The 144,179-nt window shown below is 41.9% G+C and overlaps 1 protein-coding gene across 1 annotated transcript; it reads left to right on the top strand.

Annotated features, from left to right (window-relative positions):
* The first annotated feature begins 51,034 nt into the window (after positions 1–51,034).
* On the top strand, positions 51,035–126,993 carry MFSD14B (major facilitator superfamily domain containing 14B). The gene is made up of 12 exons (XM_060235481.1): positions 51,035–51,480; positions 75,728–75,820; positions 80,446–80,508; positions 87,968–88,095; positions 88,437–88,551; positions 93,035–93,253; positions 109,486–109,599; positions 114,726–114,797; positions 116,298–116,410; positions 121,220–121,317; positions 123,155–123,312; positions 125,409–126,993. The coding sequence occupies exons 1-12, from the start codon at positions 51,271–51,273 to the stop codon at positions 125,610–125,612; spliced, it is 1,587 nt and encodes a 528-aa protein (XP_060091464.1). The 5' UTR covers positions 51,035–51,270; the 3' UTR covers positions 125,613–126,993.
* Positions 126,994–144,179: the final 17,186 nt, after the last annotated feature.

The raw sequence follows: 144,179 nt of genomic DNA, 5'->3' as shown, positions 1-144,179 counted from the left end.
TCAAAGAAGCAAATCAACTTAAATACAGGTGTGGAATGAAGCACTCCCGGAAGGAAGGAAGGAAGGAAGGAAGGAAGGAAGGAAGGAAGGAAGGAAGGAAGGAAGGAAGGAAGGAAGGAAGGAAGGAAGGAAGGAAGGAAGGAAGGAAGGAAGGAGTCTTCTGAACTTCATACCTCAAAAAGTTAACTTTTTTCCAGTTACCTCATTTAATTTATTTTGTTACTCATTTGTCATATTTTTATTATTTAAAGCAGCTTTACACATGGTTCCCCTATGTCCCACTTAATCCTCACAACACCCACCTAGTGAAGGTAGGTTAGGCAGAGAGACTCTGATGTGCCCAAGATCACATGGTGAGCTTCCATGGCAGAGCAGGGGATTTGAACCTGGTTGTCCCCCATCCTAATCCAGTACTCTAATCACTATGCCATGCCAGCCCTACTTTCAGCTGCAATTTTTTTACTCCTTTTGTTAACAGCTAGTGTAGCTAAACTGAACCTTTAAGAAGTCTTGTCATGCCTAATTTATAGCAATACTTTCAAATCCTTGTTTACAAAACAACATGCCCAAAGATTGTTTGGAAAAATTAAAATGCACACACCTTTATATTATATAGGGACGGAAAACTCCTCAAAACACTGCAGTGCTGCAAGCCCATTTGCCTGTCTGGCTTCTGTATCATAAATTCTTTGAGGGTGTGGAAAAATAGCTACTAATTTGTCATGTTTGCATTTTGAGCTTGTGCATTGTGTTTTCTAATGATTTTACATTGGCTGCAATTTGTCATGTTCAGGTTTCCATGCATACACCAGAGTATTAATAAGGAAAGTGTTGCTCTCTATGCTCTGAAAGAGCAAAGAATAATTTCACTGTTTTTGTAAACTGGTATGAGTACTCTGTTATGGTGGCATTGCAGGAGGTAATGAATCAAATGAAAAAAATCATGAAATTTGCACTTCAATTAGCAATAAGAACGGCTTTATATAATTCAGCACTCACCTGAAGCAAGTAGCAGTAGTTCCTGGGCAACCCTCCCCTCCCCCCCCCCCCAACATGAGTGCTGTGGCAGCACCACAGACATAGTTCACTCACTTTCTTTTCTAACCTAAAAGGCTACCACTTACAGCTGCAAGAGAAAAATACATGCCTGGCTAAAACACTGTTCTTTGGGTAAGATAAGGTATTGCTGAACCAGGCAGAGAAGAAGAGAGACGGGACTAGCTGCTGCTATGTCAGGCTGACTGTTGTGCAGCCCTCTTCTTTCTCATTATACATTTTTGGAGAACACAGGTTGGATATGAAGTCCTCAAGCTAGAGTTGTGTTAAGAGCCAGATGTGAAACGGTATAAGCTTTTGTGAGTCACTGCTCCCTTCTTCAGATAGCTGAAGGGAGCAGTGGCTCACAAAAACTCATACCCTTGGATCACAGTCCTAATCGGAATTGGATCCTTGTGCACCTGATAATTAAAAAAATAATAATGCTTGGCTTTCCAGTTGCAGAACTGCCAGAGTTGTGTCTTGTTTGGCTCTGGAAACTGGTCTATGCAAATAATGAAAACATCAAAAAATGGCTACCCACCACAGGCACAGAGGAGATTTGAGGGAACTTCCAAATATGAAAAAAGACCCCAGCTTATTCTTCTACCTCCATTAGCCATTCCTAAGAGAATCAGAGGATGTCAATTCATTAAACCACATTTTGCTCACATGTTTCATTTTATTTGGAATGTTAATTGATGATTAAGCTAAAAGTAAAAATGATAACAACAACAGCAGATAACTAACCTGGCAACAGGGGATGAACCAGAAGTTTTGACTGGGGTCCAATATCAGGACACTGAAAAACAATATATAATAGCAACAATTACAGGACTTTAGAATCACAGGGTAATTATATTAAATTGAATGTATTTATTAAAAATATTAATTTCTTTTAAAACTAGAGGATCGACAAACAACAATCTCTGAAACAGGGCAGCTTTCCATATAAACAATGCATCAAACTGCAGAATGCATCCTACAATCACACTTAAAAGCTCATAATTATGAGGGTAGCCCAATTCTAGAAAATAATGAAGCCAAGCAACTTCTACCAAACATGACTGATTAAAAACACAACTGAAATTAAAAATAAACTTTCCTGTTTTAAGCTGGTAAATCTGCATATAATTAGTTTTGTTATGAAATTTACAAATTGGCCATATAGGATATGACCCTAAACCATCTCTCAGATGCACAGGACAGAAACAACTGCTGCATTTATTATGCAACCATGACACAGTTTCCTAATTACTAGAATTTTGTTTTGGTGTTTCAATGTACAGACAAGGCTCATTTTGGGCAGGAGCTCACAGGAGCAGAGCTCTGCAAGCTCTATATTTTATTGTGCTCTATCTTTCTTATCCCCACCCCTGCAAAAAAACCCCCCAAAAACTTGCTTCTGGGCTCCATTGTTAAAACCCCCATGATAATTTTGCTGAACTCTAAAATTTGACAAACTTTCTAATATTTCCCCCCCAAAAATGGGAAAATAACCAAAACATATGAAGCAGACAGATGGAAATCTTCATTGTGCCATTGTGGCCACATAGCAGAAAGTAATTTTTAAAAGTATGACGGGAGTAAGGTTTTATTGTGACAATTCTAATTCAAGAAGCATTTTAAGGTAGATGCTGAGCTGATATAATTTAGTGCACTATCTGGTTGATGTCACGGGTATGTGGAATATGCAAATGAGTTGTGTAAATGAGTCATGCTAATGAGCCTCTTTTTCTATGAAATGACCCGTGTACAGATATACTGAATTTTTTTTAAAAAAAAAGTATCCACAGCTAATTTCTATGTGCAAAGGTTCCTAGTAATGTCTTTGAGCAACTTTGCCCCAAAGGTCGAGGACAGAAAATAAAAGTTTTTAAAAAGCACTCATGCAGCCCCATCCCATGCAGGGCTTTAGCTATTCCTTCAAGGCAGATCAGTTATATAGCATGCAAGGTATCTTTAAAAGGTCTGACAGAACATTTCCCTATGTTCATTTGCCAGTGAAAATTTGTTCTGGGATTATGGGATAGCTCTAATGCTATGCTGTAATGGGTGGCTTTCCCCCTTTCCACCCCTTTATTTTACTCCCCCCTCCACAAAGTCCTCCTCTGCTTCAGTGGCCTTTTTCTTGCTCCAGCAGTATTGAATTGTTACTTGTAGTGGTTATAAAGGGCTATCCTGGAACAAGAATGTAAGAATTTTGCTGGATGTGAGCAAAGTTGGTGTAATCTAGCACTTGGTCAGAAAAAGCTGGCCAGCTAGATGCTATGGTAGAAAATTCACTAGAAGCCATTCATGGGGCTTCCAGTCCCACTCACTTGGATTCAGTTGATGGACAATTTTTCTCTAAATATAAGAGTTCTGCTGTGAGCTTTGTGAGAGGATGCCACCATGAGTCAGTGTGGTGTAGTGGTTAGAGAGACTGATTGGGACTGTTCAAATTCCCATGCAGCTACATAGCTGACTGACTGATCTTGAGACTGTTAATTTTTTCAGTGTAAACTACCTGACAGAATTTTCTGAAGGTAAAATAGAGAGATGTAAGCTCGCTGAGATAAACATGTCATACAAAGACTGATAGCTAATATTAGATCTGTAGGGAACCTTGCCCAATGTAAATATCACAAAAATCACCAGACAATAGTCTGCCAGTATACCAAATGTTCCTCGTCCTAGGAAATATTTAAGTATTTCCCCACAAAATGCAAATATATATATATACAATAGAGCATTTTTGTGCATAAGTAGGCACCAAAAACTGAAATCCAGGGGCATTTTGTTGTTAATAAAATCTATTTATTCTCAGGAAATCACAAGAAACAATTCTTAGAACCTGTCTGTGGAATTAGGGCCCATACATACAAACTTTAAAAGGAATGGGAAGGTGGTAAAAACTATTTCCACAAACTCACTGTATTATCTCTTGGCTTAAACTTTTGTAAGTTTGGCTTAAAGTTTGTTAAAGGGATGTGCATTCAGATAAATTTGGACAATGTATGACCTGCTAGGTATCTTACTAGTATTTTCCAGATATATTTGGGTCTCCAGAGAGTATCTAGGATTTTATGTGAATATTGGGAACTAGATTTCAGAAGATTTCAGAAGTTTGTGTGTGTCTGTGTATCTTCCTGGAGTTGGTACTGGCTTGCCATGTTAGTTTTGCTTTGAGTCTGTCCTTTTAAACTGGTTTTGTTGGCTTTGCAACATTGCATTCTTTGCACAAGTTGGTTTGTGTTGGATTTATGGTTTGCAGTGAATTCTTGGGTTTGATTATGCCTTTATTCTTGAGTCATACAATGTCACAGGTTCTCTGATTTTACATTTGTTAGCCTTGAAAAAACATTGCTATTCAGTTTGGCTTGGATGATTCCTTGGTTTGATATTTGGCTGGATTCTTGAGTTGTACATTTATTGTGTTAAGCTTGCCACATTTTCCCCTGCTTCTTCAGCGGCTGTTTGGGCTTGTTGGTTCTATCTGCTTTGAGAGGACAGGCAACAGCAGCTCTACTACCATTTTTGGCACAATTTGGTCAAAATCAGCCCCTCTAGCCCTCCAGAAAGATTCCACATATGGTATAATGGATTAATGCAATCTTGAAAAAACAAACAAACAAAATCAAATATAGATACCAAATTGTTTTTTCGATCCTGGTATACCATGAATATCTATATTGTTTGGCTCCCTGATATCTGGATCTGAAAAATACCATTTTTTTGTATTGCACATTTCTAATGTTCTTCAATTAATATTATGCCTGCGGTAGCAATAATTAATAATAATATTAATATTTATAATAATAAATATATAATAATAAATATAATAATAATAATATGCCTGATGTAGTGGAGGCTGTAGCAGGCTGGGTGTTGGAGCATCCAAGGCTTTTAGTTTTGGGTGACTTCAATGTTCATGCCGATGACGCATGCTCCACTCAGGCGACAGACCTGGTGTCATCCATGGCGGCACTGGGACTCTCTCAACATGCAACAACCCCCACGCACCATGCTGGCCACATGCTGAACTTGGTCTTTGCGGCTGGAGTGACAGTGGACAGAATTACTGCTGATGCGGTGCCATGGTCGGACCACTATGCCTTGAAGGCCCATGTGAATGTTCCATTCAAACCCTGTTTGGGTGGATAGCATATTTTAGGTCGCTCGCAGAGCAAAATGGACCCCATGCAGCTTCAGATGGCTTTGAGAGACCCTTAGCCCCCAGGTGATTCTCTCAAACTGGTGGAGACCTGGCACAACTGGCTTTCCACGGCCATCGAGGAGATCGTTCCCAGGTGCCATCTCCGCCCCCGTTCAAAGCTGGCGCCATGGTATACCCCAGAGCTACGGCTGATGAAACAGGGGCTGAGACGGCTAGAGAAGCAATGGTGGTGTGCCCGCGATGAAGTGATAAGAACATCCTATAGGTCGTTTATGAGAACCTATGAGATGGCAGTCAAGACTGCTAAGAGAGCTTATCTTATGGCCACGATTGCATCTGCGAACTCACGCCCATGATTAATTGTTTAGAACAATTCGGTCACTAACTACCCTTCCACAGGGAAACAAAAATGCTAGGGAATTGGATATAGGCTGTGAGGCTTTTGCGAGTTTTTCGCACATAAGGTCTTGTCACTTCCATGACTTTCCGGCCACTTTTGAGACAGTAAAGGAACCTGAGGCTCCATGTAAGTCTTCTAGTTAGCTTCTGGATTACTTCACTCCACTCAGCATGGAGGAAGTTGACAGAACACTCTCTACTACACGTCCGACTACTTGTAGTCTGGACCCATGTCCATCCTGGCTCATAAAGGCTAACTAGGATGAACTAAGGGTTCCCTTGAGCGAAATTGTAAACCAGTCCCTATCTGAAGGGACCTTCCCTCAGCCTCTTAAAGAGGCAGTTATCCACTCCCTCCTAAAGAAATCATCTTTGGGCCCAGCCGTATTGGCAAATTATCAGCCGGTGTCAAACTTGCCTTTTTTGGGCATGATCATTGAGAGGGCGGGCACGGTGCAGTTACAGAGCTTTCTGAATGATGCTTCTGTACTGAACCCTTTTCAATCTGGGTTCCGCCCAGGCCATGGGATGGAGACGGTTCTGGTCGCTCTCATGGATGACCTCCAGAGGCATCTGGATAAAGGTGACTCGGTAGTACTGATGCTTTTAGACCTGTTGGCCGCATTTGACATGGTTGACCATCAGTTACAGATACAGTACAGGAACTTGAGGCTCCGTGCCTGTCTTCTGGTTTAGTGGTTGGTCACTTCGACCCACTCAGCCTGGAGGAAGTCGACGGAATTCTCTCTGTTGCACGCCCAACAACTTGTGATTTGGACCCTTGCCCCTCCTGGCTGATTAAATCTTGCCAGAGGGAGCTTAGATGTCCTTTACGGGACATCATAAATAGATCCCTCTTGGAGGGGCGCTTTCCAACACCCCTGAAAGAGGCTTTGGTCTGTCCCCTCCTGAAAAAATGTACAGCAGACCCGGCCGAATTGGCAAACTACCAACCGGTCTCTAATTTACCGTTTTTAGGTAAAATTATTGAGAGGGCAGTGGCGTTGCAGCTGCAGAGTTTTCTGGATGACGCTTCCATCCTAGACCCTTGCCAGTCCGGCTTCCGTCTGGGCCATGGGACTGAGACAGTGCTGGTCGCCTTGGTAGATGACCTCCAGCGGCAAATGGATCGAGGTGGCGTGGCGGTGCTGATGCTGTTAGATCTGTCGGCGGCGTTTGATACGGTCGACCATCAACTACTGACCTGCTGCCTCGCCGACATAGGGGTTAGGGAGTTGGCCTTACAATGGCTTTCCTCCTTCCTCAAGGGACAGGGACAAAGGGTGGCAATCGGGAGTGAGCTGTCCCAGAGGCGCACACTAGATTGTGGGGTGCCCCAGGGAGCAGTTCTCTCCCTGATGTTATTTAACATCTACATACGCCCCCTTGCCCTGATTGCCCAGAGGTTTGGGCTTGGTTGTCATCAATATGCAGATGACACCCAGCTCTATCTGCTAATGGATGGCTGGCCTGACTGCGTCCCAGGGAATTTGGACCAGGCACTGCAGGCCGTGGCAACCTGGCTTAGGCTGAGTGGGTTGAAGCTGAACCCAACAAAGACAGAGGTCATTTGCATGGGCCGCGGCGCTCTAGGGAGGGAAATACCTCTTCCGGTTTTTGACGGTGCGCCGCTAAAAGCGGCGCGCCAAGTCAAGAGCCTGGGAGTTCTACTGGAGCCTTCATTATCAATGGAGGCCCAGATAGCAGCCACTGCCAAGTCGGCATTTTTTCATCTGAAGCGGGCAAGGTAGTTGGCTCCTCTCCTGGAGCGTCGGGACCTAGCAACAGTGATTCATGCGACGGTCACCTCAAGATTGGACTACTGTAATGCCCTTTACATGGGGCTGCCTCTGTGTCGAACCGGAAGCTGCAGCTGGTGCAGAACGCGGCGGCTAGGCTGCTACTAAGACTCCCGAAGTGGGAGCACATACAGCCAGGGCTGCGCGAACTGCACTGGCTGCCAGTTACATACCGGGTTCGCTACAAAGTGCTGGTTATTACCTTTAAAGCCCTATATGGTCGAGGACCTGCCTACCTGAGGGACCGTCTTTCCCCATACGAGCCCCAGAGAGCACTGAGGTCAGCAGGGAAGAACAAGCTGACTATCCCCGGGCCAAAGGAGGCGAAATTGCAGAACACCCGCACACGGGCCTTCTCCATTGCAGCTCCATGCCTATGCAGCTCCCGGAAGAGGTGCAGGCCCTGCGGAGTCTTGACCAATTCCGCAGGGCCTGCAAGACCATCCTTTTTAGGTTGGCCTTTGCGGACTACTGATTAAGGATTGCTGAACTGATGGATCCGCCTAAGTGACTTCTGCCTCAGTGATCTTCGCCATTATGCTGACAGAATAGCACCAGGAATACCACTGTCACTGTTAAATTATGTTAAATTACGTTAAATGTGAATTAGAATGGTTTTAAGATAATGTTGGTTTTAAAAGTTTTTGTATAACTATTGTATGAATATGTTGTTAGCCGCCCTAAGCCTGCCTAGGCGGGGAGGGCGGGATATAAATAAAATTTTATTATTATTATTATATTACTTGCCACCTCGCCGATGCTGGGATACAGGGGCTGGCCTTACAGTGACTCTCCTCTTTCCTTCAGGGTCGGGAACAAAGGGTGGTGATAGGCGAGGAGCTGTCTCGATGGCACCCACTTGTGTGTGGTGTGCCACAAGGGGCAGTTCTATCCCTGATGTTGTTCAACATCTACATGCCCAGAGGTTTGGGCTGGGATGTCAACAGTATGCAGATGACACCCAGCTTTATCCACTGAAGGGCGGCCAGTCCGACTCCTCCATAGAAGATCTGACCATGGCCCTTCAAGATGTGGCAGGGTGGCTCAGGCGGAGGCAACTGAAGTTGAATCTGATGAAGACGGAATTCCTGTACCTAAGTCGTGGCGGTCTTGGAACTGAGGTATTACTACCGACCTTTGATGGGGCACCATTTACACTGGTGCCCAGGTCAAAAGTTTAGAGGTGCTCCTGGATCCCTCTTTAAATATGGAGGCCCAGGTGGCAGCCACTGCCAGATCAGCCTTCTATCATCTGCGGCTGATAAGGCAGTTGGTCCCCTACCTCGAGCGCAGTGCCTTGGCGACAGTGATCCACGCCACGGTCACCTCAAGATTGGATTACTGTAATGCCCTCTACATGGGGCTACCCTTGTCTCAAACCTGGAAGCTTCAACTAGTGTAGAACGCAATTGCCAGGCTGTTAATGGGCCTTCCTTTACGGGAACGCATTCAACCTATGCTGAAAGTGCTGCACTGGTTGCCTATTGCATACCAGGTGCGTTTCAAGGTGTTGGTTCTCACCTTTAAGGCCCTGTAAGACAGTCCTCTTCCGGTTGGCATACAACTGACCAGCATTTGAATATTTTAAGGAAGACTGTGGGATAGCACACTGATGAATTGCATTTATTTTATTGTGTAAATTATTAATGTATTTTAATTTTATTGTTAGAATTTTTATGTTGTGAGCTGCCCTGAGCCCGCTTCGGTGGGGTAGGGCGGGATATAAATCAAATGAAATAAATAAATATATGGCCAGGGGCCTGCATACCTTAGGGACCACCTTTCCCATATGTTCCCCGGAGAGCACTTTGATTCGGATCACAAAATCTACTTACAATCCCCGGCTCTATGGAGGCCAGGCTCATGACAACTAGAGCCAGAGTCTTCTCTGTAGTGGCTCCACGCTGGTGGAATCAGTTGCCAGAAGAGTTCAGGGCCCTGCGAGAGCTCATACAGTTCTGCAGGGCCTGTAAGACGACACTCTTCCACCAGGCATTTGTAAACTAGAATGCTGGCCACTACAGTCCTAGGTAATATATGAACCATCCCTTGAAATCCGCTGTACAGCAGCTGCGGAGAAGACAATTTAAGATCGGCTTACAGAGAAACAAACTAAGATTATAGCGCCGAAATATTTTTATGTATTTTATGTTTTTATGTTATTCTATGGTTTATGGTTTTAATGTATTATTGTATTTACTCATGCACATGCATGTCTATGTGAGCCGTCCTGAGCCCGCCTTGGCAAGGAGGGCAGGATACAAATGGAATAAGATAAATAAATACCCATTATTGTAATTTATTTTATTATTATTTTATTTTATTGGATTTATATCCGCCCACCCACCGAAGCAGGCTCAGGGCGGCTCACAACAGTAAAAACATGTACAAATATTAAACATTAATTAAAACTTTAAACAATATAACAATTAAAACATTTTAAAAACAATTTGGTGCTAATAATACATTCCAGTTGTTTCAGTATCAGTGTTCTTGCATATCCTCATATGTGGCTATCAATTAAAAACAAGCTGAAATGAAAGTCTTGCAAGCCCTGTGAAACTGAACAAGGTCCCGCAGGGCTCTTGCTTCTTCCATCAGTTGGTTCCAGCAATAGGGAATTAATTAATTAATTAATTGCTGTGCATCTATTGCTTCCAAAAGGATTTGTTTCTTTACAAAGATACATTTGCATCTATTGTAGATCTAAGCTGCCCTGTTAAATAAATGTGAATTGACTAAAATGTTCTATCTGAATTTTCTTAGGAATTATTTAGCTCTGCTTACCTGCATTGAGCATAAACAGGTCATCAACAGCTTTTCTATACAGTATACCACCATAAAGATAGATGTTTTCTCCTACTACAGCTGAACTGAGCTTGAGAGTCTGGGGTGCAATACCAGTGGCTGTTACCTTCTGCCATGTTAAAGAACCTTAAGATAAGCAACCAGCATAAATTAAGTTTATCATGGGAAGCAGATTTTCTCCCCTTTCTTAATTCTGCATCTTCCAAGAGATTGATTCAAACATGAGTGAAATAAATACTATACAGGTGTATTTCTTTTATTTCAGCATGTTGTTGGCAAATTGCAACTTTAAAAGGTTTAAATAAAATAAAACAATTATCATAATTTAAATAAGATAAAATAATTATCATAATTTCTAATAATATTTATTCCAATTGCCACAAGAATACAACTTCCATTTTACAAATAACACATTTCTTTTTAATAAGAGACACGGGCATTGAGCAGCTCTTTTAACTCAATTGTTCAAACAATCTTTATCATTGATTTCATAATGAGCTATGACAGTGATGAGTTCTGGGGTGATAACGGGGAATGTTTAATGTGTGACCTCTGGATCTGTTTTGGCTACCCAGCTGCTTTTGGAGAACAGAAGAACTGCTTCCTTATCAGTCCTTATGCTGTCCTGGCAAAGAGGAGCTATGATAATGAAGAAACATCTGAAGCACCTGTTTGACCTACTTGCTTATGAGTCCATCTGTTATTAAAGAAGATTCTAATTTGCTGCTTAAAAAAGCAGACAGAAGTCTTTCCCATCTAGCTGATCTGGGCTGAGGAAGGGTTGCTGGAGCCCTTCATTGGAAGCAGTTTCACAGCCTGGGAGGAACTTCAACCTGCAGTTTTAGACAACGGACCAGAGCTTTTCCTAGCTAGTGTCATGAGCATTAACACAATGGACATTTTCTTGGACTAGCACACCTGGTACAATTTATACAATTTACACTGCAGAAGCAGTATCTTTTGGCTTGTCTTTCAATATACCTATACTCAGTGAAATCAAAATCAGAAAACTACTAAGAATTTCCCATTGGTTTGGCCCCAAAAGCATCATATTACATCTTGTACTACCTTCAAAAATACTTCAGTAAAATATCCCAGAGGATCCATGTAACGCTAAAAATATGATGCATAATATCTGTATGCATACCATACTGATATTAAAATTTAAAAAAATCAAGTTTGTATGCTTTAATTGGCTGCATTTTAAGATAATTAATTCTTCAAAGAGAAAAGCCCATAGGCTATGATCTGAATTAATCTTCTATAAACCACTACATACAATTTGGAAGTGCTGCATTTAAATGAACTCCTGAGGGCAAAGGAATTATCACTGCTTTGGCAATCAATACATGGACTTTCGTCTACATTTTTTTCTCTTAATGAACTGCAGGGGCTTGTTGAGATGGTGGCTTCCTGTACTCCTAGTATGCTTAACTTTCCTCCAGGATTAAATCTTTAGAAAGCCAGCTGCAGTCCTACTTTTGTCCCTAAGGATTTCTGGGAGCTCAGCTCAGTCTAAAACTCCTGCTTAAGTGTCAACTGGAAATTTTGATTGGACAAATGGTGCTCTGAACTGTTGCAATGGCAACTATGCAGAAGAGCCTCAGAGGTTTAGCTAATTATTAAAAATATTTACATTCCAGTTTTTTGTAAAGGGCACAAAGCAGTGTACAACAAGCTACTTGAAATCCTGGAGAACCAACGTTCCCTACCCCTGCTCTAAACCATCAACATGCATGAAATCATGCAGTAGATCTGAGAAAAGTAACATTTGCTTCACAGAAGGTATTTAACGCTTGTTTTCATTATAAGATCTTAAAACTATAGTCAAAATTTCAGGTTGGAGTTCTGAAAAGCTAAATCTCAGCATGTTAACATGAGTTTCCTTCTGGAACTAATCAGTGACATTTCCATTATGACCTGGCATTCAGCACTGAGTCATCTTTTGATTTGGAATGTTCTCAGCAGGGAATCTAATCCAGGATCCAAATCACCTTCAGGAAGCAAAGGGAACTAACAGCTAACTGAGAGTCAGTTTGGTGTAGTGGTTAAGTGTGTGGACTCTTATCTGGGAGAACCGGGTTTGATTCCCCACTCCTCCACTTGCACCTGCTGGAATGGCCTTGGGTCAGCCATAGCCCTGGCAGAGGTTGTCCTTGAAAGGGCAGCTGCTGTAAGAGCTCTCTTAGCCCCACCCACCTGACAGGGTGTCTGTTGTGGGGGAGGAAGGCAAAGGAGATTGTGAGCCGCTCTGAGACTCTTCGGAGTGGAGGGCGGGATATAAATCCAATATCTTCTTCTTCTAAGAGGAGTTGTTAAAATAAGCTACATTTCTTCCCGGTTTCAGGGTGCCATTAAAGAACAAGCTTCAGAGTTTCAATGGCAATGGAATTATTCCAACATCATTAATCTTTACTTTGTTCAGTGATTATGATGCTTACAAGTTGGAGACCTGCAAGGATTTACAAGAGGGCATCTCATTTTCCCCTCCCCCATGATTTCAGATTTCCTCTTTTCCTCCCCAATAGCTCCCAAAGTGTCCTCCCTTTTCCTGCTGCCTTGTTTCCTTCCCATTCACTAGCCAGCCTACCTTTCTCTGCTTGTTCCAGTCTTCAGTTTTCCCTCCTTTACTCCCCCTGGCATCTTCTCCCTGGGGAAACTATGATTCCAGGTACTGGGCATGGCTGGGCCCAATTGCTAGGTACCAGTTTCCAGCCCAGTTGTGTGATGCAGGCCACTAGGCTAGGCTCAACTGCTCACTGGGGAACTTTCTAGGACAGGGGTGTCAAACATGCAGCCCAGGGGATGAATCAAGCCCCCAGAGGGCTCCTATCAGGCTCGTGAGCAAATCTGCTTCCTTCTCCCTCTCTCTCGTTTCCTTCATTCTTCAGAGACCGTCAAATATAATACTGCAAGAGTGCTAAACATTTAAGCATGTTTTATTTATTTTTTTAAACTCTAATACTGTTATTCCATGTCCTTTAGAAAGTTTATGTCTCCACTACCTGGCCTTACATTTTATGACACCCATGGTCCAGCTCGACAAGGTCTCATTTATATCAGAGCCGGTCCTTACAACAAATGAGTTCAACATTCCTGCTCTAGGGCTTGCAGGGAGCACCTCCCCTTTCCCTATATTCCCCTCCCACATTACTTTCTCTTTTTATGCTTCTAGCAACCCTGATATTGTCACCTTTTAATGATTTTTTCCCCTTTCCACTCACCCATCAATCTTTAATCTCCTCCCATCTTCAGCTACATTTATTTACTTGCCCACCACCAACCTTTAATCCCACCTAATCTTCAGCTATATTTATTTATGTCATTTATATCATACCATTCTCCACAATGGGAACCAAACAGCCCCATAGTCAGGATTTGAAGAATTGGGGGGCCCTGATGGCCTTCTCTCCTACCACCGCTGAGGAGGAAAGCTGCCAGCTCGCTGCCACAGCCTCCCCCCTCCCCACAGTTGCCCCAAGGTGATCCCACTCCACTCCTCTTCCAGCAGCTCTGGTGGGGAGCCACTCAGAGATTTAGATACGTGCCGCACGGTCTCCTGCCCTTATCTGTAGCATGATCCAGCTAGGCAAGCCCGGTGGGACAAGGGGGTGGTGGTGGAAGGCGCCACCAAGTCGCAGCTGACTTCTGGGGCTACAAGACCTCTGATTTGGATTTCTTCCTGTTGGAGGGCAAGCCGAGGCTGCCCATGCGCAGCTCCCACCCTCGCTTGGGTGGCCAGCGAGATCAGGCCAGAAAACCCCGAATTGGGACATTATCGGCCAGTCTCGAATTTACCCTTTTTGGGTAAGCTTATTGAGAGGGAAGTGGCGCTGCAATTACAGAGTTTCCTGGAGGATGCTTCCGTTCTCAATCCCCATCAGTCAGGCTTTCGTTCGAGTCATGGGACGGAGACAGTGCTGGTTGCTCTGGTGGATGACCTTCAGCGGCATCTGGATTGAGGCGGCTCAGCGGTACTGATGTTGTTAGACCTATTGGCAGCATTCGATACAGTCGACCATCAGCTGCTGACCTGCCGTCTTGCCAATGCGGGGATTCAGGGGTTGGCCTTACAATGGCTTTCCTCTTTCCTTGATGGTTGGGGACAAAGGATGGTGATTGGGAGTGAATTGTCCCGGAGGCACCTGCTTGATTGCAGGGTCCCTCAGGGAGCAGTCCTCTCCCCGATGTTGTTCAACATCTACATGCGACCCCTTGCCCAGAGGTATGGGCTGGGTTGCCACCAGTACGCTGCTGACACCCAGCTCTATCTACTCATAGACGGCTGGCCTGGCTGTGTCCCAGAAAATCTGGACCTGGTGTTACAAGCCGTGGCTAGATGGCTCAGGCTGAGTGGATTGAAATTAAATCCAGCGAAGACAGTGGTCCTTTGCTTGGGTCGGCGTGGTCCGGGAGGGGAAATTCCCTTACCAGCCTTTGACGGTGTGTCCCTGACAGCGGCACACAGGGTCAGGAGCTTGGGGGTACTATTGGAGCCTGCCCTAACCATGGAGGCCCAAATAGCAGCCACTGCTAAGTCTGCATTTCTTCATCTTAGGCAGGCAAGGCAGTTGGCCCCTTTCCTGGAAAACGACGATCTGGCAACAGTGATCCATGCAACGGTCACCTCAAGGTTGGATTACTGCAATGCCCCCTGTGCCGAACCCGGAAGTTGCAGCTAGTGCAGAACACCGCCGCCCGGTTGCTATTAGGGCTCCCCAGATGGGAGCACATTCAGCCGGGGCTTCGGAGACTGCACTGGCTGTCAATAATATACCGAGTCCGGTACAAGGTGCTGGTTATTACCTTTAAAGCCCTATATGGCCTAGGACCTGCTTACCTTAGGGACCGTCTCTCCCCATATGTTCCCCAGAGAGTACTGAGATCGGGTTCTCAGAATCTCCTTATAATCCCCGGGCCAAAGGAGGCCCGTTTGAAGTCAACTAGGGACAGGGCTTTTTCGATCACAGCCCCCTGTTGGTGGAACCAGCTGCCGGAAGAGGTGAGGGCCCTGCGGAACCTCGGGCAGTTCCGCAGGGCCTGTAAGACAGTCCTCTTCCAGTTGGCATACAACTGACCAGCATCTGAATCTGAATTTTAAGGAAGACTGTAGGATAGTACACTGACGAATTGTGTTTATTTTTACTGTGTAAATTATTAATGTATTTTAATTCTTGATTTTATTGTTAGAATTCTGTGTTGTGAGCCGCCCTGAGCCCGCTTCAGTGGGGTAGGGCGGGATATAAATAGAAATAAATAAATAAATAAATAAATAAATAAATAAATAAGATCTCAGCTTTTAGCTCCCCTGCTCACCTACCTCCCCTCTTCACACCACAAAGACAAGTTTGCTATTTTTAGAAAAAAAGTGGGATCATCAGAAGACCTGGTTATAAATGTTCACTGTTGATTCTAAACATTAATAAAGCAAGATAATAAATGTGTTTTATGTAACATGAGTAGCACCCTTCTATAATTGAAATAAGAGCCCTTTTGACTTGCCATTAACTAAATGAACTATAAATCCTTGGCAATCTCATTTCATGTTTTTACTCACCAAGATCAAAGGTGTAGACTCCTGGAAGGCACTGCTCAGCATTCTTACTTGCACAACCTCCAAATAAATATATCTTGCTTTTTACTACACTATAAAGCAAAGTTTATAGTCTGTCATAAAATACCTCCCTCACAGTTAAAATTTTGTTTATAAAATATATGCAACCACTTTGTTTCCTAATGGACTTTATACTAAGCATTTTACCTTTCTGTCATTCAGTTGTATCTATAATCTAGATTCAGACCAATTTTTACTTTTTTGTCTGCTAGATTTTTATTTTAAATTTTCAATACGGGTACAGAAGGGGGGAAAGCAGAGTGAGGAAAAGGGGAGAAACAAATTAAATAAGCTTAGTTATAATTACCTAAATACACAATATAACCAATTTTTACTTTTGACCATCTGTTAACAGTGACACAACATCTTGCATTTAGATCTGGAAACTGGCTGACAATGGCAGAATCCTAAACTGTACTGATGAAAACAGGTACAGAAAAACCAATCTGGTAGACTCATAAGAACATAAGAGAAGCCATGTTGGATCAGGCCAACGGCCCATCAAGTCCAACACTCTGTGTCACACAGTGGCAAAAAATGTTATATACACACATACACTGTGGCTAATAGCCACTGATGGACCTGTGCTCCATACACTGTGGCTAATAGCCACTGATGGACCTGTGCTCCATACACTGTGGCTAATAGCCACTGATGGACCTGTGCTCCATATTTTTATCTAAACCCCTCTTGAAGGTGGCTATACTTGTGGCCGCCACCACCTCCTGTGGCAGTGAATTCCACATGTTAATCACCCTTTGGGTGAAGAAGTACTTCCTTTTATCCGTCTTAACCTGTCTGCTCAGCAATTTCATCGAATGCCCACGAGTTCTTGTATTGTGAGAAAGGGAGAAAAGTACTTCTTTCTCTACTTTCTCCATTCCATGCATTATCTTGTAAACCTCTATCATGTCACCCTGTTAGAGAATATCAGCCAACATTGTAATCATTGCTGAATGAGGATGCTAGGTCTGATGATGAGATTCAATGGCAGATGAGTAAAGTAAGAATTTGAATAGGGAGACAAGAGATGAAATAAATACTTGGGGGATAAAATGGAATGGTGGAAAGTTACATTATTCTGTTCTCAATGTATTTATACACTGAAAGAAACAAGAAAAAGTGGAATGGACTTCTAAGTTTCAATGATTAGGGTAGAAGCCACAACACTGCTGTATGTGGCAACTATCTTGACATATTGAGGCATTTATATGTCTAGCAGCTCTCCATGTGACAGTAAGGAAAATCTACCCTGCATTTTTTGAGCCATTTTCTCTACTTTGGCTAGGCCTCTCTATTGACCAAAGCATAGCCATTTTTAAAAGTTCTAGATTTCTTTGTCTTCCGAGGAAGCACAAGCCTGCCTGTCCTCTCTCAGAAACAAGTGTATCTTCTTCATCAGCTAGAGATATCCTGGAGGCCCCAGCTTAACATGCTTTGAAGCTCCGTGGTTTGTTAGAAGAGAACTATCACTCCAAGTCATATCCTGTGAGAACATATAGTTTCTAAGGTCTAGACAAGATCTAAAGGAGGGTCCATTCCATCTTATCCAACAGAGACACTTGTAAAGTAGCACCTTAGAGACCAACAAGATGTTTGTTGTATAGGTTTCCAAGAGTCAAAGCTCCATTTGTCAGAGACCTAGGAAGGAGTTTGTCTTTCAAAAGCTCATATGCCAAAAATCTTGTTGGTTTCTAGAGTGCTACTGAACTTGAATCTTGCTATCATGGCAATCCTCTGAAACTTAAAACACTAATGGCCTAATGGAAGCAATGGAATATATATTGAAACAAACCAGCTAGAAATATAAATTCACACATGCCTCTAAAGAAGAAGAAAATCCCTGTTGTTTGAAGCTTGATGATTTATTGGCAGAAGAGGTGTGAAATGCCTCATATGGCTTTGACAGCTGTCTGCTCACAAACATTTGTAGAACTCTCCACATTCTTGCTAGTGCCATGCCAAAAGCTGGCAACAACAACAACAAAAAAAGGATCTGGTTTTCAAACACAAAACTAATTCTGCCCCAAACCCTTTTTCATTAAATAAAAATTACACAAAAGTATATCAATGTTCAAAGACTTCCAGGACTTCAAGAAAACAGTTCCTTGTAAAACAAAATTAAGATTTTCCGAGCAAACAAAATAATATATTGCAGATCTATCTTTTTATATAACTATTGGGAAAGTGGTTCATTATTCTTCTCTGGACAAAGTAAATTCTTTAGACAAAAGCAATTACTTCATTAAAATATTAATCAATTTGAAGAAACAAGTGACTGGAATATTAAAATAGTTTTATTTGTTCCTTTTAAAATATATCAGTGATGATTATTTATTAAAAACATGATTAATTAGGAGTCAGTTTAGGAAGAGTGCATGTGTGCTAATGGCCATTACTTTTATAGCTCCTAACAAGCTGCCAACTACTGTAAGCTGCTGTGCCAAAGAAAAAGCTTCCATAAGGGTCACAGCACTAGTGGCAAGATATGGCACAATGCAATTCCTTGCCCACTGCTGTGGTACTACTTCTCTCTCAGGTCCTGAATGTCATTTTGTCACACTCCGGAGAGCCACGTTCTAGACCTGAGGTCCTTCAAAGTTCCCTGTAAAAACCCATCATGCCCTCCTTTTAAAATTAAACCTGATATCTATTCTAAAAATGGTTGGAGATAACAAAATAGCAAGGAAGGAAAGAAGGAAGTTTAATTCCAATCATAAGCACTTCTTTGCCAAGAAGTATATGATTATGATGAAATTAAATATATTTCTGTTTTTCAGTCCAGTCTAAATAAATGAACAACAAAAGCAAACATCCTGAACATTATTTTGGATCCCACTCTAAGAAGCATTAGGGTTGCCAAGTCTGGCCTGGTCACCAGTGGAAGACCATAGAAGGGGAACAGGGAAGGGAGCAATGCTGGCTAATGGCACAGCATCACTACCTAGAAAGCTGGAAGCAATAGTATGCCTTGCTAGGAGTTGGTAGAAACTCTTTGGTAAACCACAGCCTTCAGCAACTCCTAGAGAGGACTGACATCACTTCCAGGGGGGCTGGCAACTCTAAGATGGGATGAGACATTTCAATTATAATCAATACTGTGAGGACAGCTGAAAAACTCATTCTTGTAGAACTTTCTGTTTGCCCCCTTCTGTATTTTTTACTCAGTTCAATCAACATGGTCTCCATATGGGCAAATGACTATTTGAAAAAAGTGGAGGCAGTAGCATAAATCACAGGCAATGTAAAACAAATGTGCAAGGAACCCAAGTACTTAACATATGGGCTCAGTTAAATATACATATTGGAGGCAGATAGATAGATAGATAGATAGATAGATAGATAGATAGATAGATAGATAGATAGATAGATAGATAGATAGATAAATTTAGTGTCATTGTTCTCAACAAAAAGAGAGCAACGAAATGAGGTGCTCTTCCACAAAACATACCAACACATCAAACACACATATTCATATTCATACCATTTAAATACATCTAAAACCATTTAAACCATTAAAACCATTTAAATACATCTAAAACAGATAAACATTCATAAAACCATTAAAACCATTTAAATATATCTAAAACAGATAATCCTTCATAACCTTGCATTTAGCCTAACCACAGCACTTGGATAGAAACTGTCCTTAAATCTGTTTGTCCTAGCCTTCAACACTCTATATCGTCTACCTGACGGTAAGATCTCAAATAGCAAATGGCCCAGATGTGAAGGGTCCCTTAGGATCATTTGCATCTTCCTTTTACATCCCATATTATACAGATCCACCAATGAGGGGAGAGAACATCCACAAATCTTTTGTGCTCTTCTCGTCACTCTTTGGAGCACCCTTCTCTCTGCTTCCGTGCAGCTCCCAAACCACGCGCAGAGGCAATAAGATAAAATGCTCTCAATGGAACTACGATAAAAGGCAACCAGCAGACTCACACTATGTCTGCTGCCTAGAAGGACAAATAGCCCCTGCTCTCCTTCCTCTAATTCTAGAAGATTATTTGGTTCCAATGTACTTCTGAGCCACCAAAGATTAATATTAAAACACAAGGCATGATCTGATGTATGTTTACCTAGAACTAGATTTCGCAGAGTTCAATTTAAATTGCTCCCATGCAAGTATCCATAAGACTACAATTTAATTTTAAATAACTAACTTTAAATAACTGAAGCTCACATACCAGAGTCTATCTAATAAAAGTTTTATTTGATGAAGGCTGGAATAATGTTGGTGCAAGATGTGACCTAATAAAATAGGCATGTGATAATATCAAAATGGATCCACTAGAGAGGTGTGGTAAAAGCATGCCAAAGAACAGCACACCATGCTGAAACAAGAGAGGGATGAAACAATTAGCCAGTTGAAAGTTACTAGAAAACCAAGAACAAGAAACCACTTCATGGGGCAATGGGCAAATAAGAAGCAAGCCAGTTGCAAAAAATAAAAGTCTCAAAAGCAAGTCAGATAACAACACAGAAACAAGAATGTTTGAGGGAGGTGTCCCAGATCTGATCAACCCCTTGGGTCCCCAACTCTGAGGGAAGCCAAGGACCCACCCTCAGTGTGCATGCACCAAAGCAGCAATACATGTGGCATCTTTGAGACAGAGTTCTGTACCTATCATCGCTTCCCAGCTTGCCTGTCTCCAAGGGGCTGCAGAAATCTTCTGCAGCGCCTTAGGAGCTTGAAGGAACATAAGTGTGGAGGGAGCACATACTGCTTCCCTGCTTCTGCCAATGCTGTTGCTTCCTAGCTCCTAATTGTTACAGCCACCTGGTGCTGCTGTGACCCAGAGCTGGAGGGAACATGCAAGAGGAGGTTCAGTCTCCATCCCACTTGTTCCCTTGCTTCTTGGCTCTAAGATGGAACATTGTAGAGCCAAGCAGCAATGGCATAAGTGGGGTGGGAGCATGCCTCCTTCTGTGCCATGCTTCTCCCATTTGGGGCAGCACAATGAATTGAGCTGGCCCTGTTTTCTGTGACCCAGTTCAGATGGCCAAAACATGCTATGGCAGTTCATAGAGTGTTAGGGGCTCACAGACTCCTTCCTCCTCTTTGTGGTGTGTGGTAACCAATACTTCATGTAAGGTTGCCAGCCCACCCAGTGGAGGCAAAGGTCCCCTGTTGCCAGCCCCCACCCCTGCTGATCAGCTGGCCAGCAGGGGGACTTATCTGGAGAAGATGAAGGATAAAGCAATGGCAACATAATTTCTGGTGCACACAGGAAGTGACATCATCACTTTGGTGACATCCAGACAACACTCTGGTATTTGGGTACAAACTCTACAGTATTAGCCTTTTTTGCCATAGAGTTTTTGCCCAAATATCAGAGCATCACTATGATGTTGTGGCACCATGATGTCACTTTCAGTGCATGCCAGAAGTGATGTAGACATGTCACTGATGATGTCACCTGGGTGCTGTTCTACTCCTGTTAAGTCCCCCCATCTTGGCAACCCTAACTTCATGATACATAAGAACATAAGAGAAACCATGCTGGATCAAGCCAATGGCCCATCCAGTCCAACACTGTGTCCACACAGTGGCAAAAAAAAACCAGGTGCCATCAGGAGGGTCCATCAGTGGGGCCAAATGAAACCAGTTACAACTAGCATTAATCCCACTTCACCCTGAATAAGAAACCTTAATCAAACTATGGTTTCTGAATCTTGTTTAGAGCAAACACTAGTTTGTTTAATTTGAACATCACAGCAAACTACAATTACAATGGAGATTGAGAAGAATTCAGCATGAATGAAGACTTTGCAGCACATGATCTTGCAGAACATTTCCAGCAATTAAACCATGTATCTAAACTGGGTCATTCTGCAGTGCACTCAGAACTTTATAGTCTACATATGTGAATTCAAAAGTTGAGATTTTTCTGAATTTATAAATAAAACTAGGACATTTAGTGTGTAAACTAAAATTTACTTACCACACAGGATTTGTTCTGACTCTAGCAAGGTTATCCTTAAAAGAGGAAGAAGCAAGGCTAGCTTGTTGAAAAGATTGCATTTCAACAAATTGAACAAGGGAGGACATCTGCAAATTGCAGTTAAAACAAATACTTATTTTATATTTCATTTTTTCCCACTCTTACCATCAATAACTAAGGGCATGGTAAAGCAGAATGCTGTGATGTCACGATATGAACTAAGTTCTACTGTTTCAGAGGAAGGGAAAGTAGAAATATGCCCAAGAAACATGCTTGATATAAGAGAAACCATGCTGGATCAAGCCAATGGCCCATCCAGTCCAACACTGTGTCACACAATTTATCTTTGTTTAAAACTGTTTAAACAATTTATCTTTGTTTAAAATTGAATAGTTATTTTCATAATTTTAAAACAAAGAGCAAATACTGTATTTTATTGTGATTATTCAGTTTTGGTTATCTATTAAAGTGAATACAACAGCTGTTTATTATATACACCAATGGCTAAAACAAATTAAATATTTTCATCTTCATAACTGCTGAACATATTCCTGTTATTAGGTTTTTCCTCAGATTGCCAATTTTTCATAGAAAGAAATTATGCCAGAATTTTAATTTTTTAAATGAGCTGACAGTAAGAAAGAATAAGTAATGATCCCAATTAGGCACATTTACTTGGAACTAAATCCAATAATTTCAGTAGACACTATTGCCATATAAGTATACCTTGGCTATGTTGGATAATGACCTAGAGAGCTATTTTATTGAATTGCATGCTTACCAAAGTGTGTGCCCTTGTCTTGGACAAGGTATATGTCCATCTTGTGGTATCTTTTTCCAAGTCAAATCAATGGAAGTAACTGTAATTTAACATTATTAGTAACTATGTATTAACTTTTCTATAAATAAATACACATAAAGCACTGATCTAAAAATGCTATTTTAACTCCACAAGCAGTTATTTTATATGTGATCATCTTGCATTGTTCTCACCATTATTCTTTTCCCCCCAAAGCAAGTCTATTAAGTTCATCATAAAGAGACAATTTCTTTTTTTTCATATTATTGTACTACTTAAAAAAACTCCACAGTTCCTAATAACATAAGGGAATGTGCTAATTTTGATATCAACTTTTAGTGACCTTCAAACAGGGAAAGCAAATATCTTCAAACAGGGAAAGCAAAACATGGGGTAAGGTCAGACATTCAGAAAATCCCGCTACGGCCATGAGTGGAGTCCGGAAGCATGTCGGATTTTAAGCGGTTGTCCAAACGTCAGCATCTGCGAAAGGTGGTTAGCTCGTTCGAGTCCCGCGTTGAGACAACTGGGGCGTGGACTAATTTGATACTGCTTTAAATCCAGAACAAAATTCTTCTGACGGTTCCTGAGCAGAATTTCTCTGTTTGAATGCTCCATCGTTGGTGACTCGTCGGAGGCGCACCACCGCTTCCCGTCCAAAGCCCCCTGCAAGCGATATCACTGCGTCAGTGAATGAGCGAGCGAATGTTGGCTTGATAAATCGTTTACCTGCCTCTATGTCCGGAAACAAAACTCACTTTTGAAACTAGATGTGAACTAGATTTGAACTGATTTGAATTCCTGGGTTTTTTTTCTGCACACGTAGTGCTCGTGCTGGAAAAGTAGTGCCAACGGACTAGCAAAACTGTTAATGACCTGACCCATTTAAAAGCGACGCGCATCCCCGCCCTCAAGAACGAGGTCATGGTGGGTGTGCGAGGTCTCTCGTAGAGAAGGGAGGAGACGCTGGATCTGCTCGATAGTGCAGATAGCGGGCATCACTGTGCCTGCGCTAATGCAGATTGACGTCTCATGAAACGAGGTCTGGTAGAGCACTCTGATCGACCAGCGAGGGGACCCACATGGGATAGAACGGGAGCCTGGCTGTTGTCTGATCAGGAAATTGGTTGTGCGGATTACAATAGAGGCACGTTGCAGATGGATTTAATGGTGAGTGTGACCGCACCCATGGTTGGGAAGTATCCATAGTTTAATAATAAATTATATGTTGCCTACAGAAAGTCCCAAGTTTAGTTTCAGGCATATCCTAATAAAGGATCAACACAGCAAAGATGGGAAAGACCTTACCCTAAGAGATATTGGAGAGTTTCTGCCCAGGGCAAGATGACAATTGTATTCAAAATGTTTTCTTTCTGCATACAGCAGTTTCATCTGAGTTCATATTACAACTCCTCTACTTTTAAAAATACATAGATACTTACTATAAAGTGCATTATGAATCAAACTCAGGAATTAAATGCAAAGGGAAGTCTTGCTCACACTGATTTTTAGAATTTTTTGAAAAGTAGACAATCATGTAGGTTATGGTGATCTGATAGACAATATATATTTAGTCCTCCAAAAAGCCTTTGACAAGATACTTCAGCAAAAACACCTAAGTAAATCTAGCATTTAGGGCATATGACGACCAGTCCCCTTATAGCTTAACAACTGGTTAAATGACATAAAGCAGAGATCAGAGATAAATGGACAATTCTCTCAACTGAGCAGTGGGTCCCACAAAGGTCAATATTGAGGCTAATGTTATTTAATTTGTTCACAAATGACCTGGAACTGAGGTAAGCAGTATAGTGGTAAAGTCTGCTGATGACACAAATTATTCAGTATGGTGAAAACCAAGGCCAATTGTGAAAAATTCTGGACGGATCTCCACAGACTGGGTGGATGGGCAAAATGTGGCAAATGAAGTTTGCTGTGAATGCAAAGTGATGCACATTAGAGCAAAAACTCACAGCTTTAAGTATATGCTAATGAGGTCTGAACTTCCTGAAACTAACAGAGAAAGAGATCTTGGTATCATAGTGAGTAGTAGTGAGTAGATTATAGTGAGTATGTTGACAGTATGTAACAACAGTGAAAAAGGCAACTCCATGTTGATAATGAATTAGGAAATTGATTGAAAATGAAACTGCCAATATTATAATGCCCCACAGGGTGGCCTGATTTGGAATACTGTTTGCAGGTTTGTGGCCATATCTCAAAAAAGACATTGCAGAGCTAGAAAAAGTTCGGAAGAGGGAGTAGATGGTAGAGTTCCCATCCACTTGATGGGGGTGGGGTTTCTGCCACTTTTGGGGCTTCCAATCTGCTGCTACAGAGCTTGCTGGCAGGGCAGCCCCACCCCGAAGAGCTCTGGCACACTTGACATACCCAGTCTTATGATGTTGAGTGAGGGGGGGATGCTCTAGCATTTGAGTAAAAACTCTATAGTGACCATAGAGTTTCCCCCAAATGATAATGTCCCCTGAATGACAAGCTCAGCACAATGACATCACTTCTGGGTGACATAATTGCAGTGCATGTGTCAAAGACTCTAGGGAAGAGGTAAGGGGTCCCCCACCAGCAGACAGGTAAGACCTAGCAGATACAGGCCACTTTCCCCCCTCCCAACATAGTAGAATTCAAGAACACCTGTTAGAAATGAAAACTATCCCTACATTTTTCTAAGCCATTTGTCCTATTTGCTAGGCCTTTTCTGTTATCTAGCATGCAGCCATTTTAGAATCCCCCATGCTGCTTTGCTTATCCATGAAGCAAATGCTCTTTCAGAAACAAGTGTATCTTTTTGTCCTGGCTGGATACAGCAGAGAGGAGCAACTTATTGGGCTTGAACGTCAGTTGTTCGTAGTGAGTAGATTATAGTGAGTATGTTGACAGTTGGCAGCAAATGGAAACAGGATTTTTAGCGGTTTCAGTTTGCTGCACGAAAACCACGATGTTTGCTGCAGTAAGGGTGAGTGTGAAATTGGTCCTTGTTTCTGTGAATCTCTGGGAAATGGAAGTGAATGCTGAGATCACAGTGCCAATTCTGTTCTTCTTGGGAAAAGTCTGATCCACCCTTCCATGACAGGCTACAACTGTGGCTGGATCACTGAGAGCATACTCCACAATGAAGTCTAGCAGCTCAGCTTAGGTATGGTGTTCATCTGTGAAGCTACTTGCTGCAGGGCACCCGTGAAAGGTAGGACATAACAACACCAATCCAATTTCAACACACTTGCTGAAGTTAATGGACAATAAATTCAGGAGAGATACTGAATGAGTGATTAAAATGTTAAATTCAGTGCCAGAGGATGTAGTGATATCCATGAGTATAGATGGCTTTAAAAATAATTAGATAAATGAATGGATAGTCCCCTTAGAAGCTACTAACTATAGTGCAGCTAAAGGGAACCTCCACAATCAGAGGTAGGAAACAACTAAATACCAGTGCTATGAGGCAACATCAGGTGAAAACCTTGGCCTCTGTGCCTTCTTGTTAGTCCAAAGGAACTGCCTGGCCATTATGTGAGACACAACGTATTTGTTTGCTTATTATTTTTGATTTATAACATGTTGGACCTGATCAGTATATCATAAGGCTGAGATGTAATTTAAAGGCAAACATCTTCATGGAGGTATACCTAAAAGAAGCAGGCTGAACTGTACATACCAAGCTCAAAATAGATATTTTACACATATCACACAGCACCTGTGAACATGTGAACAACTGATTATATAAAGTATCAAACCATTCTTACTATACTACCCATGCATAAATACCATTTTAGGACAATTAATATCCCAAAATACTATCATAAAGACATATTTTGTATAACTGTTCAGATCAAGATTGGAGGTGGGGGGAACCTAACCTTAAAAATTTAGTCTTGTTCTCTGTATTGCTTCTGTGCACTTCCCCAATTTTATAATGATAAACCTTTTTTTGCATTACAAATGACTGCCCTATTATAGTGAAACGTGTGCAATTCCAGGGGGAGGAATAAACCCATGAACAGGCAGCCTGCTAGAAAAAAGATTAATAGTATCTCACTTGTGAGCATGTAGAAGTCATTGAAATAAGTTGGTTGATCATCCTGGGAGAGAAAGAAAGATAGATTGAAGTTGATATTTTTATTTACAAGGCATCAATATTGTCATCTAGATAAGGAAAGCTTTAAAATTAAATTCAAGTTTAAGGTATCTCAAGTGAATACAGCCAGAAATAATAGATAAACAGTTACCCAGAGAGAAGCCCACATGACACTGAGGTTCATGTTAGCAGACAATGATTGGAATGCAGGAATGCTTTAGTAAATACTTGTATACTATGAAAAATAGTTGCAGAACTGAGAAGACTTAAAGCAAAAAGCAAGCTTGCACAAAACATACCAGTTACGGTGCAATCCTAAATAGAATTACAGCTTTCTATGCCACTGATTTCAGCGGGTTTAGAGGGTGGACTTAAGAACACCACCACTTCTGGTATATTTTGCAGCCTTAAATTATATAATGCTTTGTCCCACTCTATCTTGGTTATTCTATCTTCTAATTGCAAGGCTTGAATTTTAGATTCTCTCAAGTTGGAAGCAGTCACTTTTCCTTGTTCTTCCATTACTCCAACTTTTGCAGCTAATTTGTGAATTTGTTGTGTATTGACCAATAATTGTTGCTGAAAATTTTCTACTTTGTCATTTGTTTTTCTTATTTCTTCTTTCAACTCTGTCTTTAATTCTTCAAGGGCTTCTTGGTTCTGTTTAAAGCCTGCAACCATTATGCTTTGTAATTTTTCTATTGCATCTTGATTTATTGTTGCAGTAACTGATTCCCCTAAACCTGGGGATGTGCCTTGAGCCATCTTTTTAGCTTTAGCCTCCATCTTCTAGTCGAGTTAAACTAACTTATTCCTTCTAAACCTTTCTTGTTTCTTGCCCTAAACTCTAAATTTGATCTCAGTCTTGTTTCAACTATACTTAAAGCTTCTCACCACAGTTCTCCAAAACTTTACATACTATTACAATTCTACATTTACCTCTAATTTCATTCTTGGTCACAATACAAAATTAATTAGCAATAAAAAACCCCCTATATCTCTAACAATCATATATTTACCTCCAATTCATTAGTTAATACACCAGTTCAATTAAATAGCTGTTACAAAATATGGTTCACTCCCTTTAAGACTCCAGTTCTTACTCCAGCTGTCCCGTCATTTCCTATCACATCTTCCTCCTTCTTCTTCCCAGCAAGCATGAACAGGTGTTAAACAACCAGGACTTCCTCCATTTTCACTTGAAAGTAGCCTTCTTGTATTTCTTGTATCTTAAGGTCCAAACCACATCTCACAAACAAAATTTCTTCCAGTAGTAATATTTCCAAGCTTCTCTTCAAGGAGAAGACAGCCGCAGCAGAAAGACTGCTGCTAAAAACTATCTCCTCCTCCTATTCCCATTCAATCCTTCCTTTTTTCTTTTCACGCCACAGTTTTTCACTTTCCCCTTCTTCAGAAGAAGAAAAAGGGGAAGACATTTACAAAAAAGTCATTGAAATTTTAGCGTTGGGTAAGGAACAAACAGTAAAAGAAATGGAATCAGAAATAGACTGGGTCAGAAGAGTGACATCCACATACACGAAAAAATTTAATCTACCTCGAGAAGTACATATTAAATTTCTGAGAGCATCAACGAGTGAGAGAATTTTGAAAGCCACGCGAGAGGAGGAGCTGATATGGAAAGGGAATAAAATAAAAGTTTTGAAGGATATTCCGTGGAGTGTGAGACGTAGGAGAACAGGATACAAGAAGTTAACAGCTTGGCTAATGGAGCAATCTATTCTATTCAAATGGCTAGTCCCAGAGGGGGTCTTTTTTACTTATCAAAGTAAAAGGTTCAATTTAACATCATTAGAAAAAGTGCAAGATTTTTGGAGCAAACATGTTGAATTAGATAGTCAGGAATCTGAACTGGAAGATAACAAAGAAGAAGATCTGAATAGAACTGAAGAAGGGGAAGCCTCAAGAAGGAAAGAAGATAGAGTAAAGACTAGGTTACAAGTATCTAAAGAAAAAAAAAGAATACTAGATAGTACTAAGGTGGCTGAAAATGAGTAAATCAGGCTTAAAAATTACATCGAGAAACATCAATGGACTTAATGAACCGAAAAAAAGGAAAAAGACTTTTCTCCAACTCAAGAAAACACAATCGGACATCATTTGCATACAAGAAACACTTATTTAAAAAGATGATTCGAAATATTTACAAAATAAAAAGTTGGGCCAGGTAAACCTATCTTCAGACCTGAAGAGAAAGAGAGGGGTTGCTATTTACATCAAGGAGCATATAAAATCGAAATAACTCTATAGTGAGGAACTTGGAAGGATCGTGTTGGTAGAGGTTGACGGCAAAAGAATAATAATAGGTAATGTGTATGCTCCTAACAACAGCCAAGAAAATTTTTTCGATACACTACATAAGAAATTGTTGGAATTCGGGACTGCGAATTATTGCATTTTAGGTGACTTTAATGCAGTATAAGATGTGCATAAGGATAGGAAATCTGGGAAGAAAAAGGTTAAAAAGATAAGGGGCGCCTTACCAAAATCCTTTTTTAATATGGTGGAGGAGTTAAGTCTGGTGGATGCATGGAGAACAAAAAACCCCACAACGATTGATTTTACTTATTTTTCGCATGTGCATAATTCCTGGTCCAGGATTGACATGTGTTGGTTGTCAACACCCTTAGCCACATTATTAAACCAAGCCAACATTCTACCAGGAACTTATTCGGATCATAGTCCAATACAGATTATTTTACATAAAGTAGTAACTAGACTACGCTGGACATTAAATACCCAAATATTGAAAGAGCAAGAATTCCTGAAAGAGGCAAAAGAGAAGATTAAGATGTTTTTTGATCTTAACCGAAAAGAAGACTCACCGATACAAGTAATATGGGACGCTTTTAAAGCCTTCTTCAGAGGTATAGCCAGAAAGAAAAAAGAAAGAACACAAAAATATAACGAATTATTGGAAAATTTAGGTAAAGAAGAAAAAGTGCAGAAGGAAAGAAGTACGGAGGAAATTAGAATGAAGATTCAGATAATACAACATCAAATTAATTTGCTTTTGTCAGAAGAATTGGAGAAGAAATTAAATTGAATCAAACAAAACTACTTTAAAAATGCAAATAAGACCAGCAGGTGGTTAGCTTATAAACTGAGAAAGCAAAGAGAGAAGAAAATAATTGGATCCTTGAAAGATGAAAACCAGGTGGAAGTGACACAGAAGGAGCAAATAGAAGAAATCGTTAAAATTTTTTTCCAGAGACTCTACAAAGGACAAGAATTGCCAGAACATCTGCAAAGAGAATATTTAGAACAAAGTAAACTGAAACAGATATAAGAAGATCAGAAAAAATCATTAGAAAATCCAATATCTATGCTCGAAATAGTAGAGGCAATGAAGAAGCGGCCTTACACCCAAATCTTTACTCTTGGGAGGAAAATTATACATATGAACGTTTATTAGATTTGAAAGGAGAATTAAAATGAGAATGCTCGTTAATTATTCTATTGCTAATAAACCTGGGTCAAAAAGAGGGCATTTCTTTCCCAGAAAGAAATGTTTATTAGCAATAATAATTTATTGCTTTATTATTTATTAGCATTAGGTTTATTAGCAATAAAATAATTAACAGGCATTCTCACATTCTGACATGTTACTGTTTTTATGGTTTCCCAGATCACTGCAACCCAGATCAACCCAGATCTAATGCAACCCAGATCAAAGATTTTCTGAATTTGTTAATTTTACTATTCTGCTATTGGATTTTTACTTTGTACCACTATTCCAAACCCCACCAGCTATATGTGGCTCTACTTACTGTATCTCATTCCTCATCTGAAGAAGTGTGCATGCACACAAAAGCTTACGTTCTGAATAAAAGTAAGTTGGTCTTAAATGTGCAATCGACTCCTATTTTGTTCTACTACTTCAGACCAACACAGTTGCCTACTTGGGTAAAACTGACATTCACTCTTCCACACACACTGAGGACTCCTGACTTGTGCTAGATGACTTTTCCCTCACATACATACCCACTAGCTCACCAGACTCACACCCTTTTGAGTGCTCTAACTAGCCCCTCAACTCCTGGTTTGCCTCAGTCCCAGCTAGATTCCTAGTCTGACTCTTGGGTTCCCTTTCTAGCCACCAGAATCCAGTCCTCCTTTCTGAATGTTTTTGAGTGCTCTCAGTTTACTAGGAGTCTGCCCTGTTGTGCTGACAGATCCTCTGAGAGAGTTCCTTTTCACAGAAGGTGCCTGGTTTTGACCCCCTTCTGACTACAAACTCTCTCACAGACAGAAGCTTATTTCAGTTCTGTCTCCTCAAGGAACTCAGCCACACTGGCTGTTCTCAGCTCCTTGTCCAGTTGTTTCACACAAAAACTGACCAGCTTAAGTACCAGTCTTCACACTGTTCGGTACTCAAGCTCCAACTGCACTGAATCTAAAACCCTGAGACATTTTATTTCCTTCCAAGTCTCATTCAATTCGCTACATTTTTGTTACCGCAGCTGCAACCCAGCCAATTGTTGCAAGGCTGTTCCCCAGCTTCCAGGCTAACTTGCCTGAGTCCATCACAGGGTGTTTTTCTCCAGGCAATCCAATGGAAGAGAGCTGAAAGGAGGAGAGCTGAAACATAATGAAGGAGAGCTGAATTATGTAAGCCACTTTGGGTCTCCATTGGTGAGAAAACTGGGATATAAATTAAATAAATTAATAATTGAACCTAGGGGAACATATAAGAAAATACTGGAGAGTGGCTTTGGCTCAATGGAAGAACCTTTCCATGCAGAAGGGCCCAGGTTCAATCCCTAGCATCTCCACTTAAAAGAACCAGGTACCAGGTGATGTCAAAGACCTCTGCCCAAGATGTGGGAGAGTCACTGGCAGTCTAAATACTATATGCAATACTGACTTTGAGGGACCAATGATCTGATTCAGGATAATGCAGCTTTATGTATGTTTATGCATGAGGCAGGACACTTTGGTGAAAGAAAACACTGTGCAAACAAGAGAATGCCTTGCACAGACAACTAATAGCTAAAGAGAACAAGGAAGTATGAAGGACATATCAAGCCTTAGCCAGGGTCAGAATTCTAGCAGGAGCTCCTTTGCATATTAGGTCACACACCCCTGATGTAGCCAATCCTCCAAGAGCTTACAAAAAAAGAGCCTTGTAAGCTCTTGGAGGATTGGCTGCATCAGGGGTGTGTGGCCTAATATGCAAAGGAGCTAGAATTCCACCCCTGCCTATAGAGCTCTCACCAGGCAACACCCCCTACCCAATTTGTCCAGCCTGGTCGGAAGATTGATTGTGCCCTGTCTGCTCTGGTTGTGGGGGAGCCCCCTTTATAGGTAAAAGCTGTTTTCATTTCCCTGCTAGTTGTTAGCTTATAGCTGGAGGTATGAACTGACCATCATTGTCTGGCCAGGGAGATTATTAGCATTTCCAAAGTGTTGTTGGGCTGAAAATAATTGACTAACTGAAGGTGTGAACTGACCATTTCATTTTTAAAAAGAAAAAAAAAATGAAAGTGACAGTTTTGAACAATCCAAATCTCCAAAAGTTTTCCACAAGTAAAGTTAATATGAAGTTTCCTATAAATGTTTGTTTGCAAGCCCTGACTTGGAATAGACACACATTGGCTGCTTAGTAAAAAAAACCACACACACACACACAAAAAAACAAGAGCAGCTTTTTCACTCCATTGCACAGCCTGATCTATATGGCCATTTCTGTAGTAAGTCAGCATTAACGTTGAAGGAAAGGAACAAGCTAATCTAATCCAAACTTATTTCCACAGCTTCCTGGGTGTTTAATGGCAAGGAGATCCCATACTTGTTGCCACATTTTGTGAAGTGGAGCAAACAACAACATCCAGTTCTGTTTGGCTGAAGGCCTCTTTATTAACAGTAATTATAGGGAGGTAACTTGGCTGTTGGAATTTATTTATTATTTATTTATTTATTTAAGATTTATATCCCGCCCTTCCCACAAGTGGCTCAGGGCGGCTTCCAATAGTAGATCCAACAAAATTACAATAGTTAAACATATAAAGGGATCCGTATTTAAACCAGATAAAACAGATAAAACAGATAAAACCTTAGTTATTAATACACATTAATAAATATTTCAACTGTATATAAAAGAAATCCAGCAAGTTACATTAAAATTCTCAAGCTAGTTATAGGCTAGCCGGAAGAGGGTTGTCTTACAGGCCCTGCGGAACTGAACAAGGTCCCGCAGGGCCCTCACCTCTTCCGGCAGCTGATTCCACCATGTAGGGGCCATAACAGAGAAAGCCCTTTCTCTGGTGGACTTCAAACGGGCTTCCTTCGGCCCAGGGATAGTAAGAAGATTTTGTGTTCCCGACCTCAGTACTCTCTGGGGAACGTGCGGGGAAAGACGGAAAGACGGAAAGAATAAGGAATAACAATACTTAACTAAACTGTTTCTAGTAGGGTTGCCAGGTCCCCAAGATTCACCAGCAGGAGGTGGGAAGGAGTGTTCTGGGAGTAGTGCAGGGATCTGCCCCCAAACAGAGTGACATTATCATATCAGGGATGTCATTCAGTGATGCTCTGGTTTTAGGGCAAAATTGAATTATAAAATTGCCTTCAAACCATAATTTTGTCCTCAAACCAGAGCATTGCTGCATGATGCACCCAATGTGATGATGTTACTTCTGTGTGACATTCTCACATGGGGGATGTTGCTTTTTGGTGGTGCAGTTTCAAAACTGGGGGATTCCCCCCCCCCAGGGAATGGGAACCCTAGATTCTAGAGATCTAAGTCATGGTTGTCCTGGCCTGATTCAACAGATTCTTAGTAGTCCCTGTCCTCCTGCAGGCTGCTAGCAAGGAGACTGAGCAGAGAAACTTTGGGCGTTTTCCCACAGAGCTTACCGTGGAGCAACGTCCCTCTTCACCGTGCAGCGTCTGCGTGGATTTCCCACCAACTGCTCCGCAGAACCAGGAAGTACCGGGCCTTTTGCATCGCAAATGTAAACCGCTAAAAACCAGTTTACGTTAGCGACGCAAACGCCGTGGCTCTTCCTGGTTCTGCGGAGCAGTTGGTGGGAAATCCGCGCAGATGCTGCATGGTGAAGAGGGACATCGCTCCGCAGTAAGCTCTGTGGGAAAACGCCCATTGAGTCTCTCCTACTCTCCTGCTTACTTGGAGGCCTACTGGAATAGCTTCTTACACAATAGATCCAAAGGGCACTGTGCTAGAGGTCTCCAGGTACACACACTATCCAGGTCCTTCAAATTTACTACTACAAGTTAGGATGTAAAGTTGAGGTGCCTTCTAAGTAGAGTTATACCCTCCTAGGTCTACAGACATCTCTCTCTCGGCTTGACTTCGCGAACGAAGATTTAAGAAGGGTGCAGTAGTCCACGTCTGCTGCAGGCTCGCTGGTGGCTGACAAGACCAATGCGGGACAGGCAGATCCAGCCATAGTGGCTGCAGGGAAAAGTCTGATTTGGGGTTGGTGCTGTAGCAGTGCGATTCTTCCTCAATCTCCTTTTGTCCTCAAGACCAGCTATGCGCGCGTTCTCAAAGGAAGAGACAGCCTGGTGAATGGTGTGCCTCCATGCTTTGCGATCTGAGGCTAGGTCAGACCACTGGTGATGGTTGATGCGACAGGTGCCAAGGGATTTCTTCAAGGAGTCCTTGTACCTCTTCTTTGGTGCCCCTCTATTTCGATGGCCGGTGGAAAGTTCGCCATACAGAGCAATCTTGGGAAGGCGGTGGTTTTCCATCCTAGAAATATGCCCTGCCCAGCGCAGCTGCGTCTTCAACAGCAGTGCCTCGATGCTTGTAACCTCCGCCTGCTTGAGGACTTCAGTGTTGGTCACAAAGTCACTCCAGTGGATGTTGAGGATGGTGCGAAGGCAGCGCTGATGAAAGCGCTCAAGGAGTCGCAGGTGATGACGGTATAAAACCCACGATTCGGAGCCGTAGATGAGGGTTGTCATCACAACCGCTTTGTAAACATTGATCTTTGTGCCTTTTTTCAGATGCTTGTTGCTCCACACTCTTTTGTGCAGTCGGCCAAATGCACGGTTTGCCTTTGCCAGCCTGTTGTCAATCTCCTTGCGATCTTGGCATCTGAGGAGATGATGCACCCCAGGTAGCTGAACTGCTGGACTGTCTTCAGAACTGATTCACCCACAGTGATGCAGGGAGGGTGATAATCTTCCTGAGGTGCAGGCTGGTGGAGAACTTCTGTCTTCTTCAGACTAACTTCTAGGCCGAATAGCTTGGCAGCCTCTGCAAAGCAGGACATCATATGCTGCAGAGCTGATACCGAGTGAGAGACGAGTGCAGCATCATCAGCAAATAGTAGCTCTCGGATAAGTTTTTCCATTGTCCTGGAGTGAGCCTTTAGTCGCCTCAGGTTGAACAGGCTGCCATCGGTGCGATAGCGGATGTAGACACCATCGTCATCATCTAGATCTACTGCGGCTCTTTGAAGCATCATGCTAAAGAAGATCGTAAAGAGAGTTGGCGCGAGAACGCAGCCTTGCTTTACACCTGTGCCTATTGGGAAGGGCTCCGAGAGGTCGTTGCAGTGTCTGACTTGGCCTCGCTGGTCTTCATGTAGCTGGATGATCATGCTGAGGAACCTTGGGGGACATCCTAAACGTTCCAAGATTTGCCACAGGCCTTTCCTGCTAACGGTATCAAAAGCTTTGGTAAGGTCGACAAAAGTCACATATAGACCCTTGTTCTGTTCCCTGCATTTCTCTTGGAGCTGCCTGAGAACAAATACCATGTCGGTGGTGCTCCTGTTAGCTCTGAAGCCGCACTGGCTCTCTGGGAGGAGTTCTTCTGCAATGGTGGGCACCAGTCTGTTCAGGAGTATTCTGGCAAGGATTTTGCCTGCGATGGAGAGCAGGGTTATCCCCCAGTAGCTGGAGCAGTCTGACTTTTCCCCTTTGTTCTTGTGTAGAGTGATGATGATTGCATCGCGAAAGTCCTGTGGTAGTTTGCCTTGTTCCCAGCAGGTGACAAGTACTTTGTGAAGTGTGCTATGTAGTACTGTGCCCCAATGCTTCCAGATCTCTGGTGGGATTCCATCAACTCCTGCTGCCTTGCCACTTTTCAGCTGCTTGATGGCTTTAACAGTCTCTTCTAGGATGGGGATCTCATCCAACTCTGTTTTCACTGGTTGAAGTGGGGTGAGGTGGATTGCTGAATCTTGAACTACGCGGTTGGCACTGAAGAGAACCTGAAAATACTCCGACCACCTATTCAGTATGGATACCTTGTCTGTGAGGAGCACTTGGCCGTCTGCACTACGCAAGGGACTCTGAGCCTGATATGATGGGTCATATACTGCCTTCAGGGCTTCGTAGAACCCTCTTAAATCACCAGTGTCTGCACACAGCTGGGTTTTCTCTGCAAGCTTGGTCCACCACTCGTTCTGAATGTCTCGAAGCTTGCGCTGGAGGTTGCTACATGCAGCGTGAAAGATTGCTTTTTTCACGGGACAGGAGGGCTGAGCAAGATGTGCTTGGTAGGCAGATCTCTTTTTCGCTAGTAATTCTTGGATCTCGATTGTTCTCGTCAAACCAGTCCTTGTTCTTCCTTGTGGAGAACCCGAGGACTTCTTCAGAGATCAACAGGATGGTAGTTTTTAGGTGTTCCCAGAGTGCTTCTGGAGAAGGGTCTGTGGGGCAACTGGGGTCCTCAATTCTTGACTGGAGTTTTGCCTGGAAGGCAGCTTTAACTTCGGCTGACTGAAGGCTGCCAACCTGAAGCTTCCTCCGAGGGATACCTCCTCTCCTGGGTGTGGGTTTAAAGTGAAGACGGAGATTGCAGCGTACAAGACGATCCATATGTGGAGCCCAAAACTGAACACAGTACTCTAGGTGAGATCTTACCAGAGCAGAGTAAAGCAATACCATAACATCATGTGATCTGGACACTATACTTCTGTTGATACGGCCACAATTGCTCTCTGCTTGGATCTTAAGTCAGAGTCAACAGAATATACATTGATGCTCTACAAAGAGCATAGTAGTTCTGTTGCAAACCTTTTGGCATGCTAACTTTCATTCGGCATACAGGAAACAGTGTCTTTGAACACTCAGTGAGCATTCATACATTAATCTCTAGTCCCAGATCATTCATCAGCACTATCTATCCCTTTACCTATCTCGGTAGAAGTTGCTAAGCCACCAAAGTACACAAAAAAAAATGCACATCTCTCAGCTGCTTTTCTGATGCAGCGTTAATTCCGGGTTACTTGAAGTCATAGCAACACAAGCAGACACTTCCCATCCTGAATATTTATGTCATGCACTGCAGTGCTTCCATCATGCCAAGAAAAGCTTTACTTTGAAAAATTTCTGTGTGGCAGGCTGCCATTAAAGACACAGGAGCAAGGCCAGTTTTTTAAAAAGCCCTAAGCTCTGGAAAGTGACTCCATTTAAATCAATTTAAATTCCTGTTCTGTGGCTTGCAGATCTAACTGCAAATTATTGGATGAAGGTGCAGCAAACAGTTCTTGTTTTTAAATAGTTGTGCAGAAGAAGGAATTTCAGCAGAAATAAGTTCTTCCTATACATCAAACTACATAGTTGGCTATGGAAACCAGGAAAGGGGTTATAAGGGAAAGAGAATCTTCTTTAGTGAAGATACAACTGGGGGACCTGCAAGAATACGCATCTCTTTCCTCCCCCTACAATCCCCTCCCCCACTATTTCCTCCCTCCATTGGCAATCAGCAGGAGTGGGGGGAAGCAGGGAGGAGGGGAATCCTGGTGGTATACTTGGAAGTGATGTCACATCACTGGTATGACATTAGTGCAGTACTTTAGTGTTTGGACACCTTTTGGTTTTAACAGAGCATTGTGTCTAAATCCTAGAGTGTTGTATCAACATCACGCCAGCAACATGTTGTCACTTCTGGTATTTGTTTAGAAGTGATTTTGTGCCATTGGCACAATGCCATTTTTATAAAGGTCTTCTTGCCAGCCCTCAGTGGCAAGTGGCAACAAAGATAGAGATCAAGAGGAAAATGTTCCTACTGGCAGCTTCCATAGCCTCTCTCTTTTTTATGGTTTCTTCTCTCCTTCTCACCCACCAGCCAACCTACCTTTATCTGCTCCCCGCCCCCGCCTTCAATGTTCCTTCCCCCTAGCAGACTGGCCTTAGGAAATGTCTGGCTAAATTGCATAGCACCTTCTGGTGCTGGGCCAAGCCATTTGGAAGCCACTAGTGCCTGACCAAGTTATGTAGTGGCCATGGGCAGCAGGCCCAATTTTGCAGTGACCACCAGTGCTTGGCTAAGTTGCATGATGGCCACTGCCAGCAGATCATGTTGTGTGAGTAGTGAACCATTGGGCCTGTCCTCTATGACAAGAAGGTGATGTGACCTTTTCCAGTGCTGCTTTGTGTCAGAATCTAGTCCAAGCCAAATTCTACAGTCAGAGTCAGTCCAGTCCAAAGGACAGTTATCGAGAGAGCAGAGTCCAGTTCAGAGTGTCAGATAGGAAGCAAGGTCCAACAGTCTGAGGTCGTTCATGAGTGCAGGGAAGAAGAGTCAGAGTCAAGAGCTGGTCCAAGAGTCACAGGAACAGAGCAGAGTTTCAGAGCTGTGGTCACTGAAGCAACAGGCTGGTGACTTGTTACTTCCATGACACACAGGTTTCCAGAGCTGGTTTTTGTAGGCTCTGTGTATGATATTTATAATAATAATAATAATAATAATAATAATAATAATTTTTTATTTTTATCCCGCCCTCCCCGCCGAAGCAGGCTCAGGGCGGCTCACAGCATAAAATACACATTACATCAGTTTACATTATAAAAACATGGTTAAAACAGTTATAAATTATTAAAATTAACATAACAATATGGCGTTGTAAACATTAGATTTCGTAACATCAGATAATAAAAACATTTCCAGCAGCATACCTAGCTTTATTGCTGATTCTATCGCTAGTTGAAGGCCACCTTGAAAAGGTGGGTCTTACAGGCCCTACGAAATTGATCTAAACATCTTAGGGCCCTCATCTCCTCGGGGAGTTGGTTCCACAATAATGGAGCGACGACCGAGAAGGCCCGATCCCGGGTGGCCTTCAGTCTGGCCTCCCTTGGCCCAGGGATATTCAACTGGTTTTTCCCAGATGACCTCAGTGCCCTCTGGGGCTCATATGGGGAGAGACGGTCCCTCAGGTAGGTAGGTCCTCGGCCATATAGGGCTTTAAAGGTGATAACCAGCACCTTGTAGCGAACTCGGTATACCACTGGCAGCCAGTGCAGCCCGCGCAGCCCCGGCTGTATGTGCTCCCACTTTGGGAGCCCCAGCAACAGCCTAGCCGCCGCGTTCTGCACCAGCTGCAGCCGCCGAGTTCGACACAAGGGCAGCCCCATGTAGAGGGCGTTGCAGTAGTCCAGTCTCGAGGTGACCGTAGCATGGATCACCATTGCTAGGTCACGGCGCTCCAGGAAGGGGGCCAACTGCTTTGCCCGTCGAAGATGAAAAAACGCGGACTTGGCAGCGGCCGCTATCTGTGCCTCCATTGATAATGAAGGCTCCAGAAGAACCCGCAGGCTCTTGACCTTATGTGCCGCTTTAAGCTGCACACCGTCAAGGACCGGCAAAGGGATTTCCCTTCCCAGGGCACCGCGACCCAAGCAAAGGACCTCTGTCTTCGTTGGATTTAACTTCAGCCCGCTCAGTCTGAGCCAACCTGCCACGGCTTGCAGTGCTAAGTCCAGGCTTTCTGGGACGGAGCCAGGCCGGCCATCCATTAGTAGATAGAGCTGGGTGTCATCAGTGTATTGGTGGCACCCAAGCCCAAACCTCCGGGCAATCTGGGCAAGGGGGCGCATATAAATGTTAAACAACATCGGGGAGAGAACTGCCCCTTGAATTTCCTTGAATTGAATGTTTCTCTCTTTGTCCTAATCTTGGAACTGCCCTCTGACCCCTCATCTTTATCTCATTGATCTCTCCCATTGTCCACATGGCTCTTCATGGAGTCACATTGCATCTACAGGTCTCTCTTATAGAAACAATTCCTTCATACTTCTGTACACATGATGCCGGATTAGCTGGTCACATATGACAGGAAAGTAATCTTTAGATTAGGCATCTTTCTCTCTCTCCTTTCAACTGCATCCTGAATGTGAATTGGATCTACTTGAATAAATGTAAGTTTAACTTTTGCAATATACTTCTTGGGAAATTTGTTTACCGCATGCTATATCCTGCCTTCCCTCCATTTGGAAACAATGGACAGGGACACCATATTTTGTGGCACATAGAATTGGACCCCTGATCCAATCTTTTTGAAACTTGGGGGGAGAGGCACTGGATGCTATGCTGAAAATTTGGTGCCTCTACCTCAAAAAACACCCCCCATAGCCCTAGATATCCATGGATCAATTATCCATTATGCCCTATGGGAATTAGTCTCCATAGCGTATATTTGAATTGCTAGAAGTCATTTCCCTCCCTTCCCTCTGTTTTCTGATAACCCTGAACTGGGTGGAGGGCCTCCAAACTGGGGTACCACCTGCCCCCAACTGGGGATTGGCAACCCTAGTGTGCAGGAGGAGTCCCAAGAGTCTAAGCCAGACTGCTCACCAAGGGAAACAGCCCTGCCTCTGAAATCAGAAAGTGGAACCACCTCAGCCCCATTGCAGTACTTGTTGCTGTAATTAGATACAGCACCTTTTAAATACCAGCAACTAACTTCTCAAGGGTGAGAGGCCTATATCTCCATCATCTTGCAGTAGATTTTAAGGCATCAATTCACCCCTAGCCTTGCAACGTCTATTGACTCCATTTCCTGCCTGGACTCCTGCCTCACCTCCTGCCAAGACTCCTGACGTGACTCCCGAACCTCAGCCTTGTGTAGGACTGTGGCCTTTTATACCGTAGATCTGGGTATCCTTCTGGACTGCCATTCAGGGTTAAACAAGCAGGGCATTTTTCACCCTGGCTTCTGTGAAGCAAAACATGTCTTGTGTATAACCATGAGGCTACCAAAGCAGTCTCCTGCCCTCTGTAAAGGTATTATCATCCACCAGTCTTTAAGGCAAGTGGGAATAATTTGCTCCCCCCCTCTCCCGCCAAGGATGGGAAACTGTATGTCTCTCTCTCCCACCTCTTGCCATACTCAGGATACTATTCTACCTGCAGTGGTGTCAACATCTCCATGCGCCACAGGAACTAACTAATCTGTTGCTTCAGGAGAAAGCTGTTAATATTACATTGTTTCTTTTTTTCTTCTTCTTGAAACATATCTTGTCAGCTCAGTAAAACAGAACATGCACATTGTAAAGAATATTTGAAGGATCCTCCCCATCTAATAAAAACTGAAACAAGAATTTCTGCCTAGGTAGGAGCACCCCCCCCCCCAATAGAATCACAGCTTCAGTTATCAAATCCATAATGGCAATATGTATTTAATGAAGATAGCTGTAAAGTCTTAATTATATTTAAATTATTAGTAAAGATGATTTGGTTGTCATAATGAAGCATGGGAAGATGACTTCAGCAAGGTATCTAGTGCTGAATATAAGCTGAAGCACTTTGATCTAATTAATGAGAGTGCTTATTGATGCAATAGCTGCATCTTCTCTGCCAAAAGGTGCCATTAATATTTCTTATATGGCTCCAAATTAGAATTTTTTTCTCTGAATCTGATTAGTGACAAAACCAGTATATTAGAATAGAATCCTTGACACTACAATGAGATTCACACAAAATTTAGTGGTCAAAACATGCTTTGTATATATTTGGCCTGAGTTTTAATCTCTGTTCAGCATCTCTCTTTTAAAAAAAAGAGAGAGACCTTAGCTATCAGGCCAGAAAAGCTCTCTGTCTGATACCCTAGAAAACTAGTGGTCATAAAGATTATCTGGTTTGATAGGCAGATGGTTTGAGTCAGCAGAAAGCACTGTCTTATATTTTGTGATGTGATGATACACTAATAATAACAACTCTAAGCATTAATTTTTTAGTGCAGTAAACTTCAGTGATAGTAATACTATTGTATCACTTCTAATCATGTATCTCTTCTAGGCTCCTGCCTATAGGCCTGAGGCAACTGGCTGGAAATGGGAAGAGGACATGGGTTGGCACCATTGGCACATTCATTGTGATGTCACTTCCAGGAAAGACTGACAGCAATGTCACATCGCTCTAGAAATTTCTAGAGTGATGTGACGTGACTTCTGGGTTTTCCACAATGTGCCACACATGATGCCATTGATTTTAGAATCATGGAATCATAGAGTTGGAAGGGACTTTCAGGGTCATCTAGTCCAACCCCTGCACAATGCAGGAAATTCACAAATTCCCTCTGTATTTTAACTGTATTGTTCTCCCGCTGCTGCTCAGAGAGTAGCCCTGAATCCATCTAATCCCCTTTTAATAGTATCTATACTAATGATCATTAGTATATCTACTGGCAGAGAATCCCACAATTTACTTAATTTATACCTCTCACAATGGGGGCATAAAGTGGCATACATTATTCTCCTCTCCCCTCCAGTTTTCCTCAAAACAGCACTTTAAGGTAGTTAAGACTGAGAGTATATGACTGGCCAAAAGTCCCTCAGCAAGTTTCCATTGGGTATTTAAACCTGGGTCTTTCAAATCCTAGTACAATATTTTGACCACTATACCACAGGATGTCAATCCAATGGGCAATTTTCAGAGTGGAGGGTGGTAAGCAGGACTTTTTATGTAGGGAAAAAAACAGCAGGAACTTATTTGCATATTAGGCCACACTTCCTGATGTCACCATTGTTCCACACAGGCCTTTTTGTAGAAAAAGTCCAGCAGAAACTTATTTGCATATTAGGGCACACCCCCTAAAACCAAACCAGTCGGGACTGCGTTCCTGTGCATTCCTGCTCAAAAAAAAAAAGCCCTGGTGGTAAGCAATGAGGTACCTCAGGGCTCAGTATTGGGTCCAATGCTTTTTAACTTGTTCATTACTGATTTGAAGTTGGGAGTAAGCAGTGAAGTGGCTAAGTTTGCTGATGACGCTAAATTGTTCAGAGTGGTGATGAGAACCAGAGAGGATTGTGAGGCACTCCAAAGGGATCTGTCAAGGCTAGGTGAGTGGGTGTCAACATGGCAAATGAGGTTCAATGTGACCAAGTGCAAAGTACTGCACATTGGGGCCAAAAATACAAGTTGATGGGGTGTGAGCTGGTGGAAACTGACCAAGAGAGAGATCTTGGGGTCGTGGTAGAAAACTCACTGAAAATGTTGAGATAGTGTGTGACTGCAATAAAAAGGCCAATGCTACGTTGGGAATTATTAGGAAGTATCATAATGCCCCTGTATAAATCAATGGTGTGGCCTCATTTGGAATACTGTGTGTACAATTCTGGTCGCCGCACCTCAAAAAAGATATTATAGCAATGGAAAAAGCGCAGAAAAGGGCAACTAGATTATGAAGAAAGGTTAAAACGCTTGGGGCTCTTTAGCTTGGAGAAACGTCGACTGAGGAATGATATGATAAAGATTTACAAGATTATGCATGGGATAGAGAAAGTAGAGAAAGAAGTACTTTTCTACCTTTCTCACAATACGAGAACTCGTGGACATTCAATGAAATTGCTGAGCAGCTGGGTTCACCCAAAGGGTGATTAACACATAGAATTCACTGCCACAGGAGGTGGTGGCAGCTGCAAGCATAGACAGCTTCAAGAGGGGACTGGATAAACATATGGAACAGAGGTCCATCAGTGGCTATTAGCCAGAGTGTATTGTTGGATCTCTCTTTCTGGGACAGTGATGCTCTGTATTCTTGGTGCTTGGGGGGGCATAGTGGGAGGGCTTCTAGTGTCCTAGCCCCACCGATAGACCTCCTGATGGTGCCTGGGGTTTTTTTGGCCACTATGTGACAGAGTATTGGACTGGATGGGCCACTGGCCTGATCTAACATGGCTTCTCTTATGTTCTAATCACTCTTTGAGTGAAGAAATACTTCATTTTGTCTGTCTTGAATCTACTGCCTATCAACTTAATTGAATCCACAAGTTATAGCTCTAGGGAAGAAATAAGTTTTTCTATCCACTTTTCTACATGTATAATTTTCAAGTCTCTATAATGTTGCTCTTACTTCACCTTTTCTCCAAATTGAGAACTCACATACTTTTTTCCTGATGGGGCAGATTCTCCAGCCCCTCAGCCATGTTGCTTTTGTTCTTCTGTCCTTTTCCCAGCTCTGCAATATATTTTATTTTTACTTGTCTTGGATATGTTGACTGAAACTGAATACAGCATTCTAAACATAGCCACATCATAATATTGGTAGGGCATTATAATAATGGCTTTGTAGTTTTCAGCTTGTTTCCAAATAATTGCTAACATAGAGCTTTCATTTTTCAACAGTAGTACACACAGGACGGATGTTTTCACTAAGCTACCCAGTATAACCTCAAGATCTGTTTACTTCTTGGTCACCACTAGTTTCAATCCTGTTAGCATGCAAAGTTACATTTGCTCCAATATTAGGGTTGCCAATCCCCAGGTGGGGGCAGGGGATCCCCAGGTTTGGAGCCCCCCCCCCCGCTTTAGGTCATCAGAAAGCAGGGGGAGGGGAGGGAAATGTCTGCTGTGAACTTCATTATTCTCTATGGAGACTTACTCCCATAGGAAATAATGGAGAATTGATATGCGGGTATCTGGGGCTCTGGGGAGGCTGTTGTTTGAGATAGAGGTACAAAATTTTCAGTAGAGCATCCAGTGCCTCTCCCCAAAATACCCCCCAAATTTAAAAAAGATTGGACCAGGGGGTCCAATTCTATGAGCCCCCAAAGGAGGTGCCCCTATCCTTCATTATTTCCAATGGAGGGAAGGCATTTAAAAGGTGTGTGGTCCCTTGAAATGTGATGGCCAGAACTCTCTTTGGAGTTCAATTATGCGTGTTACAACTTTGCTCCTGGCTCCACCTCCAAAGTCCCCAGATATTTCTTGAGTTGGACTTGGCAACCCTATCCAATATGTATCAACGCTGCATACAGTTGCTACTGAAATAGCTATGAGCCACCTTATAACCTTTACAACTTTGTGAAATTGCAGTAGTGTTGAGCACAATCATATTTTCAGTTTAATCAGTGATTTAGATTAGAATTTCAACCATTTTGTTATAAGGAAACCTACAAACTAGCAATCTTAGCATCAAAAATTCATGGATCAGCTATCATGATAGTAAGTATAGGATATATTACATCTTGAATGTTAAATACTTTCCTAAATTTCAGAAACGTTATAGCATTGTAACAAAAATTTTGCTGGGACCTCATCAAGAAAGATATAGTACAACGCCCCCCCCCCTCCCCAATCTCATCTGTATCATTTGAATGCATGGAAATGTCATTGACAGAATGGTGGTGGTGGAAAGTGCCATCAAGTCACAGATAATTTCCATGGTGAGAGAAATTTATAAATAGTTTGCTATCGCCTGCCTCCATTTCACAACCCTGATATTCTTTGTAGGTCTCTCATACAAATACTTGGCAGGGCCAAGCCTGCTTAGCTTCCGAGATCCGATAAGATTGGACTATCCTGGACAATGCACCAGCTCTATAAGCACAAGAGAGCTAAGCATTCCCTTAGTAAATCTAGATTTATAATGAGTAGAATACTCATGTCTTTTTAAAATCTTTATTCAGCCTAATTTTGCATATATTTAAGTAAGAAAACGCACACATAAATATGCGATCTCTCCTCTAGCCACAGAAAATGTGTCATGGCTGCTTCTATGCCTAATACATTAACCAGAGTCCTACCCAGGGCTTTTTTATAGCAGGATTGCAGTTCCAACTGGCTTGGTGTCAGCAGGTGTGGCCTAACATGCAAATGAGTTCCTGCTGGGCTTTTTCTACAAAAAAAGCCCTGGTCCTACCAAAGTATCTGACAGGCTGACTTCGTCTTCTCAGCAGGACTTGCAGACTTCATGGCTGTAACTTTATCTATATAAACTATGAATTTCATATGAGAAACAAGAAACTGTTGATACATGTCTGTGTAACCTTTGTCATTTTCATTTTAACATATTGTTCCATTTCTATTAAAAGGTTTAGACTACAGTTTAGTGCCTAAGTAGCAAAAGGTCACAAAGCAAGGGCAATAAGTAAAGCTGCTCCCCTAATACTCATAACAAGCCCCACCACCTCAGTCAGTCTACCTTGCTGTAGGAGAGAGAATGCCCTAGGAGCAGGGGTGTCCATCCCACAGGCCAGAACCAGCATGTCCAAGGCTTTAATCAGGCTCGTGGGGCTCTTTTCTCCCCCTCCTCCTGTCCTCTCCCTTTGAAGCTCTGAGGCTGCTGAAGTTCCCTGCTCTTTCTACCTTGTCTTTGCTGGATGCAGCAGGAAGCAAAGCTGCAAAGAAAATGCAGAGTGGATTTTCCATTAAGGTCTGTGTGCCCAGATAGATAGGATCCAGAGACATTAATGGAAAATCCATTCCACATTTTCCTTGCAACTTTGTGCTGCAATGTGTTTTAATGGAGTGGAGATCAGTTTCACATTTCAGCATTCCTATAGCCAACTGAAGCTAATTATTCCTGGAGTTGTGTCCTTGCAAATAATGGCTTTATGCTCTGAGCCAGCTTATCTCTGCTCAATGAATCTGAGAACTGGTGCCTAGTAAGTACTCTAACCTGGGAACCCACAGCCAAAGGGAGATATTACACTGGAGAGCCATTGCCAATTTGAGTAGATTTGGGTGGGGGGAGAAACTTGAATGCTATTTCATTGTTTTCCTAGGCTCAGAGTTTTTTTTATATTTTTAGTTTCTGCTGTGATCCTTGTGCTTTTTCTTGTTTCATTTTAAAAATTGCATTGCCAAATCCCACTATTCCCCACCTTTCCATTTTAAACAAAATATTGCAAGAGTTTTAAGCATGTTTATAATTTAAGTTAAAATATAGTATCTTTGTGTTTGTGTCCTTTATAAAGTTTGTATCTCCACTACCTCTTACATTTTATGACATGCATGGCCCAACCCCACAAAGTCTCATTTGTGTCAGATCTGGCCTTCCTAACAAATAAGTTTGACACTCCTGGCCTAGAGCTTGTCTGACGGAATTGCTAACTTCTTTGTAGACTCAAGTCAGAAATAAAACATCAAGATCAGAAGCTGAAGGATGAACCATGAAAATCATATAGGAGCAAGCAGCCCTGTTCTTTTTGAATTAAAATTTTGGATTTGCTGTTTTTTTGTGTTACTGGGCACCCTTAGTTAGAACTTGCCTTTGTTTGGCAAAGAAGGGCCTATCTGTTCAAATATTGCTATATTCATAGCAACTATGATTCGATTATACTTGTGTACAAATGTTGGGTTTATTTTGATGTTATCTTGAAAACTATAATACCTTGAATTTCAGAATTCAAAAGGAGACCCGATAGATGTTGTTTACCTTGACTTCCGGACAGCTTTTGATAAAGTTCCTCATCAAAGGCTCCTTAGAAAGCTCGAGAGTCATGGAGTAAAAGAACAGGTCCTCTCGTGGATCAAAAACTGGCTAATTAATAGGAAGCAGAGAGTGAGTATAAATGGGCAGTCTTGGCAGTGGAGGACATTAAGCAGTGGGGTGCCGCAGGGCTCGGTACTGGGTCCCATGCTCTTTAACTTGTTCATAAATGATTTGGAGTTGGGAGTGAGCAGTGAAGTGGCCAAGTTTGCAGATGACACTAAACTGTTCATTGTGGATTGTGAGGAACTCCAAAGGGATCTGTTGAGGCTGGGTGAGTGGGCATCAACGTGGCAGATGAGGTTCAATGTGGCCAAATACAAAGTGATGCACACTGGGGCCAAGAATCCCAGCTACAAATACAAGTTGATGGAACTTCAATAGCTCTGGAATGACTGCGTCAGGGCCAGGGGCCTTTTTGGGCTTAAGTTGCGAAATCAGGGTAGTGATGTCCTCCGGGGACACAGGAGGCCACTCAGGATGTTCACTAATGTCAGTTTCAAGGGAAATGGGGAAATTTGCCCCATCATTTCGAAAAAGATTTTAAAAGTATGAGTGCCAGGTTTGGGAAGAAATTGTTATTATAGAGTGAGGTTTCCCCTGCAGGACCCCGGAAATCAAAGCCCAAAACTTCCCACTGTCGTTGGACCTAGAAGCTTCAATCAAGCGCTCCCATTGGGCCCTTGCAAACTGAAGCTTCTTGGCCTTAACCATATCTAACAGCTTGTGTTTAATAATAAAATAATCTTTTGGTAACAATAATCTTTTGACTTTTAAGTTTTGGCTGCGCCTTTTATTCAACTCTGATCAGAACTCTTTCACCTTTTTGATGCTGATGGACCATCATGCATCCCAATGGTTGACTCTGATCCAAAAGAAAATCACATCCATAGGAATTTCCTTGGATGCATTTTACCTATCTTCTGCTCCTGCGGTATTTCAAGCCATCAAACGCAGATTACTAGACATCCAGTCGCAACGTCTAACTGAGGCAGCTCGGAAAACTTGCTCCCCAAGCTATCTGGGTTTATCCCAGACCCCCGGGCTATTAGCTCCCTATTTCCTCTCCTTAACTGACCCTCATCAAAGAAGAGCATTCATGCTGGCTAGATTTAATGCACTACCTTAGGCCATTCTCTCTGGAAGATACCACAGAATCCCCCACAATCTTAGAAGATGCCCTTGTAGCCAAGGAGTCATCGAAACAGTCCCTCATGTTCTTCTGGACTGTCCTTTCTATAGTAGTCCACGAGTAAAATACCTAGATACTCTGCTCTCTGACCATCAAGGCCTTTCTGACAGTGCCAAGGCCCGCTTTTTACTTCACGGGAAACACAACTTTGTTACCACTCACGTTGCTTGCTTTTTACAGGTTGCGATCCAAATCAGAGAGGCTTTTACTCATGCATAGCCCACAGCTATTTTATGTTATTTGACTGTTGCTGGTCTTTTATTATAACCCATTGTGTCACTCTTGGTTTTAAGGTATACTGTATTTTTGTACTGATGCCAATAAAGGTCTATGTATGTATGTATGTACAAGTTGATGGGGTGTGAACTGGCAGAGACTGACCAAGAGAGAGATCTTGGGGTCCTGGTAGATAACTTACTGAAAATGTCAAGACAGTGTGCGACTGCAATAAAAAAGGCCAACACCATGCTGGGAATTATTAGGAAGGGAATTGAAAACAAATTAGCCAGTATCATAATGCCCCTGTATAAATCGATGGTGCGGTCTCATTTGGAATACTGTGTGCAATTCTGGTCACCGCACCTCAAAAAGGATATTATAGTGTTGGAAAAAGTCTAGAAAAGGGCAACTAGAATGATTAAAGGCTTGGAACACTTTCCCTATGAATATAGGTTAAAACGCTTGGGGTTCTTTAGCTTGGAGAAACGTCGACTGTGGGGTGACATGATAGAGGTTTACAAGATGATACAGGGGATGGAGAAAGTAGAGAAAGAAGTACTTTTCTCCCTTTCTCACAATACAAGAACTCGTGGGCATTCGATGAAATTGCTGAACAGTCAGGTTAAAACAGATAAAAGGAAGTACTTCTTCACCCAAAGGGTGATTAACATGTGGAATTCCTGCCACAGGAGGTGGTGGCGGCTACAAGCATAGCCAGCTTCAAGAGGGGGTTAGATAAAAATATGGAGCAGAGGTCCATCAGTGGCTATTAGCCACAGTGTGTGTGTGTGTGCGTGCGTGTGTATGTGTATATATATATATATATATATATATATATATATATATATATATGTGTGTGTGTGTGTGTGTGTATAAATTTTTTTTTTGGCCACTGTGTGACACAGAGTGTTGGACTGGATGGGCCATTGGCCTGATCCAAATGGCTTCTCTTATGTTCTTAAAATTGTTTGAAAGCCATGAGGGTGCAGTCATTTATTCACTTGAAACCCCTCCCCCCAAACTGGAAAAATATAATTTAATAGAGTTATATTGGCAGCCATGATTCTCCTGGGTTTACTTCTGTATTATTATCACCACTAGTTTTGAGTACACTATTATATGTATTGTTTACCACTAATACTGAGCACATGTGATAATAGAAATCCTCATCCTATGCCGCACTCCCAGTAGTTTTAATTACTGCAGTGCTTAATTTTCTACACATTATATTCTACACATCAATTTAATAGCACTAGTGTTTGCTTATAACAAACTTATTATTAACATTAAAAATATATATTGCTCACGTTTTGTAGAATTTACAAGGCATGATGGATCCAGGCAAACTACAAGTTGGTACACAAGAAGACCGGCATCAGGATTAGTAAATACCACATTCAGAATCTTTCTGCTTGCTAGTAAATTATCCCCAGAAACCAATCCAGATATTGAAGGAAGGGAGGGAGAGAAAGAGATCATTGTTTGAGGCGGTATAATTGTTACAGTGCTCTTGTAAAATGCTGTCCCTGGATTTTGTTTCCTTTGAATTTGAGGGAGGGGATTTAAAAAATGGTTAGTTAACACAGTAATCCACTGGAGTTGTTCAGATTTCAATCCCAACGGTGATGCCACACAATTTGCAATATAATTCCTCTTCGTCTTCCATTTCACCATATCTGTGCATACTGACACTGTTCCCTATAAATGTTGCTGCGTGTGCTAGACTTCCAGCTATGTATTTAAATTCAACAATATCCACTGAAAGATTAGCACTATCACCCTATAGAAGTCTTATCAGAAACCTATGCAATCCTATCCAATAGGGCTCACTTCCAGGAAAGTGTTTAACATTGCACTGTAAACATTCCGTATAAATGTTCCTTCGTGGTCGGTCAGCCTCCAGTCCAAGGCACTGCAAAGCACCCAGATTCTTGACACCAAAGCATAATAATCCACAGGCGTCACAATTCCTTGTTTTCATACGTGAAACGCTGGAAAGAATAAATAAGCGGAAAGAGACATAGAAAGGTCAGCAGAAGGCTGCTCCTCTGAGAACGTCTAGAAAGGCCTTCCTATTCCACTGAGGAAGCATAAACAGTTCGCATCTTGCCAGAACTGGAAACAGCTAATATTTCAATCTCGAAGATGTTTAGGAACAAGAAAATGACGGAAGCAGGAAATAGGCCTACGCTGGGGCTGCAGAACAACGTTTGAGTCCAGTCGCACCTTTAAGACAAGGAAAGTTTTATTCACGGTATAAGCTTTCGTACGCAAGCAGGTTTCGTCAGTCTGGTAAATCATACCATCCATGTGACTAACCCCAGCAAAACGTTGCTGTGCCTACAGAGACGCTGAAATAGCCAGCGGGAGGGGAAATACCCGCCGGAGGCCACGCCCCTTCACAGAGATTGGTAGCATGCCCATTTTCCGTCGTCCATCACACAAACGTCTCTCCAAAGTCCCGCCCCTATGTGTGATGCCTTTTCCGGTTGAAAGGCGCAAGGTGTTTCGCCGCGGTGCAGGTCACGTGTTCGTGGAGGTTGAGCGGGTGAGGAGGAGCAACGCTGCTGTCGCCGCCGCCGCCGCCGAGTACAGCTGCGGCGTCGGGGGCTTTCCTCTCCCCACCCTTTCCCGCGCGCGTTGCCTGGTCCTCGCGACGGTGGCAGCAGATGAAGGAGCCGGCGGGAGGCCGCCCGGAGCCCCTGCCCCGCCGCCGCCATCCCCACTGCCGCCCCCGCCGCCTCCCGGGCAAGAAGATGGGAGCGAAATGAGCCCTGAGCCTGAGCCGCCGCCGCCGCCTCCTCTTCCTCTTGCAGCGTCGGTCCGGGAAGCGGAGGTGGTGGCCTTGACAGTGGCGGCGGCAGCAGCGGTGGTGGAAGGGGAAGCAGACGTAGCAGGAGGCAGCGGCGGGAAGAAGTGGGGCAGCCGAATCATGCTGGTGGGAAGAATCGGCTTCAAGCCCGGCGGAGGCTCTTCGGTGAGTGTCTGGAGAGGATCTTGGGTCCCTGGGGGGAAGGAGGCGGACGCTAACCGCCGCTCACCTCGGTTAATTACATGGCTCTGAGAGAAGCATCAAGCAGCCGGGTGAAAGGAAGACCTTCTGCTCGTTGCTGCTTCTCCGTTTCTGCTACCTCTGCAAATATCCTTGGCGTCTCCTGGCCCTGATAAGGTTGTGTTTAATACGGTGGTCCTCGGTCATGCCTTAAGCCCTGGTCGGGGGGGGGGGGGAGGTGAATTTTCTATTTCTGATCTGTTTTAAAATCCACACGAGATGGACGTTCGCCGTATACCCAACGGCCCGAGAGGCATTTCCTGCACTCGAATGATGCTCTAGGCCTGTTTGTGGAGTACGGAAAGGGCACTTCTTCCATCGCCATCGTTTCATCTCTCCTTTCGTTTAGCTCTCACAGAAAAGAGTCTCTAGGTAACGCCGGTACTTCCAGCAAAGTTTCCAAGAAACTCTACCAGTCTTTGTTATCCAAAAGATTGGAATGCTTCATTTATTGCTTGCGAGTTACACATTTTATATCTTCTAGTTGCAATCTGATTCATACTTGAAAGGAATTATGCCAAGTACTTACTTTGGTGTGGAATAGAGAGATTTCTTTTAACCTCTACATGTAAGGCTATCACTGTAGCTTGACGATTACTGCTGTTTGTAGAGTTTATTGCTTTTTGTCCTTATATGCTTTAAGTAAGTTAAGAACAGGTAGTGTGGTGTCTTTCCCGCTCCCATCTGCAGAGTCAGTTCTTGCTGTCACTCTTTAGCCTTCAGCTTACTATCGTTTTATTTGTTTGTTTCAATATGATATGTTGCAGAAGACACATGCACACATGGCATCTGTGGCAGGATTTCATTGTGTCATTTTATGTTCAGCCTTTTTATTTGGCAGTTTATGATGTACTTATAACTGTTTAAAAGTTGCAGGGTTCTAGTAGAGGAACTGTAGTGACTGATTGCCACTAAAAAGTAAATTCACATAAAATTTGTAGAATTAAATTAATACCTGTTATGCATTCTGATAATAAACTTTAAGCAAAATGCATCATTACTATGGATATTACTCATCACATACAATAGTGGGGCATGATGTTTGCATTGGATATTTTTGTGTTAGCCCAAAGACGTGCGATATCTTCATTCTTCTTGCATATCCCTGGTATCAAGTGGCCATGCTGTTGAACTGTTCAGTATTGTGGGCTTCATTCATGCCCTTAAGCCTGGTAACATCATATTGTGCTATGTGGCCCGCTGTATTGCAGAAGTGTTTTCCAGCAGCCTCTGAGCAATTGTATTGGCACATAAGGCAGTTATGTCAACTTCATTGATTTCCTAGTTTTGCTACACTAGTACTGCTCTGGAGCTGCTTTTATTAAGTTTAATAAATACTACAGATTAGCATTGTAGATTATTTATTTGTACATTACAGCCTACCTCCATAGTGTATTGCAGGATTCAGAGACTGTTGAATTTGATCAGGTCCTCATTTGGAATAAATTATAGCTTGTTGGGAGCAAGTGACTGTGTTGGCAAAAGGGTTCCTGTGTAAAAGATGATTGCGTCATTGTTCAAAAACATTATGCTTAGGAAATATAACTGTGTAAGTGTGAAGATGGAACTGTGGCCTTGGTATGTTGGTTGGTGCAAGCAGGTGTCATTGAAAGGTTTTAGCTCTTAATACTTATGAAAAATTTTCAAGAAGGAACAAAGTTCCTCCCCCCCCCCCCTTTTGCTTTCTTGTGTGCTTCCTGCGGATTGAAGAGTCACAGGGCTGTAAATAGAATAGGTTTAGCAAATGAAGCTGAAAATATAATTATGGGTGTTTTCTCATAAAATGAAACCTAAAAAAAATACGCTCTACTATCCTTCTGCAAATCAAGATGGTACAAATTTATTTTGTCAAGTAATAAAACTAATAATAATAGGTGGACAGAGACAAGTCGGTGCTCGGCCCCCCTCCAGTCTGCGGCCCATCCCAAGGGTGACAGGTAGCAGGACCAGGAGTAACCCGCCTCCGTCATTGGTGTTATGCAACGCCAGGTCCATTAATAACAAGACCTCAATTCTCCGAGAGTTCATGCTCGAGCAGAATGCGGACCTGGCTTGCGTGACCGAGACCTGGATCCGGGAGGGCGATACAGTGGCCCTCTCGCAAACAGCTCCCCCAGGTTACTCGGTCTTCCATCAATCGCGGACTAGCGGGCGGGGGGGAGGAGTGGCATTATTTGCACGGGAGGCTTACTCCTTTAGGGCGCTCCCGGCCCCAAAGATTGAGGGCATTGAATGTGCCGGACTGGCGTGGGGGGATGAAGAGGGGTTGGCGATTTGGCTGGTGTACCGTACGCCTAACGCACCGGCCAACGCCTTGCCGTCCCTGCTTGAGGCGGCGACAGGCTGGGCGCTGGAGCACCCAAGGTTGATAATCCTGGGTGACTTCAACGTCCATGCCGATGACCCGTCCTCCAGCCAGGCGATGGACCTAGTGTCTTCCATGGCGACACTGGGACTCTCTCAATTTGTTGTAACCCCCACCCACCAGGCCGGGCACATGTTAGACCTGATCTTCGCGGCCGGGATTGTAGTGAGCGATATAACCACAGAGGTTGTGCCATGGTCGGATCACTTCGCCCTCAAGGCCCGTGTAAATATGCCCCCCCAAACCTGTTTAGGCGAGGAGCCGATTATGGCTCGCCCGCGGAGCCAAATGGACCCGGAACGGTTCCAGATGGCCCTGCGGGACTCCTGGCCCTCTGGTGACTCTCTTGATGGCCTGATAGAGACCTGGAATAGCCGGCTCTCTGGGGCCATCGAGGAGATCGCACCTCGGCGCCCTCTGCGACCTCGGATTAAGCTGGCTCCGTGGTACACCCCGGAATTACGCCAGCTGAAACAAGGCCTTAGACGGCTAGAGAGGCAATGGCGACGCACTCGTGACGAGGCGACTAGAACATCTTATAGGAAGTTTATGAAATCCTATGAGATGGCAATCAAGGCTGCAAAGAAAACATACTTTGCAGCTAGGATTGCATCTGCAAATTCGCGCCCAGCCCAATTATTTAGAATAATTCGGAATTTGACTACATTGCCTCAAGGCAATTCTAAAGCTAAGGAATTGGAAATTGGCTGTGAGGCTTTTGCGAAATTCTTTGCGGATAAGGTCCAATCGCTCCGCCAGGACTGCCCCGCCAATTTGGAGGCAGTAAGTGGACTCGAAGCCCAATGCGTGTCTTCTGATTCAACTCTGGATTGCTTCGACCCGCTCAGCTTGGACGAAGTCGACAGAATTCTTGCCACTGCACGTTCCACGACTTGCGATCTGGACCCTTGCCCCTCCTGGCTAATTAAGGCCTGCCAGGAGGAACTAAGATATCCTATACGGGATATTATAAATCGATCCCTTTCAGAAGGTGCCTTTCCAACACCTCTGAAAGAGGCATTGGTCCGCCCTCTCTTGAAAAAACCGTCATCAGACCCGGCCGAATTGGCACACTACCGGCCGGTCTCAAATCTGCCTTTTTTGGGCAAGATTATTGAGAGGGCCGTGGCAGCGCAGTTGCAGGAATTCCTGGAGGACGCTTCCGTCCTAGACCCATGCCAGTCCGGCTTCCGCCCGGGCCATGGGACAGAAACAGTCCTGGTCGCCCTCATGGATGACCTCCGACGGCAACTGGATCGAGGCGGCTCGGCAGTATTGCTGCTGTTAGACCTATCGGCGGCGTTCGATATGGTCGACCACCGGCTGCTGACCCGTCGCCTCGCCGACGCAGGAATTCGGGGGCTAGCCTTACAGTGGCTCTCCTCCTTTCTTGAAGGTCGGGGACAAAGGGTGGCAATTGGGGGGGAGCTGTCTCAGAGATACCCACTTCATTGTGGAGTGCCTCAGGGAGCAGTTCTCTCCCCGATGCTGTTTAACATCTTTATGCGTCCCCTTGCCCAGATTGCACGGAGGAATGGGCTGGGTTGCCATCAATATGCAGATGACACCCAGCTCTATCTATTGATGGACGACCGGACTGGTGATGTCCCAGCAAACCTGGACCGGGCACTACGAGCCGTGGCTGACTGGCTCAGGCTGAGCGGGCTGAAGTTGAATCCGGCGAAGACTGAGGTCCTTTGCATGGGCCGCGGCGAGCCAGGAGGGGAGACTATTCTACCGGCCTTCGACGGGGCGCCACTGGTACCGGTGCGCAAAGTCAAGAGCCTGGGAGTGCTACTGGAGTCCTCCCTATCAATGGAGGCCCAAGTAGCTGCCACTGCTAGATCCGCCTTCTTTCATCTTAAGAGGGCGAGGCAGTTGGCTCCCTTCCTGGAGCGCGCCGACCTAGCAACTGTGATCCACGCAACGGTCACTTCGAGGTTAGACTACTGCAATGCCCTCTACATGGGGCTGCCCTTGTACCGGACACGGAGGCTTCAGGTAGTCCAGAACGCGGCGGCCAGGCTGTTGGAGGGACTACCACGGTGGGAGCCTGCACGGCCTGGGCTGCGTAATTTGCACTGGCTGCCGGTTGTCTACCGTGTCCGATATAAGGTGCTGGTTATCACCTTTAAAGTCCTATATGGCCGAGGACCTGCCTACCTAAAGGACCGCCTCTCCCCGTATGTACCCCGGAGAGCACTGAGATCTGGTTCCCAGAACTTACTAACAATCCCTGGGCCAAGAGAAGTTAGGTTGAAGGCCACTAGGGAGCAGGCCTTCTCGGTGATAGCCCCTCGTTGGTGGAACGATCTACCAGAGATGGTGCGAGCCCTGCGGGACCTGAACCAATTCCGCAGGGCTTGCAAAACATTTCTCTTTCAGTTGGCATTTGAGACAACATGTGGTAATTGAATTGATATAGAACCGGATCAACGAATGAACAGATATTTAGCCATCCTAAATACATCTGGATTACATCATTCTAGCACCTACCTTAATATATCTTATTATATTTTATTTGTTTTTATGTATTTTAAATAACTATTTGTAATTAATGTCAAATTATTATGTTTTTATGAATCATGGGACTCCCATGTCTGTTATACTGTCCAATAAGAATCATGGGATTCCCGTGCCTGTTAGCCGCCCTGAGCCCGCCTGGCGGGGATGGCGGGATATAAAAATAAAATATTATTATTATTATTATTATTATAAAATAAAACTAATACTGTTAATGTTATGCTGTGAGAAAGATGTATAGAGAGACAGTTTATATTCACTCTTCAGTTTATTTGTGAGTTGCCTGGGTAAAAAGAATGGATAAAAGACATGACACAAATGTTTTAAATAAAGAAAAATAAAACTGGAGCAGCCAGGATGCTGTGTGCAGTGGGTTGTAGGGACCATAACAGTCCCATTTTGATCCATCTTCACTGCTCCCAGTTTTCCAGGCCCAATTCAAGTAAGCTGGTTGGGAAACAGCATTCTCCAAGGACTGTTATTCTAATAAGAACCTACCCAAATGCTGCGATTATTCTCCAAGACCCTGGTTTAGATGCCTCTGCCTTCCAGGGTTTGTTAGATGGCAGTTGAAGCATCTCAGTAGTAGCAACAAAGCTGCAGAACTCTTTCCTTTTGTCCCCTTCCAAAACTTTTCCATCAGCAAGTGAAGATGTTTTTGTTGTGTCCAGTACCTCCTCAGTGACTTCTCTTGGTTTTTAATTGTTGATTTTGTGCTTTTATATGTGTATTTTACTTTTATTCTGTGGGTAGCCATGTTAGTCTGAAGCAGCAGAACAAAGTTTGAGTCTAATGACATCTTTAAGAACAACAAAGTTTTATTCTTGGGTGTAAGCTTTCATGTGTATGTATCTGAAGAAGTGTGCATGCATATGAAAGCTTATACTTTGAATAAAGCTCTGTTGCTCTTAAAGTTGGACTCAAAGTTTCTTTTTATTAAGTGTTTTTAGCTGCTTTGATGGCAGAATAGGCAAGTAAGCATTACAGGCCATGGTAGACTTGGTTCTAAATATTAGCTTGAATAGTATTGAAATGGAGTCTAGAAATGTATTTTGCTGTAAATTGGAGCTTGTCACTGGTAGCTAGATTCTATGATAGTTGGTACCATGTAGCAATAAGGAGTGCTGTTAACTATTGTGAGTACAGATTCTCGGACATCATTGAGGTGTTATGCACAAAATTACCTAACAAAACTACTTAACAAAGTGCAAACTATCACTGTCAGTTGTAAGAAAAGGAAAATGATTTTCTATGCAGGTAAAACTGTAGGTAGGCTTTTTGCCAGATTCATCATTGAACCAAGAGAACTGCTTTGGTCCTGTTCGGTTCCAGCTGGACATAACTGTTGAAATAAATGCAACATATACTTTATATGCCTGATGTGCACAGCAGCTTTGTATGTAGCAGGAAAAGCATACCTTATTCTGCAATGCAATACGTGTGCTTTTTGCTATGTTGGGATTAATTTCCGCTGTGGATAAGAAATTGGCATGTATCTGTCACATTTAAAGAAGCTTATCATGCCCTTGTATAGAATAATATGGCATCATGGTTCTGTGTAATAGCAAAGGCAGGAGGAGCACAGTACTTCATTCATCTTTGTGGCTTCTGTGGAGTCCCATATGGGACTGCGTGATTGCAGGCCTGCAATGGAGAGGAGTTCAAGCTTTTCTGAAGAAACCTCTAGGCACTCAAGTGCTCCCCTTCCCCTCAGTCTACAGAGATTCCTTTTCCTGCCCAAAGGGTCACATGACAGAGGTGGGTCTAGCAGTCCTTCCCTCAGTTCTTTTTTTTCCTGCTGTGAGAAGAGAATGTACTTCTGTTTGCTGCTTTGTGGATCCTCAAAAAAGACAAATAGGTTTCTTCCACAGAGTATTCTAAAGACTTCTAACAACCTATGATTCGGTAGGATGGCTATTTTAAAAGGTGCAGGGCAAGAATGGCCCAAAATGATGATTATTTTTCATGCCTCCTATGCCTAGGAGAGGGCCAGAATAAAACCATGTTCCTAGTCTGTAACTGCCTTATTTGTAAGGCTCGTGAAGGGAGAGCAGCAAGACTTAAAGCTGTGCTGTGGGAAAAGCCCTGGGCAACCCAGACCCAGATTGACAAGGATACAAGGGCCCATTTGGTGGCTTCAGCACTGACACCCTCAATATTGGAGCTGCAATTGCATGCCTCTGCACTGAGGCTGGCATTGGAACCACCTTCAAAAAAGGTGAAAAAGAAGACTAAATACTCAGAAGGAAACAGCCTGGACTGATCACCATTGATCACCGTATGCAGATTTTCCATGGAACCAACATCTCCCTCACCAAAACCATACCCTCTGGCTTGAGATCATTGGTCCTGTAAGTCACGATGGTCAGCTTCTCAGTGCTAAGCTTTGACACAGTTTTAAAGCTGAATTCTCCACAATTTTGACTCATTCTCATGTCCAAAGAACCCTTCACAATCAAGAAAGGCATTATTATGGTGCCTTGGAAGATAAAGTCTTCTAGGTTCCTGCTATGGGTACTTCAGCACCTTGAGATAGAGGTCAAATAGACATACAGCCACCAAGTCAGTGGTTGTCTCAAAAAAACCCCCCATGGAATCAGTTTCCATTTATGATGCTGCTACAGTGGGCTTCCCTACAGCCCACAAACCCTACAGCCCACAAACCTACAAAGAATCCCACAGCATTGAGACAGGACTGACAACTCCAAATACCATTCCAAGGGGACTCCCCACCCCCACAATGGCTCTAACCTAGAGGATTCACATTACCAAATGTCAGAAGTAGGTTTAGAGAGTACTTCAGTGCCATCTCCTGATGATACACTTGCCAGCCTATTAGCTCTCTTGCCTGTGGAGGATCTGAAGACATATTCTGAATAGAATTCCATAGGGCCTGCAAAACTGCCCTCTTCCAATTAGCTTTTTAAGACGGAACTCCTGATAATATCAATAACATCGAGCCATCTTGCACATATTCTGATTGTACTATAGTGTTATACTGTTTTATTGGTTTTACTGTTTAAAGTATTAATTATTGTATTTTGTTTATTTGTATCATGGTTTACCATGTCTTGTTAGCCACCCTGAGCCTGCCCAGGCGGGGAGGGTGGGGTATAAATAAAAGTTTATTTATTATTATTATTATTATTTATAGTTGATGGAATCAAATGTGGCAGCTAGGTCCACAAATGCTACAAATTGTATCTTTGTGGGCCCATTTATGCCTGAATAGGCCAGCTGGGAGAGAGTTTCACAGTGGGTGATAGTTCCGAAGCCTTTTCTAAATCCTGCTTGTGCGGGATGAAGGATTTGCTCCTCGGTCACCCAATCCTCCAGTTTTGATAGCAGATGTTTGCTATAAAGGTTTGCCGCTTATAGATCTGTAATTTTGTGGATCTGTTTTTTTGCCTTTTTTGTGAATGGGCACTACAATACCCAGTTTCCAGCCAGGAGGAATTGCCCCTGTAGTATTAATCTGGGATCCAAATGGCAAAAGCCATAGGGTTGGAATTCAATGCATCAGAACCTCAGCCATCTGACCCGATAATGAAGGTTCTATACACTCCTGACTTGAGTCTGGTGGCTCTCCTTTTACTGCAAGGGATTTGGGACATAGCCATCTGAGCTAAACCAGCCTTGGCATCAGCAATTTCAAACAAACCAGAGAATCTCTATGGAACCAGGGAGAAGAAGGCTGTGACTTCCTATTCAGGTACCCTCAAGCAAACTCTATAGTGCCAGAGATCCTGCCAGCCATAGAAGAAGCTGGAAGTTATTCATCCCCCCTCGACAAGGAGGGCAGACAACTCGACCTGCTGGGGAGGACAATTTATTCCTCAGGAGCGATGTGACTGAGGGTGGCCAATTTTACAGTGGTCATAGGCTGCTACCAAATGTTGTGTGGGAGAAAATGTTACAATTTCTGGAATTGTAAGTAAGCAGTGTGTAACTGAAGTCCTTGCAATTGAAGAAGAACAATTGGGTAAATAGTAGCTCAGTGCTGCAAGATATGGAGTGGACTTCAGTAACAGATAAGTGGCCTCAGGCATTGTCTTAAGGAGATATTCATGGGTATGCTTTTCAGCACTCCATTGGATATGAGAGCAAAAGTAGAGGGCACCTCATTTGAGGGTATTCAGTGACTAAACTGATATGATACAAAGAACAAATTGACAAGTAAAATCTTTGGTATAACTCATTCATCATCCACTCCTCTTAAACAAAGGCATCCTCAGAGATATTCTTAATCCAGGCCTTGCTGAGCACGGGGCTATAGATAACAGTCTTCTCCATCTCTACAGCAAGCTTTAGTTCACCTTATACCCAGCAATCCCAGCCCAAGAGGCAGGATAGGCAAGGGGAAGGAATCCTCCTCAATCTCCCAGGGAGCAACATATTAGAATGGCCTTCATGCAGGGGTGGCCAACGGTAGCTCTCCAGATGTTTTTTGCCTACAACTTCCATCAGCCCCAGCCATTGGCAATGCTGGCTGGGGCTGATGGGAGTTGTAGGCAAAAAACATCTGGAGAGTTACCATTGGCCACCACTGCCTTAGCGGATCATTAGATCATTGTTTCCTAGATAGGTTGTTCAGTTTTTTTCTTTAAGTGGTGCTGAATTACAGTTGGCAGTTGGGTATTCTCTGTATGAAAACAGGATTTCAAGATAGTGCCTCCACGATTGTTACAATCCAGTCTTGTAAACCATTATCATTCCTAACACCGGAGATCACCTTCCTATTGACCAAAGGAGTAATTGCAAAGTGTATTCCTAATAAGAGCGTCTTAAACTTTTTTTGTAGTTTCTTGAAACTTAATATTGAGAGGCTTTCTGCCTCAGAATTTTTCCTTAACATTCTTTCTTACTTCCTTCAGTATCTCTCAGATTCTTTTGGTTTTCCAGAAGGTTGGTACACCCTTTTCAGTCCCCAAATGCCGTCTTTAGAAACACCAGCTTTTGACAGACTCTTTAGGTCTCTAAGGGCAGTTTTTGTTTACACCAGATCAGGGACCTCTGAACTCTTCAGAGCTATTTTCCCTGTTCAGGGTAGGGAGTCTTCTCTTCCTCGAAGATCTTTCCCTTTTCCTTGGCCTGAATGGTAGTCTCCATACACTTCTCATTGCTCTCTTTCCACCAACTTTTGTCTGTCCTCCCCAGAGTAACTAAAGATGGCTCCAACCCCAACTTTAGATGCATCACTGTAGAGGGTAAAGGGTTTCAGGAAGTCAGGAGCCCTTAATACTGGCTCAGAGGTTAGTACCTTTTTTAGGTGGTCAAATGCAGTTTGATATTCTTGTGTCCAAGTCACCTTATCTGGAAATAATCTCTTTGTGCACTCACACAAAGGAGTAGTGATGGAATTAAACTCAGGAATGAACCATCTTAAACCCACAGCTCCTATAAATGCTTTCATCTACTTCTTGGTTGTGGATCTAGGACTTTCTGTACCTCTTGCACTTTGCTCCAGTAAGGTTTGCTCATTCACCTCCCAGTAGATGCCCTAGGTATTTTTCCTGGCTCATTGCTGTTTGACACTTTGAGGCTTTACAGGTCAAGAATGCCTCCTTGATTTTCTGAAACACAATTGCCAGATTCTGGAGGTGTTTGTTCCAAGCAGCCTCTGGAATGTGGCTGGGGCATTCCTAAGACCAAACGCTAGGACTGTGAACTCCGTCCCTGAGGAAGAAAGATAAATTACTTTAGGACATGTAATTCAGTTTCATGCTTGTATTGTATCATTTAATTCAAAAAGCAAAATAATGACTCTCTGTTTTACATTTACCATAGTCTGAAGGTTTTAAAAAAAACAGGTTAAAGAACAGCATTTTTAAAAAATGTGCACAGCAGAGTAAGCCAGCCATATTCTACCCAATGTGAGAACAGTTCCTTTGAAATCTTACTAAATGCCAGGCCAGTCACAGGAAGACTGTTTCAGATGGCAGTGGAAAAAGCAAAATGCACTGAATGAGCTGGTAAATCATTCATCACATTAGAGTATCTGTCTCACAGTAAAGTGAGGCACAAATTTCTTTCATAAAGAAAACAGTATTCTTCAACATCTTAACAGGAAAAGGCCACAATGGCTAAATAGTCTTAAACTCACTTAATCTAATTTACTTTCACTCAAGAAATTGGTATAACAGGAAATTATTTGAATCCATTGGAACAAATTGTCTGGCTATTGTAGGAAACGAGGATTTTCAACCTCCAAGAATTAAGGTAGAATAGCAGAACTACCACTCAGGTACGTTTCCGGCTGGCTTCATGCTCAGAAATTGTTAAACTGAAGGAGTGGAGTTGAAGGTATGGATTTCTGGGCAACTATGCAAACACTCCCACTGCTTCCTTCAGCCACCATCCCATCTCCATCTGGGAGGATCTGGAAAGCATGCGGCCAGTTGGGGGAAGTTATGCAGTAACTGTCACTGCAGTGACAGAACGTGTCAAGCCCTGCTGTTCCAGGGACAGTCAGTAGCTGTTATTGGTCTTACTTTGGTCTACAGTTCAGAAGGTGCCACTTACAAAACAGTTTGTTTAAACCATTTAGTGAGGTTTCTGTCTTAATTTGTCCATCTAGCATCTGTTGTGATGTTTGTAATACAATGCTAGTTGACAATGAGATATTGGAGCTGAAACGAAAGCTGGTTACACAGTCAAGTTACAATACTAAGGATGCTAGCAAACATGATGAATAACACACTTTCAGTCCACTCAAGGAATTTCTTGCTAGTGGATTTTCCACCCGACAAAATCTAATTGTAAAGTGAACTGAAAAGTGCATTACCCGGGAAAGGACCTTAAGACTCGAAAGATCAAATCCCAACTTGATCCTCCGTGCCATTTCTGAGGAAAATGCAAAATGCCATGCCATACAACTACTCCCCTGAACATTGAAACATCACAATGAAAGTTAAAGGCAATGTTCAGGGGAGCATTCTGCATTCCATGGGCAAGCTCAGTCACTATGCTCACTGTCCAGGGGACTACAAACTATATAATTCACAATCTCCCTTGAAAACAGAGACATCGGAATTATTAAAGTTGGGGTACACATACATAATACCTACTCATGTTCCAACTGCAACCCCCAACTTGACTTTCAAATCTGCTTCAAAGGGGAGCAAAATATCTGAAGCAAATTATCTGCAATTTCTGAAGCAAATTGTCTGACTCCATCAGTCTTGTGTAAAGACCATGGTTAAAGGTAAAAGCAATGGGTAAACGTTGGCCAAAAAAAAAGAGAGCCAAAACTGAAAATCTGTTTAGAACTACCCAATTTATTTATTTATTTGGTAACTTATATCCCGCCCTTCCCACAAGTGGCTTAGGGCGGCTTACAACAAACAATAAAACAATAAAATCAGAAAAAAGTTATTACCTTTAAAATCAGACATTTAAAACCTAAAAAACCTTAAAATATTTAACATTAGAACTATACAGTATAATCACAGAAATCTGGCAGCTACATTTATCTAATCGGGCATAGGCTAACCGGAAGAGGGTTGTCTTACAGGCCCTGCGGAACTGAGCAAGATCCCGCAGGGCCCTCACCTCTTCCGGTAGCTGGTTCCACCACATAGGGGCCATTGTAGAAAAGGCCCTGTCTCTAGTTGCCTTGAGACACACTTCCTTAGGCCCGGGGATGGTGAGCAGATTTTGAGTCCCAGACCTCAGTATGCATCTTACTTTCTCACATCATCTTACTTTCTCACATCATCCTATTACATCATTTTAAAAGGAAACTGATGCTCAGCTCTCTGCACAATCCCTCCTATACTTCAATTTTATCTTTTAAAATTAAATTAATATTGAATAACGTTGATCATTGCTTTCTGTTGACAATACTTATGGATGGGGAAAGGACACATGTCGTTTTCTTGCATGCACCTGCAATAAGGATGTCCTTGAATGTAGGTTATTAAATTTTTCTTATGTATGGAAATATATATTTATAGTGATCCATTTAAATTTATTTTGCAAGCTATGCTGCCTCTGTGGCACATCTTGCAAGTGAACGGAGAAGGCACCTTCTGAGTTCACTTTCAAGTCATGTCATGGCAGCAGCAGTTCTTGCAAAAGCCATTTAAAGTGAACCCTTCAAATGAATTTTGCAAGCTGAGCCACATCATGAACCTCAAAATGGTTAATTCAATGGTTTGTTAAATGGAATCCGTGAACCTCCAGTTTTCTGGTTTGTGCCCATCCCTACTCTTAAGGCAATGAAATTTCCTGATGATCACATGCTGTATCAAGCTGTCCCTAGTTTACAGAATTGAAGTATTTATTTTCAACGTTCAAAGGCACTAATATGAAAGTAGGGAGTTTGGTAAGCTAACTCTGGAGAAGAGGACAAGTCAACCTTCGACCAGCACCATCTCCAACAGTCAAAACTGGTAACCTCCACTCAATGGCTTCTTATTACTTGTATCAACTAACTTTGAATTCATAAAAAATAATCTAGGCAGGAAAAAACTGAAAAATCTCCTCTTCCAGGATATAATTGAGAAAACTAGATTCTCATGGTTTTCAGATACAATTGAGAAAGCTAGTTGCTGATAGTTTTCTTTTTTTGTTTAATTATTACTGCTTTCAGCAATTTGTGCCTTCTAGAGCATGCTCAGTTATCATCAGAATGTTTTTTGAGTGGAGAGGATTCCTTTTAATTTCAGAGTACTTTTCTTTTCTTTTTTTGCATCTTTTCTGTAGGTGGTCATGTGTTGCCGACTGACTGGTAGACATTAAACCATGAAAAAAGGGTAAAAGCATTAGAGCAGATGGGTTGTAGACTTGTGAAGAGTCATATGGAGGGTAAACTATTGGGAAACTTTATTTGTCTCCAGAATAGTCATGGTATGAAATTGAGATCCAGGACTATTTAGCTAACTTCCTTTTTACCTTGTCCTGAATGTCAGTGATGTAGTACTGTTTTGCAGAAGCCTAAACTCTTGGCTGCAGACTTTGGGGTTTAAGTGAGCCTGAAGGTACTAATCTTTGCTCTGAACCTGAGAGGTACACAGTAGGGAGGGGTGATCTTCTCCATCTTTTTGCTTTAGAAGTATATTTCCTGATGCTAGTTTCACTGGGTCCAAGATATTTTAAGGTATTAGCCTTTCTTTGCTGTTTAAAGAGTCATTTTAGAATTTTGTGATTAGGATTAGAGGAAATTCTCCAGTTCTAATTAATCCATTAATTAATTAATCTAAGAGCTCTGTGACACAGAACAGTAAAGCTGCAGTCCGAACTCTGCTTACAACCTGAGTTCTATCCTAGTGGAAGCTGGACTCAGGTCTGGCTCAAGGTAGACTCAGCCTTCCATCCTTCCAAGGTCAGTAAAATGAGTACCCAGCTTGCTGAGGGGGAAGTGCAAATGACTGGGGAAGGCAATGGCAAACCACCCCGTAAAAAGTCTGCCATAAAAATGTCATGATGCAACGTCACTCCAGACTGGTGCTTGCACAGGGGACTACCTTTACCTTTAATTAATCCAGATTTATCCTCCCACCTGAACTGTTTTACCTAGAAAGAGGTCTGAAGTTCTTATAGTTCCCTTAAGAGGAGGGTGAGTGTGAAGCCAGAGTGTTGGAGTGGTTAAGAATGTCAGGTTTGGATTCCCACTCATGCTGTAGAAACTCACTGGATGACCCTGGATCAGTCACACTCACTGAGTCGAATCTACCTCATAGAGTAGTTGTGACATTAAAATGAAAAAGAGAATAATGTAGACTGCTTTGGATCCCCATTGGGGAGAAAAGCAGGATGTAAATAAGGTAAAAAAGTAAAATAATTTTTAAAAATTGTAGATGAGAACCTCTTACTGAGCTGGCAACCAGCAGGGGGTGGTGACATGCAAAACAGATGTTTCTGCAATCCCACTTCTGGATCTGACATTAGTGCACTGGTGTGGCACTCCAGTATTCTCTCAAAACTATGATTTTTCCATAGAGTTTTAGTGGAATTCTAGGGCATTGTGCTGCTGCTGGCATCACTTACAGTTTCACACTGGAAGCAACTCGTCCCCCCCCCCCCCCAGGCCCCAGGGTGGGAAGAATCCAGATGGAAATCTGGCCACATTACTCTACTGAATATTATAAACTATGCTCAAGCAAGCCTGTTTTTCTCCCACTTCTCTCAGTGTGTCTTTTCCCCTAACTCTTCTCAGTGTTCCATGCCTCTTGTTAGACAATCAGCTTATTCAGTCCTTGTCAGACCACTGGGAGAGTTCTTTTTAAAAATTACAACATTTTTTTTTTCTGTTCAGCTGGAATTTTTCTGATAGCAGAGACTTCTCATTTGTCTGTGAAGTAGTCCTATTTCACTGACCTGATGGTAGGCATTCAAGCAGAAATTTCAGTATTATGCAGTATTGTGATCTACCATTTCAATAATAAATTTATAATTCCTTTTAATTTTTTTTTTTAAAAGCTGTGTGTTCTAAGGTGTGGCTTCCTTTTGCATTAGTTTGTGACACAAAGGTAGGGAGGAGAAGAGACTTGCAATGTTTGAATAAAGTGACGTTTAAACTGTTTGGAGCAGTGCAGTAATGGGGGCTGATGGCGCATCACTATAAATAATTTTTTAACTTATGGTTTTCCCTACACTTTCATTGTGCATATTAGGTTTTGAGCTCTTTAGGGAAAGTAGTAGATAAAACTTCAGTGAAATTAGTGAAAGCTTTCCTGAGCCTGCAAGACAGAGTAGATATGTTACGATTCCACACACTTTATTAAGATTCATATTGCTTGCTGTTTTGTTTTTTTTTAATTTTTTATTGTTATATATTCTAACACCAATCCACCTCTGTGAGAGTCCCAGGCCATAGATACATTATAATATTCCATAAATTTATAACTATTAACATTTCATCCAAATACAACTCCATCACTCTATTTAAACATCTTATCCATTCATTTTCTTATTAACCAACCAATCGTCTTAAATTGTTTAAACTTTTCCAAATATCTCACCATCTTCCTAAACCACCCCACCCCTTGCTTGCTGTTTAAAGTAACTTAGAATGTGCAGAAAGTACTTTTCCTGTCGCTACTCTTTACAAGATCAAATAAACAGAAAGCTTAGTTAATTGAATAGATTGAATAATCACGCATAAAAGTGTCTGTCACTGGTAAGTATACTGAAAAAGCTTTTAATGTTTCAAGTTTTAATGAACATTATAAATAAAAGCACTTGGGGTTTGTGAAAAGGAAATGGTTCCTATAGGTAGTTTGTGTCTTCACGGCAGAGCATTTTGTCAGTTTTGCTGACTGCAATATTCTGTGTACTTAGCAGGAAATGATTATCTGTAAAGGCAAAACATCTCAATGCATCATTTTTGAGAAAGAGACAATGTCATGGTTGAAAGGAAAAGTTCATGAAATTGGTGAAGTTTATAAATATAATTATTTTTCTGTTTGTGAGATGTATACAAGACTGCTTAGCTGGTTAGCAAGTTGCCTGATAACATCTAGTTAACTTGCAGGTATTCATTATTTATAGTTTACCTTCCTCACTTGGACTCAAGGCAAATCACACAAATTGAGTCAATACAATTGACAGATGGGGCATTCATTATACATTGTGATACAATTAAGGTTATAGAAGCAGTCAGAAGGCTAAAAATAGAACTGAAACAAAGCATGTATTAATATGACTCATTAAATATTGCAAAGATTACATAGTAGGACCCTACTTTCAGCAAGTGATACACAGTAGTATATCACATAGTCCCAAATAATTTATCCACATAACCTTGTGAACTATTTAGTGCAGTGTGACTGTTGCTTGTGTACAAAAGCTCTCTTGAATAATTCAGTTTTGTGTGGTTTGTGGAAAACCAGGGGAAGTGGGAACTCTCCTGAGCTCAGGCAAACCATTCCATAAGATGGAGGCCACAACTCAGAAGACTTGTATATGGATAGTTGTTGATTTTGGCATCTGCATAAGGCCTTGCTCAGATGAGTAACACCGTCATGGTAGAGGATTGGGGTGAGAGGCCAAATGATAGCTATGTATTTTGAGATAAAAGACTTCCTGTAGAAAACTATTTAGGGTACTTTTCTTAAGGTATCTAAGCAAATGCTTCCTTGAAATAGAATACTTTTCATCTCTGACATTATAAAAAGGGCATTTGAAGTAAATGTTAATAAGAGTCTGTTAATAAGATTTTTATTTTGCCCTCCCCCATACCCATGCAGTCTTGTCCACTCAGGTTGTTGTCAAGTCTGATGTTTCAATAACGAGTCCTTGTTGATAAAAGTTTCAAGTTTATTGTAACATGTTGCACGACTGGTCGACAGAGATTGAGAGAACTGGCGAGCATATACAGAGGGCAAACATTTAAGGTACAGATCAGAGGAATTCCTACGTTGTTACTTTATCGTTCTCAGGCCTGGCTGGCCTTGGGCACTTCCTTGGTACCCATTATCTCTGAGAAGGCACAGTAATCTTTTTCTCATAGCTAGTTGCAGAGCTTTGCTACATAACAAAGGGAAGAGGGGGGTAGGGAGAGGTTGAGCTAGCAGCACTTGAATGCAGTATGGTTTTTACCCAGGAGTCACTTCCTGAACCAAAGTTTGAACCAGAGTTTAAATCTATACTAGTAAAGCATAACTCAGACTTGACATACTGCCCCCCTAAGCCCCCTCCACAGCGAGGGGAAGGGCCCTGGTCGGGGGGAATGAATCCAGGGCTCCCTGGGTGGCGAGGCAGCGGTCAGCCATGGTGGAGAGGAGCCGGGTGGAAAGAGGATGCCAGCTGGACGGCCCCGGGTCTCGACGGATCAAGCCGCAATGAAACACAGGGTGGATTTTACCCAGGGCGGGTGGCAAGTCCAGTTCCACAGTTACCGCATTTATTACTCTTTTCACCTTGAAGGGCCCTATGAATTTGTAAGCCAATTTCCGAGACGGCTGGGTTAAGGGAAAGTTTTTGGTTGAGACAAATACCGAATCTCCTACTTTAAACTCTCCCGCTGGGACATGGGATTTGTCATACTGCTTCTTGTAAGACTCCTTCGCTGCCTCTAAATTTTCTTTAATGATTGGCCAGCTGTTACTTGGCCCTTTCCACCACTGCTCGAAGGAGGTGGGGTTGTCTGGCGTCGCTCCGCCGGTAGCAGCGGGAGCGGTTTTCCTTCATAGGCAAATACTGTAAAGAACGGGGAAGCTTTGGTGGAACTTTGCATCGTGTTGTTGTAACAGTATTCAGCGAAGGGGAGTAGCTCTACCCAATCTGACTGTCTTTGATTCACAAAGCACCTCAGATACTGCTCGAGCACCCCGTTCACCCTCTCCGTCTGTCCGTCCGTTTGCGGGTGGTACGCTGAGCTCAGCCCTTGCTCCATTCCCACTAATTTACAGAACTCCCGCCAGAAGGTGGCAACGAACTGCGGCCCGCGGTCACTAATGACCTTATCTGGGAACGAGTGTAATTTTATCACGTGATCGAAGAACAGGGCCGCTAGTTTCTTGGCGGTGGGCAGTTGGGAACAAGGGATAAAATGCGCTTGCTTGGAGAACGTGTCTACCACCACTAAAATGACAGTCTTCCCCCGCGAGGGGGGGAGCTCCACTATGAAGTCCATGGACACTATCGACCATGGCCGCTTGGCGGTTTCACGTGGTTGTAGCAAGCCCGGTGCTTCCCCCCCCCCCCGTTTTTTAGCCATTATACATATGGGGCAACTGGTGACAAAGTCGGACACGTCTTTGCGGAGGGAGGGCCACCAGAACTGCCGGTTCACCAGGTGCAGCGTTTTGACATAACCAAAGTGCCCGGCCAGTTTGGAGGAGTGGCAGAGTTGCAAGATTTCCCTCCTCAAGAGCTTGGGCACATACAGTTTTTCCCCTTTGTACCATAACCCGTCTTTGGCCTTCTGCACCCCCTCTGGCCTTTCATCCCCCTCCCTCTCGGTCTCTCGGGCGATCAGCTCAGGGTTAATTCCCCCCAACTCTCTCTTCTTCTTCTGGGAGCAGGTGGTGACCATGGCCGCCACTTGCGAGGGGGAAATTAACGAGTCCACCACCTCTTCCCATTGGCTCTCGTGCTGCGGAAGCCGCGAGAGGGCATCCGCTAGAAAGTTCTTTTGTCCCTGGGATGTGTTTGAGGGTGAAATCGAACTTTGAGAAGAACCCTGCCCACCGAATTTGTTTTTCACTTAGCTTTCTTTTCCCCGTTAGGGCCTCTAGGTTTTTATGGTCAGTCCATATCTCAAAAGGGAGCTTCGCCCCCTCTAGCCAAGACCTCCACGTTTTCAGGGCAAACATCACTGCGAACGCCTCTTTGTCCCACACTGACCAGTTACGCTGGTCGTCCGAGAACTTTCGGGATATATAGGCGCATGGTCTTAGCTTCCCCTCCCCATCTTTTTGCATGAGAATGGCTCCTACGGCCACGTCGGAGGCGTCACATTGGACCACGAAGGCCCTCTGCTCGTCCGGGTGGCTTAGGACCGGTTCGCTAGTGAACAGGCGCTTTAGGTGCTCGAACGCGGCTTGGCACTCTTCTGTCCAATTCAGCCTCGCCCCTGGCCGCTTGGCCTCCGGTCCCTTGCCCTTGGTCTTTAGGAGATCAGTCAAGGGCAGTGCTATTTGGGCGAACCCCTCAATGAATTGTCTGTAAAAATTTGCGAACCCGAGGAACGATTGGAGCTGTCTACGTGTCCTTGGGGGAGCCCATTCCAATACCGCTTGAACCTTCGCCGGGTCCATTGCTAAGCCGCGCTCGGACACCCGGAATCCCAAGTAATCTAGTTCCGTCCGGCGGAACTCACATTTAGACAATTTGGCATACAGTTGATGCTTCAGCAGAGTGCTGAGCACCTCCCTCACCAACTTCACATGAGATTTCTCGTCTTGCGAGTAAATAATGATGTCATCCAGGTAAACCACCACCCCCTTGTACAGGTAGTCCCGCAACACATCATTGATAAAGTTCATAAATACCCCCGGGGCCCCCTGTAGTCCGAACGGCATCACTAAGTACTCAAACTGTCCCATGGGGGTGTTAAATGCCGTCTTCCACTCGTCCCCTTCTTTGATGCGCACTCGGAAGTAAGCATCCCTCAAGTCCAATTTGGTGAATATCTCCCCCCCCCCCCGCCACTGTACTTAGCAAGTCCCGGATGAGGGGGATGGGGTAGGCGTTCGACATGGAGATCGCGTTAATCCCGCGAAAATCAGTACAAAGTCTCAACGAGTTGTCCTTTTTCTTTCTGAATAGGACCGGAGCGGCGTGGGGGGCTGTGGCAGGCCGGATGAACCCCCTCGCCAAGTTCTGATCTAGGAACTTGCGCAGCTCCTTCTTCTCCGCCCACCCCATCTGATAGAGTTTCACCTTGGGCAGGGTCTCCCCCGGAATTAGCTCTATCGCACAGTCCGTGCTCCGGTGGGGGGGCAACTGATTGGCCTCCTTCTCACTAAAGACTTCCATGAGGTCCCGATAAGGCTCGGGGACTGAGTGTACTTCCTCCACCGTCACACAAGCCCTTTCTTTGGCGGCAGGAGCCTTCGGCCCCCACGCCGGGTTCCATAGGTGTGATTCACACCCCGGGTCCAGGAACCGGATGGTTTTGGCCCTCCATCTGATTAATGGCTCGTGTTTCTCCAACCACCCCACCCCCAACACTACCGGGTATGAGCATGAGGGAGCGATCACAAAAAACTCCTGGTCCCAGTGTTCCTCGATCCCCATCCGGCAGAGCTGCGTCTCGAGCGTGCACGGCTCCCCGCACATCACCGACCCGTCCATTTGCTCGAACAGCATGGGGTGGGGCAGCGGTGAGCTCTCTAGTCCCAAAGCCTCCACCACCCTGGGGGACATCAGTTCCCTGTTGCACCCCGAGTCTGTTAAAGCCCGTATTTGCATGAACCTCCGTAACTTGGGGTTCAGCAATTTCACAGTCACAAAGTACAATTTCCCAGTCACTCTCACCGTCAGCGGCTCCTCATCGCGATCAACCTGCTGTTGAGCCGCCTTCAGGGCAGCAGGTCGGCCTCGTTTCCTGCCGGCTCTTCAATCCAGGCCAGGTCTGCCAGCTCGGCCGAGAGGAGCACCTCCTCCTCCTGTAGTTCCTCCTGCACCGACGCCGCGCTGCTCTTCGCCGCATCCTTAGGGCGGCTGGACGGCTTCTTCGGTGTTGGAGCGGCGGCTTTCGGCGGGGCTGGGGCGGCTCTCAGCGGTGGGGGGTGTGGGCAGCTGGAAGCCAAGTGGTTAGGGTCTCCGCATCGAAAGCACCTGCGCGGCCCCACTGGCACCGCCGCCACCTGCTTCTTTCCCTTGGGCGGTTCCGCTTTCGCGGCCCACCCTCGGGCCGGGGTCTTTCCAGACTGGTGCTGCCGGAGCATGGCCACTCTCTTGAGATTGTTCTCCACCTCCCCTGCTAGTTGAATCCACCCCACTAGGGTGGCTGGGCGGGCTTGGGTGAGGGCCCGGTCCAGGATGCTCGCGTTCAGTCCATTCGTGAACTGCTCGATCTTCATCACCTCGTTCCAGCCCCGGACTCTGGCTACGTTGGCCTGGAAGTCGGCGGCATACTCCCAGATGGGTCGGGCCCCCTGTTGCATATCCCATAGGGCCGCTAGCGCCCGGGTTTCTTGCAGCGGGTCTTCATATTGGGTCAGCAAGGCTTGTAGGAAGGTGTGTACATCATCCAGGATTGGGCTCCTGATTTCACATAAGCCCACGTACCATCTCTTGGCCGACCCTCTCAGCTTCGACCCCAGGTAGTCGACTCGGCTGAACTCATCCGGGAAGGAATTCCCCCAGTAATGCATGAAGCTGTTCGCTTGGATTGCGAAATAGTTCACCTCCTCCGGGTCCCCGTCGAAGGTGGCATCCAATTCTCTCCCCACGTGCCGGAGCCCCACCAGAGCTCCAGCGGCCGGGGGTGCTGGTGCCGGCGCCTGGGGTGCCCCGACTCTCCCCGGGGGAGGGGTGGCGGCCGCCGCCGCGGGTTGACTGGGGCGGCCTCTGGTCGCTGCGGGGGGCCCTGCCGGGCATCTGGAGGTCGCCCCCCCTAGCGCTCTTCCGAGTTGGATCGTCAGGTCCCGGACCTCGTCCCGCAACCCTCCGATGGCTCCGTCGATCTCCCTCCGGACCATCGAGCGGAACAGTTGATAATCCTCCTCGTCTTGCCCTTTGAGCCGGGGTTCCTCACACTCGACCTTTCAGGCCTCGGCTCCATCGTCTCCGCTTTCCCCCACGTGGACGACGACGATGCTGTCCGCTTCCCCCGTCTCCCCAGAGCTCGGGTTGGCGGCCTCACCCTCAGCCATCTGGATCTGCCTGACGTGGCGGTTCAGGATGGCGTCTCTGCGCAGTGGGGCCTGGTCCATTATGGTGGTCGAGGTCCTCGGCTGATACTGCCTGGGGGACAGCACTAGTTGGAATTCGGGTGGAGACTCCGCGGCCCTCCGGGGGTCCAAGACGTGCCACGGGGTAGCCCCTTCCGAGCCCACCTCGAGTGGGAGTTCTCCGTTGCCTGGAATCTGGTCAGCCATTTGGCCTTTCAAGTTGCCGGCACGGTCGAAACCCCCCAAAAGGGAGTTCTCTCAAAATGTCAAGTCTGATGTTTCAATAACGAGTCCTTGTTGATAAAAGTTTCAAGTTTATTGTAACATGTTGCAAGACTGGTCGACAGAGATTGAGAGAACTGGCGAGCATATACAGAGGGCAAACATTTAAGGTACAGATCAGAGGAATTCCTACGGGAGGGGGTATTCCTAAGCGAGCACATTCACACATCGTTGTTACTTTATCGTTCTCAGGCCTGGCTGGCCTTGGGCACTTCCTTGGTACCCATTATCTCTGAGAAGGCACAGTAATCTTTTTCTCATAGCTAGTTGCAGAGCTTTGCTACATAACAAAGGGAAGAGGGGGGTAGGGAGAGGTTGAGCTAGCAGCACTTGAATGCAGTATGGTTTTTACCCAGGAGTCACTTCCTGAACCAAAGTTTGAACCAGAGTTTAAATCTATACTAGTAAAGCATAACTCAGACTTGACAGTTGTATTAGATATTCTTTTCTTAGGAACTGGGGAAAAGTCTGCATGGCTTTCATTTTAGTTGCTTTGAATAGCTAAGATTGAGTGGTATGATGGGGTTCTAACATCTGTCAGAAATCAACTCCTTCATGTTTAAAAGAATTGTTTACCTTGAACTTGCAGAGTGGTCTGCATTAGGGATGGGCACAAATTGAAGAACGAACTGTGATTTGTGCTTGAAATGTCTGATTTTTGGTTTGTTCTGAACTGGTTCAACTTAGTCCACCAAACCCGAGCACAAATGAACCAGCTTTTTTTTCTTGGTGTGTCATTTGGTTCATTTTTGCTTTGTTTTTCCAGGCAGCCTGGCGCTGGCCCCTGCGCTTCTAATCACTTTCCAGTGAAACTGACTAGACTCCACAGCTCCACTCTCCCAACAACCTGCACTTCTGGTCAGTTTCCAGTGAAACTGACCAGAAGTGCAGGGGTCTGAGAGGATCTACTGCATCTGGTCAGTTTCTGAGCTTCCTGGAGATGAAACTGACTGAAGCTTCAGAGTAGCTTCCCCAGCTTCTAGAAGAGCAGCTTACTGGGAGCACCTGCTTTGGGGGGCTGTAGCTTGGTCTGCTGAAATCCAATTCACATTGAATTTGGAAAGCAGGTAGAGGAAAGTCTACTGAAGAGTTTGCTGCAAGTTTGGCATCTCTAGTCCATCTGGGGGCCACACCTTCCTGAAAGAATGAACTGTGTATCATTTGGGAAATACAAAAAACCTGCCACTGAATTAGGCAACCCTACAAACCACAAAATGAAATGAAGCACCATTTTTGTGTTCTGTGCCTATCCCTAGTCTGGATTATAAATCATTCTGACATGAGATTGACAGAATGGGTATGCCATTGCTGCACTAATTGGCAACTAATTGGTTATGTTATGGTTTGTTTTAATTAATGCACTAACTGGTTTTTAAGGTTAGATTAATGCTCAGTTTTAATGTTCTTAATGTAATTGTTTTATTAATGTACCATTGGTCATTGTGTTGTTTATTACTGTTCTATTTATTAATGTACCATTGGTCATTGTGTTGTTAGCCGCCCTGAGCCTGCTTCGGCGGGGGAGGGCGGGATACAAATAAAATTTTACTTTACTTACTTACTTACAACCCACAACAGTAGTTTAGCTTGACATTGGCTGGATTAGCAAACAGTGATGTGTATGGAAATGTTGTGTCTGTGTATTCTATTTAAAATAGTGTTTTTGGAAGCAAGTTTCTGAGAATCACATCACAGTTATTCTTTTTCTTTACAGCAGGGTATTGGTCGGCCAAGCGTATACCATGCTGTTGTTGTCATCTTTCTGGAATTCTTTGCATGGGGTCTGCTGACAACTCCCATGCTCACTGTAAGTTTCCATATTTGGGAGATTTCTTGGAGTATTGCATTAATCACTACGTTCAAAATAGCATGTTTTATGTTTTCCACTGATTAGAAGCTGTGTGTTGAAGGTGTGATTTGTACTAAACAGTGTGTAAGGCAAGGTATTAGTATTAAGAGACCCTAGGACTGGTCAAAACTATTTTATCTGGTATATATTTGGTAGAAGACCGTTGTTATAGTGAACCATCACAGTGCAATAAGTAATAATGGTTCCTGACTCACACAGATTGGAACAATTGATAGCAATATATCAGAGGAAGATGGAGGGACTAAGGCCTTTTCTTTCAGCTGGGACCAGTTGTTTTGCTCAACATTTCAGGATTGTCTCTAGCAGCAGTCCTTCCAAATGATAGTTATGGAACCAGTATTGTAGAATTTAATAGCTGAATTTACCTGTTTACCTCTTCCTTCTCCGCGTCCGTTTTTCCTTTCGTTCCATATTAGTTAGACTGTAAGTCTCTGTTTTAGATTGTAGACTATGTAGGGTATGTTGGTAGAAGGAAAGTGCATGCATGTAGTAAATAGACTCAGAATAGTGAATATGGCAGACAAAGAATTCAGGCAAAAACACGTTGATGAAGAAGCTAGTGAAAGGTAAATTTGTTGCCAGCCCACCTAAAATAAGCTCAGTATGAGTTAAAAGTTGGCTTGAACTATGTTGTAGATTGGGATAAAGATATAGAATGATTTGCTTAAAACAGGCAGCCCAAAAATATGGGAACCAGGATTGTGTTTCAGTCTTCCGAACTGTGTATGTTAATTACCATATTTTTAAATCCTAACTTATTCACAGTTTCTTGTCATTCTTTTAAAGTTATGGCAAAGTAAATAAGCCTTAGTTAATCATCGTTACAACAAAAAACTAAGCTGTAAAGGTAGTCTCATCCTCCCATTTCTGATAATTGCATTATTGCTTTAAAAACTGCATCTAGCTGAATCTTTGAGCCAGTATAGAAAGGCAACTGGAAGATCCAAGAGGATGTGTGTGAGAGCGCCTCAATTCCTCTCGCCCAAATTTTTTTCTCTTTCACTTCCCTGAAAGTTCCAGTAGCCTCTCCCCTTTCTGTGCTTCCTTCTTCTCACCCGAATAGAACTATAGCCTGGATGGGTTTTAATTGCATGGTAGGAAAGCCACAAGGACCAGCTGGGGGAAGGGGCTAATTTTTCCTTCCCCATATCCTCTTTCCTTCACACATACATGAAGATGCCTTATACTGCATCACAGGCCTGTAGCTACGAGAGGGCATGTGGAGGCATGTGACTGCTAGGCAGGGCCCCTGACTTGGGAACCCTAACCAGCCTCCAGTGCCTTGGCTGCATCCTTCTCCATTCTGCCGTCGTCATACACCATTGCTTCTGCTTGCTTAGGGGACGTGATCATACACAGTTGCTTTTGCTTGCTTAGGGACCATAAGAATTCTCTGACCCCTCAGCAAGCAGAAAGTGGGGCACTTTTGGAGCCCAGGACTAAAACTTAAGTTCCCTGTTGCTTCTGCTTCCTTAGGGGCTGGAAGAAATCTCTGACCCCTCAGCAAGCAGAAACAAGGGGGCACTTTCAGCGCCCAGGACTGAAAGTTAAGCTCCACCTTGCTTCTGCTTGCTTAGGGGCTGGAAGAATTTTCTGATCCCTCAGCAAGCAGAAACAACAGGGCACTTTCGGAGCCCAGGACTGAAAGTTAAGCTCCACTTTGCTTCTGCTTGCTTAGGGGCTGGAAGAAATCTCTGACCCCTCAGCAAGCTGAAACAACGGGGCACTTTCAGCACCCAGGACTGAAAGTTAAGCTCCACGTTGGGCTGACGTTGGGCTAGAGAGTGCCTGCAAAAAGAGGCTGTTCTGACCCTCAAGTGGGGCGGTGGGGGTAGGGGGCGAATGGCTCCATTGCAGACAGGGCAAGGTAGGGTAGGCTGGCGCACACAAGTGGGGGTCCCGGCTGCAGTCTGGGGCTGGAGATCAGTGGAGAGGTGACCTTCTCCTGCAGGGGTTTTCTAACCTGGTCTCGCTGGCCACCCGAACGAGGGTGGGAGCTGCGCTTGGGCAGTCTCGGCTCGCCCTCCAACAGGAAGAAATCGGCATTGGAGGTCTTGTAGCCCCAGAAGTCAGTTGCGATTTGGTGGTGCCTTCCACCTCCCCCCCTTGTCTCGCTGGGCTTGCCTAGTTGGATCATGCTACAGGTAAGGGCAGGAGACCGTGCGGCACGTATCTAAACCTCTGAATGGCTCCCCACCAGAGCTGCTGGAAGAGGGGTGGAAAGTGATCACCTTGGGGCAGCTGTGGGGAGGGGGGAGGCTGTATGACAGCGAGCTAGCAGCTTTCCTCCTCAGCAATGGTAGGAGAGAAGGCCATGGAGGTTGGGGCCACTTTGTGCCCCCTGAAAAAAATCAGGGCCCCCCAATTCTTCAAATCCTGGCTAAGGGGGTGCTGCATCAGAACAGTGGTCCAGCAGGGTCAGTATTATCTACTAAGAACGTCAACAGCTGTCCCGGGTTTTGAGATCTTCTGCATCACCTGCTATCTGGTCCTTTTAACTGGTGATGCTGGACTTTGAACCTGGGACCTTTTGCATGCAAAGCAGAGGCTCTTCCACTGAGCCACAGCCCTTCCTTGTGGCAACTCCCATATCCTCACCTTTTTCTGCTTTCTGCTCTCCTTCTCACCCACCAACACAACTTTTATTTCTCCTCCATCTTCAGCTATATTAATTATTTCATTTATACCCCACCTTTCTCCATAGTGGGAACTCAAAGCAGCTTACATCATTTGCTTCTTCCTCATTTATTCTTGCAGCAACTCTGTGAGGTATGTTAAGTTGAGAATGTGTAACTGGCACAAAGTCACCCAGGGAACTTTTACAGCAGACTGAGGATATGAGCTTGTGTCTCCCATCATAAACTAAAACTGTAATCACTATGCAACACTGGCTTTTATTGACTCACTGCTGTTGAATTGTAGCAAGCAGCCAAGTTTGCATGAGTCATGTGAATCATGAGATAGCAAGTCGCTTGGTGGTTGCTGCCTAGCCTGGCTCCTATAAGTCTTCCCATCAAAAGCCAAAACAGTTCTGGAAATGACCTTGCCTTCCTCCCCCTGCCCTTTAATGTGAAACCAAGGCTTGAAGACTGGCAATGCCATTGTGGTTGCCTAGCAGAAACCACTGAATGTAGTCATTTCTTAAAGTTACAGGTACTGCTTTTTGATAGCATTTTGGGGGGTTTAAACTCCCAATATATTTTTTAGATTTCAGATTTTTATGGGCCGTTTTTGAGGTTTCTAAATTTTAATCAAGCTTATCACGTTTTGCATTGTACCTTTGTATCTTGACTCCAGTCAGCTCTTCTCTGGAATACACCTTACCACCTTCTGACTAGTATATAAGGACAAATAGGTTTTCATTCAAAGCACACTGATGAAGTGTGCTTTGACTCATAAAGATTCTTATACCCCGGGAAATTGTGTTGGTCTTTAAGGTGCTGGTAGATTCAAATTGTATTATAAATTTTGGTTCTGTTGCTTATTTGATTAATATTGGTATATGTTGGACTGGACTAAAAACTTTTGTTAGTTTCATCCAGGCCTTATTTTGGGCAGGTGCTTGCAGGAGCAGAGCTCTGGAACCTCTGAATTTTACTGTGCTCTTTCCTCCTCACCCCCTAAATATTTGCTTTTGGACCCCATTGTTCAAACCACCTTTGAAAATTTTGCTGAACTCTTAAGATTTGACAAATTTCTAATATTTTTCCCCAAAATGGGGAAATAACCAAAACATATAAAGCAGACAGATGGAAATCTTCATCATGCCACTGTGGCTACATGGAGAAAGTAATTTTAAAAAGTATGATGGGAGTAAGATTTTATAATGAGTTATAATTCAAGAAGCATTTTAAGGTAGATGCTGATCTGATACAATTTAGTACACCTTCTGGTGATGTCAGGGGTGTGTGGCACATGCAAATGAATTGTGCTAATGAGCTCTGGCACCTTTTTTCTATGAAATGACCCTTGGTTTTCATCCAATTTGTAAGTCTTTAACTTCTCTCCCACTTACTAGACTTATAACCTTAGGCTAAGGGAGGATTTTTAAATAGCTTAATGTACAGAATAGAACAACTTCAGCCTTATTTTTTCCTTTCAGAATTAATGTTATGTTTATTTTACCATTGCTTTAAAGCATCTCCAAGTATAAGTCACTGTCTTTTGGATTCTGTACAATGGTAAAGTCTTGTAACGTTTAAACTACAAATGTGAGGTGTGCATACTTAAGGCTTTCTTTCAAAGAACTCTGTGTCCATATCATGGTCTCTCAAATTCCCTGTTGAAGTATCACTTCCTTGTGCTGATCAGAGTCTTCTTTCAAAGGTCAGCTATCTGGCAAATAAAGAGCTGCTGAATAAAAAGTCCTTTTGGCAGTTGTTGAAAATTCTGTTGGTTGATCTCTTATATTTAATATGTAACGGAACTAACTTATATGTATTCATTTATTGTGAGTTTTTAAAATAAAAGTAGAAATTGGGGTGCTATGTATTCTTTCATTTTTGCAATTATTAAATATTGGACTTTGAATGAAGGTTTGAGTAACAAATGTTTCTCTTTAGGTCTTACGAGAAACCTTTCCTCAGCATACTTTCCTAATGAATGGCCTCATTCAAGGAGTCAAGGTAAGAATGTTTTAAGGCTGGTGAAAGTAACTGTCAAGTCTGATGTTTCAATAACGAGACCTTTTTTGATAAAAGTTTCTAGTTTATTGTAACATGTTGTTAGACTATAGAGTTAGATTGAAAGACTGGCGATTATACAAACAAAGCACTCATATAAGGTATACATCAAAGGGATTCTTGAGGGAGGGGCACTCTATGCAGGACACATTCACACATGGATGTTACATTTTCGTTCTCAGGCCTGGCCGGCCTTGGGCGTCTTCTTGGCACCGGCTATCCCCCCACGCTCCTCTGAGAAGGCACCATAATCTTGTTCCCATATTCCCATTTCAAAGCATTGCTATATAACAAAGGAAGGGAGGGAGGAGAGGAGAGTTCGAGCTAGCAGCATCGGTATACAGTGTGGTTTTTACCCAGGATCCTTTTCTTGAACCAAAGCTTGTGCTTAACTACACTTAGAAATTACAGCAGACTTGACATACTGCCCCCCCCTAAGCCCCCTCCACGGCGTGCGACTGCGGAGGAAGCTTGGTTGTTTCATAGCCCAGGGCTTCTTGAATGGTGTGGCAGCGGTCAACCAACGCAGGGGAGCCCCCTGCTGGGGGAGGATGCCAACTTGACGGCCTGGGGTCCCGGCGAATTAAACTGCAATGAAACACAGGGTGGATTTTACCCAAGGCGGGCGGCAGGTCTAATTCCACAGTTACCGGGTTGATCACTCTTTTAATCCGGAAGGGCCCCAGGAATCTGTAAGCCAGTTTCCGGGAGGGCTGGTTAAGGGGCAGATTTTTGGTTGACAAGAACACAGAGTTCCCAACTTTGAACTCTCCCGCGGGGGCGTGAGATTTGTCATATTGCCTTTTGTAAGATTCCTTGGCGGCATCTAGGTTTTCTTTAATAGTCGGCCAGCTGCTGCTCGGTCCTTGCCACCACTGCTCAAAGGCAGAGGGGGTGCCCTGGCTGTTCCCCCCTGGTAGCAAAGGGAGTGGTTTCCCCTCGTAGCCGAACACTGTGGAAAAGGGAGAGGCTTTGGTAACTCTGCATGCTGTTGTTGTAGCAGTATTCGGCAAAGGGAGCAGATCTACCCAATCGGACTGGCGTTGGTTCCCAAAACACCTTAAATATTGCTCCAGCACCCCGTTAACCCTCTCCGTCTGTCCGTCCGTTTGGGGGTGGTATGCTGAGCTTTAATTTTTTGCTTTAATTTTTTACTGGTTCAAGAGGTATAATAGACAAAGTAGCACAATGCATATGAAATGATAGTGGTGTATTTCATATTTTGCGTTATATAAAGAACATCAGAGATACAGGCTTGGAATATAGTATGATGGTACTGGTATTGACAGATTTTTATAACAAAGAGAAACACATGTAGAAACGTGACACACACACACACCCCCTCCGTGCTGTTCATTCCTTTGTATTTGGCCACCTAGAATGCTTGGAGTGCTTTATTAAAATACTACGCTGAAGAAGCCATTATTAGACTGGAAAAAAAATTCCATGTATGTGTTAGTAAAATACATTGAGAAAGAGATGTTGTTGTAAGATCGCATTCATGTTTAAGCAAATTGCTAATATGAAGCAGTCAGTTTGTTGGGATAACTTCTGTTTTAACTGGTAATTAAATCGGTTATAAAGTAGGTACTAGAAATCACCAAAGCATCAGATATAACAGTTAAATAAAAAGCAATACTATTTACCCACATATGCACACTAATTGATGGTGATATGAAGTTGGACAGAACAGTAATCCTTTCCTAAGAATTTTTTTGTGGGACTGTTAATGATGACTCCCAAGAAAATGGTGCAAAATTTTTATTTTTTCTGTTGCTGTGTGTATTTTTATATTACAACCTGGCAAGAGGCTCTTGATGATCCTTAAATGTTTGAAACATTTAATAAAAGGGAACAAAAAGGAACAGGATTACTCTTTTCTATAAAGATGTATTCTGTATTTTGTGGAATGATGATGTAAAAAAATTGGATTGAGGACAAAGCTTTGGTTGATAATTTAATTCTGCTGGTGTCATAATTTTAATATCTAAGACTCAAATAGCAGAAGGTTTCAGCTGATTGGGAACTTGATCTTCTAGGATTCATATCTTGATCTTCTAGGATTCATATGATTCCTTGCCAAGCAAAGAAGCTTGTGCTATATATTATGTCAAAATTAGGAGAAAGGTATGAATTATTTCTCTTCATGTCAGTATAGTATAATTCCACTTCTTTCGAATCTAAATGTCTGTTGTCTTCTGATTTGTTGAATTTTAGGATCTCTATGTTGGCAGAGAACTAGCTCACTTAGGAAGTGGAGCTTTGCAGCAGTTGGTACTGTTTAAGTGCTATTTGATATCTAATTCCTTCTCATGATATGATGCCACCATAACTCTGCTTTCAATTATGTGCTAAAAACATTGGGGAGCAGTATTGTTGGTAATTTAAACCTAGGTTCAGTAGAAATACTGTACTTGCTCCCCCCTTTTTTTTAATCCAACAGAAGATTTCTACTGATGGGAGGAGGGCAACTCCCCCCCCCCCTCGGACTTTTGTTTCAGAGGTCCCCTTTCATCTTGGGGCAACATTTTGGCCTGCAATGGGAGGTGAGGAAGTCTTGCTCCATAGATGGAAATCCATTCCATCCACAGAAATTACTAGAGGGTTCAAGCCCAGACGAAGCTGGGAAATATTGTCTCAGAGTGATCAACTGTTAACTAAAAATATAGTTCTGGATATTTCCATTAAGCTTATTTTCGTAATATTATTCTAGTCTAACTTTCAACTGCCTTCCTGCCGATAGTTTTTTATTTTTTAATAAAGAAAAATGTTTGCAAGTGTGTATTTCTTGTGTGCCCCGCAATCCCATTTTATAGACTGACAAAAGTCACACCCTTCAGACTCGAGGCATTTCTTCATTGAGTAAAATAAAACACTTGGAATGATGTCCTTCAAAAGAATTCTAAAAGAAGGTTTCAGCTTTGAGCCTAATAAAAGGGAAGCAAGCTGTTCAGCACATTTAAAGTGGGAAATCTTTAAAATCCTTCTAGTAAATCCTTGAACTTTACAAATATTCATCAATGTGATACTGCAAAGTTGAAATGAGCTGTGAATGCAGAGAGTGAATGCATTTTTTCTTTGCTGTTCATGTAATTTGCAGTGCATAGTTAACTTGCCTCTCGGGTATACTGAGGGCTGAGTATGTTCTGTGTGGAGAACTATCTGTTTTGCACATTTTCCAAACTTCTTCTCAACCCCTCATTACAGACAGCCATAGGGTTTTTTTAAAATATTCTCATAGACGAGAATTATTAACTTCTAGTGTGGAACTGGTGAATGTTAACATGCAGTAGAGGATAACAACCTAAATGCTCCCTGGAAACAAAGCAACCACTTGTCTTACTTACACTCTAAAACACTTGGAGCATGAGAGAGATTGTTAGACTTCTTAAGCATAAAGTCTGACAAATCTGTTCCACATTGCTGCAATACCAGATTATTGTCAAGCAGGAAACCCATGTAACTCTTAGATAAGTAGCATAATACCAGTCTCACACTTTTCGTAAGAGCCTGTACAATAACTTTAAACTAGTCAAAGGAATTCCTTTAGTCCAAGAGGCCAGGAAATCATTAATACCATTCACAAGTTGATACTGAAGATACATTATTCCATATTCATTTTCTTTGGTAGTGGTCGTTACTTGTCACTTCCTTTACATGGTTTCATGTAAGAGGAACAAAAGCCTCAGCATCTGCTACAAATACCAAAAAGCCCTTTACATCCCATGATATCCAAAGGACTATTTGCAATTATATATACACACCCAGACATCAAAAGCAAGCCACAATTTCATAGATCTGCACAACCCCTCACATGTCACCTTCCATAACATTCTCACTTTTGTCAAAGCTCCTGATGTTCAAACATGGTGATCAAGTAATCAAAATCTGAATTGGTTTTGAATTTATTATGACACAGTATTTACACGTTATCACTTTAAAAGTGGGAAATGAAATGCCCTAACCCCTAGCTCTATTGAAAGTACAGAGACTTCAGGAAATAAAGCACTAGTTGTATCAAGTGAGCAAAATTTCAACTTGCTCATGCTTTTAAAAGTAGAGAAAGGTGCCTGTAGGTATTAGAACTATTCAGTGAAGGAAGGGAAATTGCATTACTGTATGGTTCTTGTTTGTTTAGAAGGATTTGTGATACTTGTGATTCCGTGGTATCATGTATCCTCGCTAAAGCATTGCACTCACCTATCCGATGCTTCTTCGTGTTCTCCCATTTTAAAAAGGGAAGCTGATTATCATGAAGCACAGAGCCTCTTTAGTGGCCAGCCCCTGGGTTTGGAATGCCCTCTCCTTGTCCCAGCCCTATAGTTGAATATCTTTCAACACCAGACCAGTGCTTTATTTCAGCTGGCATTCAGTTGGTTGATGGCTCCACTTCCCCCACTTCGGGTTGTAATAGGGCTGTTTGCTTTGAGCACTTTATTTTGAGTTAATTTTCCATCTTGATTTATTGTGAACTACCACATGCATGTTACTGGAAAGAAGTGATATATATATATACATATATGGAAAAATGTAAAAGGTATAATCAAAGACACCCATATTGAAGATGAATGAAAGAAACAGTAATGTGAAACAGTACTACCTTGCTGACATTCAGGACAAAGTAAAAAGGAAGTTAGCTGTATAGTCCTGGAACTCAATAATTTCATACCATGACTATTCTAGGGACGGATAAAGTTTCCCAATAGTTTACCCTCCAGATGACTCTTCTCAGGTCTTCAACCCATCTGCTCTAATGTTTTTACCCTTTTTTCATGGTTTAATGTCTACCAGTCAGTCGGCAACACATGACCACCTACAGAAAAGATGCAAAAAAAAGAAAAGAAAAGTACTCTGAAATTAAAAGGAATCCTCTCCACTCAAAAAACATTCTGATGATAACTGAGCATGCTCTAGAAGGCACAAATTGCTGAAAGCAGTAATAATTAAACAAAAAAAGAAAACTATCAGCAACTAGCTTTCTCAATTGTATCTGAAAACCATGAGAAACTAGTTTTCTCAATTATATCCTGGAAGAGGAGATTTTTCAGTTTTTTCCTGCCTAGATTATTTTTTATGAATTCAAAGTCAGTTGATGCAAGTAATAAGAAGCCATTGAGTGGAGGTTACCAGTTTTGACTGTTGGAGATGGTGCTGGTCGAAGGTTGACTTGTCCTCTTCCCCAGAGTTAGCTTACCAAACTCCCTACTTTCATATTAGTGCCTTTGAACGTTGAAAATAAATCAATTCTGTAAACTGGGGACAGCTTGATACAGCATGTGATCATCAGGAAATTTTATTGCCTTAAGAGTAGGGATGGGCACAAACCAGAAAACTGGAGGTTCACGGATTCCATTTAACAAACCATTGAATTAACCATTTTGAGTTTCATGATGTGGCTCAGCTTGCAAAATTCATTTGAAGGGTTCACTTTAAATGGCTTTTGCAAGAGCTGCTGCTGCCATGACATGACTTGCAAGTGAACTCAGAAGGTGCCTTCTCCGTTCACTTGCAAGATGTGCCACAGAGGAAGCATAGCTTGCAAAATAAATTTAAATGGATCACTATAAATATATATTTCCATAAATATATTTCCATACATAAGAAAAATTTAATAACCTATATTCAAGGACATCCTTATTGCAGGTGCATGCAAGAAAACGACATGTGTCCTTTCCCCATCCATAAGTATTGTCAACAGAAAGCAATGATCAACGTTATTCAATATTAATTTAATTTTAGAAGATAAAATTGAAGTATAGGAGGGATTGTGCAGAGAGCTGAGCATCAGTTTCCTTTTAAAATGATGTAATAGAATGATGTGAGAAAGTAAGATTCATTGGGTAGTTCTAAGCAGATTTTCAGTTTTGGCTCTCTTTTTTTTGCCAAAGTTTACTCATGGCTTTTACCTTTAACCATGGTCTTTACACGAGGCCAGATAATTTGCTTCAGATTTTTGTTCCCCTTTGAAGCAGATTTGAAAGTCAAGTTGGGGGTTGCAGTTGGAACACTGAGTGGGTATTATGTATGTGTACCCCAACTTTAATAATTCCGATGTCTCTGTTTTCAAGGGAGATTGTGAATTGTATAGTTTGTAGTCCCCTGGACAGTGAGCATAGTGACTGAGCTTGCCCCTGGAATGCAGAATGTTCCCCTGAACATTGCCTTTAACTTTCATTGTGATGTTTCAATGTTCAGGGGTGTAGTTGTATGGCATGGCATTTTGCATTTTCCTCAGAAATGGCACGGAGGATCAAGTTGGGATTTGATCTTTCGAGTCTTAAGGTCCTTTCCTGGATAATGCACTTTTCAGTTCACTTTGCAATTAGATTTTGTCAGGTGGGAAAATCCACTAGCAAGAAATTCCTTGAGTGGACTGAAAGTGTGTTATTCATCATGTTTGCAAGCATCCTTAGTATTGTAACTTGACTGTGTAACCAGCTTTCGTTTCAGCTCCAATATCTCATTGTCAACTAGCATTGTATTACAAACATCACAACAGATGCTAGATGGACAAATTAAGACAGAAACCTCACTAAATGGTTTAAGCAAACTGTTTTGTAAGTGGCACCTTCTGAACTGTAGACCAAAGTAAGACCAATAACAGCTACTGACTGTCCCTGGAACAGCAGGGCTTGACGCGTTCTGTCACTGCAGTGACAGTTACTGCATAACTTCCCCCAACTGGCCGCATGCTTTCCAGGTCCTCCCAGATGGAGATGGGATGGTGGCTGAAGGAAGCAGTGGGAGTGTTTGCATAGTTGCCCAGAAATCCATACCTTCAACTCCACTCCTTCAGTTTAACAATTTCTGAGCATGAAGCCAGCCGGAAACGTACCTGAGTGGTAGTTCTGCTATTCTACCTTAATTCTTGGAGGTTGAAAATCCTCGTTTCCTACAATAGCCAGACAATTTGTTCCAATGGATTCAAATAATTTGCTGTTATACCAATTTCTTGAGTGAAAGTAAATTAGATTAAGTGAGTTTAAGACTATTTAGCCATTGTGGCCTTTTCCTGTTAAGATGTTGAAGAATACTGTTTTCTTTATGAAAGAAATTTGTGTCTCACTTTACTGTGAGACAGATACTCTAATGTGATGAATGATTTACCAGCTCATTCAGTGCATTTTGCTTTTTCCACTGCCATCTGAAACAGTCTTCCTGTGATTGGCCTGGCATTTAGTAAGATTTCAAAGGAACTGTTCTCACATTGGGTAGAATATGGCTGGCTTACTCTGCTGTGCACATTTTTTAAAAATGCTGTTCTTTAACCTGTTTTTTTAAAACCTTCAGACTGTAGTAAATGTAATACAGAGAGTCGTCATTTTGCTTTTTGAATTAAATGATACAATACAGGCATGAAATTGAATTATATGTCCTAAAGTAGTTTTTATTTGTTCCTTAGGGTTTTTTATCTTTCATGAGTGCACCACTGATAGGTGCTCTCTCTGATGTTTGGGGAAGAAAGTCTTTCCTCCTTGTTACAGTTTTCTTCACTTGTGTTCCAATTCCATTAATGAAGATAAGTCCGTGGTAAGTGACACAGATGATGGTAGGCAAAATATGCTCAGGGAAGTAGAAGAGCAATATTGAAGGAAAAGATAATGTCCAAAAAGAAAGTGATTTATCTCACAGTAGGATTCAGTTACTGCTACTTTGAACACATCTGTTTGGAATTTTATTTTACTCTTGGTTTTAGGATGTGATTTGTAAGCTGCTTTGAGTCATGGGGAAAGGCAAGAAATAAATCTTAAGAGTCATTTATTTTATGAAATGTTCAAAATTGAATATTTAAAGGTTATAGTGGTATTTTCTTACTAGTCTTATGTTGCATAGTTGCATTACACATTCCAAGCTATCTCTTAATTTTACAGGTGGTATTTCGCTATGATTTCTGTATCTGGGATTTTTTCTGTTACATTCTCGGTGATATTTGCTTATGTAGCTGACATAACACAGGAACATGAGAGAAGCACTGCTTATGGACTGGTAAGATACATTCTTAAAATACTCCTGTTACAGAAATGTAGGTCTGTGTGACAGCTGTGATAACTGTGGTGGTGAGCTACAGTGCTCATAAGTATTTCCTATTTTTTATTTTATTTATGCACTTCTGTGTTGCTTTCCTCTCATAGGACCCAAATCATCCTAAAGAAATTTCCAAACATATTAAATAGTAGAATCTAAATAATCAACACAGAACATGTGTCCTGAGCAGTCAAGCTTCACTGTGTTTGTTTTGCTGGGCCCCAGGCCTACTTGTAGGCAGGCAACTGGCAAGATGTTCTCACAGCAATTCCTTTTTCCTTGTCTGGTTAAGCCTCTGCTTAAAAATTGAAGTTAGTTAAATAAATGCAACTCTTGTTTAATTGCAGTGAAGCACACGTGCTTCAAGGCCAAGCATATAGTCACCTGTTGCACCTACAGCAACATCAGGAGTAGCTTATCGGTTTATGCATTAAAGAGGAGGAGCTGAGTACCTACTTCATTTCTAGACTCACAGCCAAGAAACTGGATCTTGAAAAGGTAGAAGATAGGAAATCATTACATTTGCTGTAGGATATCTTTTGTTGAGCTGTAGAGCAGGACCTACTAACCCACTGAATATTTTGAAAGTCTTAATTCTTGGGTGAGGGAAGGTAGGAATTTCAGTTATAAATAATGACATTCTCCTCCTTGAGCCTGACAACTTAGAGAGAAGATGACAGCTGGCTAACTTGGTATGTATACTGTGTGTTTCTTTAGGCTTCTAATTGCTGTACAAAAGGAACTGTAATCTTATTCATTGTAGTATGTATAATATAACAGGTCACAAAACCCCCTGTGATTGTGAGGTGGACTTCATTACTGAACACTTGATTCTGAGAAATGATAGAAAATGCTTTTGAAGGCTTGTAAAACTAAATTGCACAAGAGATCATCTACAAAGCTGAATTGTAATGAAATTGCCACAGATTGAGCCAATAGCAAGGCTTTTTGCCTGTTGGGTTAGTCATGATCTTCTCTGTTTGGATTCCCAGCCTGTGTGCTGCTAGTGACAACTTTATTTTGTGATATGCCTTATCCCTCCCTGAGAAGCCAACCATGAAAGAGCTATTAAGGATTAACTCTCTGTCTTTTAGCGTGTTGAACTGATGAATAGATTCTTCTTAGCATCCATAGAGGATAACTTTATGATTTTAGAATATTCATGTTCCTCTTCCTGTATGTATGTATGTATTTATTTATTTCCTTAAATTTCTATCCCGCCCTCTCCACAAGCGGACTCAGGGCGGCTAACAGACATTTATATTTACAATTTAAAACCAGTAAAATACAGTTACAACTAAAACCATTCCATGATGCTGTACCACTTCAATATAGGCAGGTTCTTCTTTCCTGATGGTGATCATATGGTATTGTAGCTCTGTAATGATATGGGGTGGCAGTCCTCTCCCGGTTAGATATTAAAGGCCTGTCACAACAGTTCAGTTTTGCAGGCCCTGCAGAAAGTCGAGAGATCCCGCAGGGCCCTTATGGCTTCCGGTAGAACATTCCACATTGCCACTGAGAAGGCCCTAGCCCATGTGGAGCATAGCTTGGCCTCCTTTGGTCCGGGGATGGACAGTAGGTTTTGTGTCCCTGAATGCAGTGCTTTTTGGGAAACATGCGGGGAAAGGCAATCCCGTAGATAGGCAGGCCCCTGACCATAAAGGGCTTAAAGCATCAATACCAACACCTCGAAATGGACTCAGAACACAATAGGTAGCAAGTGCAGCTCTTTCAGCACTGGCTGAATGTGCTCCCATCGAGGGAAAATGAATAGCAATTGTAATAAGGATGAGTTTCCATAGGTTGTCCTAGGCAGTGCATATGGTCAGCTGCTTATTATTGGCCAAGCTTCCCTTTTAGAATGCAATGATTGATTCAGTAGGAGGGTTATCTGTGAAAGTTCCTCTAGGGTGGCAGGTTCACAGTGATGAGATCAACATGTATATGAAAAGTGTGAATGATGAGAAGCTTGTAGGGATTGATTTGCAGAAATGAAATTAAAACATAGGTTTGGTTCTTGTAGCTTGAGCATGCTAGAGAAGAACAAACAGGTGTTACTTGGTACAGATGATGGTCCTAGTAGACCTGCTTACCCTATTTACTCAAATGTTAACAACTCTGTATCTAAGATTTCTCTCCAAAAATTATACACCTAAATGTATTCTTTCACATAACTATAACTTGTACATGAATGTAAGAGAACCCCCTCCCCGCTTGTTTTTTTGGTGGCATACTTGGGGAAAACCTAATCTTGCATTTGAGTAAGTTCAGTGCATTTGCTGCCCTGGCTCTACAATCCTTGAAGAAAAGCAGAGCTTCCAGCCCTGCAGCCAGATGCTGCTCCTAGAGAATTAGAATGTTGCAATAACTGTCAGATGTCTGTCCCTCTTCAGAAAATATGGCTCTACCAAACAATGGTTCTTTATGAAACAGATACAGTCACCCAGACACAGTAATGTTCTTTTGATGTATTGAAGTTTGGTAGAGCTGTTTCCCAGGCTTCTTTTATTAGTTCATCAGCACCATGGCAACTCCTATATAGGAGCATTCAGGTGTTTGAAAAATCTATCATCAATAGAACATAGTTTTAGAGGTGGTGTTCTGAGGAAGATCTGTTAGTTTTATGCTGTAGTTTTCAGCCCTTCTCTGCAATTAGTATATATTTTGCTTATGCATTCAGTCAATTTTCAGCCCTTTTGGAGAATTTTCAATCTCTCAGTGATTGTTTCTGCCTCTGTTTGCACATAATTTCTCCATCCAAGAGATATTTAAAGATACGTACTGTTACAACAGACCCTACGTTTGCTTGTTCAGCCATTCTTGCTGCCATCTCCCTCCCCTTTATTAAATGTTTAAATGCTTTGGCTTGGATCCAGAGAGCAACAAATCTAACGGTTAGTAAAGTGGGTCTTGACTAATTCTTCTTTCTAATTGCAGCTCCTCTCCACTCTAAAAAAAACCCCGACTCTTGGGGGGGGGGTGTCATGGAATCCTAATGAGTGGTATAAGTTCCAGCTCATGTGTGTTCATGTTGCAGTAGAAAAGAAGAATGGGCTTAGAAACCACATCATGAGCTCTTGTTTGATTTACACAAGAAACTATGCAAGCAGCACAGTGGTTGCCACTAGTTCCCTCTGCAGTCCCAGTTTTTTTATGTCGCCTGCCTCTCAGAAATGGTTTTGGGGGATCAGAGTAGGCCAGTACAGAGGACTGCACTGGGTGAAAGGAAGGGGGGATCTGTTTCCTGAATGAACTCTAGTTTACAGTTCTCAGGATCAAAGCCTCTGGTTTAATAGTTGAATGCAGAGGTTAAATGCATGCCTTCTTATTACACCCTTCTGCCCCACAAGTAATAGAGGAAGGGAAGAGGGCACAACAATATATTTATAGTTATTTTATTTATAGTCTGCCTTTCTCATTTAGACTCTGACGAGGCTCTGCTAGAGATTTGCAAATACACAAGTTTCTGTTGCCATAACCTGTACAAACTGTTGTACTCAATCAGTGTGTTTTCTGGTTCTTTCAGGTTTCCTATTTAGATTTAGTTTATATAGCTCATAGCTGTCCCTTTGCATATTGTTTCCTGATGTTAATCAGCTTCTCTGGTTTTTCTGGCTTCTTTGGTAGAGAGAGCACACAGTTTCCTGAGTGCTTTCACTTCTAGAACAAATAGAATTCAGTTTTCATAGGGGATAGGGTTCAAATTCTCCTCCTTCTCCTCAGTACAACAGCCCCAATCCAGCTAGCTATTTATTTGTTTATAGGATTTCTATCCCCAGCAAGTGAGCTCAGAACAGGTTCAATGAACCGATAAAACAAAAAAAAAGTTAGAGCCAAATTAGGAAAATGTGACCAGTCACATATCTCTAACGTTAATCAAGCTTGGTCCTTGGAGGTATTTAAAATATTTGTGTCCCCTTTCTTCTGATCAAGTGAACTTAAAATGGCTTACATCAATGAAAACAAATAATAAACTCACATCAACAGAAATAAAAATACTAAAACAGTACTTAAAGGGAAGAGAATGCTGTATTGCAATAATCCAGTCTGGGAATGATGAATTGGTGGGAGAGCAAATTCTGGGAAATATTAAGTAATTAAAAATGGCAGCTCTTCACAAAGAATTAAAAAGAAAGAATTACAAGAGTTTAAGACACTTGTGCATGGCTTCACTATTACTTTTCTCTCATTCTAAATTATCTGATAGATTAACAGGGAAGAGGTTTTCTCTCTGGTGTCAATCTTTTTCTACCAAGAAACTGTTTATATATTTGTTTGGTAATTTCTGCATATTTAGCTGTTCTTATATAGTGTCATAAATGCACTCATAGGTCATAAAGTCAATAAATTGTTGACATTGCTTAATGTTTGAAGTGTATTTTTTCCAGTTCTTTTTCCTTGCAATGCGGTCTGAGTCAATTACTTTTGATTTCATGTTTAGGTATCTGCCACATTTGCAGCAAGTTTGGTGACAAGTCCTGCCATAGGAGCACACCTGTCTGCTATATATGGAGATAGCCTGGTTGTGCTAGTGGCTACAGTTGTGGCTATTATAGATATCTGCTTCATCCTGCTTGCTGTACCAGAATCCCTGCCTGAAAAAATGAGACCACTTTCATGGGGAGCACTTATATCATGGGAACAAGCAGACCCTTTTGCAGTAAGTTACTGTTTATGTTCGTTATTAAAGAAAACACATTTTGTTCTTTATCAGCTATGCATATTATGTAATTATCAATCAAAGGAGGTCAGAGCAGCAACCCACACAGCAATCCTTTAGTGTAGGTTGGACTTAGAGAGTGACTGCCCTAAGGTGAGAGAGGTTCAAGCTGAGTGGCAGTTAGACCTTTGGTCTTTCAGGTCCTAATCCAGCACTTCCACCACTCTAGTTCTCTGAATATTTCTTCAGCAATGTTTACAAACACTAAGTAAATTAGAGTCCCACTGATAATATATCTGAACCCTGGCCCTTGCTTAGCAGCTACACCTATTTGCCACAAGTGGTGCTCATAGAGGCAGTCGGCAATTAGTGTGTGTGGGGAATTAGTATAGCATACTGTGTAAGAGGGGGCAACCAGAACTGGAAAACCCAACGTTTACAGGGATTGTCCGTGTGAGAGAACTTGAATAAACAGGCAATTTATAAAAATAAAAGGGTCTTTTTAGTAACAAAGAAAATGAGAAAAAGGTTCACTTAGCAAAAACATACATCATTCAAGAGCTAACTGGAAAGGCAGGGAGAAGTGGGAAATAGTGTTTCAGGGATTAGGTGATATTTATCAGTCCTGGAGAGGTCTGTAGAAGCAGTAGATCTGGAGAGAAATTACCACAATTTTATTCAATGAAGGAGAAAAAGAGAAGTTCACAAGTGAGGGGTGTTTGTGGTCGGTACCAGGAACACAGCACAGTCAGTTTTGGGGGCTGATTCTTATAGGAAAATTGTGCCCTGAGGCTTTGGGAATATGTGTCCTTTCTGGTGGAAACTTAGAGAGCAATGTGGTGGTTACTTTACCAGGGTGAAACAAAGGCTTGATTGCCACTTGATTGCCGTGGCTTGATTGCCACTAATGGATCTTTTTGATTACCCAGAAAGGTTTGACCAGACAGGTGACACTGAGATAAAGAGATTAAGAGATAAAGTGTCACCAGACAGGTGACACTGAGATAAAGAGATTAAGACAGAAAAGGTGATCTTGCATATGCAAAAGAAGATTTGAGAGTAATTGCTTGCTTAAGTTGCCAATGAAGTCTTCGGAGACGTTTTGCATAAATTCTGAGTGATCCATTTGATTAGGGCAGGGGAATGACATCTGTTCTGACCACCTCCTGATCTATTCAAAGTATATTTCTCTTTCTTTCCCATGGAGCTATTTGACTGGCATCCATGTTTGAATCCAGGCCCTGGTAGTGCTTGCTCCAGACTGCCTTGAGCTTGAGGAGGAGTCCAGCTGCTAACACAAGTTACCCGGGGAAAGGCCATAGTTCAGTGTTTTAGGTCACATTTGCATGTAGAAGATTCAGTCCCTGATATTTCCAATTAAAGAATCTTGAGAAGATGTTGGGAAAGACCTTTCTCTGCCTGAAAGCCCAAAAGCTTTTGCCATTTGGAGCAGACAGTACTGCTCTAGATGCACCAGTGATGTGATATGATATGATATAAAGCAGCCTCATCTGTTAAGTTCACCCAACAGATGCAGTCTGTGTTGGGCTGTGCTTTTCTCAGTGTAATCAGTACACTGAATTGGCATACCAGGTCTGCAGGAATACATGGCTTTTGTCATTGGCTGCAGAAAGGGAAAATTCCAAAAATATGCAGAATGGAAATTGTCCATGCTGCCTTGGAATCCTGACACGGATGGCAGAGAGCAATTGCAAGTAGTTTGACTCTTAGTAGTCAGAAATGCAGTGTTTTGGCAATGTATCTCTGTAGTGATTATTTATTATTTATTTATTTATTACGTTCAACTTATATCCCGCCCTCTCCGCAAGCGGACTCAGGGCAGCTTACAACATCATGTCAATACAGTTAAACCATTAAAACATATAAAACCATAATTTACATATTTCAATTTAAAAAAACATATTACAATTTTTAAAACCATTCTATGGTGCTGCATTCATACAATATAGGAGGCATTGAATTTCCGAACAGTGATCACCAGCATTCTATGTGATGTCCGGTGGCAGCCCTCTTTCCGTCAAGCATTGAAGGCCTGCGGAACGCAGACAGATCCCGCAGGGCCCTTATTTATTTATTTATTTATTTATATTTTGATTTATATCCTGCCCTTCCTACCTCAGGGCGGTGGCTCAGGGCGGCTTACAACATATGCTTACAACAGAAGCTTATGGCTTCTGGAAGGGTATTCCAAAGCTCTGGTGCTGCCACCGAAAAAGCCCTAGATCTTGTCATACATAACCTGACTTCTTTTGGTCTGAGGGCGGACAGTAAGTTTTTTGCCCCTGAACGCAGTGCTCTCTGGGGGATATATGGAGAAAGGCGGTCCCGTAGATAGGCAGGTCCCTGACCATAAAGGGCTTTAAAGGTCAATACCAACACCTTGAAGCGAACTCGGAACACAACAGGTAGCCAGTGCAGCTCTTTCAGCACTGGCTGAATGTGCTCCCATCGTGGCAGCCTCATTAACAGCCGTGCCGCAGCATTCTGCACTAGCTGTAGTCTCCGGGTTAGCTTCAAGGGTAGCCCCATGTAGAGAGCATTACAGTGACCTATTCTTGAGGTGACCGTAGCATGGATTACCATTGCTAAGTCGTTGTGCTCCAGGAAAGGAGCCAGCTGCCGCACCCGCCGAAGATGAAAAAAGGCAGATCTAACAGTGGCTGCTACCTGGGCCTCCATTGTAAGGGAGGACTCAAGGAGCACTCCTAAGCTCTTGACCTTAGGGACCAGTATTAGTGGCACCCCGTCAAGAGTCGGCAGATGGATCTCTCCCCTTGGACCACCCCGACTCAGGTAGAGAACCTCCGTCTTCGTCGGATTCCGTTTCAGCTGACTCAGTCTGAGCCAAGATGCCACGGCTTGTAGAGCCAGGTCTAGATTTTCCGAGGTACAGTCGGACTGGCCGCCCATCAGTAGATAGAGCTGGGTGTCATCCGCATATTGATGACAACCCAGTCCATACCTCCTGACAATCTGGGCAAGGGGGCGCATATAGATATTAAATGGCATCGGGGATAGGACCGATAAGGTAAACAGGTAAGCAGCAAGTTGCTAATCTTACTGCTCTAGGCAGATTTCCCTGTACATCTGTATTTCTGAGTGTTTGCTACTTTAGAGGCAAGTAACTCTATATCCCACCCTAATACTCAATTTTTCAGCCATACAGCAAAAGTTGTCTACAGCACTGAGGTGGGGAAGTAAGTAGCTTGGACCTCGCATATAATCTCTCTCTCCCCTCCCCCCCCCCCCCCCCAATTAAAGCATCCATCACAGACTGGAAAATTTTCCTCCTTTCAGTTGTCTGAATGGAAGCCAGAAACTGTCGTTAAGTTAGGAAAGCCATTGTTATTGCTCTCTGCAGTCTTGATGCCAAGATTCCTGGGCAGTAGGAGGGCACATATATAGGAAGTCCTCGACAATGTTGGAGAAAAATCTATTCTCCCTCCCCCCCCCCCCCGGACTTTTTTCCAGTTCTTCCGATGGAAAATTTGGGGGAGCTTCTTTTAGATATTTTCTTTTACTAGTAGTGATTTCCACACACACACACACACCCGCCAAAGATCCAGTACCTGCAGTGTCAGAAATGCCTGTTTGTCCTCTTGTCATTGATAGTTTCAGATTGATTCTGCCTGTGGATGTTGACAGGGTCTTTGGAAGTGTGAGGGTCACCACTTGTGCTTTGGACCCATATCCATTCTGGTTTATAAAATGTTGTTGAAAAAAGCTGTTGAAAATATTTGTGGAAATTGTCAATTCCTCTCTGATTGAGGGAGCTCTCCCTAGGCCTTTGAAGGAGGCAGTTATTAGACTTCTGCTCATCATTGGCTGAGGATGAAGTGACTAATTATAGGCCAGAATTCAGTTTACTTCTATTAGGGAAGGTGATACTGTATGTGGTGGCAGAGCAGCTCCAGAACTTCCTGGATGGACATATCTGCAGTTGATCCATTTCAGTCCAGCTTCAGGCCTGGGTTTGGTACAGAGATATCTTTAGTTGCACTAGTGGATGATCTTTGTTTAAAATTGGATGGAACAATTCTTCCTTTTGATACTGTTGGAGCACTCAGCAGCTTTTAACACGGTTGACTACATCATTCTTATTCACTGGCTTGACTACAGAGTTGGTATTAAGGGCATAGCCCTTTTGTGGTTTTGCTCTTTTCTGCCTGACCAGACACAGAGTCTTCACCAGAAGTGCCGAATAAACTGGGTGGAATTTGTCTTCTAAAGTGCAGCAAGATTTGGTTCCCTCACCCATGCACTTTAGTACATATCAGGGTTGGCCAAACTGTGGCTCAGGAGCCACATGTGGCTCTTTCACACACATTGTGTGGCTCTTGAAGCCCCCATTGCCCTGTCGGCCAGCTTGGAGAAGGCATTTTTTTGTTAAATCACTTCTTCAAGCCAAGTCAGCTGGTGGCTTGGAGAATGCATTTAAAGTTGCTTTCTTTCCCCCTCCCTCCCTTCAAACATCTGACATTCACATCTTGAGGCTCTCAAACATCTGACATTTATTCTATGTGACCCTTAGGTTAAGCAAGTTTGGCCACCCTGGTATATATACATGAGGCCACTAAATAAGAATGTCTGGAGCTTGGGGTTATGTCTTATTGATATGCAGATAATGCCAGCTCTGTATTTCATTCTTAGAGCCTCCGAATGTGTTCATTTTTGTTCTGAATTAGTGCTTCAAGGTTGTGGTCAGATGGTTAAGAGCATAGCCTTTCAGCTTGGATTCAGACAAGCAGGGTCAGTAAGACTTGATTTAAATCATAGTTTTCTACATAAAGACACATTTTTGCTGGCATAACCTTAATATTCACAATTAGATGAAGATTTCATTTTTTGAATATTTTTTGAACATTTTTGCTGGCATAACCTTAATATTCACAATTAGATGAAGATTTCATTTTTTGAATAACAACTGTTCATATTAGTTTTGCAGTTATATAAAATATTGATTTTTAATACTATTAGAAACACATTATAGATAGGTAAATTATTGTGAAGTGAATTATCTCCAGTTTAATAGATTAATCATTCATATTTGGACAACTTTTCTGCTGCACTTGATTGGAAGGAGAAAACTAATAATAAAATAATAATTTAAATTGTTTAATTCAACTAAAACAATAACATTATAGCATATGTTTGCTTAAACATCCATATTTGTTAACTGATGTGGTTAAACAATATATATATATATATTTTAAAACTTTAAACTGTTAGCCCAGCCTACACATAAAAAATACTGTCCTCTTTAGCTCACTCGTCATCTTCATCTTCTTCATTGTTCATAATCTGGAAAAGAAAAACAAGCTTTCCTGCTTTGTCGGGTCCCAAACAATTTCTCAATTTAGAATGAATGAGTTCAAAAGAAGAGAATATTCTTTCTATGCCTGCAGAAGCTACTGCTGTTAAAAGTGAAATCATTATTTGAATCGTCTCTAAATCCAAGTGCTTAAGTGACTTCTACCAGTTCACTGGTGTGACTTTCTTTAAAACATCTTCAGCAACCATATTTTTTGAATGGTTCCCCCTTAGCTCTGAAGTTTATTAAAGTTGGCATTACAGATGGATGATTGCTGGATACCCATCTCAGCTTCCTCAGCGCTTACTTTTTTACCCTGGTATAGGATATTGACAATATTTGCCAGAAAATGAGCTGGAGACAGTGCTTGTCCCATTTGTTTTTTTAATGCTTGTAATTTAATTCTGTCAATGTGTACATATGAACATATGAAGCTGCCTTATACTGAATCAGACCATTGGTCCATCAAAGTCAGTATTGTCTTCTCAAACTGGCAGCGGCTCTCCAGGGTCTCAAGCTGAGGTTTTTCATACCTATTACCTGGACCCTTTTTAATTGGAGATGCCGGGGATTGAACCTGGGACCTTCTGCTTCCCAAGCAGATGCTCTACCACTGAGCCACCGTCCCTTCTGTTTTTAAGTGCTCACTCAGTTCCTTCCAGATTTCAACAGCACCAGCAATAAAACAGCTATTTTTATTTTATTTTGTTTAAAGCTTCAGAAATGGGTTTCAGGATGCTCAGCATATGTTCAACATTTCTCTTAAACCCAATGTTGAGGATTTTGGCCGTGACAGTGCCATCTATTTTATCTCTATTTTGTTCACAAATTGTCATCAGAATAGGCCAGTTCTTGATATACAGCTCAGAACAGTCCACCACAGTGTTCCATCTAACATCTTGTGGGAGCGTTAGCTTGGTTCCACCCCTGCTGCAGCAAAATGATTGTTACGGAAGTATTTAGCAATATCAACATTAGTCTTTATTCTGGAACACTGAAGTTTTTGGCTAAGAGGTGCAGCAAATGAACACTGCAACCATATGTTATTAGCTTTGTATTCAAAGATTTCAGGTTTTCACGGCTGGTAACATCATGATCCCGAAAGATTCTACAAACCCTAAAGCTTTGTATTCCTTTCCTGCTTTTCTAAATTTCTTCTTATCTTGGATACATTTGCAGCATTGTCTGTGACCAAACTGTGTACTGGACATTTGAATTTTTGTTCACATTATTATAGCTTTTGCTGCCACTTCTTGTAAGTATTCTGCTGTGTGTGCATTTCCTGATGTATCAATTGTTCGTGCCAGGAAGACTTTCCCTTCTATTGCTATACAAGCACATACAACTGGATCATTGTGGACATTACTCCACCCATCAAGACTTAGGTTAACAATTTTACCCTCCAGAGCTGTTGCACATTGCTCCATTTCTCTTATCATACACTTTATGCAGCAGTTTCCCTGCAACATCTGCTCTGCTGGGTGGACTGTATCCTGGTCTCGGTGACTAACCATATTAATGAAGTGTAGGTTCTCAGTCAGATGGAAAGAAGAGTTTGTTGCATAAAAACTCGGAATTTTTTTCGTCAATTAACTCTTTTTCTAATCTGCTGGTTTTTATCAAAAACTTATCTATGGTGGTTCCAGGAGGGAAGGGTTTTTTCTTTCTTTTAGGTGATATACTGTGGGTGTCTGATGATGATGTATATGGTGCAACTGAAACACTATTCTGGATAGATAACTCTGAAACTGTAGAACAGGAGGATAGTGATCTTGAAGGTAGATAGTTTCCAGAATCCTTAGTGTTGATGATGAATTCCCCTAAACAAACAAACAAAAAAATCAGTGCTGTTATTTTATTATTTATACAATTTCTGTTTATTGTATTAATTGCCATGCAGCACTGCCCAAAAAGGAATATTTGCTTTTCTTCATAACTGTATCAAAATGACAGTAACATGCAGTAATAATAAGAAATATAGTTTTGCTCAAACATGACAATTCAAGGCACTCTTTAAGAAATCTGATTAAGTAGAAATGTTTACCAACCTGAAGATCCTGCCTGCTCCAGCATGTTTCTGTTGTCATCATCATAGCACTTCTCATGATGTTGCCTCATTTGGGCCACCAGGCCTTCCATTTCTTTGTTGCAGTGTTTGCATTTTGCACGCATGCTTCCCTTACCAATAGGTAGAGGAACTTCATTAAAATATACCCAAACTGGGTCTCTTTTACGGCCTGCTGCCATTATAGGTTTTCTCCTTCAGGGAAAGAATAATGTGATAAACCTCAGGTTATGCACACAAAAGATCCAAAGTCTTGTGGAGTATTCTGCTCAAAAAGTTTCATTTTTACTACTTGCCCTCCCTCCTCACACTTAATTTTCTTCTTGTGCAGATCTAGTCCACTCCAAGCAATCTTTTTCTATTCATTGAACTTTTTGAAACTTAGCACATAAAGGGTTGATTCTGTGTACATAGGTTTGTAGAACAATGAGATTAAGGTCTTTTTCTCAACTCTGTTCATTTTATAACATTTTTGCTGTTCTGATGACAATTTGTGAAGAGGCATGTGGTCTCTGCAGACACAAATTGCAGTTTTGAGAACTGCAAAACCAAGCATCTGTGTTCTGTGATAATATCTTGTAGACAGAGAAACTGCCCAGTAATCTTACAGAAACCTCTGGAAGAGCATGATATTGTGAATGGATTAATAGAATTTATTACCAAAAAATGAAAACATTGCATGAATATACAGCCTTGTGCTTCAGAATTAAAAACTAATCCTATTTCATGATGGAATAAACTTTGGATGAATAAATATTTTCCTCAAAAAGCATTTTATTTTAAACATTGATTTAAATTTTAAAAAATTTGATTTAATTTTTTTTCTTTTAAAAAATCGTTTATCCACCCTGCAGACAAGACAGGTAATGCTGGTAGGATAGACTGATACTCTAGATGGACTGAATTTTCAAGATTTGTTTCTTTTTTTAGTTTGCTATCGAACTTGTTTTCCACATTCAACTTTATTTTTTCCTACCTGGGAAATACTTGTGGCCTGGTAGCATAGGGTGCAGCAGTTTGTAATATTTTTTTTTTGAGTAATGGGTGTACTGAGTGAGTACTGAGTGCAGTTAATTTTTCTTTCAGAAAGTGGATGTTCATATTTTAAATTTCATAAATATTCTAAATATTACCATTCTGTTTGCTAACTCAATTATAACTGATGCAGTTTGTGTTTTGCAACCAGTAAAGTAAGTCTAGGTTTGATAGGAAAGTATTAAATAGCAGTGTGGATTTGCTTTAAATTACCAGTCAGTAAAAATTTAAATCATGGGTTCCTATATAAAGGCTAATTCTTGCTGTCCTTAATATTTACAACGCACAGGGCTTTTTTTTTTTTTAGCAGGAATGCACAGGAACACAGACATGGCTGGCTTGGCGTCAGGGGATGTGGTCTAATATGCAAATGAATTCCTACTGGATGTCTTCTACAAAAAAGCCCTGTGTGAAACAATAGTGATGTCAGGGTGTGGCCTAATATGCAAATGAGCTCCTGCTGGGCTTTTTCTACAAAAAAAGCCTTGACAACGCAGATAAAAGTTTTTAGTATAATAACTTTTAAAGTTAGTTTTAGTTATATACACAGTTCACCTTTATTTATTTATTTGTTTGTTGAGTAGGCTTATATTCCGCCCTTTCCCATAATGGGCTCAGGGTGGCTCACAACATGAACTGAACAACAATAAAAACCTACCATTTAAATTTAAAAGCAATACAATAAAATTAGAAACCAAAGACAATAGAACAAAATAAGGTGCATCACAGGCGGGAAGGGCATTTTTCACAGAATACAGCCGTTTTCAGCCCAAGAAGATGGTGATAATAAGATACAGCACCACAAAGCTGTAAAGCATGATGTCACAATAAGGGAGGCCAAGTGATGGAATGATTGCTGGAATAGGATGCCCGGTGCCTCAACCAAAAGCCCGGTAGAATAGCTCCATCTTACAGGCCTTATAAACTGGTAGTAGCTTAGGTAGGGCCCGGATCTTCATAGGGAGCTGATTCCACCAGGCAGGGGCCAGAGCTGAGAAAGCTGTGGCCCTGGTTGAGGCAAGACAGATGTTCTTCAGGCCAGAGGTGGTCAGGAGGTATTGTGTAGCAGACCGCAACGACCTCCAGGGCGTATATGGGAAAAAAGAGTCCCTCTAGTATGTTGCTCTCAGGCCGTGTTAGGCTTTAAACGTCAGTACCAAAACCTTGAAGTGAATCCGGTACTCAATTTGGGTTTTTTGTTTGTTGTTCAGTCGCACAGTCAAGTTCGACTCTTTGTGACCCCATGGACAGAGTTACACCAGGCACTCCTGTCTTCTACCATCCTCCAAAGTCTGCTCAATTGGTAGCCAGTGCAATTGGCGCAGCACCAGCCAAATGCTTGCCCATAAAGCCAATGCAGTGATTTCGCCTTGCAGTGATTTCATAACTGTTTACAGTTTAATAGGTTAATCATTCATATTTGGATTTTTTTTCGCTGTACGTTATTGGAAAGATAAAAATAATAATTGACAATAACCATTTTAATTGTTTTATTTAACCAAAACAATAACATTATATAGCATATGTATTCTTGTATTTGCTTACAATTCCATGAGGAATACACCCATAAATAAACATCTCAAGATTTCTGCAGTGTTCTGGTCAAAAAGTTTCACTTTCCTTTGTACCGCTTGCCCCTCCCTTTTCATATATAGCTCTTAGCTTCTCCTTATCTAGACCTATTTCATTCAAACAATCTTATATTAGAATCATGGAAGGGTCCTCCAAAGTCATCTAGTCCAACCCCCTGCACAATGCAGGAAACTCACAAATACCTCCCCCTAAATTCACAGGATCTTCATTGCTATCAGATGGCCATCTAGCCTCTGTTTGAAAACCTCCAAGGAAGGAGAGTCCACCACCTCCTGAGGAAGCCTGTTCCACTGTGGAATCGCTCTAACGGTCAGGATGTTTTTCCTAATGTTGAGCCAGAAACTCTTTTGATTTAATTTCAACCCACTTCTGGGGCCACGGGAAACAATTCCACACCATCCTGTATATGACAGCCCTTCAAGTACTTGAAGATGGCGATCATATCACCTCTCAACCACCTCCTTTCCAGGCTAAACATGCCCAGCTCCTTCAACCTTTCCTCATAGGACTTGGTCTCCAGACCCCTCACCATCTTTGCTGCCCTCCTCTGGACCTGTTCCAGCTTGTCTATATCCTTCTTAAAATGTGGTGCCCAAAACTGAACACAGTACTCCAGGTCAGGTCTTACCAGAGCAGAATAAAGCTATACCATCACTTCACGTGATCTGGACACTATACTTCTGTTGATACAGCCCAAAATTGCATTTGCCTTTTTAGCCACCGCATCTTGCCCAGATTGCCAGGAGATATGGACTTGGGTGCCATCAATATGCAGATGACACCCAACTCTATCTGCTGATGGACGGCCGGCATGACTGCGTCCCTGAGAATTTAGACCGGGCCTTGCAGGATATGGCAACTTGGTTGAGGAGGAGCGGGCTGAAACTGAATCCAGCGAAGACAGAAGTCCTTTGTCTGGGTCGGGGCGCTCGGGAAGGGGAAATACCTCTTCCGGTCTTCGACAGGGCACCGCTGAAAGCGGCGCACCAGGTTAGGAGTCTGGGAGTTTTACTAGAGCCTTCATTATCAATGGAGGCCCAGATTGCAGCCACTGCCAAGTCAGCATTTTTCCATCTAAGGCGGGCAAGGCAGTTGGCTCCCTTCCTAGAGCGCCAAGATCTGGCAACGGTACTTCACGCAATGGTCACCTCGAGATTGGATTACTGCAATGCTCTCTACATGGGGCTGCCTCTGTACCGAACCCGGAAGCTGCAGCTGGTGCAGAATGTAGCGGCTAGACTGTTGCTGGGGCTTCCTAAATGGGAGCACATACAGCCTGTACTGCGCGAGCTGCACTGGCTGCCAGTTATATACCGGGTTCATTACAAAGTGCTGGCCATTACCTTTAAAGCCCTATATGGTCGAGGACCTGTCTACCTTAGGGACCGTCTCTCCCCATATGAACCCCAGAGAGCACTGAGGTCAGCCGGAAAAAACTTGTTGACTACTCCCGGACCGAGAGAGGTGAAGCTGCAATGCACCCGTAACCGGGCCTTCTCCTCTGTAGCCCCGAACCTATGGAACCAACTTCCAGAGGAAATGCGGGCCCTGCGGGATCTTGAACAACTCCGCAGGGCCTGCAAGACCTTCCTCTTCCGACTGGCTTTCGCTGACGAAGAAAGAAATTGCTAATGATAACCGCCATCATAAAAGAACAAATAGCATTAGCACTTTTATTAATTTAATTAATTAATTTTTAAACTTAATCAGAATTTTAATGTTTAAATGTAATTTGTTTTCTTTGCCTTTCTTTGTATAGTTGGAATTTAAATGATGCTGTTAGCCGCCCTGAGCCTGCTCCGGCGGGGAGGGCGGGATACAAATAAAATTATCTATCTATCTATCTATCTATCTATCTATCTATCTATCTATCTATCTATCTATCTATCTATCTATCTATCTATCTATCTATCTATCTATCTATCTCACTGTTGACTCTTGTTCAGCGCATGATTCACTAAGACTCCTAGATTCTTTTCGCACATGTTACTGCTAAGACAAGTCTCCCCCATCCTATAACCATGCATTGGATTTTTCCTACCTAAATGCAGAACTTTACATTTATTCCTGTTAAAATTCATTTTATTGGTTTTAGCCCAGTTTTCCAGCCTGTCAAGGTCATCCTGTATCCCAGGGGTGGCCAACAGGAGCTTTCCAGATGTTTTTTGCCTCCAACTCCCATCAGCCCCAACCAGCATGGCCAATGGCTGGGACTGATGGGAGTTGTTGGCAAAAAACATCTGGAGAGCTACTGTTGGCCACCCCTGCTGTATCCTGTTTCTGTCTTCTACTGTATTTGCAACCCCTCCCAATTTAGTATCATCGGCAAATTTAATAAGCATTCTCTCTATTCCTTCATCCAAATCATTTATAAAGATGTTGAACAAAACAGGTCCCAGGACAGATCCTTGAGGCACTCCACTTGTCACTACTCTCCAACAGGATGAGGAACCATTCACAAGCACTCTTTGGGTGCGATCTGTCAACTAGTTACAGATCCACCTAACGGTAACATGATCCAAACCACATTTTACCAACTTGTCAACAAGGATAGTATGTCTCTCTCGGCTTGGCTTCGCGAACGAAGATTCAAGAAGGGTGCAATAGTCCATGTTTGCTGCAGGCTCGCTGGTGGCTGACAAGACCAATGTGGGACAGGCAGGTCCGGCCACAGCGGCTGCAGGGAAAAGTCTGATTTAGGGTTGGTCCTGTAGCAGTGCGATTCTTCCTCAATCTCCTTTTGTCCTCAAGACCAGCTATGCGTGCGTTCTCAAAGGAAGAGACAGCCTGGTGGATGGTGTGCCTCCATGCTTTGTGATCTGAGGCTAGGTCAGACCACTGGTGATGGTTGATGTGACAGGTGCTAAGGGATTTCTTCAAGGAGTCCTTGTACCTCTTCTTTGGTGCCCCTCTATTTCGATGGCCGGTGGAGAGTTCGCCATACAGGGCAATCTTGGGAAGGCGGTGGTTTTCCATCCTAGAAATATGCCCTGCCCAGCGCAGCTGCGTCTTCAACAGCAGTGCCTCGATGCTGGTAAACCTCCGCCCTCTTGAGGACTTCAGTGTTGGTCACAAAGTCACTCCAGTGGATGTTGAGGATGGTGCGAAGGCAGCGCTGATGAAAGCGCTCAAGGAGTCGCAGGTGATGACGGTATAAAACCCACGATTCGGAGCCGTAGATGAGGGTTGTCATCACAACCGCTTTGTAAACATTGATCTTTGTGCCTTTTTTCAGATGCTTGTTGCTCCACACTCTTTTGTGCAGTCGGCCAAATGCACGGTTTGCCTTTGCCAGCCTGTTGTCAATCTCCTTGTCGATCTTGGCATCTGAGGAGATGATGCACCTCAGGTAGCTGAACTGCTGGACTGTCTTCAGAACTGATTCACCCACAGTGATGCAGGGAGGGTGATAATCTTCCTGGGGTGCAGGCTGGTGGAGAACTTCTGTCTTCTTCAGACTAACTTCTAGGTCGAATAGCTTGGCAGCCTCTGCAAAGCAGGACGTCATATGCTGCAGAGCTGATACCGAGTGGGAGACGAGTGCAGCATCATCAGCAAACAGTAGCTCTTGAATGAGTTTTTCCATTGTCTTGGAGTGTGCCTTTAGTCGCCTCAGGTTGAACAGGCTGCCATCGGTGCGATAGCGGATGTATGTGGAGCCTTATCAAAAACCTTACTGAAATCAAGATAAACAATGTCTACAGCATTCCCCTGATCCACAAAGGTAGTCACTTTCTCAAAAAAAGAGATCAGGTTAATCTGACATGACTTGTTCTTGAGAAACCCGTGCTGGCTCTTAGTAATCACAGCCATCCTTTCTAAATGTTCTAGAACTGTGATGATTTGTTCTAAAACTTTTCCAGGTATAGATGTCAAGCTGACAGGTTAGTAGTTACCCAGATCCTCCTTTTTCCCCTTCTTGAAGATGGGGACAACATTTGTATGCCTCCAATCTTCCAGCACCTCTCCTCCTCCCAAGAATTCTCAAAAATAATAGCCAGAAATCACATGTGCAAGCTCTTTTAGAACCCTTGGATGCAGTTCATCTGGCCCTGAGGACTTAGTACATAAACACCTAGGGTTTTTTTAAATGAAACTATCTCTGTGTGTATCCTAGGTTGGAACTGCATATATGTTCTGTTTTTGCCATGATGAGCACTGTTTCCGTCAGAAGAGAAGACTGAGGAAAAGTAGGAATTGAGCAGTTCTGCCCTCTTTTCATTACCTGTTACAATTTCATTTTCCTGCCCTCGCAATGGGCCTACCATGTCCTTGCTCCTTTTCTTACTCTGAATATAAGAAAAAAACCCTTTTTTGTTGTTTTTAGCATCTTTGGCCAGCCTAAGCTCATACTGAGCTTTAGCTTTCCTATTAATTGAGCTTCTTGAAAACTGGCACTTATGAGTTAAGGAACTGATTTTGTGTGCATAGATTTGCTTAGAGCCAATAAGGTTTCTTAACTCTGTATGTTTATTTTGTTACATTTTTTTGTGAAAAAGAGGCTTGTTATCTCTTCAGACACAGATTCAGTTTTGAGAACTGTAAACCCAATATCTTCTACATAGAAAAACTGCCCAAAATAATCTTACAGAAACCTCTGAGAAAGCATGATATTGTGAATGGATTAGTGGAAATTATTTACCAAAAAATTTAAACATTGCATGAATAGTTTTGCCTCACAAAACTAAGAACTAAATCCTTATTTCATGATGAATAACCTTTGGACTATAATGTACCTTAAATAGAAAAGTAGATTATTCCTCAAAAAGCATTTTATTTTTAAAAAATCCAGTTTAAATTTTAAAACTCTGACTTTTAAATTTTTTTCATCCACCTTGTTAATTTCTGGAAATTATTACATCTCTGCATCCATGGACATTCTGTTTTGCCTATTTTTTCCAATTTAAGTTGTATTGATAAGGGATAGGATTAGGGTTCCTAAGTCCAATTTAAGAAATATCTGGGGACTTTGGGGGTGGAGCCAGGAGACATTAGGGGTGGAGCCAAGATCAAGGCTGTGACAAGCATAATTGAACTCCAAAGGGAGTTCTGGCCATCACATTTAAAGGGGTGGCACACCTTTTCAATGCTTTCCTTCCATAGGAAATAATGAAGGATAGAGGCACCTTCTTTTGGGGCTCATAGAATTGGACTCCGTGGTCCAATCTTTTTGAAACTTGGGGGGTATTTTGGGGAGAGGCACTAGATGCTATACTGAAAATTTGGTGCCTCTACCTCAAAAAACAGCCCCCCCCCCAGAGCCCCAGATTCCCGTGGATCAATTCTCCATTATTTTCTATGGGAATAAATCTTCATAGGGAATAATAGAGTTCCCAGCAGACATTTCCCTCCCCTCCCCCCACTTTCTGACGACCCTAAAGCAGGGGGGGGGGCTCCAAACCGGGGGATCCCCTGCCCCCACCTGGGGATTGGCAACCCTAGATAGGATAAATTCATTTATGTAATACTGATAAGGAATAGAATAGACACAATATATAGTAAACAACTATATATTGTAATCTGGTCGATTTGGTAGAACATTGTTGGATTTAAGATAACCAGTAACTGGATCCCAATAGTATTGTATATAGTTAGCTGTCTCCAAGAATAGAGTAGATGTTTTATTTTAAAAAGTTATATATAAAAAGTTATATTTTCTCTGTACATTGGAGATCACCCAAGTATGTAGAAATCCCTACTTTGTCTGAGAGTTGTCTATTTTTTCCTGCTTTGTGATCTGCCCAGTTCGCTACAGTAGTGATGATGCTAATGATTGTCCCATCTTTATGATTGCCATTTAATTGCCTGAAGGCAGATGAATGATGTAATCTTATGGCTCAGAACCATTTGTGTGGATATCAAGCACAGGCACTTGTGTCATCACCCAGATGGGCACAGTTTAATGTATTTGGACTTATTAAAGTGGTTTCATCTTGATGATGGACATTTAACAAGCATAACATGTATTTGCTTTGAACCTCTTAACTTCTGTAAAGAAGGATCCAACAGTTAAATATACTAATGAGCAAGAAGGCTTTTAGTTTTACTTATTTTTTTCTATATATTTATATTTATTTTCATAATCATACATTGTCAGTTGAAATAGAACAACAAAAATTTAGTTTGAAAATCTGATATCAACTTAAAATAGTACTGGCTTGGTGGCTCACATGGACTTATGTGTACTTTTCCTTAATTCTTTGACAGTCTTTGAGAAAAGTTGGAAAAGATTCTACAATCTTGCTGACATGCATCACTGTGTTTCTTTCTTATCTTCCTGAGGCTGGCCAGTATTCTAGCTTTTTCCTGTACTTGAGACAAGTAAGTAACAATCCTGAATATTTTACTATTTCTGCAAAGTTGTACCTCATTTTTTAAAATTAAGAATACCATTAAACAAGGGAAACTTTAAACTATCAAATCGTCTACATAATATAGCCCTATATCCAATAGAGCATCTTGACAAATTAAACAATGCTCTTTGGAATTCATTCAGATTATTAGTTATTGGTACTATGCCACAAGAGCCAGAATGTGCAGCACACTTTTCTTGTTTAAACCTGGCTACCTTTCCTTAGTGCACCAAGCTGCTTTTGAGAATCAGAAATTCTTCATGGAGAAAAATCTATTCTTGCTGAATTAATGTAGTGTGTACAAGTGCCTTCAAGAGTTCTTGGTGATGTGATCAGAGGCATGGCTGATGCATAGCATACTATAAAATTTACATTAAAAAAGTGTATATTATACTCAGTTTTAAAGTACTTTACAATCTGGGAGAAGTACTCCAAACACCTAGATCAGTTGGCACCCTGGCACCATCTGACAGTGTCACGGTAAACGTAGGGTCCAAGTCAGACTTTATCTGCAAAGTGACAAGCAAAGCAGTTACAGTTTCAGTCCACCTCCTCATGCATGCCAGATCCCAACAAGGAACAATTCTGCTGGCCTATACTGCAGTGGAATAAAAGTATTGTTTCTTTGCCACCATCACCACCTCAGAATATAGGGGTGTGCATTCAGCTATATCTGATCTGAAAAAAGAGCTGGAAAATATCAGTATTTTCTTTTATTTATTTAGATGTATATACATTTCAGTATTTTTTTCAACTATCCAAAATAGTGGAGCCAAATATCCCAGAAATATCTGTGATTTTTCCGGACCTCTGGATAGCTAAATTTAAAAAGGGTTTAAAGTAAGCATCTTCCAGGTGATCTTGTGACTTGGAGAAGGCATTTAAATGGATTGCAAGCCCTTTAAACATCTATGGAGTTCACTCCTGGCTTGCAAAAGGGACCATGTTCTGTTTAAATGCCTCCCCCGCTTTTCATTAAAACCAATGAGTGATGGGGGCCCATAGAATTGGACCCCCTGGACCAATCTTGTTGAAACTTGGAGAGGTTTATTTTTTGTTTTTGTTTTTTTAGGAGAGGCACCAGCAGTTACTCTGAAAATTGGTGCTTCTACCTCCAAAACTAGACCCCTTAATACCACAGTATCCTCATTATATCCTATGGGGACCATTGACTACAGTGGCCCTCAGAGTATAACTGCAAAAACAAACCAACCAGGATTTCTGATAAATTCTGAATCCAAATACCATGCCGGTATTGGGATTCAGGAATATTGGAAACTACTAATATTTTGGGGGTTCAATATAACTGAATCTTAAAAATACCAATTATTTCTTTTTTGCACACCCTTATCAGAGTATGCTTCAAAATTACTTTTTATGCGGTTCTTATTGGATTTGTCCCAAGTCTTCCTTTACTATTGCTCTAGCCATCTCTGTCATCTTTTCATCACTTGCAGAATCACAGTAATCCAAGTGGCCTTCTGGGCTAACACTTAAGAGAAGGTGCCTGGGAGTGATTTTGTCACTTGCCTGAGTTATCATTCTAGAGGTCAGAACTGACAGAAGTATCAGCCATATCAACAAGAAAATCTCCTAGAGCCATTTGGATTCATCTGGCTCTGGGGTAGATCATTTTAATAGACCCCACAGAGTTTTGGTATCCTTTAGTCTGAACCTGAGCAAACAGTGGCCTTGACCACAACCAGGGAACCACCTTCAATTCCTTCACCCTCAGATCACACTCCACCCACCCAGAACAAAATACTAGATTGAGAGTGTGACCTGCACTGCTGCCCTGAACCATGAGGAAAGGTGGTATAAATGTTTTAATAAATAAGTAAAAATGTATTACCTGAGACAGGTCTGTGATTGTCATGGAGGCCATGAAGTGCTGAGCTGCTCCTGACAAGACAGCCTCAGCATGTATGTTGATGTCCACCAGGACAACTAGCTTATGGGGTCTTTACCATCCATGAGACCACCTGTGTGTGCTGAGGCAGAGATACCAGCTCTGGCTGCTCAGTCAGTGGGGTGGGTGGTACACCAGTAGAATCCCAGTCCTGCTTAGTCCTAACATTAGGTTCCCAGCCTCAAAACCAGGCGTTTTGGAGATGGAGCACTGTGCTAGAGGGATAGTGTGACAACACCCAGTTTCCAGATCTAGAAATTAGGAAGTTAAATTTCATGTCCTACAGACTTCTTTTTTTGTCCACCATGTTTTTATAATTAATGTTTTTGGGATGAGGTAGGCTTACAGTCTTCGATGAGAGCCGTGCCTAGATGCCACCCAGCATTCATTTGGCCTGTTAAGAGAGGATTACTGGCTTGATGAAAACAACTAAGAATAGGTTTATTTCAATGGTATGCAGGGCTTGGTTGTTACTTTCTTTTCTTTTCTTCAGCCATCTAAGTATTACAGTAACAAAGTTATTATAGAGCGGGAGCCCAAGAAAGCATAAGTCTTACAAAGCAATTTTCTTGTTAGGCTGAGTCAGACTTATGACATTGAAGAGAAAGCCTTTTAATTTTTAACAGTTTCAGAGGGTAGCCATGTTGGTCTGCAGTAGAACAGCTACATTTGAGTAGCACCTTAGAGACAACAAGATTCTCGGGGTATGAACTTCTGAAAGTCAAAGCTCCTTTCACCAGGATGTTTTTGTCCATTAGCAGTGCCGTACCAAACTCCAAAATATCTGAAATCCCTAATGGTCTCCCTGCCTAACCAACTGATCTCCCTCCACCAAAATCCATACACCGCCAACTCTGTTAGTTGGCCAACAGTTAGACTGCCAAACATTCCACTACACCATTTGAAAGTGATTGGCCGAGTTTCCTGGAGGGTGGGATGTGAAACCATCAATTACAGAGAGTCTTTGAAGGCACTGCAGCATTGTGACCTCCCCATTGGCCGGACCTATGCTAAGGAATTATCAAATACCCCAAAATGACACAGTGGGGAAGGGCTAATCCCTCCCTCAGTCAAGTCTCAGTGAGCCATATCATATCCTGGGTGGCTGCTATTTTTCCCATGACTGAACTGGCATTTAGCAACATAATTTTATAGTTTGTTGATATGGTTACCAACATCACTTCAGCTGAAACAAGAGTCAGAAAGGGAAACAGCATGCAGATGTCTGTCCCTTTCCTTTACCTGACCTGCTCTTCTCCCATCACTACATCTCCCCCTACCTCATATACCAGGAAGCATACCGTGCTAGGAACATTTTCTGTTTCTGAACTGACAATTTCTGATAGACAAAGCAAATAGTAGGATCTTTCTCACTCCTAACTGTCCTCACTCATAATTTTTTTATCGTATGCATAATGTTCATTCAAATGCAGAAGTAAGCTTGAGTGCAGAGTAAATGTGATAACGTGACAAAGTATGTGGAAAGGTTTATTTGATCACACCTATGGAGTGTGTTTTATCACTGTACTATAAATCATTTTAAAACATGTTACGAAGGTCATAGGATGTAGTTTGTATTATAGATAATTTGGTTGAAGTAAAAGCAGTAAGTAATAAAGGGAAATAATAAGGTGAGATGTAGTTTAGAGGCAGTGAAGGTACAAATCATCTTAAAGTGGTTATGTAGAAATGTTTGTGAGAAAGAAAGATTCTAAGCAGTTCTCATTGGTATTCATTAATTTCTGTAGTGTATGCAAAGTAGAGAGACAATGAGTTGGAAAAATTAGAAGTAACCTGAAGCAGTAGTTTGCCAACATAGAAGTTTGCTTTAATGGTGCTTTACTATGCACATGAACGTGTTCAGATTGACATGCGGGATTAGCTTGCATGTTTGTACAGGGAGTGGAAAACTAGGATCTTTTACCTGAAGAGCTGCTGGTGAGTAGCATGCTTCAGCAGAAAAAGGATAACAGAAACCTGACTTAAAGGTTTAAAAACGAATATAGAGCTCTGACCGATCACAGGCATATGCATGCTTAGAAGCAGTGCATATGAGTGACAGCTAATGGAACTCACTCTGGGGAACTGCAGCTAACTGTCAAAAAAGAGGGTCTGGTTAAAGCAGTTGGAGAGAGGAGTTGGAGATTGGATGGAGAACGGAGTGATTGCTTGAGGACACTCTTTCATGTGAGAAAAGCCTAATAAAGCAGTCTGTGTCTGGCTAAAAATATATGAGAAACTCTGGTGGGAGATTGTTCCCAAAACTACCAACAATCTTTGTGTGTGTAAACCAAAGAATCACATTTTGAGAGGGAATTTTGGTTTTCCAGTATTAAGCTTACTGTCCAATGGAAGAAGAATGCAGTCTGGAAGATCAGGATTTGGCAAAGGGTGTGCAGTTGCATGGTCTTACCAGAGAAGAGGGGTTCAGAGGGAAGAACTTAGTCTTAAACAAAGGGGGAATGCTGAGTACAATCTCAAAACTGTATGGTTATCAAATGTACAATTTAGAAAGGAAATCTGTGCCAAGGAAACTTTAAGACTAAGCATTATAACTTTGGCTAAAATTTCAGTGAAAGTTAGACAGCTTTAAATGTAAAACCCTCTCTTGTGAAGTCAGCAGTCTCAGAGGCAGTTCTTTGTTTAGTTTTTTATTGTCTGTCTACATATTACTAATCCCAAACCCTATGTACATATTGATTCCTTTCCCTGCCAGTCTGTTCAATTCAAATGTTTAAATCTTTGACTGTATCTGTCGTGCCAATTTCTGAAGGGAAATATTTTGACAACTGAAAAAATGACAGGTTAATTGTTTTTGTGGGGTGTTAAATAATGCTGCCACCTGATCACAGGAGCTTATTGAGGAATTTGGTACAATAGCAGTGGTAGTGAAGAGGAACTTATCCTAAACAAATACTAGGAAACACTAGGCATATTGGTCTTTGAATAGTTTTGGGAAACTAAGCAATTTCCTTTTTGCGGCTCATACTGACTGAGTCTTGCCTGTTGCATGTGACCCCAACCACTGTTTAATTTTGTGGTGTTAGCTATCTCCTTTTGAATTCCCACTCTTCCAAATTTGAGTTTATGAAAACTTATAAAAATTGAGCACATCAGAAGTAGCATAACAAAATCACATTCTTACTATAAATCAGCCAATGGTTACTTTTATGCTTTGTCTATAGGTCATAAGATTTGAAGATGCTAGCATTGCTGCATTCATAGCGGTGGTAGGAATTCTATCTATAGTTGCTCAGGTAAGCATATTTTTGGTATTATTTAAAAAACTGACACATTTTGGTGAGTACTTCTGATAGAAGACAACTATTGCTAATCAGGTGGTCAAAATTTGAGTATACAAAAAACAAATATTTGGATGCTGTTTTTAATATATCTTTTGAGATTAAGGGATCTGAAAATTCATTCTTGTGATTCTTGTAGACCTGTTCACAAAGAACAAGCCACTTTTCTTATAGCTGTTAAGAATTGTCAGATGTTGGCTAACAGAGACATTTTAATATTTTTGTTGATGAATTTGAGAATGTGTCTGCATTAACACCAAACTTGCACTCTGTTTATGCGTTGCTGCATACATAGAATGCCTACTTTCTGGCCTGTGGGGAAATGTAAGAACACTGTTGAATAATATTGTTAAACATTCAAGGTAAAGAACCTGATATTTGATTTCTCAGTTCATAGTATACAATAACTAATTACATGATGCTTATGATTTGTTGCCTCTGTTTAATTCTACTTTCCTGAAAGGTAAGACATTTTTGCATATATGTTTTGTTTTTCTGCTTAATTTACAATATGACAATTGTTTTTGATTTCTATCTCAGTTTTAACAAATGAAGTTAATTATAGTCTGTGGTTAGAATAATGTACTTTGTATCCTGTAAAAGTCTGGATTAGTAGAAGTATAAAATGTGGTTGGGGGAGGTGCTTTTAGGTCTTATTTAATCCGTGCAAGTACAATATATGCAGTCTTTCATGTGAGAGGCTGAATAGACTTTGCTTGATATAGAGTGTGTGCTTTGTTTTTTTGCCAAATGTCTGTCTGGGGTAATAGAGTTCCTTTCCGCTTGACTGAGAGCTGCCCACAAGACTTGGTGTCTGCTAGCGTGAGAGAAATCTGAAGAATTTGTCTGTTTCTCTCAATGCACAGCAAAGTTAACATGAGAGATTTGTAATTCAGAGCTGTAGGGAATGTGAGGAAGTAGGCAGTCGTAAAAATAGGGTGTTAAATGAGATCAGGGACATGGGGAGTGCTGGAGGTGAAGAATTTGTATGAAGTACAGTTAATCACTTCTCTAATTAAACATTGGGGGACCTAGTTTAATGATTGTAGACTCAAATATTTTGAGTTGAAAGTTCCCAATTAAAGTTGTACCTCAGCCATCTAATAGATGGTGTAGATAGCAAAGCTACTATTTCTCCCTCTTGACAAAACTGGTCTAGCCTATGGGGCAGTTGTACAAGGTTACTGAGGTCAAACATATGAAGCATGTAAGAGAAAGTACTTTACAAATATTGAGTGGTTAAAATTGAAAAAATCTGACCTATATATACTGCTAGAAGGTCAATACTTCCAATTTTGTCCTTTCAGCAGCATATTTAGGTCAGATTTTATCCCATCATTAAACAAAACTACATGAATTTTGACATTACAATGGACCCTTTTTAGCATTAGATTGCTATAGTTACTAAAACGTTAAAGTCTTTTTTCAACAGAATGTTATTTCTTGTTTTCGTAGACAGTCTTTCTGAGTATCCTAATGAAATCCATAGGGAATAAAAACACAGTACTTCTCGGCCTTGGCTTCCAGATGTTCCAGCTGGCCTGGTATGGTTTTGGTTCTCAGTCTTGGTAAGTGCTGCTTTCAGAACAGGCTTACTCTGGGTAGCTTTAAAATATCCCTGTGAGCCCATTAGGTTGACTAACAGATGTAGGATGGGAAATTTTCCACTACCTTTATTTTTCTATGGCAAATTTTCCATTTGTAAAGATTCATTGTTTCGTAAAATTAGTAACAGTGAATAGATGCCACTGCTAATGCAATTTTAGGCAAGTGTGGAGATTTCAAAATTTTAATGTTTTCCAGGTGATTAGATCTAGGAATTGAGAGACAAGTATTTGCAAGGATGGGAAGGAGGACAACACCCACGAGTACATACAACAATATAAATAAAGATCAATTTAAAAATTCAACTGATTAGTGGGTGCTGCAGGTCAAATAAAAAAGAAAGCTAAAATTCTTATTTCTCTTAAATAGTAGAAGGAATATTGTAATCACTGAACTGATAAGTGACACCAAAAAGAGTGAAAGAAAATTTGAGTTATTAGTATTCTCTGTGGAAGTGAGGGGCATTCTGCTGAAATAATTAAGTGGATAACTTTGTCCACAGTGTAACATGCCCGGTTCTTTGGGTGTGCTAAAATTAGCGTGACAGCACTTTTCAGTAAGGGGAGTACTTGCTGTATTTTCTTTAAATTCTTACATTTAATATTCCAGTAAGAATAATTTCCACACATATATAGTATTTGATAATATACTGTATTTAAATCTTTATGGGCAGTATTCCAGTAAACATAATTTCTACATGAAGCTTTGAAAACATTTGTGGCTAACATTTAAACTACAATTTAGGTTTTTTTCCTAACCAGATATTTCAGTTCAAGTATTTTTGTTTCTACTGGAGCATAAAATTAGCATTAGGTACTTTGAAAATTATATTAGTAAACAAATTTTTTAAAGTCAAGATGAACATGCTAAATCAGCTCATACTCTGAAGAGCATTAGAACATAAGAGAAGCCATGTTGGATCAGGCCAATGGCCCATCCAGTCCAACAGTGTGGCACACAGTGGCCAAAAAAAATTATATATACACACACACACACTGTGGCTAATAGCTACTGATGGACCTCTGCTCCATATTTTTATCTAAAACCCTCTTGAAGGTGGCTATGCTTGTGGCCGCCACCACCTCCTGTGGCAGTGAATTCCACATGTTAATCACCCTTTGGGTGAAGAAGTACTTCCTTTTATCAGTTCTAACCTGTCTGCTCAGCAATTTCATCGAATGCCCACGAGTTCTTGTATTGTGAGAAAGGGAGAAAAGTACTTCTTTCTCTACTTTCTCCATCCCATGCATTACCTTGTAAACCTCTATCATGTCACCCCACAGTCGACGTTTCTCCAAGCTAAAGAGTCCCAAGCGTTTCAACCTTTTTTCATAGGGAAAGTGTTCCAGCCCTTTAATCATTCTAGTTGCCCTTTTCTGGACTTTCTCCAATGCTATAATATCCTTTTTGAGGTGCGGCGACCAGAACTGCACACAGTACTCCAAGTGAGACCGCACCATCGATTTATACAGGGGCATTATGATACTGGCTGATTTGTTTTCAATTCCCTTCCTAATAATTCCCAGCATGGCATTGGCCTTTTTTATTGCAAACGCACACTGTCTTGAAATTTTCAGTGAGTTATCTACCACGACCCCAAGATCTCTCTCTTGGTCTGTCTCTGCCAGTTCACACCCCATCAACTTGTATTTGTAGCTGGGATTCTTGGCACCAATGTGCATTACTTTGCACTTGGCCACATTGAACCGCATCTGCCACGTTGACGCCCACTCACCCAGCCTCAACAGATCCCTTTGGAGTTCCTCACAATCCTCTCTGGTTCTCACCACCCTGAACAATTTAGTGTCATCCGCAAACTTGGCCACTTCACTGCTCACTCCCAACTCTAAATCATTTATGAACAAGTTAAAGAGCATGGGACCCAGTACCGAGCCCCGCGACACCCCACTGCTACCGTCCTCCACTGCGAAGACTGCCCATTTATACTCACTTTCTGCTTCCTATTACTCAGCCAGTTTTTGATCCACAAGAGGACCTGTCCTTTTACTCCATGACTCTCAAGCTTTCTAAGGAGCCTTTGATGAGGAACTTTATCAAAAGCTTTCTGGAAGTCAAGGTAAACAACATCTATTGGGTCTCCTTTGTCCACATGTTTGTTCACCCCCTCAAAAAAATGTAACAGGTTAGTGAGGCAAGATCTTCCCTTACAGAACCCATGCTGAGTTTTCCTTAATAACCCGTGTTCATCAATGTGCCTTCTCATTCTGTCCTTGATAATGCTTTCTACCAACTTTCCCGGTATTGAAGTCAGACTGACTGGCCTGTAATTTCCCGGATCTCCTCTGGAACCCTTTTTAATGATGGGGGTGACATTTGCTACCTTCCAGTCCTCAGGAAAGGAGGCAGATTTCAATGAAAGATTACAGATTTTTGTTAGAAGATCCACAAGTTCAACTTTGAGTTCTTTCAGAACTTTCAGATGTATGCCATCCAGACCCGGTGACTTATTAGTTTTTAATTTGTCTATCAGTTATAGGACCTCCTCTTTTGTCACCTCAATCTGACTCAGGTCTTTCAACACCCATTCCAAAATTAGTGGTTCTGGGGTGGGCAAAAAGTTCTCATCTTCCACAGTGAAAATGGAGGCAAAAAATGCATTCAGCTTCTCAGCCATTTCCCTTTCCTCCTTCAGTAATCCTTTTACCCCATGGTCATCCAAGGGCCCCACTGCCTTCCTAGCTGGTTTCCTACTTCTAATATATTTGAAGAAATTTTTATTGTTGGTCTTTATGTTTTTTGCAATATGCTCCTCATAGTCCCTTTTTGCCTGCCTGATTACAGTCTTGCATTTGATTTGCCACAGCTTGTGTTGCCTTTTACTAATCTCACTTGGACTGGTTTTCCACCGCTTAAAGGAGTCCTTCTTACCTTTTACAGATTCCATTACTTTGTTTGTTAACAATGCAGGCCTTTTCTTATGCCTGTTTGTGCCTTTCCTAACATTTGGTATGTATTTTATCTGAGCTTCTAGGATTATAGTTTTAGTCTCCAAGCTTCCCCAAGGGTTTTTTACCGTATTTACCTTTCCTTTCAGTTTCCTCCTCACATGCCTCCTCATCTCAGAGAATTTACTCCTTTTAAAGTTAAACATGGTTGTGGCGGTCTTTTTGAGCAACTCCTTATTTATACAAACGGTGAAATCAATAACATTATGGTCACTGCTCCCAAGTGGCGCAATCACTTTTACATCTCTCACCAAGTCTTGGGCATTACTTAGGACCAAATCCAGGATCGCCCCACCCCTGGTAGGTTCTGAGACCATCTGCTCCATAGCACAGTCATTGAGAGCATCAAGAAATTCAATCTCTTTCTCTCGACCAGAACACATATTGACCCAATCAATCTGCGGATAGTTAAAATCACCTATTACGACACAATTTTTACATTTAGCCGCTATCTTTAAGCCTTTCATCATATTATAATCGTCCTCTCTCTTTTGATTTGGTGGGCGATAACAAACTCCCATAGTTAAATTTCCTTTTGGGCCCTCTATTTCAACCCAAAGCATTTCTAAAAGGGAATCTAATTCTCTGACCTCAGTCTTACTGGACCGTATATCCTCTCTGACATACAGAGCCACCCCACCTCCAACCCTTCCCTCCCTATCCTTCCGATATAACTTATATCCAGGAATCACCATGTCCCACTGATTCTCCTCATTCCACCAAGTTTCTGAAATTCCCACGTCTATGTTTTCTCCCAACACTAAACATTCCAATTCATCAATTTTACTTCGAACACTTCTAGCATTTGCATACAAACATCTATAAGCTAGACCCTCCACCTTCCTCCTGCCGCCTCGAGACTCTGGCAGGCAGTCCATACTGTTTGTCACCATCACAGTGGACAACTCTGATCCGTTACCCGGTAGAAAAATAGCAGCCCAACCCTTCCTCTCTTTGAGACGAGTCCTCCCGAACCAGAGACATTTCATCTCCTGTCGGCTTTCTCCCAAGATTTAGTTTAAAAACTGCTCTGCCACCTTTTTGATTTTAAGCGGCAGCATCCTGATTCCATTCAGGGATAAGTGGAGACCGTCTCTTTTGTACAGCTCCCGCTTGTTCCAGAAAGCATCCCAGTGCCTAACAAACTTAAACCCTTCCTCCTTAAATTGATTAATTTTCTGATTCCAATTTTTACAGAACATCTACATCTCTGTTTTATAAACAAATCGGGATTTGTTATCTCTATCTAATCCGAACTAGAGTTTGTAACATGTACTGCTGTTTAAACAAACGAGTTTATTTTGATGATGGAACATAGCCACAGTTTAATTTCTAATTCTGTGCCATAAACTGTAAAATGATCTTAAGTCAGAATTGTCATGACATTTGGTTTTTTTTTTTGAAAAAAAAACACACTAGAGATGGCAGAAAGCACAAAAATAGCAAAACTCAAAGTTGGCTTTTTAAAGGTGAAAAAGATGTTTTAGTGTATATTTTTTGATGATGTGGATAACAGCATTCCCCAAAAACTAAAATGGTTGCAAAAAGATCAAGGTTCTCTCTCTCCACCCCCCGCTCCCCAGCAATCGATTTTCTAGTAAAAGAAGCAAGGAGAAGTGAGTTCTGAAAGCAATGAAAAATTTTATTTTCAGTTGCTTATATTTTCTGGCATGTGTAGTGTACTCAGTTAAAAATGGCAGAAAGTGCTTTTGAACAGATAAGATGAAATGAGAACTGGATCTGGCTTATGCTTTTTAGATGTACCACCCTGTTTTGTAGTGGCATTACATTGTGTGTTGTTTTCAGGATGATGTGGGCAGCAGGAGCTGTAGCTGCTATGTCAAGTATTACATTCCCAGCAGTCAGTGCTTTGGTGTCTCGAAATGCAGACTCAGACCAACAAGGTGAATACAATAAAATGTCTGTTTTCCACAGGATATTTTTGTATGGAGCTGTATTCTTTCTAAATCAAGTTGCCTATGTGTTAGAGAACAAATGTGAGGAATTGGAAGAAACCCTGGAGACATTTATGTAGTCCCATGTGAACACAAAGGAATTCAGTTATGCATAAAGCAGTCTCATAATGATGTGGTTTGAATAGTCACTAAAATTGATCATTATGAAACAGATGGCTATAGGAGGGCAATGAGAATAATTAATTTTTGGGGAGGAAATAAGTGAAATCTTGTCAGGCTTAATATCTATAGTTAGATTTCTGACAAAGTTTTCCTGAGTTGAGACTGGGTTGATCTCAAGACACAGCTTCAGATGGTATATGAACAGGTAAGAGGAAGGAATGCCACAGCTCATGGAGAGCCACATTCACAGTTACCATCAACATGACTCCTAAATGCCCTATTGGCCATTCCACCAAATGCACACATACAATAATATTGGATTTATTAATGCTAATAAATAAAATATTTATATATAATATTGTATTGCTTAGTATTAATATTAAATAAACCTCTGTATGTAGAATAGTCTCTCCCCACCACTGTGGAGCTTGGGATATCTGGAGTGAGAGGAGGTCTTCTGTCTCCACCTTCCTCTCTTCAGGAAGAGGAACAGTGGCTCAGGCAGGAGAGTGGGGTTACCAAAGTGCCCGCAGGAGAAAGTGGCTGTGGAGAAAGAAGAGTTAAAACACTATCACCCCACTATGACTAACTTGCTGTTTTCCTGTTTGGCTGCCATGATGGTGGTTTTGCCCTCTTCTTTGCTGCCAGTTTACTTTTCTCCTGGCAGCCGCCTGAGCTCTGGGATTAGAGTTCAGATGCTGTTCACCGAAGACAAGATGCCCTTTACATTCATTCATGGCACAAGGCAGGCAACTTAGGAAACTTCATTTTCCAGTCCTTCCAGTTGTGGCTGTTCCAAGGTATGACCCACCTGACTATAAAAAGCACTAACGGACAGTGTTATTAATTCACCTGGAATATGGGGTAGGTATCATATTGGGAAATGGTACTCAGAAGAGCAGCAGATGGCACATGTCAAAGAGCCATCATGTAGTTCCTGGGCCTTTTGAGTATCACTGGCATAGAGAGCTTAATAAATATTCTCCTGTAAGGTACTATCGTTTTTAAAGAATCACATAGAATGGGAATGTTATTTATGACAAAGTCACTCTCTGTTTAAAAGGTGAATGTAAAATTGTTCAAGTTACAATTGGAACCCCCCCCTCCCCAGTTTTTCTTTCATAATTCTCAGTCAGCTTATTCTTTAGTATTGGAAGACCCTTTGGGTAGATTAAAAAAATGAAAGTTACACCATCTAGTGGTGAAGTAACGTCTAGTAAAATATGGAACTGTGCTTTGGATTGGAACTGACTATCCTGTTCTTGCACTGACTCAACTTTTTAGGAGTTGAGACTGTATCTTATTTAGATTAAATCATTACAGTAGGCAGAATGTGTAATTAGTCCATAATAACAATTTGCTACACAGGTAGAAATTTAGGAAGTTTTATTTTGTTTAGCAAGCCATAGTGAAACAGGAGTGAAATTTGCCATCATTTAAACTCTCTGTTGGTGATTTGATTAAATAAGTTCTAATATCCCATACATCTAGTTAGGAAAGTATACTATTCTATCAGATTATGATTTTGCAGTCCCACTATCACTTAATAGTCATTAGTGCTTGTAATAAGTCAATAAATTGCAGGTTTAAGCTGTCATGAACCATGTTAGTGGCAACTGTTTCTTTTCCTTCGCCATTAACTTATTAACTTATGTTTGTGCAGGTGTTGTCCAGGGGATAATAACTGGAATCAGAGGCCTGTGTAATGGTCTTGGTCCGGCTCTCTATGGCTTTATATTTTACTTGTTCCATGTGGAACTTAATGATTTGGCACCTGTCCCAAATTCTGAGAAAACTGCATTGCAAGATCCAAGTGATGAGGTACAACACTGGTCTTTTTTTAACTGGCATGTTGAATTTTGATAATTTATCTTGCTCCAGAACTACTTGTGTTGCTGCACTATGCCAACTATGTTCTTAGACTGTGTTCTTAAACTGCATGATTTGACAGTGGAATCCAGTGGTGGCATACTAGATGACAGAACCATTTGTTGCCTTTATGTTTGAAAAAAAGTGTGAAAACATGAACCAAGTCTAGAATTGGAAGGTCGTTGATCTGTAGTTGGGAGTATAATTTTACGCTGCTTACTGTAACATTTGAGGTTGCAGTGCTGTTGACAGGCTTGAAATCTTCTGCTGTCATTTAACACCAGCCCTTGAGTTTGAAGTACCTAACTTTTTGCTGAGTTGGGAGTATTTTTGCCTGTTCTCCCTCCCACCCTGGCAAATAGCTGACCCACCTTTTGGGGAATCCCCAAAAGCAAAGGAGAGAGGAGGCAAAGAATAAGGGACTGTCAAGGGTTGAGGCAGCATCTCTGTTACAGACTTGTACTGTAATACTTTTATTTGCAAGTTTCAGGCAATATTTAAACATCTCTAGATGATATGAATCTGATTTTTCAAATCAGCAGCATTGCCAGTCTTGCACACTTAAATTCTGGTTATAAGAACTGGGTTTCTGTATTTGTATTGGAGAATCATTTTCTAATATTTGAGGAGTATTTTGCACATTCCAAAAGTACTTGGGGTGTAAATTTAATAAACTAAATTAAACTTTGTCTTCTGAGGTGGCATTTAAAAGCCTGTGATAAAAGGGTTCTTGAGATGGTTCCTGTTTCCTTAAGAGCTCTGGGGCTGTAAGCCTGTGAGAAGTGCAGTATTGAGACTAAATGTTTACTTAGCCGTTTGTGTTCATCATCATGGGTTGGTGATTCATTATCCTTCCTTGTCACCTCAGTGCATTTATTTAGTCTTATGCATTCTCCTTGGCCTGTATACTAGGGCTGTTCTATAATGGGCCTGTCAATCTCCTCACTTACGATTGAGTCAGTATTTCTGTTACAGACTTTATTGTAATAATTTACGGTTTGGGGCAATGTTTCCTGCTGAAGCTTACCATAAAGGCTGTCTTGGATAGAACATTTTACAAGTATCTGCAGTTTCACACGCTGTGCTCATCAGGATTGACATTTAGTTATTCAGATCATCTTGAATCTGCTTTCCACAATATTCTGGGGGTTTTGGTTTGCTATTATAGTCTATAACTTACATTCCTTTCTCAAACAATTCTCAATTAAATAATTTAAATAATTTAAAAGCTGTATATGTTGAGTTAGCCAGTATCAGCTATTAACACCTGTATAGTGTGCAGCACTTTATTTTTCTCTGAGGATGTCTGCTGTAGTTTTGGATAGTAAAGAAAGGGGTTGTTATTACTTACCATCTTTGCCTGTCCTAATTTCAAAAGTGCCTGCATGCATTGGGGAAATCATTCTTGTCTACTCCCGCTCCACCTTTTCAAGCTGTGTCCCTTGCACATGCTGTTTCCTGACTGCCGATCTCCCATGAGGGCCCCAGATGCTGCAGAAACACAATAGTGTCCTACATGAGTACTCCATCTCAGTAGTTTATGCATGGTGTTTCCATTCTGCTGAATTTGACAGATATGGTAGAATATTGTGGCTGTCCTGGTAATCACGTGCTGTTGTTCAGAGGCTAAAGACCATAGCTAGTGAGGGTGCACAGCAGGCGGTGCCTCTTACCAATGCTTCAGTGCCTCCATGTTAATTTACAGTTTTCCTTAAGCTGCGCTGTGCCATTCCCCCTGCACTGCATGGCTTAAGCGCTTCTTGGTAGGGCCATAGCCAGCAGGGGGCTGGATCTCTGCATCTTGTCATCCATCATGTGGCATGGGTCACTTGACAGGCCACATGACACTAGCAACGGTGGATTGGCCACTCAGAGCCAGCCAAAACTGACATTCTTGTGTTTTTGAAAATAAATAAATAATTCTACTGGAAACTTCATGTGAAGACAATCCTGAATGGTTAGGCATAGGGGTTTTTTTGCAGCCTCATTGTGTTTTATATCTCATTAAAAGTATATGTGTAAGAGATTATTCTATTTTTCCTCTGCAGAGTGCAATCATACCTGGACCACCTTTTCTGTTTGGAGCATGTGCGGTCCTTCTTGCTTTCCTGGTTGCCTTATTCATCCCTGAGCTCAGTAAAGCCAGCAGTACCAGAAAGCACAGCAACAGCATCAGCAGTATCCAGAGCAACAACCCAGATAGAGGCAGTGATGAGGACATTGAGCCACTGCTGCAAGACAGCAGTGTATGAGAGCTACATTTTCCTAATGTTAATAGACTGGAAGCAAGCAAAATCCAAAATCCATGCACTGAGCTTCAAAGTTGGATCAAGACTTAACTGGAGTGAGCTTTTGATCCATCGGAAACTTTGCACATTTCACCCACCTATAAGATATAATGTCCAGTTGCGGCTGGATGTCAACCACTTCCTGTGTTTTTGTATAACAGTTCATGGTGATTATTTTTCTGTATACGATGCACAAGAGCCATCAATCCCACAATTAAATTGAAAATGTTGAATGCTGTTCTTGGAAAATATAATCTTCAGACAGAATTGAACACCCAGATTCACTGTGACCAGAACACAGCCCTTGCCAGAGTAATGTTTTCCATTATGTCCATTTTCCCCACCTTCTGCATACTCTTACAGCCCTCTTGTGTTTAGAAAAGAATCTATATTACTAACAATTGAAGTGTTACTGATGAATGAAGGTCATAATAAAATTCCTGAATCAATATTCTTACTAAAATACTGCATTTTACATAAAATACTGAATATTGCATTTTGACTTTTAGATGAAGTTTTGCAGGAGAAATTGAGCCACTGCATAGAAGTTGACACCCTCACTCCTAAGGAATCTAACAGAGGCATGTTAATAAAGGTTCCATTTGGAACCTACCTAAAGGGCTGAGAAGATTTTCTGTTGATGGAAGGTGCTTACATATATGCTCATTGAATTGTCAGAGTGGCCAGTTCAAAGATAGGACTAACTGTTTGGATGCTGAGGCAATTTACATTCATGTGCATTTATTGCATCATTTGTCATATTTTGTCTGCCGTATGAAGCACTCCTCTCCAATTTATTTCACTCCTGCCTTAACTGCTATTTAGCGTGGATTTGTTATGATCCATTATCTATTAGCCTTCATATCAGTACCCCTGAAGAAACTCATGGAATTACAATTATGAAACTCCTTCCATAAGAGGCTTTAAGTGACAGTTTAATTTCTACAAAGTATCATGCTATAATTTTTAGAGGCATTTTATGAAATTGCACAGATTTCTATGTATTTTGCGGCAGTGGAAATGGACCATGACACACAACTCTTAACAAAGTACTCTTATGAATGTTTTATATGTATTGAATATATGTAGATATTTGTAAGAAGTTTTACTTTTTTCCAGATGAGGTACTGTGTAAATCTTGTATTTATAAATGTAATGAGGGTGTTGACAGATATACAGCTTTTATAATGGATTGTGTATTGACTGAACAAAATTTAAATATATATAATATATATATTTTGAAACTTGTTCTGCCTTAAGCAAGGATAACAAACCTTTTGTACTATGCAGTTTGGTTTTAAGTTAATAAGCTTCCTAATGCATAATAAATTTGCAAACTATATTATACAGGTTTCATGTGTGGGATTAATGTTTTATTCTATGCATTTTTATTCTCCCTTCCTCCCAATTTGATTTGTGTCTGCATTATTTGTAGCATGTGAGATCCTGATTAATTGGTTAAGTGCCTCCCAACTCTTGGTTTGCTAAATCAACAGGAATGGTATGAAATAAAGATGAATAATCATACTCTGGTTTGCTGACAACAGTTGATCTCTTCAACAAGGGTAACTTTTGTTTCAGTAAAGCAAGTAATTTTAGGGAGGGTGGTTTTAGGATTATCTGTGTGCTTGCCCAGTACAAAAGACTGCAGGTCTCTGAGCCACAACTAGGATAAAACAAAAATAAAGCCTGGATTATTATTTTCTTGACTCTTGTAACAAACATAAAAGGAGCAGGACTTGAAAGTTACACTAATATCTTTCAACCCTTCTTTGCTATTCTGATATTGCAGTTAAAAGTTACAAAAGGGTAGACATTTTAGTTGCAATAAAATCAAACAAATTCAGGGGCACCTTAAAGGCTGCTAATTATTTCATTTTAAGGTTTCATGAGACAGTCTCTGCATCAGATACATGACATCAGATGCATGGGAGTTATTTACACTTGATGACAAGCAGCAGTTGGGAAGTTATGCCAAGATATTTCAGACTGCACCTTCCTTAATTTTTTATCCTACTCCGCTCATTTTCTGCAGTTTAGAATGGTCCTTACTCACTACATACAAATTCACTTCTTTGATTATTTTTCAATCTGTGTTCTGACTCTTTGTAATATCTCCCCACACCCACCTTGCTTGCAACTTTATTTATGACAGCTACAGTCCATGCATTGCAGTGCATGAGCTTTGCCCAAAAGATTATTCTGTAAGTATTTTTTTTAAGTCCTTAATGTTCCAGCGGACTTCTGTATAATTGTGGTTAAACTATACCTCAGCGGCATAAGAACATGAGTCCTGCTGGATCTGCGTAGTGGTCCAGCTGAGGACACACAAAAAGAGCATTGAGGCCCTGACTCTGCTTTTTACCATAGTGGCTTACTGTCTGGATATGGAGTTCGTATTTTAGTTGTCATGGCAGTATGCCCAAGGTCACTCACTGTCCATCCAGTGTCTGTAGGTTAGAATCATAGAGTTGGAAAGGACCTCCAGGGTCATCTATTCCAGCCCCTTGCACAATGCAGGAAACTCAAATACCTCCCCCTAAAATCACAGGATCTTTATTGCTGTCAGATGGCCATCTAGTCTGTTTAAAAACCTCCAAGGAAGGAAAGCCCACCATTTCCCAAGGAAGTCTGTTCCACTGAGGAACCGCTCTAACAATCAGGAAATTCTTCCTAATGTTGAGACGAAAATTCTTTTGATTTAATTTCAACCCATTGGTTCTGGTCCTACCTTCTGGGGCCACAGAAAACAATTCCACACCCTCCTCTATATGACAGCTTTTCAAGTACTCTCAGCCGCCTCCTCTCCAGGCTAAACATGCCCAGCTCCTTCAACCTTTCTTCATAGGACTTGGTCTCCAGACCCTTCACCATCTTTGTCGCCCTCCTCTGAGAAGTGTCTGGCCCAAGGCCACCTAGCATTATGGCAGAACAGGTATTAGAACCTGGGTCTCCCAGGTCCTAGTCCAACTTTTACTAATTATGCCAGAAAGCCAGATGCCATGTTTTTTGATTAAGCACACAGAAGACTGAGTCTGCAATAACCATATTAAAACTGTATCCTAGCCATCTCTAGGAATGGCTATCACAGAATTTTATGGTGATGACAATATTTTGGGAACAATTATTTTGTCTGAGGTTCTGATGACATTAAAGTTAAATTTTAGCTAATTTAAATTTTAGCTAATAATTGTGGGAAGTTTTTAGATGGGATTTAGTTAAATAGCTATTTAATAAATTGGCAGATTAGTTATAATAGATAGATTGGCTGGAAGGAGGGGGGTGGAGGAGAGGGTAGCTTTAACGGTCCCATCGGACTAGGAGGACATAAACAGGAGATGACTGGCCTGGGGATTCCAGTGCTCCTGGGGAGGGGAAGATATGACGGTGGGACGAGGCAGAATTATAAGGGAAGGAGATCGAGACATAATAGTGCTCGACCCCCTTCCAGCCTTCGCCCCATCCCGACGGTGACAGGTAGTGGGGCCAGGTTGAATTACTCGCCTCCGTCACTGGTGTTATGCAATGCCAGGTCCATTAATAAGACCTCTGTCCTGCGGGAGTTTTTGTCCGAACAGGACATGGACCTGGCTTGCGTGACCGAGACCTGGGTGCGCGAGGGGGAGACGGTAGCTCTCTCCCAGACCGTTCCCCCGGGATACTCGGTCTTTCACCAGTCACGGACCAGCGGGCGGGGGGGAGGGGTGGCACTTCTCGTACGAGAGGCTTACTCCTTTAGGGCTCTTCCGGCTCCAGAGATCCCAGGCATTGAATGTGTTGGCCTGAAGTGGGATGTTGGGGAGGGGTTGGCAATCTGGCTGGTGTACCGACCGCCTAACGCACCGGCCGGCGCTTTACCATTCCTGGTGGAGGCTGCGGCAGGCTGGGCGTTGGAGCACCCAAGGCTCTTGGCCTTGGGGGACTTCAATGTCCATGCCGACGACGCGGCCTCCAGCCAGGCGATGGACCTGGTGTCATCCATGGCGACACTAGGACTCTCCCAGGTTGTTACAACACCCACTCATCAGGCGGGACACATGTTAGACCTGGTCTTTGTGGCCGGAATATCAGTGACTGATATTGCAATGGAAGCAGTGCCATGGTCAGATCACTTTGCCCTTAAGGCTCGTATGGAGGTGTCTCCCAAAACCTGTTTAGGCGGAGAGCGCATTTTAGCTCACCCGCGGAGCCTGATGGACCCGGAACGGTTCCTAACGGCCCTACAGGACACCTGGCCCACTGGCGATTCCCTAGATGATCTGGTAGAGTCCTGGAACGATGGGCTCTCCAGGGCCATTGAGGAGATCGCACCCAGGCGCCCTCTGCGCCCCCACTCGAAGCCGTCGCCTTGGTTTAACCGGGAGCTGCGGCAACAAAAGCGGGGACTCAGACGACTGGAGAGGCAATGGCGGCGTACTCGAGATGAAGTGACCCGAACATCTTATAGAGAGAGTTTGAAGGCCTATGAGATGGCAATCAAATCCGCAAAGAAAGTATTCTTTGCGGCTAAGATTGCGTCCGCAACTTCGCGCCCAGCACAACTGTTCGATATAATTAGAGGACTTACAACGCTGCCGCAAGGCAGACTAAATTCTATTGAATTGGAAATAGGCTGTGAGGCTTTTGCGAAATTTTTTGCGGATAAAATCGCGTCACTCCGCCCCGACCCCCCTGCCAGTTTTGAGACAGTTAGCGAAACCGAGGCCCCGAGCCTGTCTTCGGATTATACTCTGGATGGCTTTAGCCCCCTCAGCCTGGAGGAAGTTGACAGGATTCTCTTATCTGCTCGCCCAACAACTTGTAAATTGGACCCATGCCCTTCCTGGCTTATTAAATCCTGCCAGAGGGATCTCAGATATCCTGTACGGGATATCATAAATAGATCCCTGACGGAAGGGCATTTTCCAACGCCGCTCAAAGAGGCTGTGGTCCGTCCCCTCCTAAAAAAACCATCTTTAGATCCGGCCCAGTTGGCACACTATCAGCCGGTCTCAAATTTGCCCTTTTTGGGTAAACTTACTGAGAGGGCAGTGGCGATGCAGTTACAGACTTTCCTGGAGGACGCTTCCGTCCTTGACCCATTTCAGTCCGGCTTTCGCCCGGGACATGGGACGGAGACAGTGTTGGTTGCCCTAGTGGATGACCTTCAACGGCATCTGGATCGGGGTGGCTCGGCGGTGCTGATGTTGTTAGACCTGTCGGCTGCGTTCGACACGGTCGACCATCGGCTACTGACGTGCCGCCTCGCCGACGCGGGGATTCAGGGGTTGGCCTTACAGTGGCTTTCCTCTTTCCTGGAAGGTCGGGGACAAAGGTTCGCAATTGGGGGGGAACTATCCCGGAGGTGCACACTTGACCGTGGTGTGCCCCAAGGGGCGGTTCTCTCCCCGATGTTATTTAACATCTACATGCGGCCTCTTGCCGAGATTGCCCGAAGGTACGGGCTAGGGTGTCACCAGTACGCTGATGACACCCAGCTCTATCTACTGATGGACGGCCAGCCGGTCTGCGCCCCAGAAAATCTTGATCGGGCACTACAGGCCGTGGCTGAGTGGCTCAGACTGAGTGGGCTGAAGCTAAATCCTGCGAAGACAGAGGTCTTTTGCTTGGGTCGCCGCGGCCCGGGAGGGGGAATCCCCCTTCCAGTTTTTGACGGTGCGCCGCTGACGGCGGCGGACAGGGTCAGGAGCTTGGGGGTGCTATTGGAGCCTTCTCTAAAGATGGAGGCTCAGATAGCAGCCGCTGCCAAGTCCGCATTTTTTCATCTTAGGCGGGCAAGGCAGCTGGCCCCCTTCCTGGAGCGCGACGACCTAGCAACAGTGATCCATGCCACGGTCACCTCGAGGTTGGACTACTGCAATGCCCTCTACATGGGGCTGCCCCTCTCCCGAACTCGGAAATTGCAGCTGGTGCAGAATGCCGCGGCCTGGCTGTTATTGGGTCTCCCAAAGTGGGGACACATTCGGCCGGGTCTTCGGACTCTGCACTGGCTTCCAGTGATATACCGAGTCCGGTACAAGGTGCTGGTTATTACCTTTAAAGCCCTATATGGCCTGGGACCTGCCTACCTGAAGGACCGTCTCTCCCCACATGTTCCCCAGAGAGTACTGAGGTCGGGAACACAAAATCTCCTCACTATCCCTGGGCCAAAAGAAGCCCGCTTGAAATCCACCAGAGAAAGGGCTTTCTCCGTTATGGCCCCTACATGGTGGAATCAGCTGCCGGAAGAGGTGAGGGCCCTGCGGGACCTTGTTCAGTTCCGCAGGGCCTGTAAGACGACCCTCTTCCGGCTAGCCTACACCTAGCTAAGATGAGAACTCAATGTAGCTTGCTTGACGTCTGTTCTATATGTAATTGGAATGTTTACTGGTTTTTAAGGTTTTAACTGTTTTAAATGTTTAATTGCTTATATATTTATATTGTTTAATTGTATGTTTGATTAATTTCTGGAAGCCGCCCTGAGCCACTTGTGGGAAGGGCGGGATACAAATAAATAAATAAATAAAGTACTGCTCAGTAGTTTGCAGCTGGATGAATCTAGACAGCTTGAGTGGAAACTAATCAGACTGGATACTGAAAGCTCATCTTCCTGATCTAGTGTATTCATTAGACATCCCAACCTCTTGATTCATGCTGAAAATAAATCCAATTGGAGAAAACTGACAACAGGCATCAATATCTGCATTTAAATCCAGTTCCTAAACATGTAGTTCACACCTGAGATACTGTTGTCATGCTGATCTATTTTTACCTGATCTTAAGACTGATGGTCTGATCAACCAGTAACTGTTTTGCTCAGTGTTTTACACATAAAATCTCTCGCATCCATTTCATCTTGAACTCTACATTAGCAGTGACAGGGTCAGTTGGTGCTGTGGTGCTGACCTGTCCAGTTGTTTAAGATACTTTCCATTTTTCATTTTATTAAATCTGAGGGCATGGAAGGGTTCCTTAGTGACCTGAGGCCTACTGTCTCCATGTACGACCCTTGCTCTTCTTGCTTATTTAAATCTGCCCAGGGGTATGTGTATGTGTGTGTGGCTGATTGAGTCCAAGAGGTAATTAGTGCCACCTTGAGAGGGGGTGGTCACCCTGACTTTCAAACAGGTTGTGGTGCATTCACTTCTCAGAAAATCTACTCTGGAGTCCTGGACCCAGAAGACTTCAATAATTATTAGCTAGTCCCAAGTTTGCATTTTTGAGCAAGGTAGAAGACTTCAATGTCTTGTGTAAGAATCCTGATAAATGTCACAGAACTGCAATATGATGTAGGATATTGGGTTTTTTTGAAAATGCTGTTGGTGAAACACGGCTTTGTCTAAAGCAAGCTATCCCATCAAAGCAAGGAATAGGAAGGTTTACTATTGGGCCAATGCATATAAATCTGTGCACTGAAGACACATTTTGTTTTGTGCAATAAAGACTTTTAATTGAGAGAACTTGTCAGATTGTTTTGTTTTGTGCATATGCTATTTCAAAATATTGTAAAATCGATGTTTTCAAGCTTAATTGTGTTATTTATTTGAATTTATTTAAGCATTAAAGATACCATAGCCTTTGTAATTTTATTTCACTTATTCATTTATACGCAGGGGTTTTTTGTTCTACATATCTACCACTAGCAGGTTTATTTTGTTTGGTGTTCCCTCAGTGAGCCATGCTTTCCTTAACTGTTATTTTAATTTTTTAAAAATGTATTTTAGTTAGGAAGTTTAGACATGGGAAAAAGGGCCTCTCCCATTTTTTGAAGGAAAAATTTAAATGTTGAGGAGTGCTGGGTGGAAATATTTTCTCGAGTTCAAAATTTTTTATTTTCTAACATACACATATCATAGGAATACAGACACACACACATATAACACATAATACATAAACAATAAAGTGGAGAGTAAGAGTTTGAATTTGTTATCTACAATATATCACATCATTCATATTCCCATCTATTATTTTTCCTAGACCTAATTTATTTCTGGTTCTTACATCTTTCTTACTATTATATCTTATTATACCTTTTTCAACCAATCATATAAGGGTTATCAAGTTTCTTTACAATCCCGTATGTTTCCTTCCTTCAGTTTCACTGAAAGTCCATTTCTGCTGTTTCAAGTAATTTTTTAACAAATTCTTCCCTTAGGTATCTGTGGTGACTTCCAATATCTTGCATAAACAATTCTTGCAGCTGTAGTTGTGTGTGCTAAGAATCTAGCTATTAATTTAGATATGGGGGTTTGATATATGTTCAATAGATATAACTCAGGTAGATGTTATATATTTGTTTTTAATCTCTTTTGTAACCAACTGTGGATTTGGATCCAATATCTCTTTGCTTTTTCACATTGCCACCACATATGGTAGAAAGACCCAACTGCCTTCTGACATTTCCAACATTTATTAGAAGTGTTAGAATATATCTTTGATAGTTTTTCCGGAGTAACATACCGCCTATAGAGCATCTTATATATATTTTCTTTAAAGGTGGATGAACTAGTCATTTTAATATTCATTTTCCATAATCTTTCCCAATCTGAAAATTCTATCACATGCTCAATATTTTGCATCCACTTCACCTTGCTTTCTTTAACAACTTCATATTGCATTTTCATTCCTAATAATAGATTATATATATATTATTAATTTTTCATCAGTACCAGTCAATATTTCATCTAGCTCATTCACTTTTTTTCAAAACCAAGTTCCTTATATATTTTTAGTACTTATTTTTTTATTTTCAAATATCACCATACATACAGCAAATTACAATACAATAACACATAAATAATTAAATTTAACCCATATAGCAAGCTATGACAAGACAGTACTGTAGTACCATGTATTCTTTTTTGAAAAAAGGAAAAAAAACAACAACCATTTTTCCTATAATAATCACAATCCATTCAGCCTAACCTAAAAGCCTTATATAAATACTCTCTCTCTCTCGGTTTGGCTTCGCGAACGAAGATTTAAGAAGGGTGCAATAGTCCACGTTTGCTGCAGGCTCGCTGGTGGCTGACAAGACCAATGTGGGACAGGCAGGTCCGGCCACAGCGGCTGCAGGGAAAAGTCTGATTTAGGGTTGGTCCTGTAGCAGTGCGATTCTTCCTCAATCTCCTTTTGTCCTCAAGACCAGCTATGCGCGCGTTCTCAAAGGAAGAGACAGCCTGGTGGATGGTGTGCCTCCATGCTTTGCGATCTGAGGCTAGGTCAGACCACTGGTGATGGTTGATGTGACAGGTGCTAAGGGATTTCTTCAAGGAGTCCTTGTACCTCTTCTTTGGTGCCCCTCTATTTCGATGGCCGGTGGAGAGTTCGCCATACAGGGCAATCTTGGGAAGGCGGTGGTTTTCCATCCTAGAAATATGCCCTGCCCAGCGCAGCTGCGTCTTCAACAGCAGTGCCTCGATGCTGGTAACCTCTGCCCGCTTGAGGACTTCAGTGTTGGTCACAAAGTCACTCCAGTGGATGTTGAGGATGGTGCGAAGGCAGCGCTGATGAAAGCGCTCAAGGAGTCGCAGGTGATGACGGTATAAAACCCACGATTCGGAGCCATAGATGAGGGTTGTCATCACAACCGCTTTGTAAACATTGATCTTTGTGCCTTTTTTCAGATGCTTGTTGCTCCACACTCTTTTGTGCAGTCGGCCAAATGCACGGTTTGCCTTTGCCAGCCTGTTGTCAATCTCCTTGTCGATCTTGGCATCTGAGGAGATGATGCACCCCAGGTAGCTGAACTGCTGGACTGTCTTCAGAACTGATTCACCCACAGTGATGCAGGGAGGGTGATAATCTTCCTGGGGTGCAGGCTGGTGGAGAACTTCTGTCTTCTTCAGACTAACTTCTAGGCCGAATAGCTTGGCAGCCTCTGCAAAGCAGGACGTCATATGCTGCAGAGCTGATACCGAGTGGGAGACGAGTGCAGCATCATCAGCAAACAGTAGCTCTCGGATGAGTTTTTCCATTGTCTTGGAGTGTGCCTTTAGTCGCCTCAGGTTGAACAGGCTGCCATCGGTGCGATAGCGGATGTAGACACCATCGTCCTCATCTAGATCTACTCTCAAGTGCATATTAATATAGAATGAAATTCAGGGGTTTTTTTTGGCATCTTACACTTCTTTGTTGAGTTGACATTAACGAAGTCAAGAAAAGTGTACCATTTCTTTACAAATTTTTCTCCTACCTTAGGATTGTCACTAAGGATAAGTTGGGAAGCTATTTTATCCTGGATTACAATGTCCCATACCTTTTGGAACCACAGGGTTATACATGGAATTCTTGCAACTTTCCAAAATTTTGCCAATACAGTTTTTCCTGCCAAGAGCAGCAGAGAGATAAGTTCTGCTTTTAATGGAGAAAAGTTTTTGTTCGGCCAAAATTAAGAAGAATAGATTCAGGGGTCCGGGGAATGGTTTCCTTAACAATGGCTTCAATTTTATTTATTAATGTATTCCAAAATGTTTGGATTTTTTGGCAAGTCCACCAATAATGAATAAATGTTCCTGTTTCACCACATCCTTTCCAGCAAAGGGGGTTAGAACTCTGCTGTGCATGACTTAAAGAGAGTGGAGTTAGGTACCAACGAGAAGATAATTTGTATTGCTGTAATTTGAAATTAGTAGATTTAGACCTACAGAGTGGTGATGTCCAAATTGTAATCCATTGTTTATCTGAGATTTGAAAAGCACAATCTTTGTGCCACGCATTTTGTTGTGATGTAGGTTGTGACCAATTTTTCTGGTTTAATAAAAAATATAATTTCAAAATTACACCTTTCATATTTGTGTTCTCTTTATGTATTAATTTTTCAAATACATTCAGTTGATTTATTGTCTGCATAACTGGGAGCACTTTATTTAGTACGTCATGTAGTTGATGATATTCATACCATGGGATATTAATTTTAAATTTAGATTCCAGTTGGCTGCAGGTGCACAATTGCCCTTTTGAACTTACGTCTGAAATCCTAAGAATTTTCTGCTGCCTCCAAATTCTAAAATTTCCTGTTGGGATTCCTGGAGGAAACCAGGGTTGACCTAAAAAAGCCATTACTGGTGTAGAGGGTTGAACAACAAAGGATCTGTACTTATCCCAAATCTCCAGAGTAAAACGTAAAAATGGATTAGTAAGACTTTTTTTCCTATCTGTCCCAGTGTTTCATAAGAATTCATTAAGTGGACAGGAAGAATGCTCGCTGATTCAATTTGAACCCAAGGTAACTGGCAATCCTTTCTGGCATATAACAAAACATTACGAAGTTGGGCAACCACATAATATTTGTCTAAAATTGGTGCACCCAACCCGCCCCTTGCTATTGGCTTGGAAAGTACATGAAAGAAGATCCTTGGTTTTTTATTATGCCATAAAACTACTGACAAACATTTTTGCCAAGCCTTCATATCATTACACGGGATTGGTATAGGAAGGTTTTGAAATAAAAAAAGAAATTTTGGTAGAACAAAAGTTTTTAGCAAATAAATTTTTCCCAAAAGATTGAGCTGAAGTTTAGATTATATAGCTAGATTGGTTTTTGTTGTCATAAAAAGTTGTTTATAATTTGATTCAAATAACTTTGATAGCGTTAGAGGGATGTGAACACCCAAGTGTCGCCACGTTTTAGTGACCCATTTGAAAGGAAAGGAGTGCGAGACTTGTTGGTAGACATCTGAAGGAACAGTTATTGGAAAAATTTCCGATTTGGACATGTTTATTGTGAATCCTGAGTATTTGCTAAATGTAGTTATAGAATTCATTAGTTTGGCTAGAGATTATAGAGGATTACTTAAATAAAAAACAGTGTCATCCGCAAAGAGGCAGATCTTATGAGTACTACCATGCACCATTATACCTTCAATCTCTGAGTCCGAACATACCAGATGTGCTAGAGGTTCTAGTGAAAGAGCAAATACGATTGGAGATAGGGGACATCCTTGACATGTACCCCTTGATAAGTATATCTCATCTGATCTATAATTATTAATGTTTATTTTTGTTATGGGGGCTTTGTAAATGGCTGCTATGGAGTTCAAGAAATTTGGGCCAAATCTCATATAATGCAAAACAGCTTTAAGATAGTTGATTTCTAACATGTCAAACGCTTTCTCAGCGTCTAGAGAAAGAATTAAAGATGTTACTTGAGATGTTTTGCCATAATGAATTAAATTAAGGGTCCTCTTAATATTGTCAGATATTGTACAACCAGGTATAAATCCTGCCTGATCCGTATGAATATAAGAGCTAATAATTTTGTTTAATCTACAGACCAAAACTATTGAAAATATTTTAAAATCATGATTCAGAATTGAAATTGGTCTATATGATTTAGGATTTTGTTTGTCCTTACCTTTCTTATATAATACAATCATTTTAGAGTCTTTCCACGAGTCGGGAAGGACGCCTTGTTCCATTGCCATATTACCAGTTTTTGTGAGAGGACTTAATAAACTAGATCTAATTTTTTTGTAGAACTCAATGGGGAATCCATCTTTCCCTGTTGCTTTATTGTTTTTAATTGAAGATAATGCCTCTAAGATTTCCGATTCTGAAATAGGCCTGTCCATAAACTCAGTATCGTCTTTAGACAGTTTCCTATCAAATTTAGCATTCCTTGGGGGGCGGGGTGTCGTGCTGATAGGAGTGGACGTCTGAAAAGCGAACTCTTCCCCAAACTGCCAGAAAATACTCAATAAAACAAACATTCTCAGTACTATATGGGAAAAACAGTGAAAAGACCCTCTGCGTCTAAGGCATCTAAAGCTGACTTGAAAAACCAAGTGGTAAGCTTTTATTTTTCTAAACAATGACAGAGAGAGAGGGTGGAGAAAGGGCCTTCTAGTGATCTTAAAATGGCTGCCAGCTCAATGGACGTTCCTGTAAAAGATGCAGCAATAACAAAGGCTGACTTAAACAAGCTAGAATACAACTTATTGTCACAAATAAAAACGTTGCTGGAACCTATACAAAGTCAGTTGCAGGAATTAACTTCCTCTCTATCTGAAGTAAAAATAATTGCAGACTCAGCAAAAAGTATGGCTGAAGTACTAAAAGAGGAAGCTTTTACAATGCAAAAAGACTCTGAAATTATGGCATCAAAATTACTTGCTTTAGAAATGGACCAGAGACAGAATAATCTTAAATTGAGAGGATTTTTGGAGGACTTACCTGAAATGAGTGATCTGCAAGCTTTTATGGCTGCTTGGTTGGCAAAACAACTTCATCTAGAGGACAATGTTGTACCCATCATAACTAAAGCATATAGACTTGGCTCTCCAATTAATCCCAGAAGGAAAGGTCTAAGAGACATTGTACTGACATTTCTTGACTTCAGAGTCAAAACTAAAATATTTTTAGAGGCAAGGAAACGGGGCTCGTTTCAATACAAGGATACAAAAATTGAAATATTTCCAGATTTGCCCCCAGAGGCTATTTCCAAGCGACGAGAACTCAAAACAGTGTCTCAGCAACTACAAAAGGCCCAACAGAAATATAGATGGGTTGGACCAGCTACTCTGCAAATACTGTATAATGGCAACAGACTGAAAGCACAAGATGTAGAGACAGGACTTAATATGCTAAAAAAACTAGGCCTAAAAGAACTAATTGACTTAACAAAGAAAAATACTAAAAGAAAATTGTTTCAACAATCTACTCCACCGAAGACAAAAACTAGTAAAATCCCAGTACTTGCTTCTCCTGGACAGACTAAAATATGAGGGACTAGGCAAAAGCTGGTATAAATAAGTGAAATGGAAGTACATATATGATATGTTTTTTTTTATTTTTAATATTTTAAAGGCGGTATGGGGGAGAAGTTATAAATTGGGTTAAAAATAATACAATCTCTTTTTTGTATTTTTAAATAACTTACTAATAAAACAGTATTGTGTTATTAACACCCCCCCCCCCCCCATTTTTACTCACCCAGGATTGGTAGTGACATGAGTTCACTCTCCTATTATTAGGAGCCATAGGGTAGTTTAAATTTGTTGATTAGAGTTACTATATAGGTTAGGGAAATAGATAAATAGTTTAATAGATTTTAGGATAGTAGAAGTGTAGGTTTGGATAATTTTGCAGAACATAAACAGTGATATATCAGTTAATAAATATAATCATAAGATTAGATATGTTGTAGTTAAGTTATTAATTTAGATTTGGTAAATTGTTAAGGTAATTGTATTTTGTGTGTGTGTGTGTGTGACCATCTTACTTAGTGCTATATTTAGTGAAGAACTATTATTTTTGTCTTGATTTATTATGTCTCATCATTTGAAAGTTTATTCTCTGAATGTAAGAAGCTTGAATGATTGTGTTAAACGAAAACATGTATATTCTAATTTACTAATACCTTTGAAATCGTTTGGTTTCCTATTTTAGAATATTTAATGGATCAAGGTGAGATTTCTAATATAATAAAAAATAGTATTTGTATTTGCTAATTTAATGTAACAATTTGTATAAGTAACAAGACAAAATAATTTTTAGTTGATGAAGTTCGATGGTCATATGGTAAATTTATTAACAATCTGGTATGAGATAATACCTACTTTATATGTATTGTTAAATTATTCCTTTTTATTGTTTAAGTGTTTGATTACAATAAAAATTGTTATTACAAAAAAAAATTAGCATTCCTTAGATACCCCTTAAAGTCCAAGTCTCTTTCTACAGATGATTTATATAAGGAAGAGTAGTATTCCTGAAAAACTTTAGAAATTTCCTGTGATGTAATATGTATAGAGCCTGTGATGTAATATATTTCCTGTGATGTAATATGTATAGGGGTGAACGTATGGAGTGATTTCGTAGTCTTAGTGACAAATTTCTGTTTCAGATATAACAACTTTTTTTGTATATCCGAAGTTTCAATCAGTTCTAACTTGTTTCTCTCTATTGAAAGCTTTTTAAAGGTTCCCCCCCCCCACATATTTCATATGCCTTTTCTCTAGTTCAGCAATTTTTGTTTTTGTTCCAACACTGCTTTGCATCTATTTTTATGACATACTGCAGCTATTAAGATGAGGTTTCCTCTGAGTACTGCTTTAAATTCATCCCAGACCATATGCTGAGATACACCAGTCATTATTATGTAGGAAATAATCCTGTATCTGCATTTTTATGTCATCACAAATGCTCTCTTTTGATAAGAGCAACTTATTTAGAGTCCAGGTTGGGCCTTTGTTGTCTGATTCTTGAATTGCCAAATCTCCAGTCACCCATGAGTGGTCAGAGATTGTTCTGGACCCAATGTTGGCACTGTGTACATATTTTAAAAGAGTTGGGGAGGTTAAAATATAATCAATTCTGGAGTAGGAATTGTGAACATGTGAAAAATAAGTGTAATCCCGTGCTCCCTGATTTAATGTCCTCCAGATGTCTACCAAGTTAAAGGATTGTAAACCTGTCTTTTTGGGAATATGGGTTTTTACCTCTTTATGGTTTGACTTATCAAAAACTGGATCTACTACGTAGTTGAGGTCTCCACCTATGATGATCTCCCCTTGCCTAAATTAGCTCAGAGAAGATTTCATTCAGAAATTGCAGTTGGCCACTGTTTGGGGTATAGATAGAAGCAATTGTTAGTGGATTGCCATTTAGGGTGCCCTTAACAAAAACATACCAACCTTTAGAGTCTGATTTCATGTCTTGAGAAATAAAAAATGTGGATTTGGAAACAAGAATTGCCACTCCTCTTGCCTTTGAAGATCCTATGGCTTGAAAGACTTGATTAAACCATTTGGAACGTAAAAAAAAAGAAGTCTGATTTTTAACATGGGTTTCTTGAAGACAAACCACATGGGGTCGTTCTTTAACTAAAAAATTGGAAATTCGTGCACGTTTAATTAGGGGTTTTTAAAACCCCTGCAGTTCTAAGTAAGAATTTTAAAATTTTGAGACATTGTAAAGTCAGGTACTAGATTTTAGTAGGCTTCAGAAGATTCTTGAGAATCAGAATTAGGCTGAGCCAAATTAAATATTACTAACTGATCAAACACTCAAAAAGTCAAAGAAAAAACATTTTTTTTTCAAAATAACTATATAAAAAAACCTAGGTTAAGCAAATTTGCTTATTACCCTAACTAGGGTATAGTTTCAAGGCTTCCTCATTACAAGGAAGCTATGGAAAATACCTTTAGACCTCCCTTCACAGAAACTGCTACACTCCTCCTGAGAGGGCAAAAAATACAACCAATGAGAATAGTCACATAACCATCCTCCTTCCCCATTGGAACTGATTGATAATAAACTCCATCTTAAGTTTAAAGCTTACTGATAATTACTGCGTTGTAAAACAATTACTAACAGCATTTTACATTAAGTTCACAACATATTTTCAAACTTTAGTTTTGATGTCTTATCTATAACTGTAGAAAAACCATTAAGGCTATAAAAGCTTTTATATCACAACTTGATCTTGTCTTACGCCATTATTTCTAACATCTTGTTCAAGCAAACTTTTAATTTGTTGCAATTGAAACCAATTATACTTATATTCCAATTCTTCCATCTATTTTAACTCCACCTTTCCACCATGTATTTTTAACAATTGTTTATATGACAACCATTTCTCTTCATTTATATCTGAATATAACTTTATTACTTCCGTTGGCACAATCCAAAGCGGTTTCCTCTCATGCCCAAATCTTTTGTATTTCAACCAGGTTTTTAACAAATTACTTCTTATGTAATGATGTAAGAAAAAGCCATCCATCTTGCTCTTCCCATAATACAGATATGCATGCCAACAAAAAACATTTCCATGGCCTTCCAATGCTAATAATTTTCTATTTAATAACGTTATCCATTCCTTAATCCACACCAAGCATACTGCATCCTGGTATAATTTTAGATCTAGCACTTGGAAGCCTCCTCTCTCTTTTGCATCAGTTAAAATTTTCATTTTAATTCTTGGTTTCTTACCAGCCCATATAAATTTTGAAAGTTTCCTTTGCCACTTGTTAAATTGTTTGTCATCCTTCACTATTGGAATTGTCTGAAACAAGAACATAATTCTTGATAATACATTCATTTTAATTGCAGAGATTCTGCCCAGTATAGACAAATTCAGCTTATTTCATTTTAATAAATCTCCATGAATTTTCCGCCAAAGCTTCTTATAATTGTTTTTATATAAGTCAATTCTTTTTGTTATTTCTACACCTAGATATTTTACTTTAGAAGTCACTTTGCATTCTATTAAGCTTCGTAATTTTTCCTGTTTATTCTTTGACATGTTTTTACACTAATTTTTTTACTTTTCTTTATTTATATAGAAGCCTGCCAACTCACCATATTCTTTTATTTTACGAAACAGCAATGGTGTAACTTGGGTTGGGTTTTCACTTATAAACATTACATCATCAGCAAACACTCTGTATTTATAGGAAAAACCTTTCAGTTTCAGTCCCTCTATCTCCTTATCTTCTTGAATCCACATACGGTCATTATAAATATCAATGGAGATAGAGGGCAACCTTGTCTTGTTCCTTTGCTGATTATGATTTTTTCTTTCAAGTCTGCATTTATACAGAGTCTTACTTGTTGTTCAGTATAAGAGAAGAGAAGCCATGTTGGATCAGGCCAATGGCCCATCAAGTCCAACACTCTGTGTCACACAGTGGCAAAAAAATTTATATATACACACACACTGTGGCTAATAGCCACTGATGGACCTCTGCTCCATATTTTTATCTAAACCCCTCTTGAAGGTGGCTATACTTGTGGCCGCCACCACCTCCTGTGGCAGTGAATTCCACATGTTAATCACCCTTTGGGTGAAGAAGTACTTCCTTTTATCTGTTTTAACCTGTCTGCTCAGCAATTTCATTGAATGCCCACGAGTTCTTGTATTGTGAGAAAGGGAGAAAAGTACTTCTTTCTCTACTTTCTCCATACCATGCACTATCTTGTAAACCTCTATCATGTCACCCCGCAGTCTCCATAACATGCATTATCTTGTAAACCTCTATCATGTCACCCCACAGTCGACGTTTCTCCAAGCTAAAGAGTCCCAAGCGTTTCAACCTTTCTTCATAGGGAAAGTGTTCCAGCCCTTTAATCATTCTAGTTGCCCTTTTCTGGACTTTCTCCAATGCTATAATATCGTTTTTGAGGTGCGGCGACCAGAACTGCGGCGACCAGATTTATACAGACCAGTATAAATCACCTTCACCATTCTTATAAAATCTTCACCCAATCTCAGTCTTTACATCACTGCAAATATAAAGCCCCAATGAACATTATCAAATGCTTTCTCTGCATCTGCAAAAAATAATGCTACTTCTTTTTCAGGATGTTTCTCATAATATTCAATAATATCTATCACCATTTTGATGTTATCTCTAATGTGCCTCCTGGGAAGCAATACTGCTTGCTCTTCTTTAATAAAATTGTTTAAATGCTGCTTCAGCCATTTTGCTAATATTCTAGCATATATTTTGTAGTCATTGTTAAGTAATGAAATTGGTCTATAATTTTTTACATTCGTGGTGTCTCTGTCTTCCTTCGGTATCAATGAAATTACTGCTCCTTTCCAAGTAT

The sequence above is a fragment of the Heteronotia binoei genome, chromosome 4 (genome assembly GCF_032191835.1).
Source record: "Heteronotia binoei isolate CCM8104 ecotype False Entrance Well chromosome 4, APGP_CSIRO_Hbin_v1, whole genome shotgun sequence".
NCBI lineage: Eukaryota > Metazoa > Chordata > Lepidosauria > Squamata > Gekkonidae > Heteronotia > Heteronotia binoei.
The sequence above is the reverse complement of the archived record's forward strand: the minus strand, read 5'-3'. Positions and strand labels throughout refer to the sequence as shown.

Coding starts and splice junctions, on each gene's coding strand:
- MFSD14B (XM_060235481.1), top strand. CDS start 51,271: ATGAGCCCTGAGCCTGAGCCGCCGCCGCCGCCTCCTCTTCCTCTTGCA. Junction 75,821..80,445: donor TGACAACTCCCATGCTCACT/GTAAGTTTCCAT, acceptor GTTTCTCTTTAG/GTCTTACGAGAAACCTTTCC. Junction 123,313..125,408: donor TGCAAGATCCAAGTGATGAG/GTACAACACTGG, acceptor TTTCCTCTGCAG/AGTGCAATCATACCTGGACC.